We start from the raw sequence: 144,179 nt of genomic DNA, 5'->3' as shown, positions 1-144,179 counted from the left end.
CGACGGCTCCCTGTGCTGAATTCTCCGTTGCTGCATTTCCCCAGGTGTGGTAGGACAAATGGGAGATGCAATGAAAGTCAGCACTACATAGATATGGGGGAAAATGGTAGGGCATTTCAATGGGGAGTGCTCGTATGCCGGCTCCCATTGAAATGAATGGGATCTGCTTTATACGCGCTGATTCTGAACGTGTTTTAACGTTCAGAATCAGTCAGCGTATCCAAAGTGTGAATGCACCCTAGTAAAGGGTTTTCCAGCTCCAAATGAATTTTCTTATCTATCAGTGTATGAAACAGCAGCCCTAACAAATTCTCCACATTTTACTACGAGACAAAAGTAGAGCTATACGATTTCATCCAAATTTTCATTTTTTGTTTTCACTTGCAATATAGTATGGGTGCTGGACATGCTGCCTCTTAATCCCCCACCAATTCCTACACACATATACATTCGTTGACAAAAAAAATAATACACCCAGGAGGAGTTGTTGAAATGGAATGAAACTTTATGTGTGTGAATGTAATGATGATATATGTAAATGGTTACAATATTAGAGTGAAAATATAGGTTTATTGGAGAAAACTGTGCAAATGGAAGGAAGTTCTAGTTCATACCTCCCAACCATCCCAGATTTAGCAGGACAGTCCCAGATTGTGTCCCGGTCTGCATGTCCCAAATTCAACTCATCTGCATCCGCAGAGACAACTATACTGCAACCTGAAAAATAAATTTAACCTATTATTTATATTGCATGGCTTAAATTTCCCCAGAAAAACTAACACAGTCACATGGCCCTTTTAAAACCATGAACGTCTATGGGTCTATTCACATGTGTGTTTTTTTGAAAGATAATTTTTCATGGCCATCAATAGACCTAGTATAATGTAAATAGAATTATAGACGTTCATGTGTTTCAAGTGGCCGACTTTAGGTCAGACTAAGGCCTTAACCTTTTTTTAATGCCTTTCTCATCCACCAAAAATACAAATGATCAATAAATTATGTGTATCCAAACATGCTAAAATTACAAGTCAACTCAGAAAAACAAGCCCCCATAAAAAAAGAGTTTGTTAAAAAAAAAAAAACATGCTCAGACTTAAAAGGGGTTTTACCATCTCCCTCTCTTACACGTTTGCGTGCTCTCTGTTCTTCTCACTTCCTGTATTCTTCAACAAGCTTGTGGGTGGGCTGTGACTGTTTGATGGACAGGACACTATGAAGTACCCCAGAAGATACAGATATTGCCATCACCATGAGAGATAATTTTGTTATGATTACTAGAAATCTATTACAATGCAGACCAAATATGCACAGTATCTGTATATTACATTACACAGGTTTGGAAAGAAAATTAACTTATATGCTGCTAGGAAAGTCAATGGACTTGCAATAAACTAAATGTTAATAGAGATGAGTGAATAGTATTCGATCGAATACCTCCCCTGCATAGTTATTGGTGTAAAAAAAGAGCCAGGGAAGGTGGGAGGGGCATCAAATTTTTACTGCGGTTAGCACGTGGTATGCGACTGATTACACCAATAACTATGTAGGGGAGGCATTCGATCAAATACTACTCGCTCATCTCTAAATGTTATCTTTGTGTTTACATAGAGTGATAATGAAAGTCTCTATCAGCAAACTGCAATTACCTGACCTGATTGCCAGGACCTAAAAGCTTTGAGAGAAAGCATAATCCAAAAACTCATCCCCCCTCCAGAGAGCAATGTCTCTCATTATCCATTCTATAACACTAGGTAAGGAGAGATACAGAACTAGATGCCTTGACAACATTGTGTAAACAATGCGGGCAGGGGTGTAACTTCTGTGATAGCTGTTGTAGTGGCTGCCACAGGGCCTGGGACATTAGGGGGCCCAGTGGCAGCAGTTACCGCCACCATCTTTTTTCTGCTGCAGGAGCCGAGATTGGTAAGTAAGGCCGTGGGCCTGCAAACCCCACAAACATTATCATTATATTCGGAATCTTTTCAGACCCCCCAAGTATAATGATCGAAGGGCTATGAGAAGTAAAGGAACATAAAAAACACTGCTACTTACCTCTCCTGGCTCCGGCAGGCTTTCGGCCTACTTGGTGACGTCACATGGGTCAGGGCCTGCAGTCCTTATGCATCGTGGCTTTAACATAAAAAGCTTCCCGGCTGCTCTGTCTCAGGTTTCTGCTCCCCGAGTGTTCAGAGAGCTGCAGGTGCGAAGTGAGTAACGTCATCACATCGCGTCTACAGCCCCGAGGTCAACTCATCAGCGTCCGGAAAGGATGCCGATGAGTTGAATCCAGGATATACCTACCGGCAACCGGGACTGGGTGACAGGACCCACAATCCAAGATTGCCTTGCTGAAACCGGGACGGTTGGGAGATAGAGCATGGTGTGGCACATAAATAGGGGCATGGCATGCAAAAAGAAAGTGCCCTAAAATAGTTGTTCTCATTCATTGTTATTGAGGTAAAACGTTCCATTGTGATTTTGAGTTAGCTTCTAAACACTTCCCATTCACTTAAATGGGGGTGCTCGTAGAGAAAAAAGCAGCCCATTCATTTAAATGGGGAGCGCTCATATGCTGGCTCCCATTGAAATGAATGGGATCTGCTTTATACGCACTGATTCTGAACGTGTTATAACGTTCAGAATCAGTCAGCATATCCGAAGTGTGAATGCACCCTTACAGAGTTATTCACTAGTAAAGTCACACATGCCAGACTTCTTAATTAAGGGTATTATAAATTAATTTAATAAGGGCAAAACAGGCTTGGTCCCTAAGGGTATGTTCACATGGAGTTTTTTGCAGGCGGATTTTGCTAGCTGGATGTTTTCTGAATTTCTGTGCACAACCCTATGTAAAATACACTGCTGCAGTTTTGTATGGAGTGGTCCTTTAAATGATTTTTCCACAGAGTACAAATAGGCTTGTTACACTTCATACATAATCTACATGTTAATACTTAGGGTCCAACTTCCAGTTACACAAGGTGTCATGCCAAGATGACTCTAATGGCATGTCACGTTTCTATAACAGGAAGATGATCGCCAGTCACCTCATTACCTGCTGCTCAGTCACAACTGCTGTTACTTAATGGAAAGTCAGTCTCTCGTGTTCAGCTTGCCTCAGCAGTGTGTGTGCCAGCTGGGTAACACAGGCTGTGGGTACTAAGGTTCCTTCAAGGCGACACGTCATGGAAACGTTCCTATCAGATATTTATGGCTTTGTGAACAGGACCACACTAAGGCTCTGAAAACTCTTTTCGGACTATATGTTGAAGCCATAAATGTTACAGTTATACAGAGGAATATTTCAACCAACGGCCACATTGCAAATATAAAAACTACACAGCAAAATATACATTGTGGAGGTTGGCCATTGTATAGTCAACCTTATGTTGCTGTGCTTCCTTGTATAGTAAACATAAAGCGGCTAGTATGGTTACCTTCACTAAGACTTTTTTTTTTTTTTTTTACTTATGACCCAGCTTTCCTAGTTCTTGTGTGGCAAATCTGCTTCACACTACCGCCGCTTTAGGACGGAAACTCGAGAAAACTGGACAGGGGAAGGCTTGACGGAGGTCAGCTTTTAAAGGTGACCGCCGGTGTCTGTATGCGGCCTCTCCCTGCCTGGAAACCCCCTTTTTTTTATTGCATGGTCACAAAGTCCTGCATGTATGCAATAATGCAAAGAGCTGGAGTTGATGGATTGTGAGAAGTCCTCTTCAAAGTAGAATACTCTTTGACCCAATACTACCATATTATTTGTGGGGTGTAATGGGGAAGAAAATACAACAAATCAAACATTGTTTTTGTAATTAGTTTTTACGATTCCCTGTGTGGTAAAAATAACATGTTATCTTTATTCTGTGAGTCAGCATAACTACTGTAATACCAAATTTATATTGTTTTGTTTTAACCCTTAGGAGACACAGACATTTTTTTTTTTTTTTTACTCCTTACATTCCAAAAGACATAACTTCCTCATTTTTCTGTCTATGTAATCCAATGAGGGCTTGATGTTTGCGTGACCAGTTGTACTTCAAAATGGTCCCATTTATTATTTTGTAATATGTACCAGGAAGAGAGAAAAAAAAAATTCAGAATGACGTGGAATTGCTGTTTTCTTATGGGTTTTGTATTTACGGCTTCCACTCTGCAGTAAAAATACTATGTTTGCTTTATTCTGCAGGTCATTATGATCACAGTAATGCCAAATTTACATATTTTTTTCATGTTTTAATAACTTTACAAAACTTCTAAATTTTGAAGAAAAAGAAATTCTTTGCATCACCATATTCTGACCCCTGTAATTTTCATTTCATTGTACGGAGCTGTGCTGGGTGCCTTTTTAGCTGGACAATATGTCGTTTTTATTGATACCGCGATGGGGAATGTATGTTGTTTTGATCATTTTCTATTTCATATTTTTAGGGAGATAATTTGGTGAAAAAACGTCAAATCAGCCATTTTGATTCTTTTTCCTGCTACGCTGTTTACCATATGGGACAGATGTTTATATATTTTAATAGTTTGGGCGTTTTCTGACTTGGGGATACCTAATGTGTTAATGTTTACTTTTATTCATTTGTATTTATATGTAAACTAGGGAAAGCGGGTGATTTAAACTTTTAGGTTTTTTAAAAAAAATTATATTTGAAAAAAAAAAAATTTCGCCCCTCTGGGGGGCTTGAACATGTGATCTTTAGATCACCTGTGCCATAGACTTGAATACTACTGTATTGCAGTCTATGGCAGATTTCCTATGTAACTATTGAAGCCTGCTGCAGACAGGCTTCAGTAGTTACAATGCTATGGCAGCGCTGAAAGCCTTCAGAAGGCCATGGTAACAGGACGCCTCCCGCAATTATGCTGCGAGGGGGCTGTCCCATTACTGAGAAGAAAAGAGAAAGCGAACGTATCCACTCAGATGCCGTGGTCGTATTTGTTGTCATCAGGATGGAACTGTATGTCCTGGTGCGCCTAAGGGTTAATACGTAAAAAAAGCTCTTTTAAAACATTTGCTTTTGTTGCCATACCAATATCTTTGTCATGTTCATTTACCAAATGGAGCTATACGAGGACTTATTCTTTGCGGAACAAGCAGTAGTTTTTATTGATCCTGAGCCTGTTCCATACACTTTTTTCAGTGTTATGATATACATGTATGTCAAATGTCAGAAAGATGTTGAAGTGGTTGTCTAATCAAACACACTTCTTAAATATGGAAGTTGTCCCACAAGACCCTTGGCAACCAGCTGATTTTGGATATTATCGCTGACAGCCACTACAAAAGAAATGCGGTAATACAGTCAGTCAGTTGTGTGGCCATTCATTGTTAGGCCGGGTTCACGCGGGGTTTTTTGGGTTGGATTTTGACACAGAATCCATGTCAGAATCCGGCTCAAAAAACTATCTATAACAGTTTGTTCCTGCTCGCGGAAAAAGAAGCAACCTGCCCTTTCTTCAGGTGGATTCCAAGGCTTATTCAGCCGCAGACGTCCGACTCGCGACACCACCCTCCCGACTAGGCCCATTCATTTCATCCTAATCCAGAGCGGAATGCCGCGACTGGATGCCAGTGCACTGCATCGGCATCCAGTTGCTGCTAGTTGTTTTTTGGTCAAGAATCTGAGGCGGCCTCCATGTCAAATTCCTGACCAAAAAACCCTATCTGAACCTAGCCTTAGTGGTTGTAGTGATGTGGTTAATAGATGGATATGGGAGCAGGGTACTCCCCACTCTGTGATATCTAAATTCACTGACAAAGCACATTGAAAAGGTTTGTCCTCTTCCCCTTTAATGGGAATCTATCAACAGTGAATTGATTATAGACCTAATCACAAAGCCTTGTAGAGGTGATTCTAAAGTTTCCAAATATACATCTGGTATTCAGATTTTTTTATTTTCATGTAAATCGATATTTTAGTCATAAGAAATAACAAAGTACTTTGCATAGGAATCTACAGCCGAGACAAAAGCTCAGACAATTTAAGACCCCCCCCCCACCCCACCCCCAAAGCAGTTTTCCATCATTTGCATATGAAAAAAAGACTGATTTACATAAAGATGCAAAGATGAATAACAGAGGCCTATATGGAAACTGTAGAATCATCTCTACAAGGCACAGGGATTAGGTTTATAGCCAATTTACTGTTGACAGACTCCCTTTATGCAAGTTTATTCTGCCTGAAGTTCTACCTAGGCTTGCACTGCCTCCTTTGGAGGAAATCTGCTCAGTGAAGTGTTGCCAGAATTATTTGTCTTGTAAGTTTAGCTTCATCCATCTTGCACCTGTCACATTTTTGAGACTCTGTTCCGATTTTCCAGGCAGCCGATCAATTTGGCAAAGATTCCTTGGTAGAGGCCAGTGCCCCGTTACAGCACATTCATTTTTCCATTAAGGATTAACAGCAGGAATAGACCTAGCAGACTTGAGGGGTTGAAGCAGCTACCCATCTGCTGCTAATACATAGCCCTCCTCATGAACCTGCATGATATATGATCTTATACTGCACACAGGACTGCAAGAAGCACTGACCTCTACAAATGAAAAGCTTAAAATAGAAATGTAGGAGCCACTGAGAAATACAGCAAAAAGCAAAGATAAATACTGTGATAGTAATGGGAACAAACTTGTAAGGATAATTACCATTACATCATTACAGTGTGCAGGCCAGTTTCAGGGTTTGGTTGTTGTTCTTTTATTAATAGCACCGCTCTTGCCCAAAGGCTGTGTCTGGTACTGCAGTCCAATCCTAATCTAGTAAATAGTGAAAACAGACACAGCCTAAGGACAAGAGTTGTATAGTTTAGAAGAAGATGTAACCGTAAGAGATATGTAAGAGGTAACTAATGATCTGACTGATGAAATACAATTGTTAGAAGCTACATATCCCAGATTACAATTTACGTTTAATTAATTTATACAAAAAAATGTAGTCAATGTACATTATTTACATATATTATATCCAGGGCCATTAAAACACATTGGTGGGCCCACTGCAAAAGTTTTGAAAATGGCCCCCCATCACCACCCCTTAGAAATGCCTGACTTGTACAAATGTTAATGCCCCGTCAGTGGCCCTCATACAATATAATGCCCCCCAGACTATCAAATGCGCTTGATGAGGCATCAAACATCAACAGGTCCCCCACTGTGGCCCATTAAACATTAACCTGTTCCACCACGATGGCCCCTCAGACATTATATGATAATGTCCTCCTCCACTGTAATCCCACAGTACAACATCCCCTATCCAAGATGCCCCTACAGTATAATGTCCCTGCCAAATCCATAGCCAAAATGTGCCCTGCATTTCCCCAATAGTGGCTGAAACAAAGAATCAAGTACTAGTTGTCACTTCAAATGAAGGCAAAGAGGACTGAAGGAGTGAAAAGCAGATGCAACTTCTGTCTATGTTTGCACAGTGCACAAAGTATAGATTCTGCTTGAAGGTAGACTTTTACCAGGCTGACATGGCCACTGAGACCAATCAATAGCCTCAGCAATTGCTGGTAAGGAATCAGTGGCATGTGAGTGACATCACTGGTCCTTATCAAGTGACAATGAATTAGTCTTAGCAGACATGTAAGCCTCTCCATTTCTACCGTGTTGACTTCCAGCATGGGAGAAAAAGGAGGACTCTAACAGGACCATGGAGACAATAGACATGGTTTTTTGGTTTTACACCCAATCCAGCCACTCCTGAGTCTCCTGAACAATCTTGAATTTTTTATGGCCTAGACAAGCCATCAATACCTGATCAGCTATTTGGGAGTGCTGTTGGGCCCAGTACTGTACAGTGTACAGAGCCAGAAGCAGGGGCCTGTGTGCAATGTATAGTGGCCATGCAACGTTATTGCGGCTCTGCTCCCTTTCACTAAAATTGGAGTAGAACTACAGTAACCTGGCCACTGTGCAATGTACAGAGCTGTCAGAATCTGTGTGTTAGAACCTGTGTTTCATCATCATGTGAAGATGCTGTTCCAAGGATCTCCACTGGTGGCCGCTATTCAAATGTCATTACTACTCCCACCACTGGAGGCTGCTGTTCCCTGACTCTTGCCCACAGTTAATATGGCGAGTATTGCTTCATGACCATGGCCATCTTGTTTCCTGTTGGCGGCCATCTTGTTTCCTGTTTGGCCCTATATATAGCCAGAGCATATTATAAACAATGCTTGAGTATTGTGTTTGTTCCCAGTCCTCTAGCTCTGAGGTATTCTTGCTCAGTATACCTTGGCTTCTCCTGCTTACCCGCTCCGTGTACTGACTCCTGGCTTCTCCTGCTTACCCGCTCCGTGTATCGACTCCTGGCTTCATCTGACTACCCGCCCCGTGTACCGACTCCTGGCTTCACCCGACTACCCGCTCTGTGTACCGACTCCTGGCTTCATCTGACTACCCGCTCCGTGTACCGACTCCTGGCTTCACCCGACTACCCGCTCTGTGCACCAACCTCTGGCTATCCATCGACCAAGTCTCCTACTCCGCTGTGTCTGCCGTCCTTCCTGGCTATTGGATTCCAGCTGTATCACCAGTATCGTAACAGGATACTCAAGCCTTAATAATGGAATCCGCCGGGATTAAGAGTCTGGAGGACCGTGTGAACCAGATGCACGGTACACTGTCCAAGCTTCATAGTGAGGTGCGTGACTTCAAGACTAAACATACGGCCTTGGAAAATCAGACTACACACCACATTCAAGTTTATGGACAAGCCATCCAAAACTTGCAGGAATTGGTACGTGATCTAACTGACCGCGTGGTCAAACTGGAGTCCCAAGAGCGTGGTGGAACAGCATCTGCCCTTCCCACTCTGCCACTTCCACCCTTTAGGTTTGGTGGGGACCGAGATAAATTTCGAGGATTCCTCAATCAGTGCCAACTCTTTTTTGAAGCTCATCCCATGCATTACCCCACAGACCGATCCAAGGTTTTGTGCGTCATCATGCTCCTGACACATAAGGCATTAGCCTGGGCTAGCCCTTTCATCGAGACAAACGATGTTCGGCTGAATAATTTAAAAGACTTCCTGGCAGCTATGAGTGAAGTGTTTGACGACCCCAACCGAGTGGCTACAGCAGAGGCGACTTTACTAGCACTACGCCAGGGCAAACGCTCAGTAGCTGAATATGCCTTGGAATTCAGGAGGTGGGTAATTGACACTAAATGGAATGATGCTGCTAAGCTTACAATCTTCAGAAATGGACTTTCTGGGACAATAAAGGATGAGTTGGCACGTGCTGAAGCCCCCACTGAGGTGGATAAATTCGTACAACACTGTATCCGGATTGACACTAGATTGGCTGAACGTAAACAGGAGAGATGGGGCTCCTTGTGGTTCCGTAATAATAACAGCTATACTTCTGTTTCAGCTCCAGCTACCAGAGACTCCCAGGAGAAAGGGTACCAGGAATCCGGAGTAGAGCTGATGCAAGTAGACAGCATGCAGAGACGTGAAAATGCTGAAAGAAGAGAACGTAGGCTTCGAGAGAATCAATGTTTCTATTGTGGAAAGAATGATCACTTCCTCATTAATTGTCCCCACCGGGGGCGCAAGACTGTTGCCGCTATGGTCGAACCAGAATTTTCAGATGAGGAATCTGTGTGCTCTGAACATGTTTCACCTGTGGTTGCAGTTACCCGCTCCATCGCACCTGGTATAGGAAAGGAGAACAAGGACTCCCACTGTGTTATGTCTGTAAAATTCCTAGCCAACTCCCAGTGGATATCCACACAAGCTATGGTCGATTCTGGAGCTAACGGTAACTTTATGGACATTGACTTTGCCAGAAGACATGGGGTGAAACTGCAAAAAAGGCGGTCTCCTATCGTTATGGAAACTGTGGATGGGTCTCCACTGAACTCAGGACCAGTTGATCATGAGACCGAACCCCTGGAGATGGTCATGGAGCTTAATCACCATGAGGTCCTATCTTTCCTTCTAATTTCATCTCCACACTTCCCTATTATTTTGGGATTGCCATGGCTGCGTACACAGAACCCTATAATTGATTGGGAGACTAAGAAAATATCCTTCCCATCTGAGTCTTTACAACAGGAGTGTTTTTCGGAACAACCCCAGAGCAAGCCAGAGGAGAATCCTCAATCAACTACAGGATTGCCATCCATATATGCAGAATTCGCTGATGTCTGCGATAAGAAGAATGCTGACAAACTCCCGCCACACCGCGATTATGACTGTCCGGTGGAGTTGTTACCAGGTGCGGCTATACCTTTTGGAACCATCTATCCTTTAGCCAAACCAGAACTGAAGTCTCTCAAGGAATACATTGATGAGAATTTGGCAAAGGGATTTATTCGTCCATCTTCATCACCAGCAGGCGCACCCATATTTTTTGTTAAAAAGAAGGATGGTTCCCTTAGACCATGCATCGACTACAGGGAGCTGAATAAAATTACCATTAAGAACCGTTATCCCCTCCCATTGATTCCTGAGTTGCTGGAGAGAGTCCATCAGGCAAAAATATTCACAAAGCTAGACCTCCGAGGAGCCTATAATCTTATTCGTATTAGACCAGGGGATGAATGGAAGACAGCGTTTAGATCACGATATGGGCATTTTGAATACATGGTCATGCCCTTTGGTCTTTGTAATGCACCGGCAACCTTCCAACACTTTGTCAATGACCTTTTCAGAGATTTACTAGACTTATTTGTTGTCATCTACCTTGATGATATTCTAATTTTTTCCAACACGTTAGAAGAACATCAAAATCACGTGAAGACCGTGCTGAAACGTTTGAGGGACAACCAACTCTGCATCAAGCTAGAGAAGTGCGAATTCCATCAAAGGGAAATACAGTTTCTGGGTTATGTAATCTCTCCTTCAGGATTATGCATGGACACTAGTAAAGTTCAAGCAATCATGGACTGGCCCATTCCCAAAAATGTGAAGGAGGTGCAACGGTTTGTGGGATTCGCCAATTTTTATAGACGTTTTATCAAACATTTTTCGGAGATAATTGCACCAATTACCCGATTAACAAAGAAGGGAGCAGCCTTCGTCTGGTCCACACAGGCACAAGAAGCTTTCTCTCAGCTAAAGACAAAATTTACAACAGCTCCCATACTGATACATCCTGATCCGGAACGTGCATTCATTGTCGAAGTGGATGCCTCGGATTGTGCAATTGGAGCCATTTTGTCACAAAGAGTTGGGGAAAAAGACATGCTACACCCTTGTGCCTACTTCTCAAGACGCCTGACCTCATCAGAAAAGAATTATGATGTAGGAAACAAGGAGCTCCTAGCGATCGTAGCCGCTTTCAAAGAATGGAGACATCATTTACAGGGCGCAACACAGCAAATAGTGGTCTTAACTGACCATCGCAATTTAGAATTTGTCAGATCTGCCAAATGTCTGTGTCCTCGTCAAGCCCGATGGAGCTTGTTCCTGAATCAGTTTAATTTCTTAATTTCCTACAGGCCTGGTTCTCGGAATGGTAAGGCCGACGCCTTATCTAGAATGTTTTCCACTGAATCCTCTCCTGCAGAGCCACCAAAGACTATCCTCCCTGAATCAAGATTCTTTGGGGTGATCCATAACACAGACCTGCTGGGGAAGATAAGAGAAGCCTATACAAGTGACCCAGTCTTGGCACATCCCCCCAATGATTTATCATTAGTCTTCAAGAACAAGGTGTGGATCCATGAGGACCGTCTCTATGTTCCTGAAGCAGTACGACTAGAAGTCTTAAAACTAATTCACGACTCCAAGATAGGGGGTCATAAGGGAGTGCAGAAGACACAAGAATTCCTATCCCGCTTCTTTTGGTGGCCTGATCATCTCAAGGATGTGAAGAAATATGTGACATCTTGCAGTACCTGTGCAATGAATAAGATTCCACGCTTTTCACCTATGGGGTTGTTGCAGCCCTTACCAATTCCATCTCGCCCCTGGGGATCAATTTCTATGGACTTTATCGTTGATCTGCCAGTTTCGAAGGGGAAGAATACCATTCTGGTGGTGGTGGATCGTCTCACTAAGGCTGCACATTTTGTCCCTTGTTCTGGATTACCTTCAGCTGAGGAGACAGCTGATCTTGTGATTCACAATATTTTTCGGCTTCATGGAGTGCCTGATGAGGTTGTCTCAGATCGTGGAGTACAATTTACCTCAAGATTCTGGCGAAGTTTTTGTACGGCATTAAATATCGATATTAATCTATCATCTGCCTTCCACCCTCAGTCTAATGGACAAACAGAGCGCACCAATCAGACCTTGGAACAATACCTACGATGTTATACATGTCATCTGCAGGACGATTGGTTCGATTTACTTCCTGTGGCAGAATTCTCGTACAACAACTCACAGCATGCATCAACGAAACAAACTCCATTTTTTGCAAATCTAGGTTACCACCCCAATATTCTTCCTAACTTTCCGATAGAAACCTTCATTCCTGCAGTCACCGATAGAATCCAAGCATTACAGCAAAATCTCAAGATGTTAAAAGAGACTCTGAAACTTGCTCAAGAGAAGTATAAGAAGACAGCTGATAGATTACGCAGACCTTCTCCGACCTTCCAGATAGGGGATGAAGTTTGGCTGTCTACTAAAAACTTAAAGCTCAATGTACCATCAGTAAAACTGGGACAGAAGTTTATCGGTCCTTTTAAGATAACAACACAAGTAGGCTCTGTGGCTTTCCGTCTCCAACTCCCCAGGACAATGAAGATACATCCAGTATTTCATGTTTCACTATTGAAACCAGTTGTTCCTAACCCTTTTCCAGGTCGTCTGTTGCCTCCTCCGGGTCCCATTAAAGTTGCTGGAGAAGAACACTACGTGGTTGAGAGAATCCTGGATTCTAGGATCTTCAGAAACCGTCTGCAATATTTAATACAGTGGCAGGGATACGGTCCTTCAGAAAATTCATGGGAGCCCATCAGCAACATCAATGCTCCTCGTTTGATTAGAGAATTCCACCAAAGATATCCAGACAAGCCAGGTCAAACAGCGTCCAGAGGCCGCTGTTAAAGGAGGGAGTAATGTCAGAATCTGTGTGTTAGAACCTGTGTTTCATCATCATGTGAAGATGCTGTTCCAAGGATCTCCACTGGTGGCCGCTATTCAAATGTCATTACTACTCCCACCACTGGAGGCTGCTGTTCCCTGACTCTTGCCCACAGTTAATATGGCGAGTATTGCTTCATGACCATGGCCATCTTGTTTCCTGTTGGCGGCCATCTTGTTTCCTGTTTGGCCCTATATATAGCCAGAGCATATTATAAACAATGCTTGAGTATTGTGTTTGTTCCCAGTCCTCTAGCTCTGAGGTATTCTTGCTCAGTATACCTTGGCTTCTCCTGCTTACCCGCTCCGTGTACTGACTCCTGGCTTCTCCTGCTTACCCGCTCCGTGTATCGACTCCTGGCTTCATCTGACTACCCGCCCCGTGTACCGACTCCTGGCTTCACCCGACTACCCGCTCTGTGTACCGACTCCTGGCTTCATCTGACTACCCGCTCCGTGTACCGACTCCTGGCTTCACCCGACTACCCGCTCTGTGCACCAACCTCTGGCTATCCATCGACCAAGTCTCCTACTCCGCTGTGTCTGCCGTCCTTCCTGGCTATTGGATTCCAGCTGTATCACCAGTATCGTAACAAGAGCCCTTAGTTTCCAGGTCTGTACTCTGTATAGTACCAGATTCAGAAGCAGTCCTTAACAGCTGATTGTGGTCTCAAAGCTTTTTCCCTCGAAAATCCTCGTCTCATGTGACGTTCTGGTTTCTTTCCTTAGGCCGCTGATTTGCCTCAGTGGCCAAAGGAAAGGCACTGGGACGTCACTCACATACGTCACCTGTGACATCCTTGGTCCTTTCCTTAGTCCACTGATTGGCCTCAACTGTCATGTGCAGCACTGACTGTCGCTGGAACAAACCCCAGGGTGCCATGGGACTGGACAGCAGCCTGGAACACTTTATCATCATCAAGACTGGCGTCAGCACCTGGCATACCCGGGCAAGTGCCGTAGCCCCATTCTTATGCAGGGGCCCACTCGGCTGACGGGTGCTGACTGTTACATAATCATTTCCTCTTTGACTACACTCACCGGCCACTTTATTAGGTACACCTGTCCAACTGCTCGTTAACACTTAATTTCTAATCAGCCAATCACATGGCGGCAACTCAGTGCATTTAGGCATGTAGACATGGTCAAGACAATCTCCTGCAGTTCAAACCGAGCATCAGTATGGGGAAGAAAGGTGATTTGAGTGCCTTTGAACGTGGCATGGTTGTTGGTGCCAGAAGGGCTGGTCTGAGTATTTCAGAAACTGCTGATCTACTGGGATTTTCACGCACAACCATCTGTAGGGTTTACAGAGAATGGTCCGAAAAAGAAAAAACATCCAGTGAGCGGCAGTTCTGTGGGCGGAAATGCGTTGTTGATGCCAGAGGTCAGAGGAGAATGGCCAGACTGGTTCGAGCTGATAGAAAGGCAAAAGTGACTCAAATAGCCACCCGTTACAACCAAAGTAGCCAGAAGAGCATCTCTGAACGCACAGTACGTCCAACTTTGAGGCAGATGGGCTACAGCAGCAGAAGACCACACCGGGTGCCACTCCTTTCAGCTAAGAACAGGAAACTGAGGCTACAATTTGCACAAGCTCATCGAAATTGGACAATTGAAGATTGGAAAAACGTTGCCTGGTCTGATGAGTCTCGATTTCTGCTGCGACATTCGGATGGTAGGGTCAGAATTTGGCGTCAACAACATGAAAGCATGGATCCATCCTGCCTTGTATCAACGGTTCAGGCTGGTGGTGGTGGTGTCATGGTGTGGGGAATATTTTCTTGGCACTCTTTGGGCCCCTTGGTACCAATTGAGCATCGTTGCAACGCCAAAGCCTACCTGAGTATTGTTGCTGACCATGTCCATCCCTTTATGACCACAATGTACCCAACATCTGATGGCTACTTTCAGCAGGATAATGCAATGCCATGTCATAAAGCTGGAATCATCTCAGACTGGTTTCTTGAACATGACAATGAGTTCACTGTACTCCAATGGCCTCCACAGTCACCAGATCTCAATCCAATAGAGCATCTTTGGGATGTGGTGGAACGGGAGATTTGCATCATGGATGTGCAGCCGACAAATCTGCGGCAACTGTGTGATGCCATCATGTCAATATGGACCAAAATCTCTGAGGAATGCTTCCAGCACCTTGTGGTATCTATGCCACGAAGAATTGAGGCAGTTCTGAAGGCAAAAGAGGGTCCAACCCGTTACTAGTATGGTGTACCTAATAAAGTGGCCGGTGAGTGTATATGCAGACAGCTTTAATGGCAAGATAAGGGATGTATTTCTCCAGTCTCTGGTTCTTGTTCTTCTATGGCCCCCACCACTGGCCCGCTCTCCCACGTATCTTGCTCTGCCCTCTAAGAAGAATCTGTGAGAAGACTATCATGATGAGGAGAAACAACATCCAAAAAGAAATAATGTGGCTGAAAAACATATATAAAAAAATATATATATTCTTTATTGGCACAAAATTGCAATAATAATAAAGATAATAATGAAAGGTACAATACAAAGTGAACTATACAGTAGAGGGTCACAACAAACATGACCCAACCACTGACACCACACCCCCAGAGAGTCACTACATAAGATATATACCATACAATGTATATAGCTCAATACAATACATGCTTAAAATATATAAATACAATTACAAGTAACCAAAGGTCTACCAAGTATTAGAAGAGTACGGGGTGGGGGTGTTCCTCACTGCTCATCATCATGACTGGGTGGTAAGGAACGCCCCCTCTGACAGTATAGAGCTACACACAGTACTGTCAGGAGGGGCGTTCTCAGCTAGACTGTCAAGAATGCCCTTCTGACAGTGAGGAGCTATCGGTATTTGCACCAATATCTCTTCCCCTGGGGCACATAACTGTAAAGCCGACAGCGCGCTGAATTCCGTGCACTGTTGGCTTACTAGTGGTATATAAAACCACGTGTGCCTGAGGACATGAAAGCTCCTCTTTAAAGGTGGGTTCACATTGCTGTTATTTAATATCTATTGCTCTTTTCCATTATAGGATGAAAGCAATGAACATTAACAACTGATGCAGTCAGAGCCCCTCCATCTGGTGTCGTCTACATTCACCCTCTTATAAAAAACATAAGAAAAGCTTTCTTCTGCCAGGATTTTTACTTTTCTGCCAGATGCATGAAGGGCTTTTTCTTCTGTTACAAAAGTAACGAAACATGACAGAAGAAAGGACAGACGGATGCACAAAAGGAAGAAAGGACAGAAGGATGGACAGAAGAAAGGACAGAAGAAAGGACAGAAGAAATCTTCCCTCATGGTTTTAACATGAGGGTGAATGCTGAGAGAGATTACTGAAGGAGTGGGCTGTAGAAAAATAGAGAAGTCAGGATTGGTGGTTTGACCTATCGATTCAACAGTCTTGGGCTGTGAATAAAAACACCAACACAAGTTCAGGTGTCCAGAGTAGCAAGAAGCCATGAGGAGCTTACAGACTGTTCAGGGTGTATATTGATATAGTGGTAGCCACATGTGACCACCAATAATGGCACAAAGCATGACTATAGTATAATTCTGCCATCACTAGCTGCAGAATTTAAGCAGAATGCGGTTGCCACTATGTGAGCAATGCACCCTTAGGGGATGTTCATATTGAGTTTCTTGCAGGTGGATTTTGAGGCAGAATCCGACTCAAAAATGCCTCACACCATTTCCATTCATTTCATTAAGAGTCAATAGCAGATTTTTTCCTCTGGTTTATAAGCTAGAGGGAAAAAACCATCATAATCTGTCTTCAGGCAGAGAGAGTGTGGGATACACTGTGGGCATATAATACTGTGTGGGGGCCACTGTGATCATATAATACTGAGTAAGAGCCATTGTGGAGCAAATAATGCTATGTGGGGCCATTGTGCAGTATATTGCTGTGTGGGGCCCACTATGGAGCAGATAATACTGTGTGGTGGCCACTGTGGAGCGTATAATTCTATGTTGGGGCCACTATGGAACACATAATATTGTGTGGGGGCCACTGTGGAGTGGCACTATTAACAGTATCAGGTCCTGTTCACATAGTAGAATATGGCACTGATTTTGTAGCAGATTTTGCCCCTCAATCAGCAGCAGATTCCTCCCTCATTCTGACTCCTATTGAAACTAATAGGAGCAGGAAGCTGGGGGAAAAAAAAAAAAAAAACAGCGCCCTGCTGGATCTTGCCACAGATTCTGCAGCTAATTCGGAGACCGCGTCTTGAGACTCCCCACTGGTTAGACGCATTCATTAAAGAGGACCTTTCACCACCTGGGGCAAATGCAGTGTAATACAGCTTTCACGTTCTGTGTCCCCAGTGAAGAGCTATCAGTCCCAGTACCGTAGCTCTTCACTGTTAGAAGGGCATTAGCGTCAATAGACACTTGCTGTGAGGAAGGGCGTTCCTGACTGACTGTCAGAAACGCCCTTCTGACAGTGAAGAGCTACAGTACCAGCTCCGATAGCGCTTCAATGGGTGCACAGAACGGGAAAGCTGTCGGCTTTCTAGCGGTATATAAAACCACATGTACCCCACCTCAACTTTTTCTTTACTTTCCGATGTCTGAACATGTTCTATCTGCTTGAATGGAATGGACTGTATTACACTCCACTCAGTATCCTCTAGCAAAAAAAAACACGCAATTTTGATTGTTTGTTTTTTTTTGCTGCAGTCTGCATGAGTTACTCCAAAAGGGGGTCCACTGGGGTTCTGTCGCCAAAGGGCCCACACAAACCTGGAATCGGCCCCGATTATCACCTCATATATCTATACATGTTATGCTCTATTCACACAGTCATCTACATTCCATTGATAGATACCGTATTTTTCGGACTATAAGACGCACTGGACTATAAGACGCACCTAGGTTTTAGAGGAGGAAAATAGGGAAAAAAAATTTTGAAGCAAAAACTGGTAAAATATTTAATATATGGGAGTTGTAGTTTTGCAACAGCTGCAAGGCCACATTGACAGGTGACCCTGCAGCTGTACGGGGACGCATAGAGTGGTTTTTTTTTGCGGGGCCAGAAGTACTTTTTAGTTATACCATTTTGGGGAATGTCTATTGCTTAGATCACCTTTTATTGAAAAAAAAACGGTGGTTTATGACATATGATCTTCTACTTTTGTATATATATTCTAGGGATAGGAGGTGATTTAGAACTTTTATTTATTTCATATTTTTAAAGCTTTTTTTTTTTTTTTACTATTTTATTCCCCCCCTGGGGCTTGAGCCTGCGGTCGCTTGATTGCAAGTCCCATAGACGGCAATACAACTGTATTGCCGTCTATGGGCCATTCTGTCTATTAGTATTACGGCTGGTCATAGAGACCAGCCGCAATACTAATACAGCAGTGACAGGCCGGGGAGCCTCATTAGGCTCCCGGCTGTCACCCGAACAGGTCGGCTCCTGCGATATCGCCGCGCAGGAGCCGGCCTGCATCTTTACAGGTACGGGGGAGGCACAGGTTCGGGGGAGAAGGGGCCGCTGATACTGACCCGGCATCCGCTGTACTAGAGAGGCGGATGCCGGTGAGGGATAGACGCCGGGGCCTGAGACATCGCTGCCCTGCCCTGCATGAAGCCAGCTCTCGCTGCTGGCTTCATGTAGGGCAGAGGAGCGCAGCGATGTCTCAGGCCCCGGCACCTGTAATGGCGTCTATCACTTGCCGGCTTCCGCCTCTCTATTACAGCGGATGCCAGGCGCCACATTCGGCCTATAAGACACACCCTTCTTTTCCCACCAAATTTGGGGGAAAAAAAGTGCGTCTTATAGTCCGAAAAATACGGTATGTCGAAGTGTAGAAATGGTGCAAGTTTATTAGTACTGTGGGGATGTTATCTCAGAAGCAGTGGTGCAGACCCAATCAGTCAAGACAGGGACACAAATTATGCAGTAAACTGGTTTATTTAGAAAAACAGGAAAATAAATAAACCTTGACTCGAGGCAATAAATGAGCAAAACAAAATACAGCCTTAACTTCAGGCAAAAACAAAATAAAAAACCTGCTCGTCTGAGCAACTAACTAAACAGAACTGATAACCGAACTATACATTTAGCTTACTTCCAGCCACACGAACAAAACAAAAACAGCACAATATTGTTTCATTGGACTCAATGCAAGAGCTGCAGTCTTTTCTAGCCCAGTAATGGACCACCTTATCTACAACTGGACTGAGGCCTACTCCAGATCTGCCCTGGTCTACACCTGATCTGCTGATATATCTGGACTCCAGCACAGTGCCCGACACCTTCTCACAGTACAGATAGTGTACATCATTTGCTCCAATTTTTTCTGTCTTTCTAAGCACTGTTTTGTGATATTGAGCACAATATAGCTGGTGTGTATATATAGGTGGTATTTCAGTAGTTTATGAAGACTCTATGGTGGCATCATCTGAAATCGTGCAGGCTCACGCATTGAGGGCCAGCTTTGCCCAAATTCCTGCATTGCCTGTGATCAGAGATGACACTGATCATGGGCATTTAACAACAAAGATGCCATGGTTAAATGCGACCATGACATCTGAGTGGTTACTCTTACTTTCTGTTTGATGATCAGTTAAACGGTGACTCTCCAGCTGCGTGATCAAAAGAGCTGCTCTGTTACATTTGCAAACTGGCGTCTTCTCAGTACCTGCTATAAGAAAGTATGTATTGAAGACTTCCTGTCAATAGGAACATAGGGAATTGTCTATAGCCTGCAACAGCGTTGTATTGCAGGCTATAGCATAAGTAATCTAAAGCCTGCAGGTTCGAGCCCTCCAAAGGAGAGCTAAAACTAAAAAAAAAAAAAAAAAAAAAAGTAAAAATATAAATGTTCAAATCACCCCCTTCCTTAGATCGCATATAAATAAACAAAAATAAACATATACACATTAAGAAAACCAATATGGCTGAATTACTGCTTTTTTGCTGCTTCACCTTGCAATAAAAAAATAGAATAAAAAGTTATCAAAACAGCATGCACTATCCAAAATGGCATCAATGAAAACTGTATATTGGTTCGCAAAAAGAAACCTTACATAGTTTCACACACTGAAAATTAAAAAAAAAAAAAAATGATGACTCAAGGAATTTATTTTTTCTTTACAATTTATAACTTTTGGAAAGGTATTAAAACATGAACAAAAAATATATAAATACAGAATCGCCTTGATTGTACCAGCGCAGTAAATAAAACTAGAATTTCATTCATTGCATGGTGGACACCATAAAAATTGTTTTTCTCTAGTTCCACAATATTCTGAGGTTTATTTCTGGCTTCCCAGTACATTGTACAGAATATTAAGTGGCACCATTATGAAGTACAATTTGTCCTTAAAGGGGCTCCATCACTGGGAAAAGTCATTTTTAACTAAACACATGCTTGCATAGGCTTTAGAAAGTCTATTCCACACTTACCTTTTGTATGTAGATTGTCTCAGTGGTCTCTGAATAAGTCCGTTTTTATTAATATGCTAATGAGCTTTCAGCCAGTACAGGAAGTTCCCAGCAGCCTCCTCTCTCCTATCATCTCCTATGTGTGTGAGGCAAACAGGAAGCTGAGTCATCATCAGCAGCAGCAGCCTGTGCATAGGAAACAACAGGAGAAGAGTGCACGATGTATCGTGCAACAGTCTAATTAGCATATGAATAAAAACGGACGTATTCAGAAACCACTGAGGCAATCTACATACTAAAGGTAGGTGTGAAATAGACTTTCTAAAGGCTATGCAAGGATGTGATTAATTAAAAATGACTTTTCCCAGTGATAGAGCCCCTTTAAAAGAATAGTCCCCAATTGACTGTGAAAATAAAAATAAATAATGGAGGATTATGTAGATAATCTGTTTTCCCATAGTTCAAACAGCAGCATAACGGATGGGGTATTCCTGCGCCTGCGTGCAGTTTAGGACAGGTGGAATTTTTAATTAGTCAATCAATCCTCCCCTATAAGAGGACCCCCCCCCTCATGTTATTTGTAAAGTACTGGTTTCCGAAAATAATATTCAGAAAAAGAAAAAGGGAGGGAGCCTTGTGCTGCTGTTTGGGCTATGGGAAAGCAAATTATCTACATAATCCTCCATTCCCCATACGTCAAACAGCAGCACAACGGATAGGGAGATAGCATGAAACCCCCTTAGGGCGGGGCTTCCTGGCATACAAATGACAACACTAAGCACCCAAAGGCAACCGCCTCTGAATTGCGCCAATCTAGCCTGTAATGCCTAACAACTGCTCTGGTGGAATGAGCACGAACAAACTCAAGAGGAGATAACCCCTGAGAGTGAAAGGAAAGAAAAATGGCTTCTTTGATCCATCTGGATAGAGTTACCTTGGATGCTTTAGTACCCTTGTACCTACCAGAAAAATTAGCAAGTTTTCAGATTTCCTGAAAAATTTAGTTTGTTCCAGGTAGAACCTCAAACATCTCACCAGATCTAAGGTGTGCAGTTTCTCTTCCTCCTGTGATGAAGGAGAAGGGTAGAAGGTAGGTAGGGAGATAACATGGTTAATGTTTTGCCCCGAAGAAACTTTAGGTACGAAGCCTGGTAGATATCTTAACTGAACTCTGTCAGGAAACAAAATAATAGATAAGGTTCAGAGGCCACCAACACTTTTCGCTGAAGTCACACCTAAGAGGAAAGACACCTTATATGACAAACTTCAATTTTGCTTCACTTAGTGGCTCAAACGGAGCCCCACACAATCCATGTAACACTGTCCCCACACAATCCATGTAACACTGTAGCCAGATCCCATTGCAGGTCTGGGGCTTGAATGGAAGGTCGGAGACTAGCGGCCCCTTTTAGGAATTGGCTAATTAAAGGATCCTGAGAATCATATTCCACATTCTAAACTCCAGTATAGACTATGGAAGAGCTGGTACTTTGTTTCTCAGTACATCACTGCTGGTAGATCTTACCGATCCTTAGGTAACTCCTGTTAGTGGAGTCTGCTCTTGAGCAGGCCAGCCTCGTCCAGACAGCCTGGGATAATCCTCTATGTCCATATAGGGTACGGTCAACCTCCAGGCTGTCAGGTTAAATCTCTTCAGGCTCTGGAATAGCCAGTTGTTTTGGGTTACCAGGTTGTGAAGAAGTGGAAGCCTCCAGTATGTCTCTTGACTCATCTGTATGCGGTGGGTAAACCATGCCCTTTTTGGCCAGAGTGGTATGATCGCAATGACAGATACCTGGTCCTGTTTGATTTTTGATACCATAGGAAGTGGAGGGAAGATTTAGGCCAGCCTGAACCTCCAGGTAATGGCAGGGCATCTACTGCCAAGGGGTTGTCCTCCTGGTAGAGGGAGTATAACCTCTACATCTTGGCATTGTATTGGGTGGCCATCAGATCCACTTCGGGGAGACCCCACAGCCAAGTTATTTGGAGAAACATGTCCTGGTTGAGAGATTACTCACCTGATACTGTCAGGCCTCTGCTGAGCTGATCCACCAGCATGTTCAAATGTCCCTTTATATGGACTGCCTTGTGATGGGTCAAAGTCACTTCTGCCCAGGCAAAATCAGATTCGTCATCTTGAGAAGGGATGGTGATCATGTGCCTCCCTACTTGTTCAGATAAAGAACAGAGGTGATACTGTCTGTCCGGATTTTCACCGCTTTGACGCGGAGTAGATAGGCGAAATGTAGTAGCCCGATGAATCGCGCTGAGCTTGCGCCAGTTGATGACTGACCTCTCCTGTTGATTCCAGGTTCCTTTCACTAGGGTCTCCCCCAGATGCACTCCCCATCCATGGAGGGAGGCATCTGTAGTCAACAGGGTCCAGACTGGCTGGACCGTGGACATCCTGTCTTTGAGCTGAGACCACCATTGGAGTGATCCACGGGTACTGATGGTTAACTGGATAGGCTTCTCTAGCCCCAGAGGGCTGCGACTCCATACTTTGAGGATCTCCCTCTGCAATGGTCGCATATGCTACAATGCCCATGGGACTGCCTTTATGGCAGCAGACATTAGTCCTAGAACCTTTATTGCGGTTCTTATAGAGACCTTCCGAGTCACCGCCAGATGATGAACCGCTCGACAAATCTTCTTCTGACTGGGAGGAAGAGATATCTCCATCTTACGAGAATCCAATATGAATTCCAGAAATTGGACTCGGGTTGAAGGGACGACCACAGATTTCTGCCAGCTTACTATCCATCCTAATTCTTCTAGGAAGGCGACAGTGGTCCTTAAGTGGGCAGCGAGAACCTCGACTGACTGGGCCTTTATCAGCCAATCGTCTAGGTACAGTACAATGAAGATACCTTGGAGCCGTAGAGCTGCAATGACCGGCGCCACAACCTTTGTGAAGGTGTGGGGGGCCGAGGATGCTCTGAACGGAAGAGCTGTGAATTGCAGATGACACAGGGTACCATTCAACATCATCGCTATCCTCAGGAATTTTCTGTGAGGTGGAAAAAACTGGGATGTGGAGATAAGCATCCCTTACATCCAGAGTGACAAAACTGTCGCCAGCCTGCAGGAAGGAAAGTACAGACTTGATAGTTCCCATCCGGAAACAGACCTTGAGGATGTAGCGATTGAAAAAACTTAAGTCGATCATCATTCTCCAGCCCCCTGATGCCTTTGGTACCAGGAACACTGGAGAGTAAATGCCGGACTGTTGCTCCAACCAGAGGCACTGGCTCTAAAGCTCCTTTGTCCAGATATTACTGGACGGCCTTCTCTAGATGATCCTGCTTGAGGCCGGAGAGGACACAAGTCCTTACAAAGGTATCGGGCAGAAGGGAAACAAAGTTATTTTGTAGCCCAATTGAACGAGCTCAAGGGGATCCTGGATGGAGCAGGCCTATGCTACAGAAGATAGGGCATCAGAAGGATGATTCTTTCTCATCAGTCTCACGGGTGAAGCGGCGACTGGAGTCTCTACCCTAGCCTCCTGAGCGCCTCTGAAAAGATTACATATGGATGTATTATCGGCTCTCCAGGGCTTCAACCAATGGGGACGCCTAACCGCCGTGGACAACGCCATGGCCTTTGAGGCAAATCTTACCTGGTACAGAGATGTTACAGCCAAAAAAATTAGCTGCCCGGGAAATAGAGGATAAAAAAGACAACAAATCATCCCGGGAAATCCCAGAATCAATATCTTTTCTCCAGAATCGCCAAGTTGGACCGAAGAAAATGGGCCACCTATTGGCGGCAATGCCCACAGAGGCTTGGGCGGAGGCAGCCGTATACAGATGATGTAATGCGCCCTTTGTACACCTGTCCATGGAGTCTTGAAAATTTAACTCATCCTCCGCGGGTACCACAGTGCGCTTTGATAACTTGGCGACGGCCATATCCACTCTGGGGGGTGGCCCACGAACCAAGTTGAAGCTCATTACAGGAAATTGGTCCTGACTCTGATCTGAGAAAGGACTTCTCAGGGCCACTCCACTCAGCCTTCATAGATCTTTCTAAGGCGGGGTCTACATGAAAAGACCTGGGCCCTCTTTGAGTAGGTATAGAACCTCCCGGTTCATCATTGCGGTCCGAAGCATGGACTAGCTTGAGGAGTTTGGACATCTTATCCAGGGAGAAATTAGGTCTCCCTATGTCCTAGATTCTTCATCCGAAGAATTCTCATCCAGCACCTGAACTCCTCCTCCAGAGGCAAAGGGCGGGAAAACGGTTCTAACTGCGGTCTTTTGGCAAGTTGAGAAACGGATTCTTTAATTTCTTGCACCATATAGTCCTTTACCCAGGACAACATCTCGAACTCATGATTCCTCAGCGGTCTTACACGCCAAGAGTCCGTGTCAGAGGTGGACTTCCTACTGGGATTTTCCCCCAAATAGAAGCATAATCAGACATCTCCAGTAAAAGGCAAGATAATATACTGCTACCATAGGTGGCAGCAGGCAGTAGCTGACAATCAAGTAACAGGCAGGTAGCCACCGCACGTGGCAGGTAGCTAAAGTCAGGTAGACACCATGCGTGGCAGCCAACACTGGTAGAGTGCAAACAGACTTGAACTCTCGACCGGGAGCATTTAGAAATAAAAATCTGCTTCCCACAGACTGAACCACAAAAAAACTTGCCTTTTTAATGAAACTTGCTCACTATCAAGAATAGACTTGGCGCACATTCAGCTTACCTCACCTGGATATATGCAAGCCTTAAACTCACTGCATTAATAGGCTGTTGTTCACATTAGCTGCGATTTAAGGCAGCGGAGAAACCCAGCCCGTCAGCCGAGTGAGAGCACAGAGTCTGCAACAGCAGACTGGAAGATAGGCACCATTAAATATAACTTAGAGAATACACCATCCAGTGAGCAACAAACAAATATGCACTTATCAAACAGTGATAATACACAGGTATATGTGAACCGCTATACTTAGGTCCACAGCATATGGTCTCCAATTAGGAACTGAATGCACCTTAAAAAACTGCAAGACATAAAAAGTTTGGTTGGATCTTACCATAATGGCGGTGAAATGACATCCACGGCTGAGCAGCACAGGTGAGTGTGCACGGGCGCTGACAAACAACAGGCAGTTGACAGAGTGCACATAGCAATAGAAAATAGTGCTTTAGTTTCTGCACTGGACACAGGAAAAGTTGGAGAGGACTCAGCTTAGGGCTTGGGTCACACATCAGTATGCCATCCGTCCGTTTGAATTCAGTTTGAGACTAAAAACGGACTGATGCACATACTGATTGCATACTGACACCTTTTTATGCTGATAGCAGAGTAGAGATAAGGGCATTTATTATATGTCCTCATCTCTACTCTTTTTACAATTGCTACTTTCAATCCCCTTATCTGTCCTCTAGGGGATGGAGAACGTTTGCTATCAGCTTAAAATGGTGTCAGTATACAATCAGTATGTGCTTCAATCATTTTAAAGTCTCATACTGAATTCAGACGGATGGCATACTGATGTGTGAACCAAGCAGGGCCGGCGTCAGTGCACGGCGTAGTCGGGCAAGTGCCGGGGCCCTCAGAGCCTCTGGGGGCCCCCCGGCACTTGCCCGCCCCAGCACTTGTCTGTCCTGATTTCAGCTCATCGGCGTCCTACGGACGCCGATGAGCTGAATACATAGTCGATTAAAGCAGGAGCTGTGACAGCTCAGTTTCTGCTTTAACGCTGCGGCCCGGCTTCGGCGTGTGTAGGCGCGATGTGATAACGTCACATCGCGCCTATAACTATGTGAATGGCGTGAGAGGAGCGGCGGGGGAGCGATGGACGGTGAGTGTAAGTGTTTGTTTGGTTTTTATGTTAAACATTAAGGTGGAACATAATGAAGAGGGCCCATGAAGGGGAGGGGGGAACGGCATGACACTGGGGCAGATGAAGGGGGGGGGCATGACACTGGGGCAGATGAGGGGGGGGAGAACGGCATGACACTAGGGTAGATGAGGGGGGGAGAACGGCATGACACTCGGGCAGATGAAGGGAGGGGAGAATGGCATGACACTGGGGCAGATGGGGGGGAAACGGCATGACACTGGAGCAGATGAAGGGAGGGGAGAATGGCATGACACTGGAGCAGATGAAGGGAGAGGAGAACGGCATGACACTGGGGCAGATGAAGGGGGGGAGAATGGCATGACACTGGAGCAGATGAAGGGAGGGGAGAACAGCATGACACTGGGGCAGATGAAGGGGGGGGAGAATGGCATGACACTGGGGCAGATGAAGGGAGGGGAGAACGGCATGACACTGGGTCAGATGAAGGGGGGGAGAACGGCATGACACTGGGGCAGATGAAGGGGGGGAGAATGGCATGACACTGGGGCAGATGAAGGGAGGGGAGAATGGCATGACACTGGGGCAGATGAAGGGGGGAGAATGGCATGACACTGGGGCAGATGAAGGGAGGGGAGAATGGCATGACACTGGGGCAGATGAAGGGGGGAGAATGGCATGACACTGGGGCAGATGAAGGGAGGGGAGAATGGCATGACACTGGGGCAGATGAAGGGAGGGGAGAATGGCATGACACTGGGGCAGATGAAGGGAGGGGAGAATGGCATGACACTGGGGCAGATGAAGGGAGGGGAGAATGGCATGACACTGGGGCAGATGAAGGGAGGGGAGAATGGCATGACACTGGGGCAGATGAAGGGAGGGGAGAATGGCATGACACTGGGGCAGATGAAGGGGGGAACGGCATGACACTGGGGCAGATGAGGGAGGGGGAGAATGGCATGACACTGGGGCAGATGAGGGGGGGAGAACGGCATGACACTGGGGCAGATGAAGGGGGGGAACGGCATGACACTGGGGCAGATGAAGGGGGGGAACGGCATGACACTGGGGCAGAGACAGGGGGACATGAAACTGTGGGCAGATGAAGGGGGGAGAACGGCATGAAACTGGGAACAGAGATGGAGGGGGGACATATAATTTATGGGTGACTGTAAGAGGATTATACTGTGTGGGAGCACACGAAAAATGAATGAGAATGGGCGGAGTCAACATAAAAGTGGGCAGAGCTAAATTTGCTGCAGCGCGCAGAGCATGCCACACATTTTATCCCTCTTTCTATTCTTCAAAAGTTGGGAGGTATGGTGTTGGTGAAACCACACTCCTGCGTGATGTCACTCACTTCATCTGTGACGTGCAGTGTCCCATCTCCCCCGCCTCCTCCACAAGGGGGCCCACTGAGGCTCTGTCACCCAAGGGCCCATAAAAACCTGGAGCCGGCCCTGGAGCCAAGCCTAACTTACTTCTGGTAGTGAACAAACTGCAATACAGCTGAAAAAATATCAGTAACAGGAAAGACAAAAGACTGGAATATAAACCCAGATCTTTCAGAAGGAAAGAAAAAGGAGAATAAGAAGGCTCTAAGACACCTTCCTCCAAACCATACAGGAGGCTAAAAAAGCCTCCTCCACCTGTCCCACACACAAGACGGAAAAAAAAAACCAGGGGGTGGGGGGTTGGAGGTTCTCTGGACCTCTTATAGGGGAGGATTGATTGACTAATTAAAAATTCCACCTGTTCTATACTGCACGCAGGGGCAGGGATACCTCATCTGTTGTGCTGCTGTTTGACGTATGGGGAAATAAAAAGTTATCCCTTTTGATAGGTGCGGAGTAAAAGATGAAAACACAAAATGAGAGAATTGCTGTGTCTTCAAGGAGTTAATTGATAACTAATCTATATAGATTTCATACTGCATTTTGAAGAAACAACCGTAATCCACTAGATGGCGCAATCTGACTGAAGACAAAAGCCTCTCATCAGGCTGCATGGTTAGTAAAAAGGGAGAATTTAACATTTTTAAGGATTTTTCAGATCTGAATTAGATTTTTTTTTTACCTAGATTTTACACATCTTCATTTGCTAGGACAGGTCAGTAGCAGATGATTTACCTACTAGAAGTTTGGGGAACATATACTAGTATAAGTAGTTTCCTACTAGCATTTTTCTTGCTCTCAGTTCAGTGCAGTTTTTCTGAGTGGGTAGCTGGGCTGTACCTGCCATGAATGGTGCCAATAAGCCCACAGAAATGGCTGGTTGTTACACAGCACAGTTCACATCTGCGTTTGGGATTCCATTTGGGGAGTCCGCTTGGGGACCACCCGAATAGAAACCTATATGCATTAAAAAGCAGTTACATAACAGGAAACCACACGGACCCCATAAACTATAATGAGGTCTGTGGGGGTTTCCGCACCAAACATGTGGATAGAAAAGTGCTGCATGCAATGTTTTTCTCTCTGCATGTTTCGTGCGGAAACCATACAGACCCCATTATAGTGTAAGGGGTCTGCGGGTTTCTCAGGTAACCGCTTTTTAATGCGTATAGGTTTCCATTTGGGGGTCCCCAAGCAGACTCCCCGAACGCAGATGTGAATTGGGCCATACAACTAATCTGTCAAACAAAATTCAGCCGCAGCGACATTTTGCCGACAGAATAGAGTATAACCAAAGTCTACTCCAGTGTTTTCCAACCTTTTCAGAGACAGGACAATCCTGGAAATACAAAATTCCTTGGGGCACCCCTACTGTACTAAATAATTTTTACCAAAAGACAAAAAATATCCTAAGGATGCAGATAATGTTGCATGAAGGCTTGCGGTCATCTTCCCAACCAGAGTATCACAACCACCCGGTGAGCATCTCTTGTCTAACCATTCTGTCGCCAAACTGTGTGTCAAATTTTTCTAAACATGAGTCTAGATGGAGTACCCCTTTAGTTACACCAAAATATATGTACTGTATACTGATTTGGCGGCTGTCTATGTGGAACTAAGTAAAGTTACATAGACTTTTGCTTTCTATCAGTGACTGGGAAAAAATTTGTTTATAGCAAAAGGTTGAAAACCTGTTCACCCTTAATACTTTTTACAGCTGAGGGTTTGCTACAGTTACGTTCAGTCTAGATGGATATTTGTGAGCAATATAAAGGAGTGTTCACACTTGCGCCCATTGTCCACTCTGTGCCATTCCGCCTGGTTTCCATCCTCAGTCCCGAGAAACTGAACCGGGGACGGCCTCTCAGGGATCAGCTTTACATCCCATTCATTTGAATGGGCTTTTAAAGGTGACCCCTGGTGCCCGCCTGCGGCCTCTCCGTGCAGAAACCTTTTTTTTTTCGGCCGGACACAAAGTCGGACATGCAGGACTTTGTGTCCAGCCAAAAAAATGGTTTCCCCACGGAGAGGCCGCAGGCGGACAATGGCGGTCACCTTTAAAAACCCATTCAAATGAATTGGTTTTAAAGCTGACCGCCGGGAAGCCATCCACTCTCCAGTTTCTTAGGGCTGAGGACAGAAACCCGACAGAATGGCACAGGGCGGACAATGGGCGCAAGTGTGAACGCCCCCTAACCTGGACTCCTTAAGGGCTAGTTCACACGGGGGTTCCGCGTGTGCACAATTCGTTGCAGCTTTCTGCTCTGGATTAGGCCCAAATGAATGGGCCTAGTCCGGAGGGTGCTGTCGCGAGGCGGACGCCGCGGCTAAATCAGCCACGGAATCCGCCTGAAGAAAGGGCAACTCAATTCTTTTTTCCGCTAGTGGGAACAAACCGCTAGCGGAAAAAAGAACGCTAGCGGTATACATAGACCTCTATTGTGGGGGGGCGGATCTTGAGGTGGATTCTGCATCAAAATACGCCCCCTCTTGCCCCGTGTGAACTAGCCCTAAGGATCCATTTTACTTGCTGATACAATCAGGCAGTGGAAAGACTACTAAGACTGCCAAAACACAATTCATTGTAGGAAAGCCTCAGCTGTGAGAAATATTAGAAGCTACACTGGTTTGGAACAGCACAAACCGTAACATAATTTCATGTGTTAGGGTACAGTAACCCATCCTGCAATACTGTGTCGCTTTGCCCCTCCCCCCCCTTCAATGACATTGTAATAATCTGCCTCATCATTGATACGTAATCTCATGGTTATAGATTACACCAATCCAATCCTCATATATTTCCAAGTCAATATTTCTATTAATTATAAAGATTCAAGTTGGATTTTGTGCTGGGTCACATGACACCCGAGCATCTTGATCATATATTAATACACTTAAACATTACACAAGGCATGCAGGAGTGACCTTGAGGGATTCTTAGGGACTAGTAATGAGGTCAATGATGATTTCTGCTGATGCACATAGACATCAATAAGGCTTAAATTGAGGGAGATTCCTGGTGTTTCTAGCAGTCTAGGATGTTTGTATTCTAGACAGGGTGATGATAATAAAGAGCTATAGGAGGCCCTCTGCTACTGGTGGTGGCCACACAACCATGTGATGATGCTATTGCTGGAGCAGCAGCTCAGGAGCAGCCTCCTTTCTTCTGTTTCAGGCTGTCATGGCTACTGCCAGCAATCTGACTCCCACAAATTGCAGCTGGTGGCCTATTTCTGCAATAGAGAATGATGCAGGCAAAACCAGTGAAGGGGAAGAAGATGCTGAAGCCTCAAACCCCAGCTCTAAAGCCAAGGACAAGCTGGTTTTATACCACTGGACACAGTCATTCAGCTCCCAGAAGGTGAGGAGAGGGCACGATGCATTGTATGAGCCTCCATTACTATCAGCAGCATCACTTACATTGCAGGCTGTAATCCTAGGCATGGGAGATGTGGGTGTAAAATGCTGCATATGCAGTGGATTTATTTATGCATTGCTAGGAAAGAAGATTGCTGTGTTCTCTATTATTCTGGGGGCCCATTGTGCAAGCACTGTCACTGAAAAAGCAACAAGGATGCAATAAGTAAAAGCTCACATAGAGAGAAAATCTCCATAAAAATCTGTTCTATCTATCTATCTATCTATCTATCTATCTATCTATCTATCTATCTATCTATCTGTTATCTATCTATCTATCTATCTGCTATCTATCTATCATTCTATCTGCTATCTATGTATCTATCTATCATCTATCTATCTATCTATCATTCTATCATCAAATATCTATTTATTAATCTCAGGTGCTTCTCTATCTATCTATCTATCTATCTATCATTCTATCTATCTATCTATCTATCTATCTGCTATCTATCTATCTATCTATCAATTTTGGATCACATCTTTCTATCTCGTATCAATCTATTTATGTATCTATCTGCTTGTCATCAAATATCTATTTATCTTGCAATTATCTATCCCATATCTATCTATTTTATGTTATGTCTGTCTATCTGCCATGAAATATCTATTTATTTAGCGATCATCTGTATATTGTCTATCTGTCTCTCATTAAATATCTATCATTAAATAGCTATTTATCCACCTCATATCTATCTATCTATCTATCTATCTATCTATCTATCTGTTATAAAATATCTATTTCTCATGCAATCGTCTATCTTTTATCTATAAATCTTCAACTATCTATCATCAAATATCTATATATTTGTCTGGCAATTATCTTTCTATCGATCTACTTAATATTTATCTATCTATAATCTATCTTTCTGTCATTAAATGCCTTTCTATCTTTTATTTATCTAATATCCATCTATTTGTATTGGTTTTATTTAACTTGTCTGTAATTTTTTTTATAATGTATAAATAAATTATAAATATAATATATAAATATTTATTGTAAATAAATATTTATAATAAAATATCAGAATAATATATTATGTACATATTCATCGTATATTTTATATATTTATTATTATTTGGTGTATTTATTGACATTTTATATTTATTTTTTATTTGATTTTTGTTATATACGAGTTCATTTTCATTCATGTAGTTTTTTTTACTTATTTAGTGTTATTCGTAAATGTCCTATCCACATTGGTTGACTTTTTTACTGTGCATATGAGAAATAAATTTAAAAAAAAAAAAAAAAGTTATAGCAGGAAATTCTCAGAGATGAAAATAGATGAGTGACCTTTTTGACCTCATACATTGTATTGACTACACATGTCACAGTAGACAGTATTTATTGCTTATTGCGGGTTATGATATATACTATAGGTGTCTTTGATGGCATATCTGGTCCTGTCAACCACACATTTAGCTTACATTAAAGCCTGAGGCCTTAGTATTGCACATGCACGCTACCAGTTGACCTGTAAACATTGCACAATGGGGTTATTTAGCAGGATGGCGCTTCAAGCAGCCAGTGGAAAACCAAACACACAAATGCACGTTGCAAGCTCAGTATAATATGATTGGGGCATATGCAGGGGAAATACCTGCTTGTGACTCCCTCTCCAAAATAAAGAGGTGCTAGCAAAAACAGAATCAGTCTACCCACATGTATGATGGTTTTGGCTATTCCTCCGAATGGTGGCATATAATACTACATTTCTCCTGCAGTGGATAATGCAATCACTGCTACAATGGCACTAAACTATACTATAGGTGACATTGTTAGAGGGGCATTATGGCTCATTTTATTATATGGACCACTGTAACTAATACTGTCACGAGATATAGCGCCTTTAAAGGGACTTTCTGGTCTTCCAGACCTTCTCCATACTAATGACCTATCCACAGAATAGGTTATCAGTATCTGATCCAACATGTGGACCCAACATGTGGCCCAGAAAGCTACGACGAAGGATGGGGCTGAAAGTATCTGGGTCTGATTCAAGTAATAGGACCAGAGTTAGAGGCTCTTCCACTCTACAGTGATGGCATCAGGGAACTACAGCTCTTCGCCTCTTATATAGGAGCACGGCTGCTTCCGGCCCGTCCTTTACTTTATTTTTGGCTCTCAATAGCAGCCAGATCTGCTGATCATTGCAGTTCAGTCAGATATCAATCATATACAGTCCTATGAAAAAGTTTGAGCACCCCTATTAATCTTAATCATTTTTAGTTCTAAATATTTTGGTGTTTGCAGCAGCCATTTCAGTTTGATATATCTAATAACTGATGGACACAGTAATATTTCAGGATTGAAATGAGGTTTATTGTACTAACAGAAAATGTGCAACATGCATTAAACCTAAATTTGCCCAATGCAAAAGTATGGGCACCTCAACAGAAAAGTGACATAAATATTTAGTAGATCCTCCTTTTGCAAAGATAACAGCCTCTAGTCGCTTCCTGTAGCTTTTAATCAGTTCCTGGATCCTGGATGAAGGTATTTTGGACCATTCCTCTTTACAAAACAATTCAAGTTCAGTTAAGTTTGATGGTCGCCGAGCATGGACAGACCGCTCTCAAATGATCTGAAAACAAAGATTGTTCAACATAGTTGTTCAGGGGAAGGATACAAAAAGTTGTCTCAGAGATTTAACCTGTCAGTTTCCACTGTGAGGAACATAGTAAGGAAATGGAAGACCACAGGGACAGTTCTTGTTAAGCCCAGAAGTGGCAGGGCAAGAAAAATATCAGAAAGGCAGAGAAGAAGAATGGTGAGAACAGTCAAGGACAATCCACAGACCACCTCCAAAGAGCTGCAGCATCATCTTGCTGCAGATGGTGTCACTGTGCATCGGTCAACAATACAGCGCACTTTGCACAAGGAGAAGCTGTATGGGAGAGTGATGAGAAAGAAGCCGTTTCTGCAAGTATGCCACAAACAGAGTCACCTAAGGTATGCAAAAGCATATTTGGACAAGCCAGCTTCATTTTGGAAGAAGATCCTGTGGACTGATGAAATAAAGACTGAGTTGTTTGGTCATACAAAAAGGCGTTATGCATGGTGTCCAAAAAAAACAGCATTCCAAGAAAAACACTTGCTACCCACTGTAAAATTTGGTGGAGGTTCCATCATGCTTTGGGGCTGTGTGGCCAATGCTGGCACCGGGAATCTTGTTAAAGTTGAGGGTCGCATGGATTCCACTCAGTATCGGCAGATTCTTGAGAATAATGTTCAAGAATCAGTGACGAAGTTGAAGTTACACCGGGGATGGATATTTCAGCAAGACAATGATCCAAAACACCGCTCCAAATCGACTCAGGCATTCATGCAGAGGAACAATTACAATGTTCTGGAATGGCCATCCCAGTCCCCAGACCTGAATATCATTGAACATCTGTGGGATGATTTGAAGCTGTCCATGCTCGGCGACCATCAAATTTAACTGAACTTGAATTGTTTTGTAAAGAGGAATGGTCCAAAATACCTTCATCCAGGATCCAGGAACTGATTAAAAGCTACAGGAAGCGACTAGAGGCTGTTATCTTTGCAAAAGGAGGATCTACTAAATATTAATGTCACTTTTCTGTTGAGGTGCCCATACTTTTGCACCGCTCAAATTTTGGTTTAATGCATATTGCACATTTTCTGTTAGTACAATAAACCTCATTTCAATCCTGAAATATTACTGTGTCCATCAGTTATTAGATATATCAAACTGAAATGGCTGTTGCAAATACCAAAATATTTAGAACTAAAAATGATTAAGATTAATAGGGGTGCCCAAACTTTTTCATAGGACTGTATGTATCCTGTGGATGAATAATAGCTGGGGGCAGTAAACCCTTTTATGCATGGTAGTGCACTTGCTGTATGATCAGTGTTGAATTATTTTGGCATTTGGCATACTATGTATATAATTTTACCTGACATTCACGGTTATGGAAGCTTTATGGCCACCACTGTTGTAAAGTAAGCTGGGGGACAGATAGCTGTGGGTCTACTATGGGAACTGTGGTTGTTCTGTGGGTCTATTATGGGTACTGTAGGTATTCTGTGGGTCTACTATGGGTACTGTAGGTGTTCTGTGGGTCTACTATGGGTACTGTAGGTGTTCTGTGGGTCTACTATGGGTACCGTAGGTGTTCTGTGGGTCTACTATGGGTACTGTAGGTGTTCTGTGGGTCTACTATGGGTACTGTAGGTGTTCTGTGGGTCTACTATGGGTACTGTAGGTGTTAAGTGACCACTATAGCTGTTATTGGCATCAAATTTCTGAACACAATGTAGTTGTTATTGTTATTGTATGAGGGCACTGTGGTCTTCATGGTTATGGGTGCCCTATGTGCTTGGAGCTTATGTATGCAAACCTTGTATGACACTCTCATAGTATTGTCTTGTCTATTATATCAGATATGAAACTGATAGAGATTTCCAGCTACGTCTGATTGCTAATTTAATTGACAGATGAAAGCTCTCTTAAATACCGCCTTGTTGAGCATCGTAATTTGTACGCAGCTCTCGTCTTTCATGCTGATTGTTTAATCCCCATTGAATATTTCCTAAAAGCTGAATGTTTTAGAAAATTCCTTTTAATTTCTGGAAAAATCAATAAAGTAGCTTCATTTCATGACATTAATAGTAGACCTTCCCCCACAAGGCTTTCATCCATCAATATGACTTTCATTTTCTCAGGCGCAGACGCTTATTGTATAGTGCCTCGATACAAAAATGATGTGTGCACCTCCTCATGTACTGCGTCCATATAATATACAACTGCCACTCACATCATGGCTAAATGACACCTGTGCATCATTTACAAGGTCAGCACATGGTACAGGTTTGTCACATACATATAGTACACATCCTGCACATGTGACACTCATATGATGGCCAGGTGGCACAGTTACACCAGTCACATAGTGGAAATATACCAGCAGCACCCCGTTCACATTCTAAACACATGATGCATGCGCTCCACTTACATGCTAGTCACATTTGCCACCTACACATACTGTAACACTCATATGCATATACAACACCTGCCACACATGTGTTACTCACATATAATACACATCCACAACTTAAAAGCCAGATATATTGCATGCTTCCTTTACACCTGGGACACATGCCCCTCACATGCCCCTCACATGCACTTAGGCAACCAACATGGTAGTCACATGCCACACAAGGACCAGCACCACTTTATCCATAGGACAACCAATGTGTCTGCACTGGGCCCTATAGTATGGGTATAACTAGCAAAGACTGGGCCCCATTACAAACTTTTGACCTGGGCCACGTAATAGTGTCCCCTTTCCAAGCCCCCACACAGGATACCTCTGAATTTACACATACTATAATGTCTCAAAGTGGCCTCCAGACAGTATATCACATAGCGTCCCGTTAACACAGTGTAATGTCCCATAGCAACCCTTCCAAACGGTATAATGTCCCATAGTGGCCCCTGCACACAGTATAATGTTACATAGTGGCTTCTCCACACAGTATAATGTTCCATATCGGCCCCTCCACACAGTATTATGTCCAATAGTGGCCCTTCCACCCAGTATTGTCCCAGTATTATGGGGAGCACCACCCACAAACTATTATTATACAATGGGGTCTTTTCATAACCCAGAGAATAATGGTCGGAGACCATGGGGAGGTGACAATCATAAAGACGAGTGGTACTCACCTCTCCTGGGCTACACTCTGACTCCCTGCTGCTTTTAGCTCTCTACAATGATGTGACAAAAATAGATTACATCAGCCCAGGAGAGGTGAGTACCGCTGGTTTTTATGTTCGCTCAACTTCCCTGGGCCTCTGATCGTTATCCTATGGGTTCTAAAGAGACCCAAGATTATAATAATGGCATTATTTGTTGGGATTCACCCAAAAAATAGCTTAGATGCAGGCCTGTGGCTTTACTTACTGATCCCCGCTCCTGCTCACAGCCACCTCCGCTTCTTCTGCCCTCGAGAGGCAGCCTATTTAAAAAAAAAAAAAAAAAAAAGCAGCAAGGGCCTATCGGGCCTCCTAAGGTCACAAGCCTCATAGCAGAAGATACGGCCACTATGGCAGTACTGTATGGGAGGCTTTCTCAGTCACCCTGGATTGGACTGGACAGTCCCGCATCAAGTAGCGGTTTCAAAAACACCTACATGCTAAGTACACAGATAAAATTGAGTATAATTGTGACTATAATTGTGAGCGTGGAGCTATCAGTTCTGTGCTCCACCATCAAGGCATCAGTTGATAATGTCTGCAACAGGGAGGCAAAATGAGGGCTGAGCGGGAGACTTCATTACATCCAAAGCCTACAGGCAAGTCCATGGAAAAATGATTAGTTGAATATTTAAGTATGTAATATATTATTTAAATGTTGACTGCAGGGGCAGGAGGCATTATGGGGGGCTACTTAAGGCGACACTAGATTGTGTGGGCTCCTTGAAGGAACATTAAATTATTCTGGGTGGGGTCCACTTATGAAACCTTTGTACGTGGACCACTAATATGTTAAAATGTCGCTGCCACATGCAGTATACCTGCTTATGTATATATTTTTCTTGTGAGTTTTGATGATTTGCTTCTGATATATATGCCTATAGTATATAGAAGAGTAATGACTTCCTTTATCACTATCATAAATACATGATACAACTCTATGGCTGGTTCAAGTTGGTCTGAATCTCCTCCTGTTACATGTCGCTACAATTAATAGGGTGAATTAGCAAGTTGCAGGTAACAGTCAGAAAGTTGTGGGAAGTAGAGCAGATGAATATTGACTTTCATACAACCGAGAGTAATTAAATTATTAATTACATTACAATGAATTCATAATAAATTACACACAAGCCCTTTTGTGAGAAAAGCATAATATGGAGTCAGAGACTGTACTAGAGAAACACTACAATTCATTATGTTAGGAATAATCAGGCAAATCTTATGGAACTGCCTCTTAAATAGAAAGTATCAGAAGAAATGGCCTATGTCTGAAATCAAGTTTTTATATTAAACATATTTTTACATCTATGCAAGTATGCATCCCCTATACATAGGGTAGAGGATAACTTGTAGATCTTTTGGATCCGGCTGCTAAGATCCCCAGTGATCAAGAGAATGGGGGACATTCTGAGCGTTGGTCAGACAGTACATGCAATGCTAAATTGATTTTACAGGGAATGCCAGAGAAACCCAAAGTACAGTGGTTGGCTATCTCCGACCCTCCCATTGAAATGAAAGGAGCATATTGTGTATGCTTCCTGATAACTACTTCATTCAGAATGGGGTGAAATTCTCCTGATCACTTGGGGTCCCCACTGACATTTTTAGATGGGGAAAAGCCTTTTAATACTGTTTGGTGACTTTATATTAATTTAGCATGTCACTATGTACTATAGTAAAAGAAAAATATACAGTTTTTATTCAGGTCACTGAGCTTCATAATAGGTTGGCACTTCATGCTCTGTAGAGATCGCACTTCTGCAGTCATCTCATTATTATCATAGACAGGATAATAATGAAAGGTAATAACATCTATGTACAAATAACACTGGGTCACATTGTTCAAAATAAGTGATAATCACTGATTATAAATCTCACCCAACACAAAGTCTCTACTCAAGTCAAAGAGAACAATACAAGTTCATTGAAGTCAATGAACATATGCCAAATCCAGGTTTTGTATGGTCTTTGTAGCTGCTATAAAACATACACTATATTGACACCGGTATCAGCATGTTACACCTTACACATTACACCTAATTTTATGACATCCCATTCTAAAGCCATAGGCATTAATATGGAGTTGGTCTCCTCTTAGCAGTGAACTTAGCTTCCACTTGATATACTGAAGTATTAAGATTTTCTTTCACTGGAACTAATGATCCTAGACCAGTGATCTGGTTTATAGGACCGTGCAATATTATTATGACCTGTAATAATACCATACAGTTAGGGCCAGAAATATTTGGACAGTGACACAAGTTTTGTTATTTTAGCTGTTTACTAAAACATGTTCAGAAATACAATTATATATATAATATGGGCTGAAAGTGCACACTCCCAGCTGCAATATGAGAGTTTCCACATCCAAATCGGAGAAAGGGTTTAGGAATCATAGCTCTGTAATGCATAGCCTCCTCTTTTTCAAGGGACCAAAAGTAATTGGACAATGGACTCTAAGGGCTGCAATTAACTCTGAAGGCGTCTCCCTCGTAAACCTGTAATCAATGAAGTAGTTAAAAGGTCTGGGGTTGATTCCAGGTGTGTGGTTTTGCATTTGGAAGCTGTTGCTGTGACCAGACAACATGCGGTCAAAGGAACTCTCAATTGAGGTGAAGCAGAACATCCTGAGGCTGAAAAAAAAGAAAAAATCCATCAGAGAGATAGCAGACATGCTTGGAGTAGCAAAATCAACAGTCGGGTACATTCTAAGAAAAAAGGAATTGACTGGTGAGCTTGGGAACTCAAAAAGGCCTGGGCGTCCACGGATGACAACAGTGGTGGATGATCGCCGCATACTTTCTTTGGTCAAGAAGAACCCATTCACAACATCAACTGAAGTCCAGAACACTCTCAGTGAAGTAGGTGTATCTGTCTCTAAGTCAACAGTAAAGAGAAGACTCCATGAAAGTAAATACAAAGGGTTCACATCTAGATGCAAACCATTCATCAATTCCAAAAATAGACAGGCCAGAGTTAAATTTGCTGAAAAACACCTCAAGAAGCCAGCTCAGTTCTGGAAAAGTATTCTATGGACAGATGAGACAAAGCTCAACCTGTACCAGAATGATGGGAAGAAAAAAGTTTGGAGAAGAAAGGGAACGGCACATGATCCAAGGCACACCACATCCTCTGTAAAACATGGTGGAGGCAACGTGATGGCATGGGCATGCATGGCTCTCAATGGCACTGGGTCACTTGTGTTTATTGATGACATAACAGCAGACAAGAGTAGCCGGATGAATTCTGAAGTGTACCGGGATATACTTTCAGCCCAGATTCAGCCAAATGCTGCCAAGTTGATCGGACAGCGCTTCATAGTACAGATGGACAATGACCCCAAACATACAGCCAAAGCTACCCAGGAGTTCATGAGTGCAAAAAAGTGGAACATTCTGCAATGGCCAAGTCAATCACCAGATCTTAACCCAATTGAGCATGCATTTCACTTGCACAAATCCAGACTTAAGGCGGAAAGACCCACAAACAAGCAAGACCTGAAGGCTGCGGCTGTAAAGGCCTGGCAAAGCATTAAGAAGGAGGAAACCCAGCGTTTGGTGATGTCCATGGGTTCCAGACTTAAGGCAGTGATTGCCTCTAAAGGATTCGCAACAAAATATTGAAAAAAAAAATATTTTGTTTGGGTTATGTTTATTTGTCCAATTACTTTTGAGCTCCTAAAATGTGGAGTGTTTGTAAAGAAATGTGTACAATTCCTACATTTTCTATCAGATATTTTTGTTCAACCCTTCAAATTAAACGTTACAATCTGCACTTGAATTCTGTTGTAGAGGTTTCATTTCAAAACCAATGTGGTGGCATGCAGAGCCCAACTCGCGAAAATTGTGTCACTGTCCAAATATTTCTGGCCCTAACTGTATGTCTGCCATAAAAAAGATACTGTGTGATATAAATAGTAAAGGGTCCACACTTAGTCCAAGCTGCTTCACAGTGGCCCCTGCACTGTACAATCTGCTCCACAGTGACCATGTGGCGCATTTCCACTTATGACTCCTTGCTCCTGTTATATTCTATTGTAGCACACCTGAGAGTTTGTTGCAGTGTATCAGTCCAGCCTGTGCTCTGAGTTCCTCTGGTTTGCTAAAAGTTAACCTCAGTTGCTCTTTGATTGACAACTTGCCTTCCTATCACTTCTGGTGCAGATTCGGGGTTTCCCATATACTGTCATATTAGTCCTCTCATGGATGCTTGTTATTACTCTATTAGAGTGAACTAGTGTTATACTGTTTCTCTGATTATATATTTCTGACCTTCTGTTTTCCCTTTGACTATTCTTCTGGCTTTAATTTTGTTCTTCTCTGCCTAATTGGTTCTTACCCCTGGCTCTCCTTATTAGCCGTTCCTGTTTGTTTTTCTTGTCTGCATTTTATGTATTCACTTGTATTATAGGAAGGAAGGGACTGCCGTCCAGTTGTCCTCTACTGCTTAGGGTAGTTGAGGCAAATAGGTAGGGACTGGGGGTGGGTCAAGCATCAAGTTCCAGCAGCAGCTTACGTGGGAATTGCTTAATGGGCAATTCTCTAGCAGAATTATTCTAAAATATAGGTGCTTAATATTTCCCAGGAGAATATAGTATAGTCGATCTCTTCTCCCAGTGGTTTACTTTCAAGTGGCTGGCATCCTTGCTCAAATACTTAGCTGTCTTTAACCCTTTTGAGGCCTTCTTGCTTCAACCTTCTTTACCAGCACATCTGCTCTATGATATCCATAATACGCATCAGCCTTCATTGCTTTCTAGCCAGCTGCAGCCTGGGAGTTGGAGTTGGGAAGAGTGGCAAAAATCATTTTTTCTCAAACACAAGCTTCCATTTACTTACTCTGGTCAAGAAAAATTACAAAAAAGGTGGTAACGGGTCCTGACTATCTTACATAGGAACTTGCTTTGTGTTGTATATCTGCTAGCGTTGTGTTAGGGCTTTGGGAACATTGCTCCAGATCTGGTGGAATTATCCTACCATACTTATCTCTTGGTCTTTATAATTGGTTGTGAAGCCCAACACTACTGGCATCCCTAGAAGTGGGCCATCTGTCCTTTATTCATGGCCCCCCTGAGAATCAAAAAATGTTACTACTTCTTAACCACAACTAAATCCATTATCCTTTAGCATTAGAGGTCCACAGCAACCTGTTTGCTGCACGAATGAGTGGTAAAAATGAACCATTAATAAAGGTGGGAAACCTCCTGGGAGTCAATTCAAATATCTCAGATACATTTATGGGACATTGACTTTGGTGGTCTTGTTTAAAGACAGCCTTGACCTTCTATAGCGAGATATGAGCTCAACTGGAGGGACTACTGAGGTCCTTCCCTTTCTTCTGTTTTTTTCTTTTCTGTTTTTAGACTACGCTGATATTGAGATGTTGCCAATGTGGCTGTTCTTTAGCAGGTTATTTCTTCTGTTTTATACTGATGTAAATAACAGTAATAATGTTTGATAAAAAAAAAACCAAAAAAAACCATGCATACATGGCCAAGCTGAGTACAGTCATGGCCAAAAGTTTTGAGAATGATACAAATATTAATTTTTACAAAGTCTACTGCTTCAGTTTTCCTAATGGCAATTTGCATATACTCCAGAATGTTATAAAGAGTGATCAGCTTAACAGCAATTACTTGCAAAGTCAATATTTGCCTAGAAAATGAACTTTATCCCCCAAAACACATTTCAACATAATTGCAGCCCTGCCTTAAAAGGACCAGCTAAAATCGTTTCAGTGATTGCTCCATTAACACAGGTGTGGGTGTTGATGAGGACAGGGCTGGAGATAATCTGTCCTGATTAAGTAAGAATGACACCACTGGACACTTTAAAAGGAGGCTGGTGCTTGGCATCATTGTTTCTCTTCTGTTAACCATGGTTATCTCTAAAGAAACACGTGCAGTCATCATTGCACTGCAAAAAAATGGCCTAACAGGGAGGAGTATCGCAGCTAGAAAGATTGCACCTCAGTGAACAATCTATTGCATCATCAAGAACTTCAAGGAGAGAGGTTCAATTGTTGGCAAAAAGGCTCCAGGGCACCCAAAAAAGACCAGCAAGCACCAGGACTGTCTCTTAAAAGTGTTTCAGCTGCGGGATCGGGCTACCAGTAGTGCAGAGCTTGCTCAGGAATGGCAGCAGGCAGGTGTGAGTGCATCTGCACGCACTGTGAGGCGGAGACTCTTGGAGCAAGGCCTGGTCTCAAGGAGGGCAGCAAAGAAGCCACTTCTCTCCAGAAAAAAACATCAGGGACAGACTGATATTCTGCACAGGTACAGGGAGTGGACTGCTGAGGACTGGGGTAAAGTCATTTTCTCTGATGAATCCCCTTTTCGATTGTTTGGGACATCTGGAAAACAGCTTATTTGGAGAAGACGAGGTGAGCGCTACCACCATTCTTGTCTCATGCCAACTGTAAAGCATCCTGAAACCATTCATGTGTGGGGTTGCTTCTCAGCCAAGGGAATCGGCTCTCTCACAGTCTTGCCTAAAAACACAGCCATGAATAAAGAATGGTACCATAATGTCCTACAAGATCAACTTCTCCCAACCGTCCAAGAGCAGTTTGGCGATCAACAATGCCTTTTCCAGCATGATGGAGCACCTTGCCATAAAGCAAACGTGATAACTAAATGGCTCAGGGAACAAAACATAGAGATTTTGGGTCCATGGCCTGGAAAATCCCCAGATCTTAATCCCATTGAGAACTTGTGGTCAATCATCAAGAAATGGATGGACAAACAAAAACCTACAAATTCTGACAAATTGCAAGCATTGATTGTGCAAGAATGGACTGCTATCAGTCAGGATTTGGTCCAGAAGTTGATTGAGAGCATGCCAGGGAGAATTGCAGAGGTCCTGAAGAAGAAGGGTCAACACTGCAAATATTGACTTGCTGCATTAACTCATTCTAACTGTCAATATAAGCTTTTGTTACTCATAATATGATTGCAATTATATTTCTGTATGTGATAAAAACATCAGACAAACACACATAAAAACCAGAGGGCAGCAGATCATGTGAAAATATAATGTTTGTGTCATTCTCAAAACTTTTGGCCATGACTGTATACATGAATATAGAGTTGTTGTAAGAGATAGCTTTAGGGAAAACAAGCAGTCGGCTGACTTCTATCTAATCCGGCCTAATTGATAAATGTGTTTCACTGAGCAAAGATAGGCAGCTTTCACAGTAGCAGAGAATGTAGACTGCTGCATCAGGGCAGATTGAGGCCAAGGCTATGGGAAAGGACTGGTAATGTTCCTGCACAGTGTTGGCCTATGACCCACCAGTAAAACTCATTCTGGGGGCCCTCCATACAGCTAAATGCAAATACTACTTGACACTTGTTCACTAATTCCTAAAATGTTGCCAAGATAAATTTAGTTTCCAGTAGCAGCTTGCTCCCTAGCCCTTGCCTCTGATGTTTCTGTCAGGGTATCCATCAGTAGCTTGTTGTCTGTCTCTTGCCTTGAACTAGTGACCTCTTATTACTGTTGGTGACTGTGATTGAGTGTGATTTAGAAGATGGGGCCCAGGGAGGAAGGATACTGAGGCTGTAGATGCCAACTCAGCCACCCAGTGTGTCTGCAGTGTATAAAAATAAACTAGGTAGTTTCTTAAATAATCTACCCAGTATATTATACTGACACATGACACTTAGCCTGGTTGAAATGCTGAACACTGAATATCTGTATGAAGTATAATGAGTGTACTTTGCCGTGCCAGGGAGAATTGGGGGCCCACCTCACTCCGAGTCCCACCAGGGAATTCACCTGTTTACCTGTGGGCCAGTTTGAGCCTGTTTCTGCTTCTGTCCAAAGGCAGATAATAATGGGCAGTAGTATTCCAAAAAGCAAACAAAGTAAATCCCACTAATGGCTCGTTCACATCTGCGTTCACTGTCCTTATTGCAGGTTTCCGTTTCCTGCATAAAACAGATGCAGGAGGCGGAAGCCTGCAGGAGACTTTCTCACCCATTCATTTGAATGGGTGAGAAAGCTGTCCGGCCGTGCGCGGCAGTGAGCGTTTTGCGCTCTCCGCCGCGAAACCGGGTTTTATAATCCGGACACAGAGTCGGACATGCACTACTCTGTGTCCGGATAAAAAAATCCGGTTTCGCGGCGGAGAGCCTAAAACGCTCACCGCCGCTCATGGCCGGACCCGGTCTATGGTTTCCGTCTTCTGCCATGCAGAAGACGGAAACCATAGAACGGAGACATGAACGCAGGTGTGAACCCAGCGTAACCTGGCACCTATGGGTCCAGAAATCCTGATAAACTTAAAACAATTATCTGTTAAGGTGCCCACACACACCAGACAAATATCAGCCAAACCTGTCAATTTGGCAGAATCATCGATTTGCCAGGATGGGCCAAGCATCTAAAGTATATGGTGGTGTTATGACTACACCCAGACTGCAGATATTTGGGATGGGGGGGAGAAGAGTCTGGCATTTTGGATTTAAACATTGCCAAATCTTTTGTTTGTAAGAGAGATGTCTGGAAACAGTTTCCTCTTCTTTCCCTACAGAGAACTTATACATACTCAGCTCAGCACATATGAAAGCTTTGATGTAGATTATACCTGTTGGCCAATGTTGATGCCATCATACTGGTGTTAACATTAGTATATCTAACAGTATTGGCACTGGAACAGGGTTATCTGGCTCTTGAATTTAATGTAGACCATTGCTTGTATCAGTAGCGTAACTAGGAATGGCGGGGCTCCGTGGCGAACTTTTGACATGGGGCCCCCCTCCCCAAACCGACACCGAAGACCTCGACCGACTCCCTCCTCCGCACTCTATTATGTCCTTAGTAAGCCCTGCACACAGTATTATGTCCATTAGTGGCCCCTGAACACAGTATTATGTCCCTTAGTGGCCCCTGCACACAGTATTAACCCCAATAGTGTCCCCTGCACACACAGTATTAACCCCTATAGTGTCCAATGCACACAGTATTATCCCAATAGTGTCCCCTGCACACAGTATTATACCCCAATAGTGGCCCCTGCACACACAGTATTAACCCCAATAGTGGCCCCTGCACACAGTATTAACCCCAATAGTGTCCTCTGTACACAGTATTAACCCCTATAGTGTCCAATGCACACAGTATTATCCCAATAGTGTCCCCTGCACACAGTATTAACCCCCATAGTGGCCCCTGCACACAGTATTATGTCCCATAGTGGCCCCTGCACACAGTATTATACCCCAATAGTGGCCCCTGCACACACAGTATTAACCCCAATATTGGCCCCTACACACAGTATTAACCCCAATAGTGTCCCCTGCACACACAGTATTAACCCCTATAGTGTCCAATGCACACACAGTATTAACCCCTATAGTGTCCAATGCACACAGTATTAACCCCAATAGTGTCCCCTGCACACAGTATTAATCCCCATAGTGGCCCCTGCACACAGTATTATGTCCCATAGTGGCCCCTGCACACAGTATTATACCCCAATAGTGGCCCCTGCACACACAGTATTAACCCCAATATTGGCCCCTACACACAGTATTAACCCCAATAGTGTCCCCTGCACACAGTATTAACCCCTATAGTGTCCCCTGCACACACAGTATTAACCCCTATAGTGTCCAATGCACACAGTATTATCCCCCATAGTGTCCCCTGCACACAGTATTGCATCCCACTGTGGACACCTATAAGCATTTATTATACTCTGGGGTCTGAAAAGACCCCAGAGTATAATAATCGGAGACCAGGGGCATTAAAAACATTAAAAGAACAGAAACAGTTGCTTACCTGTTCCTGTCGGCCGCCGCTCTTGTCCTGTTTTAATGATGTCGGACGTCACATGACCCAGGAAGGAGGCCTGGCAGGATCGTGGAGAGGTAAGTAACAGTGTTTTTTATGTTTCTTACCTCTCCCGGGCCTCCGATCATTATACTCGGGGGTCTGCAAAGACCCCCGAATATAATGATAGTGTTTGTGGGGCCCGCGGTGTCACTTGCCGATCCCGGCCCAGCCAGGATCGGCAAGTGAATAGGGCCCGTAACGGCCTATTGAAAGAAAAAAAAAAAAAACCGCAGCGGTAGCGGCTGTCACCGGGCCCCCTAATGGCCCGGGCCCTGTGGCAGCTGCCTCCGCTGCCTCTGCGATAGTTACGCCACTGGCTTGTATCTATTTATATGTATGTATGTGCAATGTCCAGTAATTCACAGTTTCTAATAGTCCGTTAGTTTGGGGGTTTTTTACCTGTTTTGGAAAAAATGTATTACTATTAGTATATATGCATAATCTACAAGTTGTTTTACAGCAGGGGTCGGCAACCTTTAGCACCGTAACTGTTGTGAAGCTAGAATTGGCAGCATGCTCCCTTCACTTCTATAGGAGTTCCAGCCGGGATTCGTGGCTTCACAAAAGCTAGATTGCCTACCCTTGTTGTGCAGAGTACTGCCAGACCCAAAAAATTACCCAGGCAGGTCAGCCTCATGTATGATTGCCAATTTGTCTGCTGTAAGTAATAAACCGTAAATCCAATAATGGCCACACTTAAGAGCATTAGGTTAAATGGAAAAGAAATCAGAACAGGAAATGTACATCAGCCACTTTGGAGTGTACAACCTCTCCGACATTGATGGCATATACCTAGAATGAAAGTAGTTTCCTTGTCAGAATTTTTCAATGTGCAGCGCCACTCTCATCCAGGAGTTGTTCTGATATTGCAGCTTTGCCTCATTTAAGTGCAGTATAAGCCAAAGGAGAGTGTAGAGCTTAAGGATAAAGGCCCATGCTGCAGAAACGCATCTTTTTTGTTGCAGATTTTGTTGCGTTTTTTTGAAGCCAGAGCCAGGAGTGGATTAAGCAGAAGGAAGAAGTATATGAAGGCTACACATTGAAATCAATGGGAGGCTTTTAAACCCATTGATTTCAATGTGTAGCGCGCGTAAAACCGGCACACATTGAAGTCTGGGGTTGTGTTTTACAGAGGTCACTTTGACACGTCTTTACGTGTCTGAATGAGCGGAGCGTAAACTCCGGGTGAAGGCTCCCTAATACTGTATTAGCAGTACTATAAGGTGGTGGAAGCCACTTTCTGCCACATTTGTAGCCTTAAGTGTGGCACTTCCAAGAAGTTCCTACCCGAGATAGGAACTGTTAGCCATTAGCTCCATGCTGCAGTATTCACACCCACTGCTGCTGCTGACTTCATAGACTCAATTAGGAGTGATGTCACTACATTGCACCTTCTGCTCCAAGTCACTAAGGGTCCATTCCCAGGGAGGAAAATGGTGAGGAATTTGGTGTGGAATTTCAGCGCTGAAAAAAAAGCTTCCCATTGACTTCACTGGGTTCCTTTTTCTAATAATTATAAATACCTTGCTCTTTTCTCTAAGGGAGCATTCACACGGGGCAAAATGTTGCTGCTTATGGCGCCGAATTTACTGCGCTTAAAAAAAAGCGTCCCATTGATTTCAATGGGTGCCACTCGCTTTTTTCTACGCGCAGCAAAACTTACCACACGGTAAATTCCGCACAAAGAAAAAAGTGAGTGGCACCCATTGAAATCAATGGGACACTTTTTTTTTACACGCGGTAAACTCGGCACCATAAACAGCGCCATTTTGCCCCATGTGAATGCCCCCTTAGGGTCCATTAACACAGATGAAAATGGTGAGGAATTTGGTGTGGAATTTCAGCGCCTAAAAAAAAAGCCTCCCATTGGCTTTTTTTTCAAAGCTGAAATTCCTCACAAAATTCCTCACTATTTTCTTCTGTGTGAATGGTAAGCAAGGTAATTATAATTATTACCATTATTACTATTATATTCTATTGTGGATTGTTGCATTTTACTGTGGAGGCCATATGGGGGACTGTGTGTGGGGGGTCTCAATGAGGATCATTAGACTGTATGGGAGATACAAGGGGGGCTATTAGTTTATGTGGGGTCACAAACAAATTGTATACTGTGTTGAGGCCACAAGAGGGACCAAGAGGAGGATATTATATTGAGGTGGGACCACAAAGGGGACATTATAATCTTTGGGACAACAGTAGGGACATTATATTGTGTGGGGCCACAAGCGGGCATGATACTGTATGGGAGCACTAAAGGGGCAATATACTGTGTTGGGAGACAAATTGACTGGGTAGGATGTGGTGGTGTCTGTTTCTGTCCTCTGAAAGTTGGAAGATACACAATGCTGCCTGAAAAGAGTGTTAGCTGTGTTCTCTGAAACTACTGGGAAGTTTATGTATATCTTAGTAAGATACTGTGAAGACCTACTGTAAGCAACAACTACCTCAAGTAAACCGTGACCTCTAAGCGTTGGTGCACTAGTGGCCAAACATTCTGGAAGCACAAGTATGGCGGGTGTAAATATAATATGCTATTGCAGAGGAGCTGAAATTAATACATTTGTTAACTGTAAATGTGTCTTTAGTCAGCTTTATGCCACAGAACGGACAATAGATAGGATGGGATTTAATCCCAGTTTGCAAGCTTTATGTTAAATGACACACTCAGCTCTGCTGCACCTGTCCAGTACATTAATGATTCAGCTATTGCCGTGCATTAAAGCATACAGAACATTTACTAATATGCTCAGTCATGGTTATTTCTGAAGCCACAGCAAATACTGAGTCATAATGCATTATCAGTAAAGAGCTCAAATTATCCACCTGAAAAACCTTCCTGCACAGATGTCACCAAATCACCTTGATATAAGCAGTAAAGTGCTATAGAGGCTTCCATATACAAATAATGTCTGTGCAGAGGGGACGGTACAAAACATGGTCATTATACACTCAACTGTCTCTTAGAAAAAGTGTAAGTATTGCTTCACTATACGTTCACAAGGAGCAGTAATATAGTTATTTATTCTTATACAGATGGGCAGTATTATAATAGTTATATTCTTGTACATAAGGGTAGTATTATAGAAGCTATATTCTTCTACATAGGGTATTATTACAGTTGTTATATTCTTGTACATGGGAGGCAATATTATAGTAGTTGCATTCTTGTACATAGGGGCAGTATTATAGTAGATATGTTCTGGTACATAGAGCAGTATTATAGTAGTTATATTCTTGTACATAGGGGCAGTATTATAGTAGATATGTTCTGGTACATAGAGCAGTATTATAGTAGTTATATTCTTGTACATGGGGGCAGTATTATAGTAGTTGCATTCTTGTACATGGGGGCAGTATTATAGTAGTTATATTCTTGTACATAGGGGAAGAATTATATGGGTCGCAGTTATAATATTGTTTTGTCAGTTTTTTTCACATCAGTTTAACCCAAAGTGTTTCTTTAACATATAAATTTTTACTGTATTGTTGCTATGAAATTGTACAGATGAGACATAGATTTGGGCATGTTACACAGAAAACCAGATTATTTTATGAAGTTCTGAACTGTCAGATGCATTACCATGTACCAGCACTATAGCATAATAGGTTTTTCTCTATGGTAATGATATGAAGATTATGCAGAAATAGTAGGTAGAACCATATGGAATTGGTATCAAAACATATCCAGTCAGGCAACATACTGCTATGTCTCCAACAAGTTAAAGGGGTTTTCTGGTTTAGAAAACTATTAGAGTATAGACAGAGGTCCACGATTCAGGACACTTATCAATCAGCCAGGGTAGAGATAGGTAAAAGGGGCATCTTTCACTCTGGAGGACCCAATATGATTGGTAATCTTGATTTTGAAGGGCACAGGGCTTTATTTCCTTTGTGGCAGTGCTTCAGAGGAATGGTGCTTATAGGGAATAACTAAGAGGCTAAGCAGCAGGAGTCTTTGGATCAGCTTGTCAAAAGTTTCTTCTTACAAAAAGTTGTCCAAAGAACACAATGCCTTTTGTTTGGTATTAGGAAGACATTTCAGTGTTTTGTCTTATAGGAAGGGATAAAGTCAATGGGCATATGTAGGTACATGCCACATCATGATCATGTGATTGTCACTTTCTGCAAGAGAAATCACTGCCCTGAGTAAAGGTAAAAGAGATACTGTACTAGAAGATCCCTGTCCACATTGTCCTAGTGGATACATGTCTACTGTATGTAAAAATAACTTCTTCTTCTCTTGCAGATACGCTTGGTGATTGCAGAGAAAGGTTTGCCATGTGATGAGCGAGATGTCAGCCTGCCTTTGGCAGAACAGAAAGAGCCATGGTTCATGAGACTCAATCTTGGAGAGGAAGTGCCAGTAGTAATTCATGGAGATAATATCATAAGTGACTATAGTCAGATCATAGACTACATCGAGAACAATTTTGTAGGAGGTAAAGTCTTTTTCTTTCAAAAACTCTTACAAGATCATTTAGTCTGGACCATGACCACGATGATCAGTGCCATCATCACATCCATACCATAGAAAAATAAAATGTCCTCTTCTTGGTGCTGATTTATATAACCACATCCCTCCCCGCCTGGGACTGAAGGTTTTGATGTGTTCCTCTACCTACCATATTAGTATATTAGTCGGACAGTCAGTCATTCAACCATGTCCATCAATTGTGCCCTAGGTGGCCACCTACCACTCATCCCAGTCCTGGTTATATATTACTTTATACAGTTTTGTGAACAATGAAAATTAAAGTACACCTGTCTACTAAAAGCTCTAGCACCAAGGTGCATATAGGGTATAACAATGTAATGTAGATATCAATCAGTTGTCATGCACTCAACCTTCAGGACCTCCTGGCTTGCAGTCACTTTATACATGTCCTAAGTGCCTTCACTGGTGTTAACAAGACTGATTCCAAGGTTGTTGGAACCTGGTCAAGTTTTCCCTAGAAAGAAGCAAGACCTATCCATGTTATAATAGGAATTGTAAACTGATTGCAGACTGCTCACATATTCTTGGGATGAGGCAGGCAGCAAATCTAAACCACTTGAACTGTCCGCTGTTACTTGTATCTAAAAAGTGAGATTTCTGTGGCTATAAATCCCCTGCACCTTTTCTATCTGACTGGTCGCATCTATAATATATGGTAAACACCATTATTTAGTGCGATGAACTAGTGTGGGTAGAGACAGCCATTCTTTTATGTGCATTGCCCGACTCTCTGATCACAGTTTAATTTCCGTCTTAAAATGCCATCTGGGAGCAGCCAGCTGTTAACACTGGTAAAGGCCTAAATTATTGCTGCTTGTCGCTTTCACTGAGCCTTGTGACTTGTAAATGAACATGAGGCGTGCAAACTGAAGGTTAGAGATAAAGCAGGAGGAAAAGGTACTGTAATATATTAGACTTGATTGAAACTGGAATATGGCTATATGTTACTGCGCCGCTTGTGATACTGCACTGCACAATGTAATGTATTCTCTTAAAGGGATTATAGTAAGAAAAAGAGCAGGAAAATTTCCTGGGTAGCAGTAACTTTATATGTGATTTGAGCACTGTATGTGCTGGTCACATCCAAAAAGCATGGGGCATGGCCAGCACATTTAGTGCCCATGTAACAGGAGAGAGGGCATGGTTATATGCAAATGAAGGGGGGGGGGGGAAGCATCCATAAGGGGTTTGACCAATCCATAGGGGGTGTAGCTTTGCCTGACAAATGTTGGCAAGTATGCTCTAGTAACATTGGAAGCAACCACTGATACAATGGTGAGATACTATTATTATTATTGTTTATTTATATAGCACCATTAATTCCATGGTGTTTTACATTTGGGGGTTTACATACAATACACAAAATATACAGCTCGATATAATATTAACAATGACGGATTGGCACAGTGGGGTAGAGGGCCCTGCCCACGAGGGCTTAATATCTAGGGGATCTTTGAGATACTAGCCAATGCCCTAATGCCTATAAGTAAGCTAGCAGCCACTGAATGTAATGTAAGTGCCAATTAACATTCTAGAAGTAGCATGTGCTGTTACTGAATCCTGCTATCCCAGACTGCTATGTGGTTGTTTTTTTCTTGGCACCTTCAGCTAGTTCACTAGCTCAGCCTTAATTTGAAGACGTCTGTCCAAGTGAAGGAATCACTTTAAGAGCACCTGTTAGATCTTAAGTTTGCTATGTTTAAAGCTTATAGTATAACTGATATTGTATTTGCATTCCAGAACTTATTCCACAGTTAATACCAGAAGCTGGAAGCCTCCTCCACTCCAGAGTTCTTCAATATAGAGAAATCCTAGAGAGTCTGCCAATGGATGCCTACACTCATGGATGTATTCTTCACCCAGAGCTCACAATAGATTCTATGATCCCAAAGTACGCCACCGCTGAGATTCGCCGTAAGTGGCCATGTTAGCCATGTTTAGAAGTCAGTTATGACAGGTATTAGTAAGCAGGGAGAGATATAATTTGTAAGGCGCCCTATAGTAATAGCTTTTACTGCTGCTACATTGTCCTATGTTTAAGTGGTTGTTCAATTTCAGACATTGAGAGACAAATGTTATTGTTTTTATAATGAAAAGTTGTATAATTTTCCAATATAATTTTTGTATCTCATGGTTTTCTAAATCTCTGCTTGCTTATATTCGTTCTGTTTATTTCCAGTGGATAAAAAACAGTCCATTGTCATGTGATATATGACCATGGTTATGTGTTATACAGTCTATAGTCATGTGTTATATAGTCTATGGTCATGTTATATACGGTCCATTGTCATGTGATATATAGAGATGAGCGAGTAGTACAGTACTCGATCGAGTAGGTGTTCGATCGAATACTACGGTATTTGAAATACTCGAACTCGATCGAACACTACTAGCTGTTCGAAGTTTAAGGTTCGATGCAGAACCAGCATTGATTGGCAGAATGCTATACATTCTGCCAATCAACGCTGGTTCTTCTCTTACCTTTCCGAAATCTTCTCCGCGCTGCGTCCCCGCGTCTTCTTCTGGGTGGAATTCACTCTGCCTAGGTATCCGGCCTAGGCAGAGCCAACTTGCACATGCGCGAGCATGCATGCGCATACACAGTCGGCTCTGCTCAGGCGTCGGGCCTGGGCAGAGCCGACTGCGCATGCGCATGCATGCCCGCGCATGCGCAGTCGGCTCTGCCTAGGCCGGATACCTAGGCAGAGTGAATTCCACCCGGAAGAAGATGCGGGGACCCTGCGCTGGGAGAAAACTTCAAGCAGAATCCAGCCCGACTGTCACTCGTGGACTTGGTAAGTATGATTTTATCGAATTTTGCCTACCCCTGAAACGAGCATTTCCCCCCATAGACTATAATGGGGTTCGAAATCCGTTCAAACAGTCGAACAGTGTGCGGCTGTTCGAATCGGATTTCGAACCTCGGACATTTTAGTGTTCGCTCACCTCTAGTGATATACAGTCTATGGTTAAGTGTTGTACAGTCTATGGTCATGTGATATACAGTCCATGGTCATGTGGTGAGCACACAGGTGCACAGTTCATTACCAGGCAGATGTCTGATTACTGTGCAGTGACTGTAAGGAAGTGTGCACCTGTGTGTCTATCACATGACCATGGACTGTATATCACATGACCATGGACTGTATATCACATGACCATGGACTGTCCTTCACGTGACCATGGACACTTTAAAGACATACTAATAATATCTGTAAAGCTGAGAAATATGATGGACTATATAAGTAAGCAAAATAAGTAAATAATAAATAATGGACTATTTTTTATCCACTGTAAGTAACTAGAATGAATGACAGCAAACAGACATTTAGAAAACCATGAAAAATTGATACAGAAATTATACTGGAAAACTGTAGAACTTTTCATTATACAGACAATAACATTTGTCTGAAAGTGGACAACGCCTTAATTTATAATTGGACGGCTGATCCAAAACACTATATATGAGATTTAGAGGACTTTACTGTCCTGCAGCCTAGGAAGATGAGAATATCCCATGTAAGCGGAAAAGTGTTTTTATGTCGTAGACTCTTATTTTTGTTTTCCATTCAATTACTAAATCCTTTTCTTTAACTCCTTAGGGCACCTTGCCAATGCCACCACCGAACTCTTGAAACTTGACCACGAAGAGCCTCAACTAACAGAGCCATACCTTTCCAAACATAAAAAGCTCATGGTAAGTTATAACATCATACAATATTTCTTATCTACAGTACATCAGTATATGTGCAGAGTTAATAGTTAGGTCATGGTGGTCACTAGTTTAGGACTCCTTTATTAGAGCTTTATTGCTCTGCCCTGATCCTCCTTGTTTACATGATTTCAGTTCACACCATTTCATTCTATCCCCTGTAGCATCTCTTCAGATCCCTTATATCTGACTCGGTCATACCTAGTATCATCAATGTACGATAAGATTGCATAAGACAATTGGCAAGATAAATGGAAGACATTACTTATTGCACATTAACAAAAAAAAAATCCAAAAACTTGGTTTTAGCCCATGCATTACTGAGATTCTATGCTATACTACAATATTAGTTGTCCATATTCAACATGCTCACACACATACATGGTTGGGTAAAATATTGTATTTTATTGTGGGGGTTCTGCATGTTCCAACTGGAGGGCATATACCCTTGCCAGAGGTCTACAGTCTTTTGTATCTTAGGAGCCACTGTCGTATATAAAAGGTTGTATTGGGCAAAAATGGATGTCTAAAGAAAACAATTATATTAGATAGAACTGACATATTTGTCCCCTGCTACCCTTCCTCTTAAAAATGCATGCTTCACTCAGCAAACAAAGGATTAGGCTTGGTGAAATTGAACAAGCTCAATACTTATTTTCCTTGACATCTGCCATTGGGACAGAGGAAGGACACCCCATTCATATTAAAAGGTTGGCTTTTCCTTCCAAAATCCACAGATTTTCCAGTGTTCTCCTAATATAATGCATGAGTACTTGAACCATTATGTTTACTGGCAGTGATGTTGGTTTGACGCTTATACTGGGGCCAGTCCAGACATCTATAGCCAATGGTTAGTAATAAATAATAGACAAATGACCATTTAGGTTAGCCAGCACTCAATGGCTGCTACATTGAACACATGTTAGCTTTAATACAATTCAATTGTTATAGTCAATTGTTATAGTCCACTATATGTCTAATACTGGTATCTCTCTTCATTTTTAAGGCAAAAATCCTGGAACATGACAATGTGAACAACCTGAAGAAAATCCTAATAGAGCTAGCCATGGTCTTAGACCAGGTTGAGGCCGAGCTAGAGAAGAGGAAAATTGAGTATGAAGGTAAAATTTTGTATTTAATTCATAGGTAAATCTGTAGGGGAAAGTTTATCCATATAGAGGTCACCATTGTGTATTCATAAATAAGTTTGGTGTATGGTGATGTAACACTACCATGGGTGGACACACCATTGGTGCAGCCTGTGCAGGTGCACAGGGGCCTACCAGGTCAGGGGCCCCTATCAACTTAATAGTGGCTTTTACTGACTATTAGATTGCAGGTAGATCCTAAGTTGATGAACCTCATGGCTAACTATTTGTGGTGGATTGTTAGAAAGACATAAGGGGGTGCTCTGGCTGAGATTTTGAAAAACAAAGGGTCCATCCAACACTACCGACCACCTATGGCACCTGGACCCCAATTATAATTTTGTAACAGGGTCCCCACCTACCACGTACCAGTTATTATATTCTGGCTTTTTACATGGCAGAGGACCTTTGGGCCCCCTCAAGCACAAGTATTTAAGTGTAACTGCTACCCTTGCAACCCCTAGAACAACACCCTAGGTTTCATCAACAAAACCAGGGGCAGCCAAGTTCAGAATGACATTCAGTGGAAAGGAACAACTCAGCCCCTGTCTGCTTCTGTATAAAATAGCAATTCTGTGTTATTATTCCTAATGACATTAGGTTGTGTTCATACAATTTAAAACTGAGCACGGATTGCACGGAATTGTACATGGACAAAGGAAATGGTATCACAAAATCGTTTTATTCATACATTTTCTGGAAAAATAACTGAAGGACAGAACAATGAGATAAATTAAAGTGGAGGTATCATACTGTAAGACAACAATGGCCCGTACATTCCAGTTGAAGTAAATGTACCTCTGGATATATTGAGGTATCATGCTGAATTTTGACATCTGTTGCAAACAACATATTCGAGTAAAGTTTCCTTTGGTTGCTACAAGTGAATGCTCTCAGCTAAATCAATTTATCGACCGGCACAAAGACCATTTTAATTAGCAAGGCCAACTCAAAGAAAAAAACGAAAAAAAATCAATAATTGCCTCAGTTTCCTGTTCAGTTTTACAAAGTGAATGCTCGGTCACCAGAATATGAGAGAAAACCAGCACAATACACTAAAAATACAATCAACACTACCAGAATGTTACATAAGGGTCAAAATCGCACACATATACAAAGTACATTACCAATGGCCAGATCAACTACAAGGGTTGAATGTGGGTTTGGTCACAGTCCTTCATCATCTCCATGAGCAAAAAGTGAATACCCTGTGCCTTTTCTTTCATTGCTTGACCCCATTGGACTTTGAGTTTCATTTTACATCTGCTCCCCTCCTTTCCCATTTCACTCATGTGTATATTGAGGAAACCTCTTGAACAGTGGGGCCAGTAGGCTTGCGGAGATTGAGCCCACGACAGCATACATACAAAGCTGTCTGCCTACCAGATGATCCATCAACTCTATTAGCGTCAATGTTTTTTTTTCTCTACTTCTTTAGTTTTTTCTCTTAGCAGTATCTTTCTTTCCCTGTATAATGTATTGGTATGTAGAGAAATATCTCTGTATGTCAGTACATTGTATGCAGAAATATATATTTATATAGAGATATTTCTCTACATACAAATACATTATACAGGAAAAGAAATTAGAAATACTATTGAGAAAGATAAGGGAAGAGAGAAGAGGAAAAAAACTTCAATTAAAGCTAATAGAGCTTGTGACTCAGCCAGTAGGAAGACAGCTTATAGAATACTTTATATACATCATGTCCAGAATTCAATTTCTGCCTTATACATAATGAAAGAAATAAGTGAAACACATATTTAAATTGATGGACAGATCTGCTCAGTATCCTTATGAAAGCTTTTGTAATTTTTTTTTTTAATAATATATATGTACTAGCCTCTGCCCGTGACTTTATCTGTGTGTTGTTGGCATCGATGATCCACCTATATTCGGCAAATTGCTTCCATTGATGGTTTGCCTGCTCCAGCTTTTCGGCAGCTCAAGTCATCCTGATGCTTATCTTGTTCCTCACTCCCTGCCTGTGATTGTTCCTGCATCTCAGCAGCTCGCTGTGACGCCATATAATGAGTGTGTTGTTGGCGTTAATGATCCGCCAGCTCGAGCGTCTCAGCAGCTGTTAAGCTGGCCTGCCGCTGAACTCATTCCTCGCGCTGTGCCTGTGATTGTTCTGGCATCTCAGCAGCTTGCTGGGATGCCACATTATGAGCACGTTGTTGTCGTCGATGATTCCCCAGAGCTCCGCTTGAGAAGAACACTGTTTACTTTTGGCTACCTTCATAGCTCTTTCTGTTTTATAATTTTGTGATAAATTAGATTTTCTTTTTTCCGGAATGTTTAAAATTAGGAAACTGCCAATTTGGATTAAAGGTGTTTTCCCATCCAGTGTGTCAGCACTGCCTGGAGCAGATCAGATAATAGCAAATGCATGTACACAGAGGACTCAGGGTTAGCTGTATGTTTACATAGAGAGATAACAGACCTGGCTTCATCAGCCTGCTGCCAAGAGCAATGTAATATAGTATGTGAACATAAATTCATAACAGTCATGAAGCCATGTCATATACTGGGATAAAAAGTAGCCTATGTGTTAATCGAGGTTACAATCTATCTATGTGTCAAATTTCATCCAAATCTCTTCAGCCAGTCATTTTTGCGTGATCGAGGAACAAACATCCAAACATAAATTCACATTTATAATATTAGTATGATAGGACAGGAAGTAGGAGGATAGGATAGGATTAGTAGGAAGGATTAGTAGGATAGGATATATGGTGTATATATATTTAAAAATACAGTATATATCTTCCACTGTACTGATCAACGTTTCTGAATACACTGTCTGTATTCCATACACAGTTTATAGCTCAGCCCTTTGAAGTCTACAGACGGGGAGGGGGTGAGAACAAGTACAGACAGTGACCTGAAAGAGAACGCCTGACTAAAGCTTCTAGTGAGGCTCTTATATTATTTCTTAAAGCTTTAAATGACTGTTTTATCTCCTTACAGAGCTGCATAACATTTCACCTGACAATCCAGCTCTGTGTGGCAATAAAACTTGAAGCTTTAACTTAGATTTCTGGGTAACAGAAGAAAGTATAATATTAACTTGGATTAAAGAGAAATTATACTAGATTGTAATCCAGGAGTCAGAAGGTAGAAATATCCCAAGCTCCATTTTTATTCCTGATTTGCGTTTACCTTCCCCCACGTTAATACTTAGAAATAAAATGAATAATTGATGTGACCTTTTCTGAGTCTCTTTTGGTTCCATTCTGCCAGCTCTACAGCATATTTCAGTGTTATTAACATAGAAGCCCCCCCCCCCTTCGTCTACACCGAACTACATTAACATATTTTACAGTTTCAAGCTTAAATGTTGAGTAAATTGTTTGCTTTACTTATCTATTCTTACCTAACTAAAAAAAATTACTTCAAGAACAAGTTATGGAAAATTTTCTTAAATTTTTTTGTCCATTCCCCCCAAATAACATAATATGTTAAAAGGGCCTATATACCCCTACTAAAAGAGCTTCCAATGCGGTGTTAGCCATTAGGGTTTCTGGGTTTTTTTGCTGCATATAGTATCGCTATGGGGTAAGCAGGGCCAATATCTACCATGAGGCAAGATGAGCTTCTTGCCTCAGACAGCAGATTGAAGCTTATTTTAGGTGGCAGCATTGGCAAGTCCTCTGCTGTTTCTGGAGCCAGATGCCTGATTATTTTTACACGAGTAAAAACACATTAAAAAAAATGTGACAAAAAACGTGTTGCCTTTTTACGTGTTTTTTCTTGTGTAAAAATAATCTCATTGAAGTCAATGGGAGTCTTATTTTCAGCATGTATTCTTTACAAGAGTTATTGTGGCCAAAACAGTGCCACAAAACTCCGTGTGAATGCACCCTAAATGATACTGGGGCTGGGAGATGATATGTAAGAGGAGGGGTAAGTAATAGTGGGGCTCGGAGATAACATCTAGGGGAGAAGGGCGAGTAATATTGGGATAAGAAGATTTGTGAGAAGAGTAAATAATACTGGAGTAGGGAGAATACCCTGCCACAGGCAGTATATACTAGAAATGCAGCAATATGACAGTATAGTATGCTGCTTTGAAGACATATTGCAGTATAATGCATGAATGATCAAACATTTTCATGGAGGTGGGCACTTTTATTTCTGCCTCAGGCTGAAGAAAAGCTAGATTTGGCCCTGTGGTAAGGACTGCTATTCCATACAGTGGGGTAAAGTTTTTGGAACATATACATGGGCACTTATACAGGACATATTATTTACTTATTATTCGATTTATGTGGCCAGTTATCATATGTGGTGGGAGCTTTAAACAAATGTAATGTGAAAGCAGCTAAATGCTTCTGTGATATAAATCTATGTACTGTACCATACATTGTATCCTTCATTGTGGCTCCCTCTTCTGGAACCTTTATCACATTACATCTAATATCACATTTGCACCTCTCAAATTTTGACCTTGCCAGTCATATCTGTTACTGTGTTCTTTTTTTATCACACATGCTCTTCTTGCTGTATTATTAATGTGCGTTCCCATTTGTAGTTTCTGACATGCTGCACATATTGCAGGCTATACAGAATATGTATGCATGCAACCTTTTTAGCAAAACTAAATATGCCATTTAAAGGGAACCTGCCAGGGCAGTTTGGGACACTAAAACCATTTACAGGCCCTTATGGACTAGTTGGATTTGTGTCCCAAATTGCCCTGTTATAGCGCAGTCAGTGACCCAGCGCATTTCTTCTGAGTATACCTTGGGGACAGTGCACATGTGCCAGAACTCGGTGTACATGTCCGGTTTCACTGAAGCACAGTGCAGGTGCCAGGAGCACCAGAGATGAGTCCAATGAGACTCATGAAAATCATCTATAGATATGTATAAAGATTGTTTTTTTTTTGTTTGTTTTTTTTTTAATATGGCCGCAAATTACATTTAGAATCTGTGGGTGGTTTAGTATCATACATTGCCCTGACAGATCCACTTTAAAGGGGTATTAGAACCATAAATACCTAGAGATGGTAGAATGGAGGTCCTCTGACCCCAGTTTACAGATTTAAGTCATGTGCTTTTACCACTGAGATCTATGGAGACACGATTTTTCCATTGAAATCCCTAGGAGTTATTGGAAGAACCAAGCAACGCTCTGCCTCCTTTGCCACCTTCCTTCACAGTTTGGCATATTACAGAAGTTCTGATGGCTACATGACACTAGTAGCCTTTTTTCTACTTTTGGGTAAAACACATCTGGATCCACACAAAAGCATAAAGAATTATCATAAAAAAGATATATTCTCTATCACGTTAAAGGTATATTCTCATCTTGTATGCGGATGTTGGATGGAACGTGCTGTGCTGCCATAGAACTAATGTGTGATATGATGTTCCAAAATGGTAATGGAGAACCTTAAAAATTCAGAATTTGGCTTTAGATGTTACTGAAGAAGAAAAAAACATGTATCTTGTAGACAATAATACTTCTGTTTCTTACTTAGGCCGGAAATGTGAGCTGTGGCTTTGTGGGAACACGTTCACTTTAGCTGACATACTTCTTGGAGCCACGTTACATCGACTCAAGTTCCTAGGACTTTCCAAAAAACACTGGGAAGATGGGAGCAGACCAAACTTACAGTCCTATTTTGAGAGAATACAGAAGCGCTATGCATTCCGGAGAGTACTCGGAGACATCCACACCACTCTCCTCTCAGCTGTTTTACCCAATGCGTTCCGCCTTGTCAAACGGAAACCACCATCTTTCTTCGGAGCATCTTTCCTTATGGGGTCACTAGGGGGGATGGGATATTTTGCCTATTGGTATTTAAAGAAGAAATACATCTAAATACTAGCGTGTCTTAGTTTGATGTCTGTGTGCTATGTGTTATATTTCAGCCGAGTACAAGAAACCTGAACAATCGTCGCCATGAAATATCCTTAACGCTAATGTAAAACATTCCATGATAGACAACACGTAGACCTTATAACGCAACACAACTACTATATTTACAAATGACTTTTTGTAGAGAACAAAAACTCTAGACTGTTGCAGTATTTATTGATAAAGGATGCAATAAAATATTGCGTACTTTCCTGGCGGCCATAGACATAACAGGTGCCCCCCCTCCCCATTAGGTTGTCCAATCTGAGAATGTTTTTAAAGAGATTGACCAGGATTAGGCAAAATTTGTTGTCATAGATTATTTCAGAAATGGTACTATACCTGTCCACAGGTTGTGTCTGATATTTCAGCTCAACCCCATTGAAGTGAATGTGATGGAGCTGCAATACCATACACAACCTTTGGGCAGGTGTAGTGCAGTTTGTGGTGGAAAGCAACCATACTTTAATAATCTTGGATAACTAACATACCAGTCAGACTGAGACATGTCAGAAGATATTATTCATGGGGATTCCTAAGTGGAGAACTTAAGGGCTGTGGTGTTCACTTTAAGCCTCCTCAATATCACAGATAAGTCCACTGCCATCTCTCAAGATCCGACACCCAAGCAGGATGAACAGTGACAAGACACATTCAGCTACACTGGATAATGTATATTAGGGGGAATTCACACAGAGTAATCTGGCGTGCGCTCTGGCACGTATACGGCGTGTCAGCAGTTTGCGCACTCAAAAAGATCCCATTGATTTCAATGGGAGTTACGAGCGTATACGCCGCGTAATTTTGCGGCCGCAAAATTACGGGCACAAAATTACGCAGCGTATACGCTCGTAACTCCCATTGAAATCAATGGGATCTTTTTGAGCGGGCAAACTGCTGACACGCGTATAAGTGCCAGTTGCGCTCCACTTTAGTACGTGTGAATTCCCCCTTACAGCTGTGAGTCAGAGGTTGAGGAGTGAACAGGGCCATTGTGACCATCAAGGGTCCACATCAGCCCAAGACAGAGCTGAGATCTCAGCTCATTGCCCTCATCCCCAACCAATAATGTCTTCTGACAATTGTCAAAGACACATCAGAAGATTAGTAATAAGACGTGGCAACCAAGCTGTCTGACACATGATTAGTTTTGTCATGTTAGTTTATCCCACAACCATTTTGTCTTGGTAGGATGAGTAGAATCATCATGTCTCTGGTCTGCTTGACTTAATTTATGTACTCTGTTTGGAGGTTCAGCCATCTTATGCTCCAGGCCAGTTTTCCTAGTAATACAGTAACCTAATAAAACTGCCCTATAGAACAAGCAGCTCTGTAGCCCTTAGCAATCAACCATCTTTCTTAGTCTACTAGGTGACGTCAACTCTATAAGGGGCACCCATGACATTGTCAATGGTCGACACAGTGAGCCTCATTTATCATAACTGTCTAGCCAAAAAAACGGCCTTCTTGACCCTACCAACCAATCAGAGCTCAGCTTTCATTTCTTAAACTGCCAGTTTTGATGAATGAGTCCCATGTACAGGCTGACCCTACAAAATGGCAGCCTCCAGTTTGTGTGCGTGTGATAGGTTCACTCTAAATGAAATATTGGTCAGAAAGCGACCAAATAAATATACTTATGACCAAAACGTATTAAAAAGAAGCCATTATCTTTGTAAACACTCCATTTCTTCCTTCTTCTTTTAAGCTGATGAGCACAGAATAAAAGTCCCTCATGTACAAATCGCTGGAGATAGAGGAATGAAATCGTTTTGCTGTATTTCTTATGTTTTTGTTAGGATTTTCTCTGAAATCTTCAGCATCTGCTGTTTTGAGAATGTACTAGGGTTTCGCCTTCTTCCGTCTGATGCCTTTGCATCCTTTGTGTTTATTCATTGTCATAGTCTATGCATTGACTATTTTTTACTACAACGAGAACATATAAGCCCATCTCAACATGGGAAGGTCCATTGTCTCCACGTGTATGGCCATCATCATCACCATTAGTTACAGGGTTCAAACTTTCTTGTGCCTTTTGTATGTCAGAAATAGCAACTTACAGTCTATGACAAGAAAGTGCTAAGGAACTTCAATAAACTTCTGGTGGGAAAACGGTAGAATTTTTATTTCAAAATATTCTTCATTTCTTTCATTACTGGGATCATTGCTCTATTTGCATCATATGAAACATGATCTTCAACCTGCGGCTTTCAGCTATTGCAAAACTGCAACTCCCAGTATAACCTTACATATTGGGAATAGTAGTTCTGAAACCGCTGGAGAGCAGCAAGGTAGATATTACTGCTATAAAGTGTATCATGACATGTAGACAAACCAGGCCAGGTTGACTTACCAGAGAATCCTCGAGGGCCCAGGCTCTGACACAATATTGTGGCCGAAATGTCTTGCAGAATACAACCTCACTTAGAGGTCACTTTGATCTCTGCTTCATGTTAAACCTTATGCACAGGACCAATGATGTTCTAGTAGTTTTCCCCTCTACAGGCTCTCTCTCTAATTCTCATTTGTCTAACCAGTATTGATGTGAATGCAGTAGCTGAGACAGTGAAACTCTATTCTTCTTTTGCCCTTGTCTCTGCTGTTCTGTCACTGGGTCCCTCCTCATCCTCTCTCCCTTCATAGTCATCTATGAAGAACTATAATTTGACACGTCTGTGATTTGCAGTCCACCTTGAGATACCAAGATGGATTTAGCAGAGATTCTAAAGTTTACTGTCAGTTTAGCAGAAAAGGAGAGGAGGAAATGAACTAGACAGATACATTACACAGTTTCTTATATTTTCTTGTACCACTGGTTTATGTGAAATATGTTAAAGCATGACCATTTAAGAGACTGAAAAATTCCATATAATATTGATGAGAATGTGCTACACTTGTATCCAGTCTGTGATCCAATAACATCAACAGCACAAATCTCAATCCTTCTCTGGGTTTTGCTAAAATATTCTCAACATTGAAATTGCAGTAACAAGAGGGGCTTGAAATTATGGAACGCACAAAATCGATAGAAATCTTAATATGCAAATGATAAAAACTGGAAACAAAATATTAAAAACATGTCAATTTATTCAGTATTGAGTATGAGCAGCACGCACAGAAATACATGCACTTACATGCAATCAATGATGTTATTAGTGGTGGAGGATTGTTGTGCCACGCTGAATGCAATTGGGTATACAAATCATCAAGATTGGCTTCGGGCAGCTCCCTATTCAATTGCCGACCAATGACGTTCCAAATGTGCTTGATGGGAGAAAATTCAAAGACGCTGCAGGCCATGGTAATATGTTTAATCCGTGCAGGCGGCTCACAGTAGCACAAGCAACATGCGGCCTGATGTTGCCCTGTCGAAAAACAGCTCCTGGGACACTCTGGAGAACGGGCATACAACTGACTCTGACAACCAAATCAAAGAACCTGAAATGAAGACTAGAAGGGTCAGCCTACTATAGATCACACCATAATCCTGGACGTCGAACTGGTGCAATATTTCCTTGTGAAGACCTCTTCCTGGCATTGCCTACTGACCTACATGGCAATTGCCAATTTCTTTGTGTCCAAGACATAAACAGAACTCGTCTCTAGATAGACCTCTATTTTGAGCCTCCACTGTCGATTTGCTGTGCACCATGATAGTTTGACAGCGGTGACGAGGTCAATGAAACAAGTGTAGCTGGATGTCTGGATTGTAGCCCAATGTCATGCAAATGCCTCAAGATGGGTTGTGTACAGGGGCGTAACTACCAGGGTAGCAGTGATAGCGGCATCCACAGGGTCCGAGACATTTCTTAATAGGCCGTTACCTGTTGGAGTAACAGGCCCGATTTACTTACCGATCCTGGCTCCTGCTCACAGCCGCCGTCGCTTCTCCTTCTGCGGCGGCGGCTGTGAGCAGGAACTGGCATCGGTAAGTGAGGCCGCGAGCCCCACAAACACTATTATTATACTCGGTGGCGAGGATCTTTTTAGACCCCCAGGGGAAGTGAGGGAACATAAAAAACACTTATCTCTCCTGGCTCCAGGCAGGCTTCAGGCCTACCTGTGTCACATGGGCCGGGGGCTTGCATCATTATGCGTCACGACAGAAGCTTGGCTCACGTGATGTCCCGTACATCACTGAAGATGTCTGGCATCAGCAGAGAGTGCACCGGAGCCAGGGAGAGGTAAGTAACATTGTTTTTTTATGTTTGTTTCCTCTCCTGGATCTCCGATTCACTGGTCAACACAAGAAAATCATCAGCAAAGGTAATATGTCTGTTTTATGGAGTTTGATGTGCTGATTCAAAAAAAAAAATGCTTTGTTTTGCTCTATCACATAAAGTTTCTGAGATACAAGCATTTTTGTTATTACGTTATTTCTGCATTTTCCCCTGAAAAATCGTATCAACGACAGTCTAATGTCAAGCACTTTTAATTTCTGCTTATATCTGGCTTCTATTTTGCATGTGAAATTATTTTGGTTCAATAAAAACCGTTTTGTAAGGTCAAGCATTTTTTTCTGATATGTAGATTACTGTATTCTTAATGTCGCCAGTATATTTTCTATACCTTATAATAATGATGCTGCTCTGTGGAAACTATACGTGCTACAGAAAAACTATATACATTTTTTAAATCAGGACAAAAAGCTGATTCAGAAAAGTATAAAGTTACCTGTGATGATTACAAAAAATATTTTGTTGCAGACCTGTGATACTCATGCATGGGCACAATGGGGCATAATACCACACAGTATAATACGCTCCCCAGAGGCCACCCCTGTATAATGCTCCACAGTGGCCTCACACGGTATAACATGCTTCCCAGAGCTCCAATAGTATAATTCTCCACAAGTGCTCCACACAGTATAAAATTCTCTCAAAAACTAAACAGTATAATATGCTCTGGAAGCCTAAAGCCACTTCATTTGATCCTCCAATTAATTTTGGTGCTATTATAGTACCCCAAAGTAAGTGAAAGCCCAGGGTAGGCAAGGGTCAAGTGACCGCTGAGGTCAAACAGCAAATGGCATACGATGTCACTTCCTGTGACATCATGGGTCCTCTTCCTGAAGCCTGCTGAAGCCGTTGATTGGCCTCAGTAGTCACGTGACCACTGAGGCCAATCAGCAGAACTCTGGAAGAGACCCAGGAGAAGCAGTTGAACCAGGACATGCGAGTATAATTTTTTTTACTTTTTTTCAATGCCCCCAGCCATTTTAAAAGTTAAAAGTGTTGTCCATTTTTACCGGGACAACCCCTTTAACCACTTCCGGACTGCCCATTGGGTATATACATCCGGATAGTGGCTTCCTTTTTCTGCAAGGACACTGAAAATGTACTACGACGACAAAAGAACTATAGTGTCAAAGGTGTAGCTTCACATTAAATGAACACAAAGAATTTATATGAAGAATTTATTTGTTCCACGCTTTGGATAAACAAGGTATAGTGTATGCATATATCCGGAACTCAGCAACCAATGAACCCATAAATAAAAGAAGCCACATTATATAAGCAGTACAGAGTATGGAGTAATCCCAGGCTACAGGGGTTAATACTGTAGGTCACTGACATACACTTGGCATTAACTGCACTTAATATTACAAAGCAAACACTACATAGTCAACAGACCAGGCCCCATATACACAACCATTCAGTTTTGAATCCATTTTTGCCTAACTGCGATGCATAAGCTTTTCACTGATTTGTTTTTTCTCGTGCCAATAAATAAGTGAAAAACAGGTTGTACATCTCAGTGTTGTCCCATTTTTTTTACTGATATCAATTGACTTCAATGGCCAACTCAAGTCAGTGAAAATGGACTTGAATAGGAGAAGCACACAAAAAGAACAATGACCAACAATAGACACACAAAAGGCACTTAGATGACAAAAACAGTCATGTGCATGGACCCTGAACCGTACCTTCACTGACAGGCGTTTTATGCGCTTGTCTACACCAATTAAATCCCCACTTGTGGGTAATTTCTGGCTGGGTTCACTGGTCATTTTTTTTGCTGAAAACTGTGCACGGTTTTTAATTGCAGTAATTTGTAGCTCATATTACTATGTGTCCCACCTGTACGCTGGTGAAACAACCATTGCACTGAAAACCTCTGTTGTACTGGCTGTTAGCATACAGGCGAGATACATAGTAAGGGCCCGTTCCCACGATGTAACGCTGTGCTCATTCTGACATGTAAACACAAGTCAGAGTGAGCGCTTCAAAACAGATCCCATTGATTTCAATGAGTGCCGTCTTACGTGTGCTACACATTGAAATCAATGGGTTAAAAAGCCTCCCATTGATTTCAATGCGTAGCGTGCGTAAGATGGCACCCATTGAAGTCAATCGGATTCTGTTTTGAAGCACTCAATCTGACACGTGTATACGTGTCAGAATGAGCGCACCATTACAATATGGGAACGGGCCCTAATGTGCTACAATTTACTGCAACTAAAAACCGTGCATAAAAAATAAATCAGTTGCGTAAACCCAGCCGAGAGTTCCCACTTCAGCACGTTTGCAAAAGCCATGCAGACATGTGCACAGCTAGGAGGTATGCCCACACTCTATGTGTGTTATCTGTACCTAAAAATTAAAGTGACCCTGACAATCACTGCTCCCAATATCAAAACTGTGTTGTCAAAAGGAGTGCTGAATGGTTGCTTTTCCCATGTAACCAATCAGGTTATAGCTCTCATTTTTCACAGGCCAGTTGGAAATAAAAGCAGCAATCTGACTGGGTGCTATGGACGACTTTCATTAATGTGTTCCCAAAAAAATACTGTGGACAAAACTAGCAGCAAAATTGTGAGGCCACGATTTCCCCATGTAGCATAGGCCTATGTTAAATATTACAGTTTAGCTTATTAAGTCACTAGAGGCACTTTGTCTACTGAACTGGACGAAGAAAACCACGGCAATGTCAGTCTGTACAAAGTAATAGCTACCATAAAAGTCATTGTTATATACTGTATTAAAGTGGTCATCCAGTGTCAGAGAAAAGTGGTCACAGATAGGGGATGTGATAATAAACACATGGTACTTACATCCAGAATACCCCCACCCCACCCTCACTGCTGAGGCCACTGATGGGCTGCAGCAGTCCTGTGCCCTCTATATGATATAACTGCTGCAGCCCTGCCAACAAACAACAGCAGCAAGCATTGCAGACTGAGCGCCAGGGTTTCCAGGGGTAAGTACCTACTTTTTCCCTGAAACCGGATAAACTTTTTAATAGCTTAACAATACATAAGCCTAGAGCATTGCAAAGGTTGAAAACTGAGCCTCAACCCACAACAATAATTGACATGCAGAGGCTTCAAAACCTTTGGCATGTTGCAGTGAAAGCACCGAACCAACAGGAGAAAACATAGTTTGATTCAGGTGACCATAACCTATCTATCTGCGGGGCTGGGTTCTGGTGACAAACTTTCATTAAAGAAAATACAGAAGGGATTGGGCATGACAAAATGAGGTCACACGTTGCGGAAAAGCTGCGCTTTTTGTTGCAGATTTCACTGTGTTTTTTGAGAGCCAAAGCCAAAAGTGGCTTTAAAAAATGGAAAGTATAAAAGAAAAACTTACACTTCTTCCTTTTGCTAAATCCACTTCTGCTTTGGTCTCAAAAAAAAAAAAATCAAACTTTAGTACCTGTATTTCTGCCACAATTCCTGGCTTGACAGATCAAGGGCTAGTTCCCACAGAGGAACAGTTTTTTTGCAGTGTAGCTTTTTGGCACGGCTAGCTGCAACAAGGAGTGTATCTAGCACCGCAAACGCCACTGCTTACTCGGCCACGGAATCCGCAGCTAGATAGGGTATGTCGCTTTTTTTTCCACTAGCTAGCTGGTGGAGAAAAAGAGCGAGCGGCTCCCATTGAAGTGAATGGGAGCCTTTTTTGCAGGCAGATTTTGAGGCGGATTCCATGTGAACATACCCCAATAGTGCTATAAATTTGTGGCATTAGACTCAGTGTCAGGACAGGATTTGTGGCTGCAATATGGATGCTAAAATGCATTACAACAGTCTGAACGCCATAGTTACTTTATTTGGGTCGTAGCATTCTAGACAGAGAAAAGGTCTCCATTTTCCAATTTAAATTTACTAAAATAGTGTTTGAATTAAAAAAAAAAAAAAAAAAAGGCACACAGAATACAGAGCTTGTAGCACCTGATAGTCAAGCACCTTATGGAATTAGGGAATATAGACATCATAGTGGTCAATGTAAATGCTTGCTCTCATTCTGCAGGACTTTATACTGCCACGTATTTACACGGTCACACTTTTAAGAGGATGTGTCATCATCTACAAAATGCTAAATCCCATACATCATTTCATTTTTGCTGTGTCCACCTGTTCTGCCTATATGGCCTCTGGAAGACTATGTGTAAATTAGCTTGGATTTTCCAAGTGGGAGGGAACCTTTTATGGTCAGTTACCGCCCACTTGGAGAATCCCCAGCCCAAGGACTAGAGTAGCGCTGTTTCTAGACTCTCCTCTAATTCGAGACAAGTCATTTTAGCTTATAAGTGCTAAATTATTCACATAAATCTAATGATCTAGTTACTGAGCAGAATTTATGCAATGTATTCCTATTCATAATAAGAGATTCTGGGAACTATAGATTTAACGTGGTCTCTTTTTGGTTGGATGATTGGACCCACCAGATAAACAAACCCACATCAGTCTATTAGGGCCAAAACCAACATTTCTGGAAGTCATTTCTAAGTTTTCCTATATATAATGGGCTCCATTATTGGCGTTTGGTACTCTCTGGCTACGGATAGGCTATTAAGTCATTAAAATCAGCATGACATTTCTCTATGTTCCCATGATCAGAATAAGGAGGTATATGGAAGTGGCTCTATAAATTTAAGGGTTTCTCCAATGTTAGCAACCTATCCCCTGTCTACATAGTAATGGGGCCCCACCAATTACAAGAATAAGGGCAGGGAGTTGTTCCACGTTCTGAATGGAGTAGTAGTTGGACCTTTACCAATCTTCATTCAACTTATTCCCTATCTCACTATTTTAAATGACAAACGATCAGACTTTCTGATTAAAATAATTAATTCATATAAGTATATAAATACACACACAAATACATCATAAAAAAGCGTTCTAACTATCTAGTGTTACTACATTATAGTACAATGATCACTTCTTCTCTATTCTGCTGTTAAGGTATATTCACATGTCGCTTTTGTGGTGTTTTTTATTTTAGCTGTCACTTATGCGATGTAAAGCAAAGAAAAACAGTAGTTAAAGATAACAGCAGTAAAAAAAAAATAAAGCCACAAAATTGGTACTTGTGAATATACCTAACAGACATATACATGAGGGAAGTGAATGCATCTTTGGGCTGAGGCTCCACGTTGTGGAAACGCAGATTTTTTTTTTTTCAAAATTTTGCTTCGGTTTTTTTGAAACAAAGCCAAGAATATCTACAAAAGGAATGGGAAATATATAGTAAGTACTTATACCTGTACCTTCTGTTCAGTCCATTCCTGGCTTTGGCTGGGGAAAAAAAATAAATAAAATAAAAATAAGAAAAATTGCAGCAAAATCTAGCTACGTTTCTGCAAAGTGGAGCCTCAGCCTTAAAAAGTAATCTGATGAATCTAAAAAAGTGTGAAAAATAAAATTGAGATTGGCTGCTGTAGTCACGTGACATGGTCGCATGGGCATGGTGCGGAACATAAAGGGTGGGTATGTAATATAACAATTTCAATTACATTGAATTAAATTATATTTAATGTCTGAGAAAAATCCCCCCCTCCTCTCAGATACCAAGTACAAATACTGTAACTTTATAGTCCAACACTACTTGCACTGCACAAATATCTGCAGGGGGGGGGGGGTGATCTAGTATTAAGAGAATTATATAAATATATAATTAATTCCTTGCACAACAGTAAAACCATTGTGTGTGGCGACATTCTGTCTCTGCCCCTCCTTGGCTGTGCTGTAAGGGTATAAGAGAGACCGATATCAGATGAAGAATACAAGATTATAACACTGCTGGAGGCCTAAGTGCCTTGTAGTCCATTGTGCATGTCAGCTAAAAACGGATATAAAACCTTCCAGTCTGTCCACTGTAAACTGTGTGATCAAAATGGCAGCTAAAGAGTATTTTCTCACTAGTCATCCTTATCTGGTATTTGAGCGACACCTTATCCACCATAAAATCTCCCACCCAGCTTTCCTAGAGACTTGCATAGCGCCTGCTTCTCAGAGTGTCTAGGAAAGATGGGTGATGGTGATAGGAATACTGCTGTCAATCCTGAGTCACCCCAACTTTTTTTAAATTATTTTAAAGGGGAAAACCTCCTTGTTCCAACTGGCACACATAACTATAGCTGGCATTATTTACTGTAACCTCGCTTCCCCTCTTTGGTAGTAGATCTTAGAGGAAGTCCAGGGGAATATGGTGTCAGGTACCACTGTTTGTAAGTAACGTACCACCCCAGAATTCCACTGCTAGTTCCAAGAAGTTTTTGTGAAAAATCGTGAAAGTAAATGGCAGTACAAAAAAACATGAAAATCCACACAAGAACCAAAAAAGCTAGCGACAAAGTCAGGATATTAATAAGATGTCTCTGCCAGGACTTCTCAAAACGGACAAAGTGAGCAGCAACGACTTCTTCTAGAATCATCAGGGTGCAGTATGGCAATAAAAACGAGTGGCCAGATATGTCAAATCCATCCCAGAAGCCTCCGTTAGTGATACACAAGCGTTTATCTGTATACTCCGGTCTGATCTCCAACACCACTGATGAGTTGTAACATGTGCCCGTGGCGTTCTCAATCGCCATGAAGAACTTTGTGCAGGTAAACCAGATCATGGTCCCTACAAGTAGGGCGCCCAGCCTGCGGAAAACTGCACTCAGGCTCCTAGTAGCTACATAGCTGGTCAAGGCGATGAAAGGTAAAAGACAAAGAAATGTCCATCCCCAGGAGACCTTAACAAAGTACCTACAATAAAAAAATAAAGTAGAAAAATGGAGCAGTGTTAAGAAATTGTATCAGTCATAGAAGAAATCAAAATGGCAGAGTTATAGGGGGCCAACTGTGACCAGTAATGTAATGGGGGCACTGAGGAGCTAATTGTGACTTACAATATTATAGTGAGCGCTACTATAGGAGAGCTTAGTGTGGCTATCAACATTATGGGGGGGCCTCCGACTGTGTATAGCAACATTATAGAAGGTACTGACAGGCTAACATCATTATGTAACCACTAACTATGGATGGCAAACTTATGGGGCACCGACTATTGCTCCCAATATTATGCACTGAATAAGACTGGCAATGTTATGGGGACATCGACTGCAGTCAATGGTATGAGAGCCACTGATTGTGGTAGGCAATACTATGGAGTCTAGCACCAACTGCGGCCATCAATATCATGGGAGCGCTAAGACTGTCCGTCAACATGATAGAAGGGTTCATCACTACAATTTTATGGGCGCACTGGCTAGGGAGTTATGGTTTACAGCATTATAGTGAGTGATAACTGTGGCTAGGTTGCACTTGCTATTTGACAAAGCTGAACTAACAAGATGTACATTGCCCTGTGTACCATTTTCAGAAAATGGATAGTAGGTTCAGCTCCAGTCTTGCCCATCACTTGTTGAACCTGCTACAGACAATAGGAGGAGCCCTACACATTACACAAGACAAGACTTTGACCAGCGGGATCCCACTCCAGGTCACTCACACATTCAGGACGTTCTTCTTGTTGTTGAGGTAAGAGTCTGGCAGTGGCCACTGCTCCTTCACTAGTGAGCCGACAAGAGAGAGAACCACTAGACCCCACGCAGCGTGTCTACGGAACGTCTCATTAAAAAAATTTCTCCGGATCCTTGAAGCCAAAACTTCTACAAACTCCATGCTGGGACCAGGATGGTGTCTGTCACAAAACACGTTGATATAAACGACCACAACACTCCAAAAATTGTTGCAATAAAAAGAATTTTTTTTTTAATCAAGTAAGTGAACAATAACAAGTGGCCAACGGTTCCCCCAACCTGGATCTTCTTTACGGCCTGTTAGACATGCAAAATAAATAAATTAAAAAAAATATTATATAATCACTTTTATAAACCTACGTATCAGAAACAGCTATATAGCACATAGATACAAATATACAGAAACACGATGCGACATGCATGTAATGATATACAGTCCGTAGCACATGTGAATGGAGAATAATAATAAATCCCCTGATCAAAAAAGGAACTTAAAGGGGTATTCCCACCTCACATACTCATCAGTCTTTACTGCTGTAAAATCTTCTTTCTTCCTGGTTTCTTGCATCATTTGGTGGGCGGGGTTTCACATGCAACCTGCCGTTTAGCTCCGCCCACCCATATTGGACTATGAAGTACAGGCAGCAGCAACTCCATTCTGTGTTACATACAGAGACTGCCTGTCTCTGCCATAATGAACACAACTGAATTAGCTAGCCTGATAACTGGGAGAACAGAAGAAATGAAAGCAGCTCCTCTCCCGTATCTGATAGCAGGGAGCTAGGTCACATGGTGTAGACACAGGAATAGCTAGATACACAGGCTCGCTCCCTGCACTTAGCCCCTCCTCCCTCCCCCCTGAGAGCAGCAGATACATCACTTGACTCATGAGCAGCTAAGTCAGGGCTGTGGCCACAAAGAATTGAATAAAGTAAGATAGAGGACAAACAAAGCAGTTCTGCTGAAGCAGTGTATTTAGGAAAAGTCTTAAATCCACATTAACAAGCAGTATAGATAGGATCCTTGTGATGGGGCAACCCCTTTAAAAGAAAATCCAAGTAAGGCTGGGGCCCCACGGACCGGAAACACCACGATTTGCCTGCAGCGGAAACGCTGTGGTAAAAATTGCGGCGTTGTACAGTGCAGTTCATGCGAATCCCATCCCCACTCTGCGGAAAAGATCGCAACGTGGACACGCTGCGATTTGCAAAGCCCTTTGCGGCTTTGCAAATCGCAGCATGTCAATTATATCTATGTTAACGCCGGCGGCTTTCCCGTAGATATAATGTTAAGAGAAAGTCCACAGAGGAAAACTCTGTGAACTTTCTCTTAAAAGCGCTGTGGAAAGAACCGCAATGCGTTCACGCAGCAGTTCTTCCCACAGCGCTTTGGTGCTGTGGATATGGCCCGTGGGGTCTTAGCCTAAAATCGGAAAGTCACATGGGGAACAATTTCCACAATGAAGTAACTTCACAAATACCAGCAGTCTTAGGCAGGTATATATATATATATATATATATATATATATATATATATATAGGGGTATGCTCTTAGCCCTCTGATGCAAAACATAATGTTCCTTTCCCTTTAAGAAAAAAAAAAAAAAGCCTCTAAAAGTCTAAAGTTTTTCAAGTTATGACTGCAAAAGAGCAATTGCTTAACCCCCTTCCTGACATTTGGCATACATCAGAATGTCTGGCTGGATACATGGAGAAGGCTCACGAGAGCAGAGGAGCGACTATAACACAATTCCTAACAGCAGCTTTTGGCATTGGAACTTGCACTGACGCAGATAGTTTAACACTTGAGATGCCACAGTCGGTTTTGTGCTATGGACTCTGAGCAGTTATATTGGGTGTAACAGAGCGATGATTGATGCACAGTACGGTGGTGTGTTGTACTAGGGATCAAATAACCACACGTTCAAGTCCCATGGTGATCTAAAAAGTGACATTTGTTTTTATTCCAAAAATTTATATAATTTATCCAACATGAAATAAACATAGAGAAAAGCCTTGCATGCAGGACTCGTCTCTCTGCCGATTTAATAAGGAAAATATAGTCTATAGGTAACCACTTTTAAACCATATGGAGTTTCAGTTTTTTGGGTTCCCAAGTCAACTCAAGAAGACAACAGAGCATTATTTTATAAATAATTTTATTGCCCAGACAACCTTTGTGTGTGTGTATGAATACATATGGTATATGCACACATCACACTTATATATATACACACATACACTAGCCTATCCTATATACAGGCTAGAGGACTCTTCTAGCAGGGGGCTCTGAGTACACGACAGGACTAGAGCATTGTCAGCCCGGCACGGCTGTATCACATTACATGACGCTCCATTAGTTGCAATGACAGGAGAGCAGGTTATAGAGGTCAGCAGGGGAGGACGTGTCCACACTGAGACATCTGTATAAATAACAGCTAGAGGTAAGTGCACAGCTTCCTAATACAAGTCACACGAGAAGCCTCTTACACCGCCATAGACAATGGCAAGACGTTTACACATAGTTGAAAGTCAAAGCTCACTATACCTGCGATCTGACATGTGCAGAGAGAGGGCTGGCTTACATAGACGCCAGCCGGTGTCCACAAATCTGCTGTGTCAGATGACTGCGCATGTCAGGAAGTTGTCAGAAGGGCCAACACATAGAGGTCAATGATGGTGCCATATTGGAGAAGACCAAGGGAGACACCATATTGGGTAGGGCTGGTTGCTGTTTTGTTTTTGTTTTTTTTAAACATATCTCTAGTTATACACAACTTTTCATAAATGAACAGCACAGGTTAATATATGAAAATGATCTTATTATAGAAATGTGTTTTCTCTTCCACTTTGCAGGCAGAGATACTTTCTACATGTTAGTGTATGAAGAGTGGAGGGGATAGAAAAGACACAAATAATTGCTGCTGCTATATGACTGAAGATAAGGAATGATGGAGTTTGCCAAATATAACCCCAAGACAGTGGGAATGTTGCTGCAGTGTTATAGGAAGGCCAGAGACAGAAATGATGATTTCAGTATTAGGTCAGTTAGCACACCCATACCTCCCAACATTTGAAGAACTGAAAGAGAGACAAAGTGTGCGGAGCGCTTAGGGCGCCGTGGCAAATTTAGCTACTTTGCTCCTTTTTTTTTTTTTTTTTTTTTTTTTAGCAAATTTTAATCTACTATGAGGGGGCACCAATAGGCCAAGAAAACATGTGGAAGCCACTAATGGGGCATTATACTTTGTGGGTGGGGGCAGTAATGCTCCAATAGTGCACGCCCCCACACACACATAGTCTAATGCCATGTTAGTGCCCACACACACACAGTAGAATGCCACTTTATCGCCCACACACAATCTATAATGCCACATTAGGGGACCCCATACAGTATAATGTCAAGTTAGTGCCCTACACAATATAATGCTATGTTTGTGCCCTCCGCACAGTATAATGTTAGTGCTACCCACACAGTATAATTACATGTTAGTGCCACCACACAGTATAATGCCCCATTAGTGCTACTCACACAATATGACGCTTCTTAGTGCTGCCACATAGTGTAATGTCCCATTATTTCCACCCACACAGTATATTGCTTCTTAGTGGCCCCACACAGTATACTGCCCTATTATTCTGTGTGGAGGCCAATAATAGGCTTTTGTTTATCTCGCATACTGATTTGTGATAGTGCCCATTCTGCCCTAGGTGCTGCGGCCTCAACCTCATCTAGTAGTGAACCTTGCAATTGCTGTCTCCACTGCTGTACCAGAGCAGGGAGTTGCCTGCTGTTTGGACCTCTGCCTCCTGGGACTTTCATTTTGATAACGGGCAGGAGGTGAATATTCCTCCCAGCTGCTGTTAATGTAAATTATGTATGCAGGAAAGTAATGGGAAATTATACTGTTCACAATAATGGGGCATTACACTATGCGTGGGGAATTGCTCTTTAATGCCCCAACAAACACTATAATGCTCCTTAATGCCCCCTTACAGTATAATGCCATTTTACTTTAGTTTTTCCCATAGTGGTACCATTTATTATTCTGTACATTGTACAGAATAATAAATGGTACCACTATGAAGAACAGTTTGTCCCGCAAACATTAAACTCTCATATGGCTTTGTAAACAGAAAAATAAAAAGTTATGGCTTGGGAGGCAAAGGTGTCAAAAACGAAAAATGACATACAAGATGTTTTCTTGCAGAAAATGGCAAATAGTGCAGATTTTAAATTCTGCTGCATAACAATTCTTTGTTTGGATTTGCAATGTGGATCCAACCATTTTCAATGAGATTGCGTGTTGTTTTAGTGTGGATTTAATATGGAAAATGAGCTGCAAACTCTATTACGTGCGCATGTACCCTAATAATGGCCAATGCATAATCGGTGGAGGTGCCATTTCACTTTCTACATCTGGCAGCAGAAAGCTCTGATTCCCAGACAAAGGCAGAAAATGAAATCTTTATAGGCTATGAACTGCTGTAGATATGCACCAGAAATTAGCACAATTTTCTCTTAATTTAATTAGAAAATACATTTGTTCTAATCTATATTTTCTTTGAAATTTTTCTATTTTTAAGAAGTGCGGAGTAGAGATGGGTAAACTGATTCGTCACGAATCGACCTTGACTCGAATATTCCAAACTATTCAGTTTTTGATGTGTAAACTCAGGAGGGCCAGGGCTGGTATCACGGGTAATATATCAGATGTGGCCGGATTTCAGGGGGTCCCTGGGTCCCAAATGTGCACAAAATCTCCTTTTTGATGTCCCCGACTACCCACCCCCACGTGATATCTGACAATGACAACAGACAACCAGGTCTCGGGGGTAGTCGTTGCTCTTTTACTAGCAGGACAAAGTAATACAAATGTACATATGGAGTAATTCTTCACATACAATACAGCGATCTTTGTAGGTAGTGTCCAATTAAGCAGGTGATAGAGCTTGGAGCAGGAATGCTTTGGATAGTTTAATTAATAGTTGCTTGGGTAGTTAAACTTGTATATACTTGTAAAGATGGCCTGTATCCAGGGGGTTAGTCCTCAACAAACTGGGTACACGTATGTAGGAGAGCAACTAGAAGTGCCAGCAGCGGGAGACCCTCGAATTCTGCCAGACTAGCTAAGGGCTTCTTAAATATAGATTTGTCCCAAAGACTTACTTATATAGAGAGATACGTGTAGAAGTCCCAGATGTGTGGATAAAACAGGTCCGTAAACTTTAGTGCTTGTAGGCTTGGAGTTTCAGAGGAAAACGCTCTCTGAGGAGAATCTTGAGTACAGAGGAAAAACCATCTCTGTTTGGAGTGCTCTGAGACTTGACTGCCATTTTCAGCTTCCCATGTGTTCGATGGCTCCACACAAAAAGACCCCGACAAAAGGTCCCCAACCCCCCTAGAGGGGGCTGTAACTCCTCCTCCTCCAGGCCAGTCAAGGGAGCTTGATTGGTCCTGAAGGTCACCTGATCATAATGGACACACCTTCACATTGGCAACTCAAATTACAATGGCAAGTATAGGCAGGTGTAGTTCACAAAAACATCCACAAGATGGCGCATTAATAGACCCCCTGTGTGCTGGCTCTGGTAATATATAGAAGGAATGAAGGGGGAGGAAACTCTTTACCTTATATGCAAATGTCCATACCATCTCGGTCTGCAAGGACTATTAAAGGGAATGGGACGAGCAGTACCGGGACATTACAGATGAAGTCGAGCAAATGCTGATTCGTGTTGAACAAAAACGACCCCAGCCATGTGTTAATCAGAAAATACTATGAGACTTCTTCTTGTGATGTTTCAGCTTCACATGACAGCTGAAGGCCTCTGACCCAAAAAACAATGGTAGGTAGACTCTTTACAGTGCTGATGTCACATACACTATATAATGTGCTGTAAGCCTGGAACATTAGGCTTTACAGTAATGTTGGAGATAGGGAAGGGTTTGTGTTACTTCTCACTGCATCATACAGAGCACTCAATTCTGAAAAAGAAAATGCGTAAACGCAAGTTTCAGTGCATTGTATGGTTAAACTTAAGTTTGTTTTCACTGCTTACCATCTATTTTACCATGGACATATATGTAATTTTCACTTTGACTTAAATTTGTCTGTGTTTGCCTTAGAAAAGGTGAAAATAGTTCATAGGAGCCCTGAGGTGTGATGTGGTTTGTCCCAAACTTGTTAAACTCAAAAGAAGTTGGCGACCAAAGACACCTGAACCTGAAACTAAACAAATCTTCAGAGATTCTCCCATCTCAGCCTGAGGAAAGGAACTGGAGACGTTACAGGTAGTGACGTCTCTGTTTCCGTTCTTGAAGCCAATCTGATTGCCCTCGGCTGTCATGTGGGATGGATACTTCCGTAGGAAGATAACAACAGAGATGCAGGACCGGACGGGGAGCTGTCGGCGCACCAGGGACAGGTGAGTATAGTTTTCTTTTAGTTTTTTCACCTTCCCTGACCAAATTAATAAATTTAAATTCAAAGAGGTTGCAGTTTTTACAGCATAAAAACTGTTTTTATGCAGTTAGTATTGTTGTCCTGACAACATCTGCATTTGTATGTTCTCCCTGAGTTCTTGTGAGCTTTCTCGGGGTATTCCGGTTTCCTTCCACACTCCAAACACATACTGATAGGGAATTTAGATTGTGAACCTCCATAGGGGATAATGAGTGATGACATCTGTGAAGCACTGCGGGATACATTGGCACTATTTAAAGAGGACCTTTCATCAGATCGGGCACATGCAGTTTTATATACTGCTGGAAAGCTTACAGTACGCTGAATTCAGCGCACTATCGGCTTTCCCGATCTGTGCCCGGTGTAAAGCGCTATCGGTCCCGGGACCGTAGCGCTTTAGTGTCAGAAGGGCGTTTCTGACACTTAGCCAGGGACGCCCTTCTGCCCAGCAGCGCCTATCGCGCTGTACTGTGGAGCGAGGAGGAACTCCCCCCTCCCTCTCCTGATAATACTCGTCTATGGACGAGCTGTGTGAGCAGAGGGAGGGGGCGTTCCTCCCCGCTCCACAGTACAGCGCGATAGGCACTGCTGGGCAGAAGGGCGCCCCTGGCTAAGTGTCAGAAACTCCCTTCTGACTGTAAAGCCCTACGGTACCGGGACCGATAGCGCTTTACACCGGGCACAGATCGGGAAAGCCGATAGTGCGCTGAACAGCCTGTCAGCTTTCCAGCAGTATATAAAACTGCATGTGCCCGATCTGATGAAAGGTCCTCTTTAAGTAAGACACAAATACCTCTTCTGTGGGCTTTGTGAAAGCACCCTTAGGCTGCATGGTTACATGACCATGTTCTGCAGATCACTGTGTTGTTGCATCTTCTAGTAGATCAACAATCAAGTACTGCTATACCCCCATAGTTGCAATGTAACTCCACTGATGTAGATTATTGAAGTAGTCACAAGGCTACATGGCAATCTTTGATCACAGGACTGGAGTAGCGGCCAAAGATGCTGAGCAGCCCTAGCTTGAGCCCATGAACAGGATCACTGTGCCAAGAAGAAGATGTCATTTTCTACAAGACCTCTAGATGTCACTATACATTTAAGTAACAAGATTAAAAGAAGAAAAAATACTGGATTCTATGAATTTTACGGATTTTGACTGTGTGGTGCCTAATTATTTTTTTTTTTAATAATAGATAATGCTAAAAATGAAAAAACAAAAACACAGAGATGGAATCATTCGGGCAGAGACAAGCAAATCATTCTTTCCCGTGGCAAAGTGTTCCAAGGCTTAGCAGTCCCAACATATTGAGCAAATTATTATACGCAGGAAGCAATAATAATTTGGCATATGGCAGTATAAATTTCTACTGCAGAATTTTCAAGAATTTTTTCTCAGCCCATTAACCATTGGTAGGAAAGGTTGCCAGAGCCGGTCTAACGCCCCTAACCAAATACACTTGAGCTTCTCCAAATGTGGAATAATAAGTAACAATAAAAGCTGCTTGTAATAAAGAAGAAAATGCTGACACTTTTCCAAGAAGCCATAAACCCAACAAAAATCATGTTTCCAGAAAAATGTATTGCAGGCTTTACTACATGTATGTATATGAGTGTTCTCCAAGCTAAACAACTACATGCACCATGTACTGTAAATTAAATAAATACAAAGAGGCCGTCACTGAGACCGCAGCTCCCTGCTCCAGAAATGCTGGACCTAGAATAAAACTTGTCCAGTGTAAAGGGTTGTAAGACATTAAAAGTCTGATATTACTGCATCCAATGGACTGCCCTGGGACGGGGTTATCAGATATTGCAAACCATCAGACGCTATGAATAAGTCGTAAGCACAAATGTAGGCAACGTTCTGCTGTTGGAGCAGGGCTGAAGAGTCGGTAGTCCAAACCACTGACTACTAAACAATGCATCTAAATAATTATACAATATTAATTGTACAATATAATTAAAAATAATGGATCATTTTATTTTGAAGTCAAAGTCAGGAACTATTAAAGTGTAACTAAATTTTCAGACAACTTTTAATTTTCTGGCAGCAATAAATTTTGTAATATTCCTTATTAACAAATTGTGGTTCCTTTCTGTGAAATCCTGCATTTTTTGACTCTTTCCCTTGTTTCTCATTTTTTTCATTGTGTACAGAATATGAGGCTGTGTGAAGGGAAAATGTGAGCAAGGGAGGGTAATTTCAAACGGATATATCATGGCACTAAAAATTATAGAAACTTGCTTTTGGTGTGAAATGAAATAGGAGAATCTCATCATTTAAGTAAGTAGTAAACCTTTAAATCGGAAGAAGCTCCCTAGTAGACATCCCTTATGAAACCTTATGTTAGAACTGTCTTGGACCAGCAGGAGACCAACAGGGGACATTCAGAGAGCTACCGCCAACCCATGATGTGGGGAATGGGTCAGCGGCATTTGAACTGGGAACAACTGAGGAGCAACCACTGATCCAGGAGTCAGGAACAGGACTGGAAGCCCGAGGTCTACAGAAACTAAACACCTTAGTGGGACTGGACCTAAGGATGTGCAGTACACATACCCTAAGGAGGGCTAGAACAAGTATACTTTTGACAACACCACAAGCTGCAAGAGACCTGGACAGAGACAACCAGAAGGTCACAAGTCAGCGTTTCATTCCGCAGTGGCACAGCAGGATGGTAGGGTACTCATATTGTATGATCATGGGACTAAATACATGACAGATACTAGGCTCTCAGAATAAGAAAGGCAGAGAATGGAGGGCAGCTGAGGCCCTGGACGACTACACCCATCAAGATATATGAGAAGAGGACAGCAGGGCAAAACCAGATAGGAGCGTAACAAAATAGAATCATCTGAACCAGATAGGAGCATAACAAACCGAGGTTACGGCAAGAACTCATCAGGTCAATCCCAAAGAGGACAACTGGCTGAAGAGAAGAGATGCAGGAAGAAGAAGACTACACAAGGTTGGTCAGTTCAGATGAAATACTGCCGTAATTGCCCATCCAGACCACTCAAATTTTGCCAATCTAGGGAGGTCAAGGTGAGGGAGGCCAGGTGTTTTGTTTATATATCCAGGTGTGGGATGTCAGCCAGTTAGTAAGTTAGTCACTAAAGTCTGGAGCTTCAACAGGGAGAAAGAACACCTGTTGATGATATACTGAAAGGCTTACTAGGATAGCTGAGACAGCCAAAAGGTAGCAGGAAGTAAACGCTTGGAACCAACATAGGCAGCTGCAAGAAGGACTTCATTTTGTTTCTCTCTTCTTCTGCTTCTTCTTCAAACGTGGCTTACAACTGGAGCGTCTGGAAGTTGGATGTTACGACATTCATCTGTATACCAAATTGGCACTTTACTCCAGCTCAGGCAGGGATTATCGTGATCCATGAGGTCCCTCAAAATGTTACATTGGCACAGTTCACTGTAATAGAGAAGGCAGGCTTTCAGGGACTGAAAAGGAAGTTAGGGTCACTTCACTCGGAGAAATTTGCCGCGGTTTTGGGGGCAGATTCCGCCCCCAAATCCAGAGCAGATTCCTTCCGGAATCCACCTCCCTTTGTTTTCAATGGGAGGCAGGGATCGCAACAGGATGCGGAAAAAAGAAACATCCTGCTCGATCTTGCCATGGATTCCGAGGCTGATTCAGCCGTGGGTTCCGTGGCTCAAGACAACCTCTTGATTAGGCCCATTCGTCTGGGCCTAATCAGGAGCAGGATGCTGCAAAGAAATGCTGATGCACTGCATCAGCATCCTGTCACCTCTAGTCCGCACAAAAATGCTGGCGGCAGAAAATGAAGAGGAATTTCCTCTTCATTTTCCTCCATGTGAACATAAAGTTATGCAGACTTCGCAGTTCATACAGGCGGTGTGAGGGGCAAAAATGTTTTGGAACACTTTAAGAGGTGTTGCCCTCTGATAAAATCATCCCCTTTCCCAAAGATGAGACCAGACGACTCTTTAGGTGTTACTGCTCCACATTGGGGTAGCTTAACACAGACCCACACAATGTTAGTGTCTATTGTGAGTGAAGAGGGTCACCACAAGGAGAGACAATAGACTCATCCTTACGCAGAGAGACTCCCATAGATCCAGAATGGAATTCTGCATGGCACCAGGACAAGCTGGTAGTTCACTTGGACTGAGTCTGAGGGATACCCCAGGGAAGCAGGCAAATGAGACTTTAGTGAATAACCCTATCAAACCTCTCCAACTACATATTTGACTTCACCCTTGAACTGGTATGGATTATGATGCTGTATTATGAATGCCGTATGTAAATCCATGCACATTTTGCTCTCACTGTGATGGGTTAATCTACCAATGGCAAATTACAATGCTGACTTCTTCTCACTGACATTGCTCTACTATTCCCCTTGATGACCGATTTTAGCTTTATTTTGGTGATTCAGCAGCTTATCTTGGTGTTGTCTGTTCTCAGTTTTGTTTGCCTTGGTGTCTAGTGAGTTTATTCATGTGTACTGATTGCAGTTTTTGTAAAGGAATGATATAAAGAAACACTCTAGGCTAAATTAATACACTATGTTTTGACTAGCAAAGGGGGCCATGATTCTTCTCAGGGTCATGAAAGCTCATTTAAAGAGAATGCATCACCATTTTTTTTATTTATTAAAACAAAATAAAATGTATCATTTTTTGCTAATCTGTTTGTAAATTGTTTTATTCCATTTTCTGTACATGATTGTGGGCTGCCATCTTGGTACCGCTCTTGCCACCACCATCCCTTATCCATTCGACACGTCACTGCTGTATGCCATCCAAGCTTCTCTATGCCCAGATAACAGATTGTACCTGAGGAAGGTCTCATGTTGTACTGTGATCTGCATAGTCTTTCCCTCTATATGGGATCAGGTGATATGAAATGTGATATTTCCCTGTTTCTGCTGTAAAAGGATGTTATACTTCTGGTGGAAATTTATTTAATAAGAGTACTGACCTGCATAACTACTATAGTGTTGTGGGCCATTATCTTCTTTCAATTCAGAGTGTGTTCTAGACATGCTCTGTACAGGGAGTAGAGATGAGCGAGTACTGTTCGGATCAGCCGATCCGAACAGCACCCTCGCATAGAAATGAATGGACGCCGACACGCGGGGGGTTAAGCGCGCCGGCTATGTCCAAGCGGAAGTACCAGGTGCATCCATTCATTTCTATGGAGCGTGCTGTTCGGATCGGCTGATCTGAACAGTACTCGCTCATCTCTAACAGGGAGGCGTAGGAATTGATAAGTTATGGCATCATCATCTATCTGCTGAAATTTCCCCACTGCAGGACTATTAAAGGATTATCTGATCTTACAGTCCTACGAAAAAGTTTGGGCACCCCTATTAATCTTAATCATTTTTAGTTCTAAATATTTTGGTGTTTGCAACAGCCATTTCAGTTTGATATATCTAATAACTGATGGACACAGTAATATTTCAGGATTGAAATGAGGTTTATTGTACTAACAGAAAATGTGCAATATGCATTAAACCAAAATTTGATCGGTACAGAAGTATGGGCACCTCAACAGAAAAGTGACAGTAATATTTAGATCCTCCTTTTGTAAAGATAACAGCCTCTAGTCGCTTCCTGTAGCTTTTAATCAGTTCCTGGATCCTTTATCACTGACGGGTAGTTACTCACATAAAGACTAAATCACTGTAGGAGTAAATAAAATATAACTTTTAATAATCTTTCTTAAAAATGGCCTCGATTTATTTAATGTTTTTTAAATATTTTATTTAAAAAAAAAAAAAAACTGTACTATGACCTCATTGATAAAGGGTAACCAATAATTATTAAGTCAATCCCTGTCTGGTACAGCCATTAACAGTTTCATTCCCTGATAGTGTGCCAGGAGCTAATCTGGTATGCCCCAGTACACTTATAGATCCCTGGAACTCTAGATGAAATCAGGTGCGAGGAAATCTAGATACAAATCCCTAGTGGTTCCACATAGGCTGTGAGTAAGGCCAGAGGGAGGTCCTGGAGGAGAAAGCTCTGTGAGCAGTCTCTGTTACTGACAAATTAACCCCCGTATATGATAATGACAGCAGGAGCTATATTGAAACGGAGGATATTCAATACAGTACAGTCTCACGTTCTCACAAGCCGTATTCCACTCAACTACACCTCACACAATGCCCTACTGATCTCAAGTATGCTCCAATTGCCTATGTTAACATTGTTGCCACTTAGGGTATAGTTACATTAGCCCTATTAGTCTCTATTCATGGGCTACGTATCCTAACTAGATAAATACAATATATGGTCCCTGATGTATCCACCACCTATTGTATAAGTTTTCCCTCACACTTCCCTCAACGCGTTTCGCTAGGGGTCTAGCCTAGCTCATCAGGAGGATGATAATGCAGGAGATGATAATATTTGCAGTTAAAACTGCATTTCCCGCGCCCTTGATGGTAGGACACAGTATCAATATATAGTATCATATTGATACTGTGTCCTACCATCAAGGGCGCGGGAAATGCAGTTTTAACTGCAAATATTATCATCTCCTGCATTATCATCCTCCTGATGAGCTAGGCTAGACCCCTAGCGAAACGCGTTGAGGGAAGTGTGAGGGAAAACTTATACAATAGGTGGTGGATACATCAGGGACCATATATTGTATTTATCTAGTTAGGATACGTAGCCCATGAATAGAGACTAATAGGGCTAATGTAACTATACCCTAAGTGGCAACAATGTTAACATAGGCAATTGGAGCATACTTGAGATCAGTAGGGCATTGTGTGAGGTGTAGTTGAGTGGAATACGGCTTGTGAGAACGTGAGACTGTACTGTATTGAATATCCTCCATTTCAATATAGCTCCTGCTGTCATTATCATATACGGGGGTTAATTTGTCAGTAACAGAGACTGCTCACAGAGCTTTCTCCTCCAGGACCTCCCTCTGGCCTTACTCACAGCCTATGTGGAACCACTAGGGATTTGTATCTAGATTTCCTCGCACCTGATTTCATCTAGAGTTCCAGGGATCTATAAGTGTACTGGGGCATACCAGATTAGCTCCTGGCACACTATCAGGGAATGAAACTGTTAATGGCTGTACCAGACAGGGATTGACTTAATAATTATTGGTTACCCTTTATCAATGAGGTCATAGTACAGTTTTTTTTTTTTTTTTAAATAAAATATTTAAAAAACATTAAATAAATCGAGGCCATTTTTAAGAAAGATTATTAAAAGTTATATTTTATTTACTCCTACAGTGATTTAGTTCCTGGATCCTGGATGAAGGGATTTTGGACCATTCCTCTTTACAAAACAATTCAAGTTCAGTTAAGTTTGATGGTCGCCGAGCATGGACAGCCGGCTCTCAAATTATCTGAAAACAAAAGACTGTTCAACATAGTTGTTCAGGGGAAGGATACAAAAAGTTGTCTCAGAGATTTAACCTGTCAGTTTCCACTGTGAGGAACATAGTAAGGAAATGGAAGACCACAGGGAAAGTTCTTGTTAAGCCCAGAAGTGGCAGGCCAAGAAAAATATCAGAAAGGCTGAGAAGAAGAATGGTGAGAACAGTCAAGGACAATCCACAGACCACCTCCAAAGAGCTGCAGCATCATCTTGCTGCAGATGGTGTCACTGTGCATCGGTCAACAATACAGCGCACTTTGCACAAGGAGAAGCTGTATGGGACAGTGATGAGAAAGAAGCCGTTTCTGCAAGCACGACACAAACAGAGTCGCCTGAGGTATGCAAAAGCACATTTGGACAAGCCAGCTTCATTTTGGAAGAAGGTCGTGTGGACTGATAAAACAAAGATTGAGTTGTTTGGTCATACAAAAAGGCGTTATGCATGGCGTCCAAAAAAAGCAGCATTCCAAGAAAAACACTTGCTACCCACTGTAAAGTTTGGTGGAGGTTCCATCATGCTTTGGGGCTGTGTGGGCAATGCCGGCACCGGGAATGTTGTTAAAGTTGAGGGTCGCATGGATTCCACTCAGTATCAGCAGATTCTTGAGAATAATGTTCAAGAATCAGTGACGAAGTTGAAGTTACGCCGGGGATGGATATTTCAGCAAGACAATGATCCAAAACACCGCTCCAAATCGACTCAGGCATTCATGCAGAGGAACTATTACAATGTTCTGGAATGGCCATCCCAGTCCCCAGACCTGAATATCATTGAACATCTGTGGGATGATTTGAAGCGGGCTGTCCATGCTCGGCGACCATCAAACTTAACTGTACTTGAATTGTTTTGTAAAGAGGAATGGTCCAAAATACCTTCATCCAGGATCCAGGAACTGATTAAAAGCTACAGGAAGCGACTAGAGGCTGTTATCTTTGCAAAAGGAGGATCTACTAAATATTAATGTCACTTTTCTGTTGAGGTGCCCATACTTTTGCACCAGTCAAATTTTGGTTTAATGCATATTGCACATTTTCTGTTAGTACAATAAACCTCATTTCAATCCTGAAATATTACTGTGTCCATCAGTTATTAGATATATCAAACTGAAATGGCTACTGCAAACACCAAAATATTTTGAGCTAAAAATGATTAAGATTAATAGGGGTGCCCAAACTTTTTCATAGGACTGTATCTCTTATCTTATTGTCAGTAGTGAAAGAGATGATGGAGGTGATGGAGGAAAAGATCTTGATGGAGTTAGATTAAACCCCCTATGGTCATTTAACAATGGGGGAACATAGAATTATGGGCACTAGACCTCTAAGTGTCAATAAGTATTTGTTGATACTGGTTGGTGGTATGTTATGATTGACAATGCTCGAGCTGAGTGGTAATCTGCCTCGAGACAGCTGAGTTGAGGAGATGATCCTGATTGGTCAATTCAAGTTTATGGCGGGAAACTGTATTATAAACAAAGCTGTGATTTACCTCACAAGTGTCTTACTGTCTCACACCATCGAAGAGCAGCAAGCCATTCATCCATTCTTCACCTCAGGAGTCTCTGGCCATAGTTAGGAATGGAAGAACTATTAAAACAAATCATTCTGAAGGTGCTGAAAGTGAAGGGGTGAATACTAGCTTCATTCCTGCCTGGCCACCCCTTCAATATCAAACTCAACGGCTCTTCATACAACAGAAGCAGCTTCATCCATGTCTGAGGCTCCCTCTTATGTTTTGGGTCCCATTCTCTTGTTTGCTTCATTCTCTGAGCATCTTCCTATACCACATTTTTCTGAAGTCAGTAAGTTCTTCAGAGGTGGAGGGCTGGCTGAGGAGAGAAAGTAAGGTCCTATTCTCCACCAATGGGCATGAAGAGGATGTAGTGCAGGTGACAGAGCAGAGGAGGATCAAAAAACAATGGAGAGGCATCACAGCTGCACCAATGTGAAGAGGGATGACCGCACAGAGGTCAGTGGATTTTGGGAGCATAAGTAGGTGCCAAGGTACAGCCAGCAGGCCAGTGTCAGAAGATTTCAGTCGGGTATAAAGTTGGCAGCACCAGTGAAGTGGAACAAGAACAGACAGCGGGATAGGGCAACACAGTGGCTCAGCGGTTAGTGGAGTCCTGGGTTCGAATCTCGCCAGGAACAACATCTGCAAGGAGTTTGTACGTTCTCTCTGTGTTTGTGTGGATTTCCTCCCATTCTACAAAAGACATACTGATAGGATAAAAAAAAACAAAAAAAAACAGAGGGTTAGAATCTTCTTGTCAGTGTGTCAAGTATTGTCAATATTGTGCCTGTAATAAATGACTTTTTAATGTGTTTGCTAGGATAGTACCTTCCTCAGGGCCAGATTTAGACCAAATGGGGCCCTGGACAAAATTAAGAGCGGGGCCCCAAATCCTGACATACCAACCACACCGTCATATTTAGTCATTTCAGAAGTCAGGGCTGCACTTCCAGCAGCATTGATATAGTCTTAAAAGATTAGGGAAAAAAATGTAAACATATATATAGTTGTGAAGCCACCATGTGTGCACCACTACGGGTGTACCGCTATACTGGGGAGAATTATTACCGCTGTACAGACAAGTACTATTATACAATAATAGTTCCTTCAGACTTACTAGTATGTCCCTCTTATTAATAATAATATCCCACTGGCCTTATTAATAATAGTTCCTCCAAACATATATATTTATAGCACCAACTAAGTATCAATGTATAAATAACACAAAAAAATTCTTTTGATTTTAAATCTAAATTTATTGTTACAAAAATGTTTTTAATTGTAAAAAATATTGGTATCAGGAAAACAAACACATAAAAACATTTAAAAACACACAACAAGAGTGGAGGTCACACTGGACTGAGCAGCTCCAGCAGGTGTATAATCTGCTAGTGGTGTAGGGGATGAGAACAGCCACAATAAAGGTGTGTATAGAGAGGCCCAGTATTTTGTATATATAAATGTAAATAGGCTCCTATTGCCCACAATATCACAAGATTAGGGCACTTAATTGAAAAATATCTGTAGCATTGCAAAGATCATACCCCCATCACCACTATATAGTAAAAGCATATCAGGTAACAGAACCAATGTAAAGTTACACACACATGCCAATATTACATAAGCCAACCTACATAGGACAAAATGTGAAGCATATATATAAACCACTGCTCACCAGCTGCGACCTCCACTCTGAGCCCCGACGGACCGTTTCGCCCCTGCTTCTTCAGAATTTTTTTGTGTTATTTATACATTGATACTTAGTTGGTGCTTTGAGTTTTTTGCAGGTATCTTTGTTTTTTATCTAGTATTGAGATTGCTTTGGGTTTGATATATATTTATAGCCCTCCTTATTAATAGTAGCTCCCCAACTGGCCTTATTATTAATAGTTCCTTCTTATAACTCCCCCCTATATACTAGTTCCCCTAGACTTATTAATAATAGATCCTCCTTATAAATAGCCCCCTTATTACCGGTAATAATAGTTCCTTCTTATAAATATATATATATATATATATATATATATATATATATATATATATATATATATTTATTTATTTATTTATTTAATTATATATATAATTTTTTTTTTTTTTTTTTTTTTTGCAGGGGCTATTTATAAGAGGGAACTATTACTAATAATAGGGGGGGGGAGATAATAGTTCTCCTAACTTTATTAACAATAGATTTCCCTTAAAAATATTTATATTTTTCAATTGGGAGCTATTCATAAGGAGTAACTATTAATAATAAAGCTGGGAGAACGATTATTAATTGGTTAGGGGGAGTAGCAGTTCCCCTAGCTTTATGAATAATAGATACTATAATATATACCCCTGAAGACCACGTAACTCGACAAGCCCCATAAAAGAAGAAAGATGGGGCACCTCCACACTACCATGTGTTATTCTCAGGTCCCCAGTAGGTGTAATTGTGTCTGTTAATCGAACCATTTAATTTGAATGTGGCCTCATCACTCCACACAATCTTTGTGGGAAAGTGTGCATCTTCGTTACATCGTTCCAAGTACCACTCGCAATATTGTACTCTTCGGTCTGGATCATCGTCATTAAGAGCATGGACTAATCTTGGAATGTAACTTCTCCACTGATAACGTTTCATGATGCGATGGACTGATGATTTTGAAATCCCTACCTCACGACTAGCTTGCTGCAAAGACTTTCTTGGACTTCGTTGAAACGTTTCCAGTAATCTTTCTTCTTTTATGGGGCTTGTCGAGGTACATGGTCTTCCAGAACGCTTCTTATGGACGTCCTGAACATTTCCATCACCTTCAAACTTATCTCTAATTCGAGTGATGGTAACTCGTGTAGGTGGTTCTTTGTTAAACTCCCTCCTAAATTGTCTTTGCACTTCTACTGCGTTTTCATACTTCCAGTAGCATTTTAGAATAAATTTCCTTTCTTCAAAGGCAAGTCTGTACGCCATCACTCGGTTTAATGGGTTCAGTCTGTAAAGAAAGAATAAATAATTATTTAAATAAGAATAAATAATTATTTAAAATATATATATATATATATATATATATATATATATATATATATATATAGGAGCTATTTATAAGGAAAGACTATAATTTAATGTGGGATTTATAAAGAGGAGCTATTAATAGTAAATCCAGTAAGTAATAATGACCTTTCATTTCTCATAAAATAATAAAGCTTTTAATCACCTATCCACGTTTCCCTGCCGAGTCCTGATGATGAAGCCTTTTCTTGCTTGTAGAATCCAGCGCAGGTCCAGAACACAGGGTGTGATGCAATGGCATCATCGCGTCCTGTCTTCTACATTGCCTGACTGCAACATTGCCTGACTGCAACGGAACGGACACTTGAGAAAAGGATGGTTCTTATTCCGAAACGCGTTGTGTACTTTTAAGGCTGAATAAAATACTGGTGTGAGGGTAAGCGCGGATCTGATATTTTTCTTTCCATACTTATATACTGTGGATTGGATGGTCCTTATTACTTGACTTTGTGACGTGCCAGCACGTCGATCCCTGCTGCTGTATATCCCTGTTATCATAAGGTGTATTTTTACCTTCACCTAAAAGGTGATTATTCTACTAGCTCCTTTGTTTTGTGTGGAACTACTTACAAAGGATAATGCGCTAGGTGCTGCGCGGTACTGTTTTTTATTGTTTTTTCCTGTCTTCTACATACTCATTTATATCAGAGCAGGGACTTAACTCGTTACTCTGGCATAGATGGCAATAGTATCAGTGTGTATAGCACGCTGCTACCTTTGTTATTAGGGCTGCCCCGATCCAGGTCACCAGACCAATTGCCTAGTGCTGTGGATCCTGGGGCCCCTTAGGAAATGGGGGCCCGGGGCATTTGCCCAGTTTGCTCCCCCCCAGTGCTGGCCCTTACCGAACCCCAGTTGTACATCTGACACAATCTGACAAAAAGCGGAAGACAAAGAGGAAGAACGTAAAAAGGATTATACCTTAAACATTTACTAACTGGCTCTAAGCTTTTTGTATGTATTCTGCATTTGCGGCAAATGTGTTGATATAAGTCTCGACGCTTATAAGAGTTTTGGAGGCATGGCTTGGTTCTTGTATGATGAGATGTGGTTGTGCCTTCTGCTGTCAAAGAGGAGCAATCCTAGTAATAAACAAGCTGCAAATGTCGTTTCATCTAGTTTGAGGAAAGGTTTGTGTTTTGCCTTTAACTAAGGGCAATATGAATGGATGGCCAACTGTGGTTATAGTCACAAATGCTCCTTTTGTGGAGGAGCCATGCCATGTCCAGATGTTTTTAAAAAAGCCAGTCAGCCGAATCTGGAGCAGCCACCTGCCAAGGAATTTTTATCAAATAGCTTGGACGCCAGGGAAGCTGGAAAAAATATTACCGTTCTTAGAAATATTTCCAGAGAAACTGAAGACAATACTAATTAAAACTGGTTTTCAGTCAGGATTTTATGTTCCTAGTTATGATACTTAGGGGTGTTTATGGGTGGAGAATATGAAATCGGTTCAGGTTCATTTGGATGTAGTTAGGGCTAAGTTATGTCTGAAATTTTGTGAGGGTAGAATTGAAAACCCTTTTGTTTTTTTGACTTTCTCCATTAGGCATAGTACCAAAAAAAGGGTCTAACTTCCTTTGGATGATACATCAATTAACACTTCCAAAATAAGCTTCTCTTGATACTTTGTATTGAAAAGTCATTGATGCCTGTGAAGTGTTCTTGATTTGAAGGAGTCTTGAAAGGTTTGCAAAAATTTTAAAGAAATGCAAAGGTAAAGGTCATTTCATGCTATACAGCGCTTCTTCTGGCCTGCATTGTACCCTCAAGTAGCCACTTACCCCTCCTATTTATTGTCTCCTCACCTCCTTTTGTCTAATGAGAGGGAAGGGGGCAGCATGGACCCAATGCCAAAATCAACATCCGACCCCTGTCGGGTGCATCTCTGGGCATGATTTCGCGTATGCAGCCATGGCAAAGGCTCTAACACTGCAAGGTCACGGATTGTGGACCTCGCAGGTAAGATACTGCCAAATACCAGTAAAAACTTAACATTTGGTAGTGCCCAAACCAGTTGTATACTCCCATACTCCCAAGTGAAGATGTTTTTAAGTTTACTAATTATGAAGGTTGCATAGGACGTACTCAGCAAGGAGAAGCTAGAGGGATCTAAAAGCACAAAGTGGTAGAAAATCACATAAATATTAAGTTTATTCATATTAAATATTAATAAATAATAATTAATATTAAATTTAGCAACAAGGAGACAGCTAACCTTTTGAACCCCATCAACTATCTCTATATAATGACTGTACAAAAAATTAACAGCTATGTATACATAGACCAGCCATTTTAAAGGAAATATAAGCTCTAACCACTTTTAGGAGAGCTTGTAAGTTTGGGGAAGGTAAATAATCCCACAACCATCCTCAGAAACCCCTATTTCAAGAGTGTCTCTTTCTATCGGTATGTTACATCCCCAAAATATGTTTAATTAAAGGGGTTTTTCAGGCAAAAAATGTTTTGTTTTGTTTTTTGTTAGTGCTATTAATGGGTTAATCAATGCACCCAAATACCTTTAGCAGTGTTTTAACTGATTTCAGGGAGCTCCTGGCATCTTCTGCATTTGTTTATGTGGTTCAACTTCGTGCTATGTAACTTCCATACTAACCCGTCTCACCTTATTCTTTCCACACTCCCACCCTCCTTCCTTCCTCTCTCCCCCTTCCTCTCTCTCTCCCTCCCATACATCCTCTCCCTGTCTCTCTAGCTAACCCCCCCACTACTAGCCCTTCCCAACTAAATCAGCACACTCCCTGACCCCATTATATTTAGCTCTCTTACCTCCAGTCTTCCTCCTGCAAGACAGCTCCTCCCTCTATTCTGATAGCCGATGCGTGCAATAGTGTAAACTGTGCAGTAGAGGTGGATTATCGGCTGCGGAGCACAGAGCGGAGCCAGGAGTATTGCGTGCAATGGCAATCACATAAGAAGGAGGAGCCGTTCCACAGGAGGAAGACTGGAAGGAAGAGAGGTAAATATAATGGAGTGGGTGGGGGGAGTAGTATTGATGTTCCATTTGCAGAAATGGGGAAACAGATCGACACAGTATAACCAGAAAATGTCCCTGGGGCGGTCACATGACAGCTATGGATAAATATACATTTTTGATAAATTTTGTTATTTAGAAAATAGTCGAAGGGAGGGTATTTAGATTAATGTAGGGATTTGTTTTTATCCCGGACAACCCCTTTAAGTGTAGATGATGCAAAATTGGTGTCCTATACATACACTCATAGTATTTTTATCATTAAGTCCAAGTGATCCCAGGGCATCTGTCCTAAGGATCCATCTCTACTTGTATTTGTCACAATACCCTATTTCTATTCCCATCATACTGTGGTACCGGAACATGCTCTAAACCTGCAAAAGGTAGGACATCTGTATTTCTATCATGTACAGTACTTCTCTGACATGTTGTATCATTTTTGAAGAACCTTCCCTCTAACTCACCAATTTAAAGAGATCCTATCTTTCAAACAATTTTTTTTCTAAATAACACGTCGGAATAGCCTTAAGAAAGGCTATTCCTCTCCTAACTTTAGTTGTCCTCTCCGCATTCACTTGAAATTCAAAACTGTGCAAGCGGCCATTTTTCTTGTGGCTGCGAGCATGCGCAGTCAGCTTGCCCTAGGCCCGTGGCCTAGAAGTAAGAAGACATGGGTGGGAGAATACGTGGTGAAGACCTTGTTCCAGAAGAAGATGGAGATGGCACTGGAGATTTCTCTCGCAGCATTGGAGCCACCCCCAGTGCTGTTTGAGCGGAGGGGCCCACTCCCAGTGCTGCAAAAGAACTCATTTACATACCGAGAAAAAACAGAATTTCAAGCAAACGGCGGCGCGGAGAAGACAATGAAAGGTAGGAGACGTGTTAGTTAGAAAAAAATGTGTTTGAAAGATAGGATCCCTTTAACATATTCTCTATATCTGATGTTGAAGCATCTAATGGTCTTACCAATATAAAAGCTATGAGAGCAAAAAATAATACTTGCAGCATCCTGGAGTGAGCTGCTATAGGTTTTGTGTTTGTCACTTGTACCTCAAGGTTGTCTTGTTTGTCCTGTCTTCTGTGTTTTATGTGAAATGTGAAGAATATGCCATTTCTTGAATATTTGCACTTATTTCTTGAATATTTGCACTTTTTGCTGTTTGAATAATGCATACTACCTCATGGCCATTCACAGACCACTGGGCAGGGTTGAAGAGAGGGTTTATAGTTCCCTGTTGGGAGTCACAGATCAGTCCAGTCCAAGTCTAGCGAAGAGTAACTGTTGCAGCATTTCCATACATGTGCCCTGCCGTGCAGAGCAGAGGGAGAACTCAGATAGGAATCCAGCAGACACCAGTCCAGCATCTAGGAGGCAGTTTTCTTGTTCCAGGTTCATTCCAGAGACAGCCGCTCAAGCTGTTCAATAAAAGAGTTTTTTGGTTTACCCTGCAACACTGGACTCCTAAGTCGTGCCTGCATTGAACATCAAGGGCCCTTCTGAACAACTGGAGAGGTCCCCTCTCCCAACTAGAAGCGCCCCAGGGGAAACAAGACCATTATCATCTACATCAGGTAGTGCTACAGGACCCCCCTTGGCTGCACACAGCTCTGGAGAGGGATTGGGGTGAGAGTGGAGCATCCCCGGCCTAGCAGGTGGCACAGCCAGTATCATCTTTAATCTCACTCTCTGGTCTCCTCTTCGGGATTGTACGCTGCATACTACAAAAGTCATTTTAGAATTAATAAACTGTTTCACCTCGTCTTCCACACCTCCAAATCTTAAATATTTAGTTTTCAAGTTCTAATTACAAAATAACAAAAGGCAGAATTCCCATATCTACAATTTCCCCCTGGTGTCATCTACTTTAACCAGTTAGTAGAAACACAGCTCCTTACCACCTGAACCTTTATAGTATTACTATGCCTAAATGCAATGAGGCTGAGGTCAGCACTAGCAAGCATTTAACTTTTTATTGGTATGTGGCAGTATCTTAGGGAGCGTTCACACTACCATCATTGTCCGGACAGCAAAACCCGACATGTAGGTTTTTTACTGTCCGCTTGAAAAGTCAGACATCTTTAGGAATGGACACTTAAGGACAGGCACGGAGTGTAAAACAACGCATCCAATCGCCATTTAAATGAATGTAAAATGTCACGGACACAGCTAGTATCCGCTGCTAATGTCCGTGCAAGATTTTGAATGGACATTAGCAGTGGACACTACCTGTCAAACACTGATGGTAGTGTGAACGCCCCCTTAATTGCGAGGTCTGCATTGTATATCTACAGCCTCACATTGTTAGGGCTGTTGCCATGACTGCAATGAGTGGAAACTCGCAGACTCAGGGCAGGCCTCAGACCTGTGCATGTGCCCGACACTCTTTGGTGAGCAATGTCTTTCCACTCAAATGGAGATGTGGAAATGGAGGTCTGGGTGCCATGGGGATTAGATGCCAGTTTTGGCACTGGGTTGCACTGCACCATCCCCATCTTTAAATGGAAGCAGGTGAGGAGACTGATTAAGAAGGGTAAATGGCCACAGCATTAGCCTCTACATCAGCTTCATACTGTGGTAATTCATTTACAACCAATCCCTCATTATTGACTGCAAACATAGCAGATAGCAGAGCAAGTGAAACCCCGCCCACCAATGTGCCAAGAAAAACAGGAAGTGAAGAGAGCACACAGCCTGGAGGTTGGTGAACAAGCATGAAGGGAATACCCCTTTAAGATCACAATGCCTGCATCCACCTTAGTCTATCAGTGACTGGGCCTAGTATTTACTAGTATTTTGTACACAAAGTTGGGGTTAGAATAGTATTTCTGTATGATAACCCAATTTCCATGTATTCAGTCCAACACACTAAGCCAATAAGCCAAAACCCAGGTCTGTCTGTGAGAAAATAGTCCTGAGCATTGTTGAAAGCAGCTGTTAAAACAGTTCTTGGCACAGGTATTGTTTCTGTGAAAGCATGCCTAATATATACAGCGTATAAATAGACACATGTCTACTCAAGGTAAAAATAAAACATAATTCATCAAATTTTTTATTCTCCATCTCCTTTCATTCCTCTCCATTGGCTATAGTTCTATTCACTGTCCTCCAAGGATGCTAGTAAGGGTGAATTGATCAAATTGGAATTCTCTGGGCAAAAACTTTTGTGTCGGTCCCCATCATCACTTTTTTTCAGAAGGAAGCAGAGTTCTGAAAAATCACTGAAACGGTGCTGCATGAGGTAGAATGGTGGAGGCCAGTAGCGTAACGATCGGGCCCGGCAGGGTGTGGGTCCCACGGCCAGCTGGAGATGGTCAGGGCGCCAGACTGCTATGATAGCAGTTGGGGAAAGCCTGGTTCTCCAACCGCTATACATACTGTTAATAGAAAGGGGCCCTGGCATATCGCCGGGCCCCTTTCCAATCGATGCCAGACGGGAGGAGGTGACTTAAAATAATAAATACTGATCCTCACCTTTACTGGGCTCAGCATCCTCTCCAGCACTCTTCTGTCATGTGACTGAGGACTGTGATTAGGCCCCAGTGGTCACATGGGTCTTGGCGGTGTAATGACATCACTGTGCCCCATGTGACCACTGAGGTCCAACCACAGACCTCAGCAGTGATGTCTGAAGATGGCCGAAGGCATTGAAGACAGCAGGACAGAGTGAGGATGCCCAGGAAAGTTGAGGCAAGGTGAGTATAAGTTTTTGTTATTTTTAATCACCTTTGCTGGGCCTCCAATTATTATACCGACCGTGGGCATTAACCCTTCTGGCCTGTCTGCAGTACTTTTCTTTTGCAGGCTGCTCTATGCAGCCTGCAAAAGAAATGACGATTTTTTTGCAATGCATTGCAATTGCAAAGGTCTGATCACTAATGCAATGCATTGCATAAGTGATCAGACCTTTGCAAATGCAATGCAATTGCAAAGGTCTGATCACTAATGTAATGCATTGCATTAGTGATCAGACCTTTGCAATTGCATTGCAAAAAATCGTCATTTCTTTTGAAGGCAGGTTGCCTGTCTGTAATGTATTACAGGGGGTTAATAAATGCAAAAAAAAAAAAAAAATTATATATATATCCTATTAATATTATAAATGTGAAAGTTTGTGAGTTTGTGGGTTTGTGGGTTTGTGTGTTTGGATGTTTGCATGTTCGGATGTTTGTTCCTCAATCACGGAAAAACCGCTCGACCGATTTGGCTGAAATTTTCCACAAATATAGTTAATACACCCGATTAAACAATAGGCTACTTTTCGTCACAATAGCACACATATGTTTGTGCCAGGACCCCCACAAAACCCAAACTCACACCACCATCTCTGCAATCTCACACACTTTGGACCATAGCAAGCCCCAAAATTCATATTGCCCTCTGCAGCCTCGCCCCTAACCCCACACAATCACATATACATATACTTTACCACTTTGCCCCTCACCTTAACGATACTCCAGGAGGCTCTCTTTAACGCTCCGGAGCAGCCATGTTTGCTGACCCCCACCACTCTGACAATCCGCGACACCACCCACCCATGTCAATACCCCTAGGCGGTCTAATAAATGCACAAAAAAAGTTTAAAAAAAGTTAAAAAAATATAAAAAAAATAAATAAAAAGGATAAAAAATTCAAATCACCCCCCTTTCCCTAGAACACATATAAAAGTAGTTATAAACTGTGAAACACATACAAGTTAGGTATCCACGCGTCCTAAATTGCCCGCTCTACAAAGTTATACAAATATTTTTCCTGTTCGGTAAACGCCGTAGCGGGAAAAATGGTCAAAAGTGCCAAACCGCCATTTTCTCACTGTTTTGATTCTGCTAAAAATTTGAATAAAAAGGGATCAAAGCAATAACATTTCCCGAAAATGGTAAAACTACAAAGTACACCCGTTCCCGCAAAAAAAGACGCCCTATACATCCCCGTACACGCACGTATAAAAAAGTTACGGCTGTCGGAATATGGCGACTTTTCAAAAAATAATTTTTTAACACAGTTTTGGATTTTTTTACGGGGTCAAAATGTAAATAAAACCATATAAATTTGGTATCCCCGGCATCGTAACCAAACACAGAATACAGGGGACATGTCATTTTGGTTGCATAGTGAACGCCGTAAAACCAAAGCCCGTAAGAAAGTCGCAGAAATGCATTTTTTCTTCAAATCCACCCCATTTTGAATTTTTTCCCTGCTTCCCAGTACATTATATAGAATAATTAATGGCGGCATCATGAAGAAAAATTTGTCCCAGGAAAAATTAAGACCTCATATGACTCTGGGCGCGGAGAAATAAAAAAGTTATGGGGTTTAGAAGGAGGGGAGTCAAAAACGAAAATCAAAAAATGCCATCGGCGGGAAAGGGTTAACTTCAAATACTTCTGTCCCAAAGTCGCTATGTAAAGTTTCTCACAACACCGTATATATAGCAGCTCAAATACAAATTAACTTCAACACATAAGTCTCACGTATTCTCTGAATTACAGAAAAAACAAGATACAAAGTTACATTTCATATCCCATCCCTTATACACAGTACGAAAACCTTACCTGCGCCTGTATATACCCACTCCTACAATCACCGCAGACCAAGTCGCGGGTACCAGCTAGTATATAATATATATGTATATATATATATATATATATATATATATATACATATATATTGTTATGTCAGTCCAGGTAGCTGCAACGGGGCTAAGGAATAGCAGTAGGGAATCTCGCCCTGCACTACTCCCACTAGCTATCCCGGTCCCTGCCTCACGGGTGTGGGTCGGCTGTACTCAGGCTAAGCCTGACCCCGACAGCTCCTCTCTCACTGATACCGTAGGCCTAGAGGGAAGTGGGAGAAGGAATGCCCTATAAGATCTCTAGGGACTGGAGACTAAAGGGGGTCACCCCTAACGAGCAAGTGAAGCTGCTACTGACAGAGACTGACAAGGGTGTGCGCTGACTAACAACACAAGCAGCACACAGGAAAAATGTGGGAAAGGATTCCCCCAAACCAATATGGGAAGGAACCTTACACTAGGAAACAAACACAGGGAAACTGAGTAGAAATCAAAGGATAAGGCAATTCACTCACACAGTCAATTATACACAGAGGGAGGATTGGTGAACACAGAGGGGAAAACACACAAACCAACTCGTTCACCCAAACCTCCCAAAAACCAACCACGGAACTTCCTCTATCCAAGATAACCACCTACTCCTCCTGCTAAGGCCTAGCTCTGTAAAAGCGACACTCAGCACAGAACCATGGGAGGCATGGGTTTAAATACAGAGTAGAGACCACTCCTCCCAGGTGCAAATGGGAGGACAGACTAATCAACCAGGAAATAAAGCTGCCTACCAGCAGTGCGCGCGTGCAAGTCAGAAGGTGTGCACCAATACCCACGACAGGATAACCCCGCAGCGCCAGGATGCCACCGCAGACACTGCGCAGCCAAAAACTCCCCAGGTAAGAAAAATAGAAAGTAATGAACCTAAATACTCCTAACAGGATCCTCCCCTCAAGGAGAAGACTCCGGATTCTCTAGGAGCATCCTTCTTCGGGAACTCCTTGTGGAATTTCTCCACGAGTCTGGGGGCTGACATATCCGACTCCAGGACCCAAGAATTATCCTCAGGACCGTATCCCTTCCATGCCACCAGATACCGTAGCTTCCCCCGAACATATTTGCTATCCAGAACTCGGGATATCTCATACTCCCCGGACTCAGAAACTGGTGGAACCTTAACTGGAGACGTTCCCTTCTTGGCCTTCTTTAACAAGGAGACATGGAACACCCGGTTTATCTTCCACCTTTTAGGTAGTTGCAGCTGCGCCGCCACTTCATTTACCATCTTGATGATCTTAAAAGGACCCACAAACCTGGGACCCAGCTTCTTGCTAGGAACCTTCAACCTGATATTCTTGGTGGACAACCAAACCATCTCACCAGGGAAGAACTGCAACTCTCCTCTCTTCCGATCCGCCTGGACCTTAGCCTGGTGCGACGCCCGCACCAGATTCTCTCGGATACGGGACCATACCCCTTGCAGCTTTTTAGAAAATAGCTCCTCCTCCGGAACTGGGGAAGAAATGGAAGAAAATACTCCGAAAACAGGATGTCTACCACCGGAGCAAAAAAAAGGTGTGGTACCTGTGGCATTGGAATCATGGTTGTTTAGGGAAAATTCTGCCAGGGGGAGAAAGGCAGCCCAATTATTCTGGTTCTCTCGAACAAAACACCTCAAAAACTGTTCCACATCCTGATTCTTCCTCTCTGTTTGTCCGTTAGACTCTGGGTGAAACCCGGAGGAAAACGACAGTGTAACTCCCAACCTGCTGCAAAAAGCCCGCCAGAATTTGGCCACAAATTGCGGTCCCCTGTCCGAAACGATCTCCTCAGGAAGACCATGCAACCTTACAATTTCTTTAATAAACGCCTCTGATAGTGTCTTGGCACATGGCAGCCTGGAAAACGGGATCAAATGGCACATTTTCGTGAAGCGGTCAACGACTACCCAAATGACCGTGAAACCCTTAGACACCGGAAGGCCCGTGATGAAATCCATAGACAGATGAGTCCAAGGTGCCTTAGGAGGTTCCAATGGATGTAGAAGACCGTGGGGACGGGTATGCGACGCCTTGGCTCTTGCACAGACCGAACAATTTTGAACAAACTGCAAGACATCCTTACTCCACCCTGGCCACCAAAAATTCCTAGACACCAATCTCATGGTCTCTGAAACCCCCGGGTGACCAGCAAGAACCAACTCGTGACACTCCCTCAGGAGACTTTGTCGGAGAGTAGTTGGGACAAAAAGCTTGTTTCTAGGTATCTTGAAAGGTGCAGCGTGTTGCGCTTCGATCAAGGCCTTCTCCAATTTCGCGCCCAATACTGCTACCACCACTCCATCCCCAAGAATAGTGGCAGGCGCCTCTCGTTCCTCCTCAGTCGACATATCCCGGGATAAAGCATCAGCCTTAACATTCTTTGAACCCGGCACATAAGTCACGGTAAAATGGAACCGCACAAAAAATAGAGCCCATCTGGCCTGCCGTGCATTTAATCTCTTCGCCGACCCAAAATAAACCAAATTCTTGTGGTCAGTAAATACCTGGACTGGCCTTCTGGCCCCCTCCAGGAAATGACGCCAATGTTCGAACGCTAGTTTTATTGCCAGTAGTTCCCTATCTCCGATGTCATAATTCCGTTCAGAGGCAGAGAATTTCTTAGAAAAGAAGGCACAGGGATGCGTACCCTCCTCGAACTCCTGAGAAAGTACTGCTCCCACCCCCACCGAGGAGGCATCCACCTCCACTCGGAAGGCCAACCTCTCATCCGGCTGTCTCAAAATGGGAGCGGACGAGAATCGCTTCTTCAGTTCTTCAAACGCAGCTAGCGCCTCTGGCGACCACTTAGCACAGTCAGCCCCCATCTTAGTCAAGTCCGAGATAGGTTTCACAACCTCAGAAAATCCCTTGATAAACTGGCGATAATAGTTGGAGAACCCCAAGAACTGTTGGACCGCCTTTAGGTTCTCGGGTCGCGGCCACTCCAAGACTGCCCTGACCTTCTCAGGGTCCATCTCGAATCCCTTTTCCGATAGGATATAGCCAAGGAAACATAATTTATTGACCGCGAACACACATTTCTCCAGCTTAGCACTTAATTGGTTAACCCTCAGGAGATCTAAAACCTCTCTCACTCTCTCCCAATGAGTCTCCAAATCCGGGGTGTAAATGAGTATATCGTCCAGATAGACCACAACCCCCCTCCCTATGACGGCACTTAGTACATCATTAATAAAATTCTGAAAAAACGCAGGCGCATTGGTTAGACCGAAAGGCATCACAAGATTCTCAAAGTGTCCTAGGGGTGTGTTAAACGCTGTTTTCCACTCATCCCCCTTCTTGATTCTCAGCAAGTTATACGCCCCACGTAAATCTATTTTACTAAACCAGCGGGCTCCCGTAATCTGGCTGAATAGATCCGAGATCAACGGAATGGGATAGGGATTCCGCACCGTGATTTTGTTAATCTCCCTAAAATCCAAACAAGGGCGCAACCCTCCATCTTTCTTCTTTACAAAGAAAAACCCCACTGCTACTGGGGACTTAGATGGGCGAATATGCCCCACCTCTAGACTCCCCTCAATATACTCTTTGAGCGCCTCCCTCACCGGAATAGTGAGATTGTACAACCGTGTCTTGGGTAGCACTGCATTTGGTATAAATTTAATCGAGCAATCATAGGTGCGATGTGGTGGTAATGTCTTGGCTGCCCTTTCCTCAAAGACCTCCCTGAACTCACATATTTCTTGAGGCAAATTGTCTATAGACAAAGACATAACGGATATGGGCAGACGTCGACCATTACACCCCTGCCCCCAAGAAACTACTGACTCGGTCTCCCAGTTGATAATAGGGTTATGCTGCTTCAGCCAGGGCCACCCCAACACTACTTGTGCTGGTAACTTAGACAACAAGAACAAGTCAATCTCTTCCCTGTGGCCACCCACAATAAACTCCAGACCCTCCACCTGTTTGGAGATGACAGCTTGCTGTAGAGGGGTCTTATCAATAGCCCACACCGGTATCTGAGACTTCAAGACCAAAGGACTCACCCTTAATTGCTCACAAAACTCTGAGTCAATAAGGTTGACTGCCGAACCACAATCAACCAAAATTCGGCACTTCTGCCCATTTACCCATCCTTCAAGGGTCAACCCGGCAGTCTGAGTACAGGAAATATGCACACCTCCCTCCTTAGTAGGTTTTCTCCCTTTACCCTCAATAGACCTGGGGTTATTACTCTCCTTGGCGAACCATTCTCTGGAGGGGCATACCCTTGCTACATGTCCCATCCCTCCACACACAAAACAGCGTACTGTGCGGGACCCTTCACTCTTGGGTCTAGCACTTCGCACAGTGGCCCCAATCTGCATGGGTTGGTCCCCCGGGTCCTCTCTAAAAACAGAGAATTGAGGAGGGCTAAGCCCCCCAGGACTCTTGTCTCCACGCTCCCGGAGGCGCCGTCCAACTCTAATTGCCAGCTGCATGGCCTCATCTAGATCTCCCGGAACAGGGTGAGAAACTAGATGGTCTTTAACCTGGTCCGAGAGCCCTGTCTCAAACTGACTAAGTAGAGCGGGGTCATTCCAGTGTACTTCTGCTGCCCACCTACGAAACTCTGTGCAATATTTCTCTATAGCGTGATCCCCTTGCACCACACGTCGTAGGTTATACTCAGCCGTGCGTACCCTGTCTGGGTCGTCATACAGTAACCCCATTGTGGAGAAAAACGCCTCTACAGTTAGTAAGCAAGCTGAGTCGGCTGGTAACGAATGTGCCCAGATGAGGGGATCATCTCTCAATAAGGTAATAATAATCCCAACTCTCTGTACCTCAGAACCGGAGGAAAACGGCCGTAGCCGGAAATACAAAAGACAGTCCTTTTGAAATCAGAAAAAATCTGCCCTCTTACCTCGGAAGGGTTCAGGTAAGCTGACTTTTGGCTCCAGAGGCCGACCCACAGGGGCGCCACTCACCTGCCTCTGTATGCCTTCCACCTGAGAGGCTGTGTGTTCAGCCAACTGCTGTAACTGAGATACGCCAGAAGCTTGGATGGCATCCATTCGTAGCTTGATCCCCTCCATCTCAGTGGAAATCTGCTGCACCGCCTGGTACAACTGTTTCAGGTCCGTCATAATGCAAACGAACCTTTTTTTTTTTTTTTTTTTACCGGCTGAGTGTACTGTTATGTCAGTCCAGGTAGCTGCAACGGGGCTAAGGAATAGCAGTAGGAAATCTCGCCCTGCACTACTCCCACTAGCTATCCCGGTCCCTGCCTCACGGGTGTGGGTCGGCTGTACTCAGGCTAAGCCTGACCCCGACAGCTCCTCTCTCACTGATACCGTAGGCCTAGAGGGAAGTGGGAGAAGGAATGCCCTATAAGATCTCTAGGGGCTGGAGACTAAAGGGGGTCCCCCCTAACGAGCAAGTGAAGCTGCTACTGACAGGGACTGACAAGGGTGTGCGCTGACTAACAACACAAGCAGCACACAGGAAAAATGTGGGAAAGGATTCCCCCAAACCAATATGGGAAGGAACCTTACACTAGGAAACAAACACAGGGAAACTGAGTAGAAATCAAAGGATAAGGCAATTCACTCACACAGTCAATTATACACAGAGGGAGGATTGGTGAACACAGAAGGGAAAACACACAAACCAACTCGTTCACCCAAACCTCCCAAAAACCAACCACGGAACTTCCTCTATCCAAGATAACCACCTACTCCTCCTGCTAAGGCCTAGCTCTGTAAAAGCGACACTCAGCACAGAACCATGGGAGGCATGGGTTTAAATACAGAGTAGAGACCACTCCTCCCAGGTGCAAATGGGAGGACAGATTAATCAACCAGGAAATAAAGCTGCCTACCAGCAGTGCGCGCGTGCAAGTCAGAAGGTGTGCACCAATACCCACAACAGGATAACCCCGCAGCGCCAGGATGCCACCCCAGACACTGCGCAGCCAAAAACTCCCCAGGTAAGAAAAATAGAAAGTAATGAACCTAAATACTCCTAACATATATTTTTTATATATATATATATATATATATATATATATATATATATATATATATAACAACAACTGACTACTGAACTGTAAGCATCTCCCAACATGAGCTCCTGACTTTCATCAAAGTAAAACCTTGTAATTGAGCTACCTGCAAGACGAAAACCAGGAAATATCGGCTCCATGGAAGACATAACTAAGCGAGACTAAAAACATCCCAAGAGAAAAATGAAATAAGAACAGAAAAAGGATTTTAAAATACAAGAGAAGATTCCTACAGACCTCAGACTGGCTGAATGCAACAGGAACATCACATCTGACCCCAGGATCCCACATCACAGAAGGTAGGGCCATCACTTGGCTAATCCCATAAGCAAGTAGATTATCCCTCAGAAATAAGGAAATCGGGGACACCCTCAGATTTTGGGAACCTGGGAGATTATAATATGGAATTCTTAGATGAACCTAGTATGAGCTCCATAGAACCTAGGACAAGGTCCCAGCACAGCAGGGGGTCAGGCATCCCAGAAGGTGTGAAAGAAGCAATGCAGCCAACAGAGGACATTGACTGTTATGCGAAGAGCACTGTCTCTGTACACAGCGGGGGGCAGGCCACTCTACAGATTACATACCCTGATAACATGAGTGCCAATGAAAAGAAAAATGCAAAGAAAGATCTCCTCAAAGCCCATGCTGAGACCCTGTTTGCTGATTACACATCAAACCAAAGAATGACTAACCTCATTATGCACACTGACCATATAAGAGCCTGGCAGCATGCAATATGTGACTGCTACAAGAGTACAACAACAGAAGAGGCAGATACAGGCAAAATAACAATCAGAATAAAAAACCCACAAGGGGCCGGCAAAGTGATTCTCACAACAACCATTTTTAATAATGGGACTTTAATGATTCAAGGAAGAGAAGATAGGCTTCACCAATATATAGAAAAATTCCCAGAAATCAAGAATCAGGCACAACTAAAAAGGGGCACAGACACAGGATCACCCACTGACTCAGGTGAATTACCCGTGACATCCCCCAACACTGCCAGTACACAAGCCAGCAAGCCCTCCCCCGACTCCTCACACTTCTCAGTAGAGTCCCTCACAGAGATTGTATCCCGGCTGGAGAGAGATTTTACTATCTATAAACACAATTATAACAGAAACTGTAATGTCAACGAACTGTCCAGCACAAATGGCGACACAAAAGCCATCCACAAACTTATCCAGGAAAACACAAATCTGAGAAAAGAGATAGCAGCCTGCCAGCAAGAGAATGTCAAGCTGTGGGATAAAATGACACAGTGCCTACAAGAAATCACAGAACTAAAGGAAGAGTTATCAGGCCTGAAACTACAGACACAAGAGATAAGATCTAAGGAAGAGGGGGAGGAAAACACAACAGACTCTGATCAAGGTATCAATAAGCCAGAAATGCCTCACACATCACAAGAAAGCCCAGAACTGCCCATCACCCCAGACATAGAGCCAGAGAGAACCCAAACAACGAAAACTATAACAAAAACCTCAAACCCAGATATAGTCCTGATCATAGACTCCAATGGCAAGTACATTAATACAAGAAAGCTCTTCCCACGGCAAAGAGTCAAGAAAATCCACAGCCCAACCATTGAAAAAGCCAATACCGTCATTTGCAAGCCTTTCTTCACTACCCCGAAACACATTGTCATACACACAGGCACAGAAGATCTCACTGACCAGCCCCAACAGACAGCGGGCCAACTGGTCCAACTAGCAGAGAAAGCAAAGCAACAGTTCCCAGACAGTAGTATTATCCTGTCATCTCTGCTCCCACGAGAAGACATCTCTGAAGCTACCATCATGGGGATCAACAAAGAGCTGGCGACCAGAATCAGACAAACATCAGGCATCACCCTGGCACAACACCCCTCCATAGATAAGCGTCACCTATATGATGACAAACACCTCAATAAACATGGCGTCAGCCTCCTAGCGAAGGAATTCAAAGACTTAGTGCTCAACAGAGCCCCCGGGCCTAGACAACAAACAAGACAAAGAACCATGGAAATAATACCCGACAACCGCCAATATCCAAGACAGAACCCCCCAAAGATGCCACCTATCAAGAAAAAGCCAACCAGAGCAACCCAGAGCACCAACATAGAGACAATAAAGAGAATAGAGCATGCGGTTACTACAATGGCCACAACAGCAATGCACATAAACCAATACCTGGCCACACTGCAACCAACCAAGAACCCAGCCCGTCCTCTGCAGGACAGCTCATTACAAGGTTTACACACTGAAGATGAAATCACTAACTATCAGTAGTTGGAACATACAAGGGCTGAACGCCTCAGCCTTTGGATCTAAATCAAAAGATCCAGACTTCATAGACAGACTAAAAAACATAGACATTCAAATCCTCCTAGAGACATGGACCCGGGCAGATGACGAGTCCCTAACACCCATGGGCTACAAGGAATTCTCAGTGCCCGCCCAGAAAAATAAGACCACCAAACATGGCCGCCACTCAGGAGGCATACTAATATGGTACAAGGAGGAGCTCAAAGAACACGTAAAAGCTACCAAACGTGGAACCAATCACATATGGATAAAAATAAGCAGCTCCATCCTCAGCGGCCAGCAGGACATCTATCTCTGTGCAGTATATATGCCCCCACCAGGGTCCCCCTACCACGACCCCGACACTTACGAGGTCCTACAAAGGGAAGCTGTCCACTTCCAACCCAAAGGCAGAGTACTAATATGCGGAGACCTGAATGCAAGGACAGGCACAGAGTTAGACTACCTGCCTCCTGACGACAACCCACATATGCACAGTAGTGAGATCCACCACCCAGAACCCACACAGACAAGAAGAAACAGCCAAGACAGAATTGTCAACAAGAGTGGGAGACAACTGCTGAACATGTGCCGAAGCCTAGGACTGTACATAATAAACGGACGTACCACAGGCGATCCCAGAGGACGCTTCACACTAAACTCTCAAGTGGGCAACAGCGTGGTGGACTATGCCATTACAGACGCAGACCTGTCAGACATTGAAGACTTCACAATCACACCTGACTCCCATCTATCAGACCACAAGCAGATCCTACTATACATGAGAACCAGGAACAAAACACCCATACATGAGCCCCAACAGTCCGGCCTCTACAACCTACCAAGACATTTCAAATGGGCCAACCACCAGGCCATAGAATATACCAACGCAACCAACCGACCCGAAATCAAGACACTGCTCACAAACTTCCATACAAACAACTATCAGCCAGACCAACAGGGAGTCACCAGAGCTGTGAAGGATCTCAAGTACATCCTACAGACCACAGCAGAACTAGCAGGCCTGAAACGAACCAAACCCATAAGACAAACCAACAAACAGTCCCACAAATGGTTCGACAGCGACTGCAAAGCACTACGCCATACCCTAAGAACAGCCTCCAACCAAAAACACAGGGACCCCAACAACAAGGAGGTGAGGGAAGCCTACAGCAATCTATGCAAGCAATACAAGGGCACCCTCAGAGAGAAGAAACAGAGATACCTCTCCCACAAAATTGAGCAACTAGAGGACTCCCTCCAGGACAGCTCATTCTGGGAGACCTGGCACCACATGGGCACAAAGCCCAAGAAAAACTCTCTCCACATCCAAAATGGCAATATCTGGCTCAACTACTTCAGAGGTCTCTACAAAAACATCCCAGAAGAAGAACTAACTCCAGAACAGCAACAGATAACCACCAAACTGAGGGACATGGAGAAAGTCATCAAAGACTTCCAGAACCCTCTGGACTCGCCAATCACCATAAAAGATATACAGGAAAGAATTGCCGTGCTGAAAGGCAAAAAGGCCAGTGGCCCTGACGGCATCCTACCAGAGATGATCAAATACAGCCCTCCAGCAATACACGCGGCACTGGCAAAGCTATTCACCCTCGTGCTCAATGCTGGACACTTCCCCGAAGACTGGAACAAAGGGCTCATAACCCCCATCTACAAGAATGGGGACCAATATGACCCCAACAACTACAGAGGGATCTGCGTCAGCAGCACGCTAGGGAAACTGTTCAACAGCATCATCAATAACAGAATCCTCACCTTCCTCACACAACACGGGGTCCTCAGCAAGAGCCAAGCAGGGTTCATGCCAAACCACCGCACCACAGACCATATCTACACCCTGCACAGCCTCATCAAGACGCACGTCCACAACACCAGAAGAGGCAAGATATTCGCCTGCTTCGTGGACTTTAAGAAGGCGTTTGATTCAGTATGGCACCCAGGCCTACTTCTAAAACTCCTAGAGAGTGGAATAGGAGGAAGAACGTACGACGTCATCAAGAGCTCCTACACCGGAAACCAGTGCAGTGTGAAGGTGAATGGGAAAAGGACAGCATACTTCCAACAGGCCCGAGGGGTCAGACAAGGCTGTAGCCTGAGCCCAACGCTCTTCAACATCTATATCAATGAACTGGCTACAGCCCTGGAGGCCTCACCAACCCCAGGCCTCACCCTGAACAATCGAGAGGTGAAGTTCCTGCTATACGCCGATGACCTCCTACTCCTGGCCCCCACCGAGAAAGACCTCCAAGAAAGCCTGTCAGTGCTGGAAAAATTCAGCACCACATGGGCCCTACCCATCAACCAGAAGAAGACCAAAATCATGGTATTCCAGAAGAAGGGCCACAATAAAGCCTCCACCACCTCACAATTCACACTGAACGGCTCCACACTGGAGAAAACCAACAGCTACACCTACCTGGGGCTGGAGCTCAGCCAATCAGGAAGCTTCAAAGCAGCAATAGAAACCCTGAAAGCAAAAGCCTGCAGAACCTTCTACGCCATCAGAAGACAACTGTACCACCTCAAACCACCGGTGAGGGTCTGGATGAAGATATTTGACGCTGTCATCTCCCCGATCCTTCTCTATGGCAGTGAGGTTTGGGGCCCAGCCACCTACCCAGACCAGTCAAGGTGGGATTCCAGCCCAACAGAGAACTTCCACCTGGAGTTCTGCAAATACCTGCTACATGTCCATCGCAACACCACCAACATAGCCTGCAGGGCAGAGCTAGGCAGACTCCCCCTATGGCTCACCATACAGAAGAGGGCGCTAGCTTTCCAGGCACACATCCAGGGGAGCAAGCCTGACTCCTACCACCACCAAGCATGGCTAAGCCACCTGAGCAAACCAGACATTCAACAACCAAACAGCAGCCAACCACCAAACCAAAAACTCCAACAGATGATAACCAAGGCCGAAATAAAGGCGACCACAGAGGCAAACAGAGAGCGGTACATTGAAGAATGGAGAAACGAAATAAATAACTCCAAGAAACTCACCGTGTACCAATCCCTACAAAGGGACTACACCATGGCCACCTACCTGGAGAGAATACGCCACCCCAAGCACAGACAGACCCTGAGCCGATACAGACTGAGCGCCCACAACCTAGAGATAGAGACGGGGCGATACAGACAGACGTACAAGCCACGGGAGAAGAGACTGTGCCAGCACTGTGACCAGGGGGCCCTAGAAGACGAGACCCACTTCCTGCTACACTGCACCAAATACTCAGCTATGAGGGCCGTCTACTACCAAAGACTCTCTGCCCACATCCCAGACTTCATATCTGCAGACGAGAAGAGGAAACTCTACATCCTACTGGGAGAAGAAGAGGCCACTGTGGAGATCGCTGCCCAATACGTGTCCAGCTGTCACCAAACAAGAGGAAGATGAGACTCCATGGACTGTTATATTTATCCCAAAACACCCGCCCCACCCACCCCCACCCACCCCCACCTCCCCATATAGCAGTCACCAACGAAGAGAAAGATGAGACTCCATGGACTGTTATAACCGAACCCCCCCCCCATACTCACCACCCACCCAACCCAACTCCCCCCCCCCCACCCACCCACTTTACTAGCTTTGGCAATGCCAAATACCTATTCGGACGTGCCAATAAAGCATTTTTTGATTTGATTTGATTTGATTTATATATATATATATATATATATATATATATATATATATATATATATATATATATAAAAAATTTTTTATATATATATAATAAAAGTATAAAAAATTCAAATCAACCCATTTCCCTAGAACACATATAAAAGTATGTAAATACTGTGAAACACATACCGTACATGTTAGGTATCCCTGTGTCAAAAATCGCCTGCTCTACAAATCTATAAAAATATTTTTATACTGTACAGTGTTTAATAAATGTTAATTTTTATATTTAGCAATATATGAGAATTTTTCTTTGAAAAAAATAAGACATCCCCTGAAAATAAGACATGGCGCATCTTTAGGAGCAAAAATTAATATAAGGACCGTCTTATTTTCTGGGGTCTGAGGAAACCCCAGAGTTTAATAATAGCACTGAAGTTGAAAGGGGCCGTTGGAAGCATATAATACTGGCTGGGGGCCACTATGTAGCATATAATACTGGGTGGAGACCATTGTGGAGCATATAATACTGTGGGGAGCATATAATACTGTGTGGGGGCCACTGTGGAGCATATAATACTGGGTAGAGACCACTGTGGGGAACATATAATACTGGGTGGGGAGCATATAATACTGTGTGGGGGGTCACTGTGGAGCATATTATATTATGTGGGGCCACTGTAGGGAGTATATTATACTCGGTGGAAGCCCACTGTGGAGCATATTATACTGTGTGTGGGGCTACTGTGGAGCATATAATGCTGTGTGGGGGACACTGTGGACTATATAATGCTGTGTGGGGGTCACTGTCAAGATTAAAGCAGGAGCACTCTGGGATGCTGCACATGCACCTGGAAGCAGACATCTAGCCTGTAGTAACAGCACCTTGTAAGCCAGTGGCTGAAGTGGCCTGAGGCTTACAAGTTACAAACAGGGCAGGAAGCCAATTGTTTCTTGTTCTGCCATTTATTTCTACTCTATTGGTGTCCTACAGATGTCAGTCAATACTTTAGACAGGGTTTCTGGTGTTCGAGCAGCCTTTGGGTGGGCCCCACAGTGACAGTGGGCCCAGGGTAAACCCCCCACAACCCCACCTCAGTGCCATCTCTGCCTCTGTTAGTTACCTTTTAAGGTACCTGAGCATATCTGAACTGAAGTTTGAACTGAATCCACATCCAGGAACCAGGCACAGATGTTTAAGCTTATTGAAATCTCAACAAACGTACTGTAAAAAGAAGCCTCCAGAGGCCCAGTGTCTTATTGTTTCCTGGAATGTTGCTGTGTGTATATATATGTATATAGTGTTACTGACTATTTATAATAAACCCAAGACAATCATCTCTAACCTGCTCTGCCAGAGTAGCCCACATCCAACTCAATACATTTACTCAGCTGCAGTCACAGCATTGACAAAATATCCCTATATCAGCAGATTGCAGCAGAGTGCAGGATATCCAGGAATGGGGCCGCTGTAAAAATACAAAACACTTCGAGGAAAGAATGCTTGTATAATGAGGGTGGGATATGGCCAGCTAAATCCGAGCAAAGCTTTAGTTTTAGCCAAAGCTCTAGTCAAGGAGCATTGTGAGACAACTTTTTGACCATTGGATCTGATTGCTGACCAGTTTATCATTGAGTGTCCTGTGTAAAGCATTAATAATGTACACTGATGCAATTGTTTTGGACAACTGCCTCCTCTTAACTTTTGGCACATAAAACCCTTTTAAGTTAAGGCCCCATGTAGAGGACCACAAAAAAAAAAAGCACTGCATGAAAAACTGCGGCAGCAATGCATTGGTTTTTCCTGCATCGCTTTTTACACGGAGCTCTGCAGGCTTTCTGCTTTCATTATACCTACAGGGAAACCACCGGCATTTCCGTGGGTATAATTGACGTTCTGCGATTTCCAAAACCGCAAAGGAATTGGAAATCGCACTGTTTCCACTGTGCATATTTTTCTGCAATATGTGGATGGGATTGCACTGACTGTAAAACGCTGTGGATTTTGCAGCGCTGCTACCTGTCACGGCCAAACCGCATTGTTTACGCCACATAGGGCCTTGGCCTTAAATAACAAGCATAGGCATGCAATGACCCTATGGCACTGTCCAAAGAGTGAGTTCAACTGTCCTACTTTTTATAAGGCAATATACTGTATACTCTGCCCTCTAATGCATATCCTTCAGCAGTCATAAAGGTGGTGTCCCAAATTTTTCAGAAGCAAATGTTTAGCAATAAGAGCAGCAATGTGAAAATATAACTTACATCTTCTGTTCGCTACACAGTGTTACTGCAGGTTCTAGAAACCTTTCAGAAATGTCACCCTGCCCAAAGCTTCCTTGTCTTGCAGAGGCGTTCCATGCTGAGGCTGAAGTAAGTGAAACATTATGGTTCCCGTCCTGACTTTCCACTTTGAGCACTATGTTTTTGATGTGCAGACATATCAGATCAGCTATGTGTGATCGTGTTGGTGGACTTACCAAGTTAAATCCTGTACAAACTTTTGGAAAAGGCCTGTAAATACTCCTGGCAATTTAATTCAACCCAGCCTCAATCTCTGTCTTTCTTCCTTCTGAACTTTATTTTTTCTGTCAGTCACTGGATTTGCAGTGGAAGATTGTTATCAAAACTAGAACAGATCTTCAGTTTCAAAGCCCCGACTGAGAGCAGCAGAGAGCATGGAATATAAGCCAAGGTGTAGCTTTTGTAGCACCACCACATGTCATTCACGTTGATTTAGCATAAATACAGAAATGCTATATGGTTTGTTGCAGCAGGTGGGAGTTAGTGACTCACAAGGAACATTATACATAAGTAAGGATTAAACGATCATAAAACACGCACATCAGATACCAATAGTTACCGCAGATGTGTAATCCCATATATAGTTGTGTTAGGGTAGGATGTTACTAGACATGGAAGACTTTATGGGTCATTTACCTAAGTGAATTTAAATCTTGGATGAACAGGTTATTTAGAAATTTCTAGGAAACATTCTTGGAAAATCCCTTTAATGTGGGTGCAAAATTCTGCAGCCATTATGATGTAGGTCCCCTTTAGCCCTCAGAGGATCTCATGCACACCAGTCAGCAGGTATGTACGGGATGATAGGGTTTGATAGCGATGTATCCCTTACCCCTTGAATCCTCACATCGCAGACTCTGAACACGTCGCCAACGTAATATGGGACTTTGGAGCCTTCTAGAGAGCTGAAGGGGATCAGAGGCTGTGGGCGGGAGCGGGGAAGAGTATTTGTTGAAATAATGTAGAAAATGTAACATTTACTAGTATTCCTTAAAATAGTAATTATGTTTAAAAACAATTAGTAAATGCTCTTGTGCTCGGAACCAGTGCTCAAATATAAAAAACATCTTACCAGGCTGGAACAAAACTGAGCCAGAAGCCATAATGCATCATCACAGACATCTCAGGTTCAAGGGGTAAGGGATACATCTCTATCAAACCCTATCATCTCGTACATACCTCCTGACTGGTGTGCAGATATAGATCTCTCTCTCTCTCTCTCTCTCTCTCTCTCTCTCTCTCTCTCTCTCTCTCTCTCTCTCTCTCTCTCTATATATATATATATATATATATATATATATCTGAGAAATCTGAGAAAGAGAGCATGTATGGTGGTCCACAATGGTTTTTGCATTGAGTGCTTCCATTAATATAGATAAAAGCATTCATTGCTCTGTTAACAGTAAAAGGCCCTGTTCACATGGTGGAATCTGACACTGATTTTGCAACGGATTTTGTTTTCAATGGGAGGCAGAGATTGGAGCAGAATGCGGAAAATAAAAACGTCCTGCTCGATTTTGCTGCGACTTGAAACTCCCCACTGGTTAGACTCATTTCGTTAGACTCACCCCACTAGATTCATTTGGGCCTAATCAGCGGTGGAAAACCGCAATGGAAGGCTGATGCTCTGCGTCCACAACAGTGAGTCGGGGGACAGAAAATAAAGAGGAATGTGAGGCAGATGTACACCTCAAATTCCTGTTTACTTTCTGACCTCTGAACAGGTTCTACTTGTATTACAGTCCACTCCAATAGGTCTGCTTCAGCAAAAATCACACAATTTTGGTTGTTGTTTTTTTTTTTTTGTTGCGGTGTACACGAGTTTCTCCAAAAGGGGTCCACTCTTGCCCAAAGGATAAAGTGATCCCATGTTCAAGCCCCCAGCACTTGAAAAATCGAAAACAGTTCAGTTTAAAAAAATCATTTGCCAATTAAAATATAACTAAACGTATAACTGACCTATCAAAATCTAAAGTTCATAATCTTAGTTCCATCATCAAAATTCTTTATTTTGCATTATGTGTCGCGACGCAGGCCCAACTCACATGATGTCTGGTCCATCATTGAGAATGGCCGAAATCAGTGGGAAGTGCACCGGAACCAGGGAGAGGTAACAGTTTTTTATGTTTGTATCCTCCCCTGTATCTCCGATCATTAATAATTGTTCTTGGGTGGTGCAAAATGGAGCATAATACTGTGCGCAGGGGCCACTATGGGGCATAATACTGTGTGCAGGGGCCAATATGGGGCATAATACTGTGTGCAGGGGCTACTATGGGGCATAATACTGTGTGCAGGGGCTACTATGGGGCATAATACTGTGTGCAGGGGCTACTATAAAAATACTATTAAGTGATGTAATGAATGGGTTTGGCTAAGATACATTCTTATTCTTTTTTAGGAAAAAGGTGGTGAATCCCATAAATTTACAGACCTGAAGAACTTCTAAACAAAATGAAATATAGCTTTACAAGTAATACCATCCTGGAATTGTACATTGTCTGTGCCATGATCAGACTAATGAATCCAATCCTACGAAGATGAATTTAAGAAAATCTCCTCACCCCTTAACCCTTACAAGCAAGTATAGCTTAGAAACACCCAGTACTTGCATCTTACCTGCACTGTTATACTGGTGGAATCTGTCAGGCAGTACTATAGACACACCAACAGAACCAGAGAATGAATGAAAACCAGAGGCTTATAACCGTACGACATGAGATGGTCAAAAATCCCAAACCTCAAGCTATGGATACACCGAGTGCCATTGCAGCTCAATACAACTAAATGCCTGGTACACCGCTAGAACAAGAAAAGTGTTACCTGTCCAATGATGTCATTGTGTGGCATAACTTGTAAGTGTGGATCTGATTGGAGACCTAACCACGATTTGAGGTAGAAAATGCCATACCTAGTTATTGAACTAGGGAGCTCTAATGGTTGCCCTATGTGCATTTAGGTTCTTATTTTTTCCTTTTCGAATTTCCAGACATATCTCCACAATAAGACCGTCCAGATCTTGATCACCAGGTCAGTGCCAAAACACACAGATTAATAATCCACATGCAAACACACATTGCTCCAGCCATGGGAAATTGAAAGCAGTTCATGCTGAAAATTGATACCGGGTCAGTAGGAGAGATAAACATATTTGTAGAAGTATGTACATTCTCCAAATATTAATACTTCTGGCCTTTATCCCACTGCTGACTGTTCGTTTTCACTATGAGGTTTGTCTAGGATTCTGAAAAGACAGATTATTTATAGTCACATTATGTGAGAGTAATTGTATCCATTAAAGTGTGGCCCATGAGGGGGCATAGTAAACTTTCTCAAAATGATTTTGAAGGAATGGGCAATTTTATGTCCTCCTTCTACCTCGACCAGCTGTCGAGGTGACCCAATCTCAGTGATTAAGAGTGCTAAGCAGGTAAAAGGGAGACTCCCTTCTCTTTTCCCTCATAAAATCATAAATACGCCACCATTTAAAGGCGACTGAGTCAATTTTGCAAGGTATGGTTGCAATATGCTGTATAGAGAACTACTGTATGCGTCCATTCACACCTAGGAATTTGCTGCTGATTTGGGGACAGATTCCACCGAGATTCTGCCTCTCATTGTTTTCAGTGGAAGGAAGAAATTGTAGCAGGATGCTGGAAAAATAAGCGGTGTACTGATTCAGCCACTGAGTCTGCGGCTTGAGACTTTTCATTGGTGGCCGGAAAACAATAGTGAAAAATGAAAGGGAATTAGCTGTACTCATATCTAATTGTCCAAAAAAACCCTTATAGGGCACAAAGAAAATGTACATTAGATTCGTTGTTACAGCTTGGCGGGAGTCCATGCCAAGGATATACAGAAAGTAAAGTACCTACGTGCCCGCTGTTCCACAGTGGGACATCCAGGAGGAAGAGGAAGTTGAAGAGGATGGACATGGACATGTTTAGAATTGGCTTGTTTATTTGTTATTTGTAAATAAAGCTGTGGCCTACCTCACATATTCCATAAGCATGGTGATCCATGGTATTCATTTCAAAGGGTTGTACATAATGATGCAGTCACCAAAATTTTGGTTACAGGTCAAACAGGTCCAGGAAGTCTAAAGCTAGTAGTCAAGCAGCATTGGAAATTCTGAATGTTACGATCATGTCTAAACTATATCTTGCTTGTCTTATACGTTGAAAATACCGCTAAGAGCTAACGTTTAATTACTTCCTTCTATCTGTTATCAGGTACATTACACCAAGAGGCAACAAGGAGAACAAAATAAAGATATTCTCATGTTAAAGGGATACAAAGGAATTTACAGAGGTTTTATGCCCCTAATAGGCTTAGGCACTTATACTCTTAGTTTTCTGGACCTGGAAAACCTCTTTAAGTTTAAGGCCTCACGTTGCAAGTTTGCAGCAGTTTCGCTATCCCTGAAATTATAATGTTTCATTCCAGGGACATTCAATCATTATCAGCAATCTGTGGGCACAATAACAGTTATAAAAACAATAGAAACAAATGAGAGTATATATGGGTACTAGCCTCTGCTCGTGACTTCGTCTGTGTGTTGTTGGAAGTGATGATCCGCCTACATTCAGCAAATTGCTGCCATTGATGGTTCACCTGCTCCAGTGTTTCAGCAGCTCTCAAGCTGTCCTACTGCTGAACTTATTCCTTGTGCCGTGCCTGTGATTGTTCCAGCATCTCAGCAGCTGGCTGGGAGGCCATTTAATGAGCGTGTTGTTGGCGCCAATGACCCGCCTCCTCTGGTGTTTTGGCAGCTCTCAAGCTGGCCTGCCACTGAACTTGTTCCTCGCACCATGCCTGTGATTGTTCTGGCATCTCAGCAGCTGGCTGGGACGCCATATAATGAGGTGTATTGGTGGCGTTGATGATCCGCCTGCTCCAGCGATTCGGCAACTCTAAGAGCCACTTGATGCCTAGCTTGCTCAATCCTCCTCAGCTCCGCTTGAGGAGAACTCTGTTGACTTTTGGCTACCTTCATAGCTCTTGTTGTTGAGAATTTTGCAAAAAAAATTGACTCTCTTTTTCCCAGTATGTTTAAAATTGGCAAACTGCTAATTTGGATTAAAGGGGTTTTCTTATGTCAGTGTCTCAGCACTGGAGCAGATCAGATAAGCAAATTCAAATTAGCTGAGAGTGTTCTGCTGGCAACAGCAGTTTAATATAGTATATGAACATAAATTCATAACAGTCGTGAAGCCATGTCATTTACCGGGATAAAAAGTAGCCTATGTGTTAATTCAGATTACAAAGTATCTATGTGCCAAATTTCATCCAAATCTGTTCAACTGTTTTTGCATGATTGATTAACAAACACACAAACATTTAAACATAATAGCATACAAACTTTCACATTTATAATATTAGTAGGATAGAAGGCCACAACTGGAGCTGCAGTGCCCTGAATACACACTTGTGTTCAGTCTTTGAGTAAGTAGAACATGTTAAATACCAACTCCTTCTAATAAAACAGGTCATTCCCACCTCTAGTTCTCACGTAATGTCCGCTGTCTATGGCTAGTATCCCCCACACACAACAATAACCTGGGCTTGTGATCCATTCAACTGCCCCACTCAAATACTATGGAGCTGACTTAGTTCAGAAGTCAAAGAACACCTCTGTTCATGGTCCTGCTGCTAGGGTCTCTTGTGCACTACCATCTAGGTCAGAACACACATCTGTGCCAGCTTCCATAGCAAATGAGCAATTGAGTTGAATTGAGCATTAACCAAGCCTGTTAAGTAGTCTATGGAGGATACTGACCATGGACAGAGGAAATTATACCAGGACTGGAGATGCAGTAGTCTTATTATAAGTAGGCATTATTTGATCTTCTGCATTGATTCCAGGACAATTTCTAGTTATGCAATTTTACCTATCGGCAATTGTTTGAATACCCTGCAGTGTCACTACAAGAAAAAGGAATCTTTACATGCTTCCCAAAGAGATCAAGGGGCTGGTTCTTAAATTCATGGATGTGTCAAAACCTCCAGATATACATAAAATGTACACCTATTACTGAGTGACATGGATTTCCACCCTGACACATGGGCGTGCACCTAATTTATTAAGAGGCCTAATCCTCTTGATAAATCAAATGTGCTTTTCACCTGTTGGGCCCTTTTTTAAGGACGGCATACGAAATGGCAATCTTAATAAATCTGCCCAATTTTTGTAGCTACTCTAAATTTTAGCAATTATCAGAATGTCTCATATGACCTAGTAGAATATTTATAATAGGTTTCATAATGACCCATTAAAGATTAGTGGTTCTGTAAAGACGTTACAACTTGGTGCGGTTTAACTTTAACAAAGTTTATGTGTATGGAGCTGGTATGTAAGATTTGCTAAGATAGCTTATTCTGACCATTTTATGACAGTGTAATGCTTCTCTGCTTTTTCCATGACAAGGCTGTTTTATTCAGACTAAACGGACTGATTGTTTGAAGATAGAGAAAAAGATGACTGAATTCCCTGCTTCTGGGAAAACAGAGCAGGCACATTGACTTGAAAAATGTTCCATTACACCACGAAGGAAGGCTGATGCTGTAAAGAGGTACTGTACCCAAGCGGAGCGGCGGCTGCAGATGTCAGGTGTTTGCTCTTCTCCAGCTGGGTGAAGTCCTCCTCTCTTTTAGATGTTTGTCAAACGCAATGCACAATTAGCATCTTGCAGACTTTGCTGACAGATGGATGCCTAAGGCATTTCTTGATACACCTGAGCCACATACTTATCCTGCAAAATTTTGTGCTTCTGTGCCCTCTGTGAAGGGACTTTTGTCATGTTAATGTCTTTAGGTGCAAGTCCAACCTCTGGAACCCACTTCAATCTAAAGAATTCTATTAAACTCTGCATATAAAATTAATTACCTTTCAACATGACCTAACCACTGGACATGACCAGGACACTGTTCTAATACATTCTATACATAGAACAAGTGTAAGGATGTTAGTCCTTACCAGGATCTGTGGCCCTATGGGGTTCCATTAAAGCATGTTAACTTAAATGGTCATGTCAGATGAATTGAACAGCAACATTACTCACAATGAGTAATGTTTTACAAGAGGCAAATAGCTTGTCAGTTACATAAAATGCCTCAATGAGAACAATGGTGTCGTTAATAGTCTCCTAGTGTACCCCTTGCTCTCAGCAGCAAGATAGCATATGTAGAAGAATTCTATTCTATAGGTGCACGCAGTAAAATAAAGTGTGTGTGGGGAAACCTAGACACATCAAAGCTGAGTGTGTGGGGAGGTGGTTGTAGCAGGGTTGTGTGTGGGGGTGGAGGTACATGAAGGCAGAAGAGGTGAGTGTTTGGAGGTAGCAGGCTGTATGCAGGAAGGAAACATCAAAGTAGCCGAGTTGAGGGTGTAGGGGTGAAGCAAGAAGACAGTTAAGTTGTGTTTGCTGGAAAAATTATGAGCTTAAAGCCCAGGAGAAATCTTAATTGTACTCGATCCTCAAAGAAGGCAATATACAGAGCTTCAGAGGAGAGTGCCTGGAGCTCACCCACTCTTTTCGCAGATGTTATGGCGAGGAGAAATGTGACCTTATAGGTTAGGAATTTTAGATTCACCTTATCCAGAGGCTCAAAGGGAGCAATGCAAAGTGCCAATAAGACCGGACAGAGGTCCCATTGGTGGACTGGAGCAGCTACTGCTGGTCTCAACCTAGTTGGCCCTTTAATAAAGGTGCTCACTAAAGGTTCCTGAGACAGGCTCCTCCCCAGATAGGCAGACAAAGTGTCTTCATGTACCTTCAGTGTGGAAGCAGCAAGCCCTTTGTCTAGGCCGTCCTGAAGAAAATCCAGGATCACCCTCACTGGGGGATCGGAGGAGTCCACTTCATCTGTAAGGGCTAGTTTACATGTGGGGCGCCCGCGCAGGTTTTGACACAGAGAGAGACGCGGCGAGCCGCGTCTCTCTCTGGTCAAAACCCGCCTACTGCGAACATCGCGGTCGCGGCTTTCCCCTCCTATGTCGGCTCAAATGAATGAGCCGACGTAGGAGGGTGCTGCCGCTAGGCGGAAGCCGCGGTCCAGCACGCCACGGCTTCCGCCTGAAGAAAGGACATGTCGCTTCTTTTCTCCGCTAGCAGCAGCCCGCCGCTAGTGGAAAAAAGAAGCCCGGCAGTCTGCATAGACCACCATTGTAAAGGGGCGGATTTTGAAGCGAAATCCGCTGTCAAAATCCGCCCCTTTGTTCACGTGTGAACGAGCCCTAAGACACCAGGCATTGAAAATGTTAACAATCCTACGGTAATTTTTATTTGTTGATTTGGCTCTGGCACTTGCAAGAGTCTTCAGGACGCCTTTGGACAATCCTCTATTCCTCAGTAGGAACTAGTCAACCTCCAGGCTGTCAGGTTGAATCTCCTCAGATCCTGGCATCTCAGCTCTCCTTGGGTTACCAGGTCTGGGAGGGGGGGAAGCCTCCAATGCACGCCTTGACTCATCTACATGAGCTGGGCAAACCAAGTCCTTTTCGGCCAGAACGGGATTATGGCGATTCCCGAGACTTGGTCCTGTCTTATTTTCATCAATACCTTTGGTATGATGGGAATTGGAGGGAATATGTATACCAGCCTGAACCTCCATGGGATGGACAGGGCATCCACTGCCAAGGGGTTGTCCTCCTGGTACAGAGAGCAGAAGGTTCCCACTTTGGCGTTGAGTCGGGTTGCCATAAGATCGACCTCCGGGAGACCCCATCTCTGGACAATTTGTTGAAACACACCTTGATTGAGAGATCATTCTCCTGATATGGTGATACCCCGACTCAACTGATCTGCTATTATGTTCAGGGAGCCCTTGGTGTGAACAGTGGATAGGTGGGACAGGTTCTTCTCTGCCCACGAGAAAATTATATTCGCCTCTCTCAGAAGGACTGGAGATCTGGTGCAGCCTTGCTTGTTGAGGTAAATTACAGTGGTCATGCTGTCTGACCATGTTGTCTTTGAGGAAGGGGGCGAAGTGACAAAGTGCCAGATAGACTGCTCTCAGCTCTTCAATGGTTTTGTTGTCCAGATGGGCTCCCCATACCGTATTGGATGCCTCTGTTGTCAACAGGGTCCAACAAGGTTGAACTGAGGACCTTCCATTTTTCAGGTGTCTCCACCATCTGAGGGAAAGACGGGTACTGGGAGAAAGGCAGATCTTCTTGTGCAGTCCCCGTGGAGACCTGTCCCAGGTACTCAACACTTCCTTCTGGAGGGGACGCAAATACCATAAAGCCCAAGGCTGAAGATGACATCAGGCCGAGGACTCGCATAGCGGTGCGGATTTTGCCGGAGAAGAAATCTGGCGGCAGCTTGTATCCTTGTTTTCCTTGGGCTGGTAAGAAAGACCTGCATGTTTCGTGAATCCACAATGAATCCCAGGAATTTCTTCCGGGTGGATGGCACAATCTCTGACTTCTCCCCGTTGATTAGCCAGCCCAACTTCTGTAGGAAGGAGTTGGCTATCTGGAGGTGATGCCGAAGAACTGAAGTAGACTGAACTTTTACGAGCCAGTCGTCGAGGTAGGGAACAACGAATAGGCCTTGCAGTCTCAGAGCGGCGTCAACCAGAGTGACCATCTTGGTGAAGACGTAAGGGGTTGATGATAAGCCGAAGGGAAGTGCAATGAACTGTAGATGCTCTCTGTGACCGGCCATAAGGATGGCATTCCGAATATACTATGTGCGGATGGTAAATAGGAATATGAAGATACGCGTCTTTTAAATCTAGTGTGACCATGGCTTCGTCCTGCAGGAGAAAAGTTGTAACAGAGTCTATAGACTCCATCCTAAAAAGGTTCCTTTTGATGTAACGGTTGAGAAATCTCAAGTCTATTATCACACGCCAGCCTCCTGTGGATTTTGGAACAAGAAAAACCGGGGAATAAACCCCTAGACCTATTTCTGAGAGAGGGACCCTTTCTAGTGCTCCTTTTGAGATGTACTCTGCCACAGATATTTCTAGGCAGACCTGTTGTTCCGTTGGTAATAGCCGGGTGATAATAAACCGATCTTGAGGAGGCTGGATAAATTCTATGGCGTAGCCTTGCTGGACCAATTGAAGAAAACATGGATCTGGTATATTCTGATGCCACGCAGCAGAGAAGAGGGTGAGTCGACCTCCTACCGGAGGATTGGCCACAGAGAGCAGCATCCCATCAAAAGCTGGTCTTTTTCTTGGGCTCCTCCCGGGTGCCTCCTCGCCCAGCACCTCTCGGGCAATACCTGGGGCGTCTCTGGGACTGTTGTGCCCTGTAGTGAGCCATGGAACCTCTAGCCCTAGAAGAGGGAGGTCTTCTGCCTCTAGAGGCTTGGGGTAGTGACTTACCTCTACCTTTGGCCAGCCTCTCTATTAGGTCGGCCAAAAACCTTCCCTGGCTCAAAGGGAAGGGAGCATAACACAAATTTTGAGGTGGCGTCAGCTCTATAGGGTTTGAGCTACAAGGGCCTCCTGGCGGCGGTGGATAGGGCCATTGACTTGGATGCCAGCTTCAGCTGTTGTCTGGAAGCTTCTCTAAGGAAGTCTGTAGCTAGATGGATCTCACTCATAGAAGCAAGGATGACGTCCCTATTGACACCCGAGTCAATGTCTCGTTTCAGACGGTCAAGCTGGGCCTTGAGATTGTCAGCCACTTCAGTGGAGGCGATAGCCACAGACACCTGGGCTGACGCGGAAGCATAAGCTTTCTTTAGAGTGGAGTCTACTCTTCTATCCAGGAGGTCCTAAAGATTTGAGCCGTCGTCCAGGAGAACCACTGTCCTTCAGGACAACTTGGAGACAGCCAGATCCACCTTGGGTGGTAGTCCCCAACGATCCAGATTGAGGGATTGATAGGATAGACTGCTTTGAAAGCTCTAGTTGTTACATACGCCTTCTCTGGCTGTTTCCACTCCTGTTCCATCATGCTGGCCATAGCAGCATCCACTTGAAAGGCCCTCCACCCTCCAGAGGTGGACGCGGAGGCTTCCCTTTCAGCATCCTGATCCCACGACCGGATGGACTTCAGCAGCTGCTGGTCTTATCCCTATGGAATATAGGTCTGCTGGAACTTGAGGACTGGTTATCCGATGAGCTGGACTCGATCTCAACTTGAAGCCTCTCCAATGAGGGTAGGGAAACAGAGCAATTGAATCTACGACACACTCCATTCTGTGATGCGGCTCCTTTATGAACATGTATGAGATGTTTTATATTTGAAGAAATAAAGAAAAAGGGTTTTATCTTATCCCACTTTCTGGAGCGTGCTGGAGTTTTTCTATGTTTATACTCTGGTTGGACCGAGGAAGTCCATCGGCATACGTGCACCCCGGAGAGAGGATCTTTATGGTATTAAGAGCTATTGGGTGAGCTGGACTATATTTTTTTATTGTACTTTCTTAAGGGAAACAGAGCGCCTTTCTACCCACTACTTTTTCGTGAGCTGAGAAAGGGACATACGGATATCTTTCAAAGAATCATCCTGCAAGAAAAAAGGATGCTTAAAAGCCAGAGTGAACACAGATCCACGTAATGGCTGCCATACTCACCATGTACTCCTTAACCCATGCCACAACATCTCTAGTGGAGGAGTCCTCAGGAGGAGGGCTTCTACACTGATGACAGTGCAACCAGTCATAGCCTATAATAGAGTCGGCAATTAGAATTCCCACAATCAGGGGAATGGTAAGACAAAAAAACGCTAACCTACCAACAGGTAGCGGAATGTCGCAATCGATGCATGCCGGGTGTCTTCTTTTTGAAGACTTTCTCCTCCTCCCTTGATCACCAGGAGGTGTAGTGGAGGATGACATAGTGAGCTGTAACTCACTGGTGAAAAAACACTTGTGTAAAGACATGGGAAGGAACAAACAGAACTGCAGTAATAACAAGCTGCAGGAAAAACCACTGACAAAAGGTTAGAAGAAAAGGCTGTACACTTACCAAGACTTAAATATGAAGTCACTCAAATAGCCAAGACAGTATGTCTTAATGAAACACCAAATAGCCTAGAGGCTAGGGAACCCACCAGTGGTTTACCAGAGAGCAAGGAGGGGGTGGGGCTAACAACCAGCTCGTTTTCCCTATGCTCCATTAACCTCCTTTTCCTTGTAAAATCTTCTCCCAAAGTGCCTTGCTGAATTAGCCAAACTTAAAACAGAGGAGACTGACCTGAAATGAACAGAAGCGGCTCCGGCTCTTTGCCGGAGCTACGGCCACACCGGAAGTGCGCACCCGTGAATGCAGTCCGGCCAGAACCTGGCAGACGCACAAGGTTCTGCCGAAAGACTAAAGATCCGGCGCAGAAGCCACCTCCGTGGCCGGAAAGAATGAAGCGCCGGCTGTCGCCGGAGGAGACCTGTTCCTGGATTACTGCGGCACAGCATACGAGCAGGTCAGTAACTGCATGCTTTTCCAGTAACAGCAGGAGGGAGGGAGGGAAAGGGGAGAGGAGCACAAATTGACATGGCTTTTCCCCCTATAGGGAGAAGAAACGGAGAACGAGCTGCAAGAGAGAAGCTACCCGAAGGTAGCAAGAAGTTTTAGAAAACATCAGGACCAGGTAAGACCTTGGCCCTGACCATTTAAGAGGACAGGGAGTCCTCCCCACAGGACAGAAAAAAACACGCAGGGGGGAGGCATCTGTGCCCTCTTAAAGGGTCAAACCATGTGAATTAAATACTGGTTAATTAAAAATTCCGCCTGATAGGGAACCTAAATATACGAGTGGCTTACTTCCAGCCACACAAACAAAACAGGAGCAATATAGTATCACTGGACTCAGGATTACAGGACAGAACCATACACCTCCTTTCACCTCATGGAAATGCAATGAATTGCAGGCTCTGCAGCCTTTTATGGGTCAGCAATGAGCCCAGCAACTACACCTGTGCTGAGGCCTACTCTAGATCTGCTGTGGACCACACATACGTCAGAAACCTGGGGCTAATATATCTAACTCCAGCACTTTGCTCGTTACCTTTTCACGCTATATTTACCAGTATACATAGTTACATAGTACAGCAATATTCTAAAACAAATAACATTTTTTTAATCAGAGAAGTTATTAAAATGACATCCAACTTAAACAAAACAGAACTGGGCATTGAGTCAACAGTAAAGCCACGGACATTAATCTACCAGTTACATATTAAAGGGATTCTACCACTAAAACACTTTTTTTTCTAGTTACCACGTCGGAATAGCCTTTAAAAAGGCTATTCGTCTCTTACCTGTGGAAGTGCTCTCCGCCGCGCTGTTCGTTCAAAATACCGGTTTGTACCGGTATGCTAATTAGTTCTCTCGCAGCGATGGGGGCGTCCCCATCGTAGGAGCAGCGATGGGGGCGTCCCCATTGCAGCTCGAAAACTGACCGCAGCGCCGCCTCTCTGGTCTTCGGTGTCCTCACCTTGCTTCTTCAGCGTCTGTCGGACGCCTGCGCAGTATGCTCTCTGTTCAGCGAAGCTTGCCGAACGTACTGCGCATGCACGAAAGTGCGGTGCCCGCACTATGGCTGGGACCGCAATTTCGCGCATGCGCAGTACGTTCGGCAATCTTCGCCGAACAGAGCGTACTGCGCAGGCGTCCGACAGTACGCTGAAGAAGCAAGGGGAGGACACCGAAGACCAGAGAGGCGGCGCTGCGGTCGGTTTTCGAGCTGCAATGGGGACGCCCCCATCGCTGCTCCTGCGATGGGGATGCCCCCATCGCTGCGAGAGAACTAATTAGCATACCGGTACAAACCGGTATTTTGAACGAACGGCGCGGCGGAGAGCACTTCCACAGGTAAGAGACGAATAGCCTTTTTAAAGGCTATTCCGACGTGGTAACTAGAAAAAAAAGTGTTTTAGTGGTAGAATCCCTTTAAGCATTACTGAAATTCCCATCAGCTTGACCAGTAAGTTTCTTATAGGCTTCGGTTTAACGGCGTTCACTGTGCAGCCAAAATGACATGTCACCTATATTCTATGTTTTGGTACGATTCCAAGGATACCAAATTTATATGGTTTTATTTACATTATAACCCCTTAACAAAAATCCAAAACTGTATTAAAAAATTTTTTTCTAAAAGTCGCCATATTATGATACCTGTAACTTTTTTTTATACTTCCATGTACAGGGATGCACAGGGTGTCTTTTTTGCAGGGCTGGGTGTACTTTTAAGTTCTAAGATTTTGGGGAATTGTTATTGCTTTGATCACTTTTTATTCAAATTTTTTCTTTTTTTTTGTATGTAGATGGTGAGCCCATATAGGGATCACAATGTACTTTTTTTTTTCCTATCAGTATGTCTTTTGTAGAATGGGAGGAAATCCATGCAAACACAGGGAGAACATACAAACTCCTTGTAGATGTTCCTGGCGGGATTCAAGCTCAGGACTCCAGCGCTGCAAGGCTGCAGGGCTAACCACTGAGCCACTGTGTTGCCCATCTTTTTATTCAAATTTTATCAAAGGTAAAACAGTGAAAAAATGGTGGTTACTGTACATTTACTGTACAGGAAAAATATTTTTATAGATTTGTAAAGCGTGCGTTTTCAGACAGGGATACCTAATGTGCAGATGTTTCACAGTATTTAAGTACTTTTATATTTTTTCTTGGGAAAGGGGGGTGATTTGAACTTTTAATATTTTTTATTTAAATTTTATTTTTTTTAAAAAACTTTTTTTTGCATTTGTTAGACCCCTTTGGGGTCTTGAACCCAAGGGAGCCTGATCACTAATGCAATGCATTACAATGCTAATGCATTGCACAATGTCGGGATTTCTATTGCAGGCTACATAGAGTAGCTTGCAATAGAACAAATAGAATGACAGGCCAGAGAGCCTTCACTGGAAAAATGCCACCACATGCCGCCGGCAAAATGGTGCCTTGGTCAGCTTTGACCGAGGCGCCAGAGGGGTTAATGCCTGCGATCAGTGCGGGCACTGATCGTAGGCATTAGCACTGGGTGTCTACTGCATAGAACAGTAGACACCCGGCGGCTATGGTGACCACCCGGCTTCCCAAGCAGGCTTTGGGCCTATATGGTAATATCCCAGACCACCTGAAGTCTGGGACATTACCGTATAGGCCCGAAACCTGCTAGGATTAACATCGGATCCCGGAGAGGTACGTAAGACTGTTTATTATGTTCCCTCACCTCCCCTGGGGCTCCGATTATTATACTGGGGTTCTGAAAAGACCCCTGAGTATAATAATAGCGGCAGTGGGATTGCAGCCTGGCCCTGGGCCTATTCACTGCACTGCTGGCCACTGCGGCCTATAGTACAAGGGGAAGCGGGGGCAGCAGTGAGCAGGTCTGGGGAGGTTGGTAAATAGGCCGCTACCTGCTGGGGATACTCCAGCAGGTAGCGGCCTATTATAAAACAAAAAAAAAGTTATTATACTTACCGACATGAGCGCTGCTCCCGCTGCCACTGCATCCTCTTCTCCCGGCAGTATACTGCGTCTCAGCATAGGGGGCATGATGACGCCACCTACGCTGATATGTATACGTCAGAACCAGCGCAAGGAGAAAAAAAAAGAGTAAAAAGGAAAATCACCTGGGCTGCCGCCCCCCTCTGGTCCGCCGCCTGAGGCGGGGGCGCCTCACCTCGCCTCATTAGAGTTGTGGCGCTGGTCTCAGCACAGGAGGCGTGATGATGTCTTAGCATTGCTGCCTGCACCAAGATGCAAAGGTCTAAGCCAACACAGGACAGGTCCGCTCAGCTTTGTTTTCAAAGCGGCCTGTCTTGGGTTGGTTTAGAGAAAAAAAAAGGTAAAAATTTGCCCCTCATTGGAGGCGCGCCCCTGGGAATAACCCACTTAGGAGTGCATGTCTCTGTTTTCTATTTCCAAGTCATGCGATATACCAATACATCAGTTTACAGCCACATATAGGGTATTGCTATGTTCAGCAGAAATTATGTAACAAACTGTGTTGTGCTTTTTTTCTTTAACCCCTTGTAAAAAAAAATTAAATTTGGGACTAAATGGACATTTTATTGAAAAAGTAACTGTACATCTTCATGTAACAATGCTAATAAAATCTGTGAAACAGTCATGGGGTTGAAGTACGCACCATACCCCTTGATAAATTCTATGAGGGATGTAGTTTCCAAAATGGGGTAACTTTTTGGGGATTTCCATTGTATTAGCACTTTAGGGGCTCTGCCAATATAACATGATACACAAAAAATATTCCAAAATCTGCCCTTTTTGCATTCTGAGCCCCACTATGTACCCAGACAGTAGTTTACAACCACATAAGGGGTATTGCCATGTCCAGGAGAAACTGTGTAATAAACTGTGAGTTGCTTTTTCTTCTTTAACCTCTTGTGAAACTGAAAAATTTGGGGCTAAATTGATGGTTTAGTAGAAAAAATTTAAATTTTTACATTTCAATGTTAATAAAAATCTGTGAAACAGCTGTAGGGTCAAAATGCCCACTATACCCCTGATGTAGTTTTCAAAACAGGGCCACTTTTTTGGGGGTTTCCGTTTTATTGGTACTCTAGAAGCTCTGCAAATGCAACATGGCACCCAAAAATTATTCCAGCAAAATATGCCCTTCAAAAGCCAGATAGAACTCTTTCCATTCCGAACCCTGCCATACAACAAATCACGACCTCATATGGGATATACCTGTATTCATGAGAAATTGTTCAACAGACTGTAGGGTGCTTTCCCTCCTTTAACCCCTTGTGAAAATAACACTTTGGGGATAAAGTGACACTTTAGTAATTTTTCATTTATAACCCTTGATTAATTCTGTGAGTGGTTTAGTTTCCAAAATGGGGTCATTGTATTGGTAATCTAGGGGCTCTGCAAATGAGACATGGCACCTGACACCTCGTTCCCTTCCGTGCACTGCCGTGTGCCCAAACATCAGTTTACATCCACATGTGGGGTATTTCAGTGCCTGGGAGATGCATATTCTTCTTTAACCCCTTGTGAATGGGTTAATTTTAGGGCTAAATGAATGGAAATAAAATAGATGTCACCTCCATATAGTTTTAATTCCTATGAAAGAGTTAACAAACTTCTCAAAAGTTGTTTTGAATTATTTAAGGGGTGCAGTTTTGAAAATGGGGTGATTTATGGGGGAAGGGGTTCAAATATAAAGCCCGTTAAAATCCTCTTCAGAACTGAAGTTGTCTTTAACAAATGGGTTTTGGAAAAAATTTTGTAACTATGGAACATTGTTGTTATATTTGTAAGCCTTCTAACGTCCAAAATAAATTGAAACTCAAAAAAGAGACGAGAACACCAAGCAACCAAAATAGTGTAGATCTGTTTGGAATCACAAATGTGTGATGTAAAGAGCAAAAAAGACCAGTTGGCCTCTCACCAAAGGTTGTGAAAATGCCACAACCCCATATAAAAGCATGTATCAATAGCCCAGGCAGAGGAGGCAGCAACCACCACTGATAGCACCGAACATGAGACACGTGGACAGGAACACAGTACGCAGATTGGCAAAAGAAATGAGAGGCGCATCCTGGTCAGGGAGGTCGGACGTGTATAGGATTATGTAAACAATTTATTGGAAGGCACAATATTGGTGCCTTCCAATAAAGTGTTCATATAATCCTATATATGCATCCGGCCTTCCTGATTTCTTTTGACAATCTGTCTAAAATAAATTGAAAGACCATTAAAAGATGATGCCAATATAAAGAAATATGGTTAATAATATATTAACATATTTGGGTGGTATGACCATGTGTCTGAAAAGCAGAGCATTTCACATTGTGAAAATTGCTAATTTATCTAAATTTCCAGCAAATTTTAAATTTTTTTTTTTTAGAAATAAATATAAAAATATGGATCAACGTTTACCAATAATACAAAGTACAATGTGTCTCAAAGATATGGCCATATAAAGTGACACTTCTCATTTTTGAAAAATGGTTTGGGGCACAGGCAGTTCCATATACTGCTGGAAAGCCGACAGTGCGCTGAATTCAGCGCACTATCAGCTTTCACGATTTGTGCCCCGAGTAAAGAACTTTCGGTCCCGGTACTGTAACTCTTTACAGTCAGAAGGGTGTTTCTGGCACTCTGTCAGGAACGACCTTCTCCACAGCAGCGCCTATATATGTATAATTCTATATCTTCACAGATTTTTAGAGTTCTTTGAATTTCAGCGATATCTAATATCATTGACTCATTGGCTACACTTTTCTTTCAACATGTGTAAAGGAAAGTCTACCCTTTTATATAGTCTGCTTGTTCTCATGCATTCTGCATACTGAAGTATGTGGTAACTCCTTAACAGAATGTGAGCAGGTCAAATCCTTTCATCATAACCTCTTGAGTTCCAGAATATAAATAGCATAAAACCCAAGTCATCTTCAAAAGCGGCAGCAAGGATTACTGGAATTCTCATTGTAATGTAGCTGTGTAATTGTGAATCAGAGCACAGGAAAGACGACCCCTCTTGTGATTGTAACAATGGTTATTACACCCCCACCCCCACCCCCAAAAAAAGGAAAGGATGGACAAAATCACCGTAAGAACGTCATTGCAATATTGAACAGTAATTGCCACCATTTCTAATTTTTTTGTGTTTAAGGGGAGGGGTGTCATGCCAGGGAAATCCATCACATTATAAACTATTATGGGGACATACGTCATATTTCCTGATACATTCATATATAGCATAGTCCACAAGTGTAGAAGGAACAAGGGTACACAGTGGTATCCTTTATTTCAGTATAATTTGCCTGTCAACGTTAGGGAGCCTTCACATGATGTTACGCTCCGCTCATTCTGAACATAAAATTTGTTCAGAATGAGCGCATAAAGAACAGCTCCCATTGATTTGAATGGGTGCCAGCGTGCCAGCATACGCATGCTACCCATTCAAATCAATGGGAGGCTTTTTTCCCTATTGCTTTCAATGTAACACGTGCGTATTACATTGAAAGCAATAGGGGAAAAGCCTCCCATTGATTTGAATGGGTAGCGTGCGTATGACGGCACCTATTCAAATCAATGGGAGCTGCTTTTTATGTGCTCATTCTGAACAAATTTTACGTTCATAATGAGCAGAGCATAACATTGTGTGAAGGCTCCCTTAGAATATGTTCATACGGTGGAATTTGGTACTGATTACGAAGTGGAGTTAGGCTCAAAATTTGTGCCAAAATCTGTCCTGAATAGCCTCCCATTGTTTTTAATTGGAGGCATAGAATTATCTTTTTCAAAGGACATAGCCTTTATAAAAGGGCACTGCTAAATGTATGCAGACCCCATATAATAATATTGGACCCCAGACTGTCACTGGTTAAATAAAATAAACAATGGTGGCATTTAGTTAACATGTTAAATATTGTGTATATTTCATTGTTTAGTTTGTACCAATTGTAGCAAACAGTTATGGTGATACCAAATATGTCTATGTTATTTCCTATGTATGGTGACAGTAACAAAGTGTTTAAATTGGTTTATTCCAATTTACTTTCGTATATCAAAGTTTAACAAATTTCTAATATATATATATATATATATATATATATATATATATATATATATATATATATATATTAGCTGGTACCCGCGACTTCGTCTGCGGTGATTGTAGAAGTGGGTATATACAGGCGTGGGTAAGGTTTTCGTACTGTGTGTAAGGGATGGGATATGGAATGTAACTTTGTATCTTGTTTTTGCTGTAATTCCGAGAATACGTGAGACTTTTGTGTTGAAGTTAATTTGTATTTGAGCTGCTATACGGTGTTGTGAGAAACTTTACATATTTTTTGATTTTCGTTTTTGACTCCCCTCCTTCTAAACCCCATAACTTTTTTATTTCTCCGCTCCCAGAGCCATATGAGGTCTTAATTTTTCCTGGGACAAATTTTTCTTCATGATGCCACCATTATTTATTCTGTATAATGTACTGGGAAGCAGGGAAAAAATTCAGAATGGGATGGATTTGAAGAAAAAATGCATTTCTGCGACTTTCTTACGGGCTTTGGTTTTACGGCGTTCACTGTGCAACCAAAATGACATGTCCCCTGTATTCTGTGTTTCGTTACAACTCCGGGGATACCAAATTTATATGGTTTTATTTACATTTTGACCCCTTAAAAAAAATCCCAAACTGTGTTAAAAAATTATTTTCTGAAAAGTCGCCATATTCTGACAGCCGTAACTTTTTTATACGTGCGTGTACGGGGATGTATAGGGCGTCTTTTTTTGCGGGACCGGGTGTACTTTGTAGTTCTACCATTTTCGGGAAATGTTATTGCTTTGATCACTTTTTATTCAATTTATTATCAGAATCAAAACAGTGAAAAAATGGCGGTTTGGCACTTTTGACCATTTTTCCCACTACGGCGTTTACTGAACAGGAAAAATATTTGTATATCTTTGTAGAGCGGGCGATTTCGGACGTGGGGATACCTAACGTGTATGTGTTTCACAGTGTTTAACTACTTTTATATGTGTTCTAGGGAAAGGGGGGTGATTTGAATTTTTAATCCTTTTTATTTATTTATTTTATATTTTTTTTACTTTTTGTAAACTTTTTTTTTTGCATTTATTAGACCGCCTAGGGGTATTGACATGGGTGGGCGGTGTCGCGGATTGTCAGAGCGGTGGGGGGCGGCAAACATGGCTGCTCCGGAGCGTTAAAGAGAGCCTCCTGGAGTATCGTTACGGTGAGGGGCAAAGTGGTAAAGTATCTGTATATGTGATTGTGTGGGGTTAGGGGCGAGGCTGTAGAGGGCAATATGAATTTTGTGGCTTGCTATGGTCCAAAGTGTGTGAGATTGCAGAGATGGTGGTGTGAGTTTGAGTTTTGTGGGGGTCCTGGCACAAACGTATGTGCGCTATTGTGACAAAAAGTAGCCTATTGCGCAATCGGGTGTATTAACTATGTTTGTGGAAAATTTCAGCCAAATCGGTGGAGCGGTTTTTCCGTGATTGAGGAACAAACATCCGAACATCCAAACTCACAAACCCACAAACTTTCACATTTATAATATTAATAGGATATAAAGAAATACTAAGACATAGAGGAAATAGCAAAAGCAATCCCCCATCTATTTATATTATTTTTTTCATTAGGTTTTGAACCTAAGCTTAAACTTAATGATGATGTATGCAACAAACATCACTCTGCTGTTTGAGCCACTGGCTCCATTAGCTGTGTGTAAGATCTTTGCCTGTTCAAGTCTCTGAGCCACCCTCTGCTTGCACGCTGTCATGCAGGAGGTGTGTTCAGTTCTGATTCCTTGCTTTATGTTCTTGTTGCTCAGTCTGAAGAATGCTCTATTCCCTCATCCCTGGAATTGATTTTCCTCCACACCCATCTCTTACACCTTTGTTTCCCTCTGCTCCTCTAATTTTTAATCTTAACATTAAGAGTGTGATTGACAGCTTATCTGCCAATCAAACCTGGGGCAGGTTCTGGACTTCCTTTAACAGGTCATCTGCAAACACATGCTTGCTGGCTATTGTGACTCTGTCCTCGCTAGCTGTTCCTTTTGCTATTGTATTGTATTTACTGACTTCTTTGGCTTTGTTACCGTGTTTCTTCAAAAATAAGTCAGGGTCTTATATTATCTTTTGCTCCGAAAGATGGGTTAGGGCTTATTTTCGGTATAGGTCTTATTTTTGGAGAAACACAATGCTACTCTTTTGGATTACCATTTGGTACTGCTTTGTCTCTCTGGCTTTGACCCTTGGCTTGCTGACTCCTCTTCTATGTTGTGTTTCTTGTCAGCATTCTGTCTATTTAGAGAAGGGACTGTTGCCCAGTTGTCCCAGTTCAGGCAAGTAGGCAGGGACAGGGTATGGGTCAAGTTTAGGGCTCACTGTCTGTCTTTCTCTTCTCCCAGATTTCAGCAGCAGCACTGGGGAATTGCTCAACTGGCAATTCCCTTACATTGTGATGGTTTTTTTTCTTTTACCGAACGTCAATAGTATATATCTCACTAGGTATAATATCTCACTATAAATCTACATATTGTATGCTTTAAAATATATTTTTTTAAACATACAATTAACAGTTTATAGAGAAAGTACTCTTTATTATGCAGGGAAAGAACAAGCTATTGAAGGTTGGTGAGGGAAATAACTCCCATTGAACATAATGGACAGGAACCAAGGACCGAATCTGAACCTTTGCTTGGAAGGTTATGGATAAAAATAATTGCATTTCCACCACAAGCAGAGAAGTATAGAAGTGACAGCTTTATTGAAAATTTCACACAACGCTTTTCGGGCTCTCACATGCCCTTTTTCAAGTATAAATAGCTCATCAATCACATGACCGACTCCTCTGACGTCACACCACCTCTAATTGCGTCTAATTGGAGAAAGGTGAAAAATTACAGTCAGAGACGTCACCTCTAAGTTACAAAATGTAACTGCACCATACTCAAATGGCCTGCAGAGCCCTGTTATTGTCAATATAAACCACTATAAGGTCACCGTATAGTGATAATATCGGTATAACTGTGCTATACCCTAGCTATGCCTCTGTCACTACCCTAGGTCGAGATGTCAGCACTTAGGACATCACTAGTTGGAAACTGCAAAGTCCCAGGTGCATTATACTGAATAAATAGAAATATTCTGAATATTTTGTTTTCATTTTCATATCATTAACATGTCTATAGACCCTGTGATTTCCATAATTTCAAGATGTCTTGGTATTGCAATTTCACTGTTGATCATATCTGGAGGACCCGCCATGCCTATACATTACACAGCTTGCCAATTAATTTCAATGGGTGTAATACCATACCTACACAGTGGTAGCACTGTTCGAAAATTAAAAACCCAAAGATTACAGCCGATTGGTAGGATTTCCACAGATGTAATCAACTTATTGACCCTTCATTTAAAAGGGGATTGTCCAAAGTGGATTACTCCTTTAATTAAAGCAAAACTGGGTATGAAACATTAGGACAATATAACTGACTTTCACATTTCTCCCCATCTCTCTCATTCCTGCTTCCTTGCTACTTTCCTTTTGCTTACACAAAATGAACGTTCACCTCCATATTTGTTTTCCTTCGCACACTGCTTGCATTAGCACTGTGTGCTCATTGTCCAATGACACTCCTGTCCGTTTTTACAGCAAGTGCTGAATAAACCTGGATTTCTAAAGAAACAAACTGTAAGACCCGAAATGTGTTTAACTAAGAATCCTTTCAGCGTTTTATTACAATCTGCACTGGACGACCTTACAGCATCACTGCTGGCAAAACCTAAAGCAATTACACAATTCACATTCCTCCTCTCTATCCAAGTGCAGAGCCAGCTGGTGCAAGTTGGTACAGGAGCCAGGGGGAAAACATTGAATTATTATTTTTTATGCAGAACATGGAAATTATGACTTGGCTGACCATTACCTATTTTGGCCTTAAATATCAGACCACTGGCAATGACCTCATACTAGGACCATACTTCACCCCTTGCATTCCAATCCCTGCACCCCTATTGCAATATAACCCCTATTAGGGAAAAATTAGTATCATTTGATTTTTGCACCTATGATGGGTTTTTGCTTTTGTCTGAACCTTTTGTGCCACTGTGAGTCTCTAAGAGGTTACCCTCTGCCATAGACTTCCTTCCCACCTAGGTGTTTCTCGTGGGTTTGTACAAGCCACTTGTCACTGATTACCCATGAATACTTGGGGGTGCTTGGGACAGTACCATTCATTATCTTCAGACAGCCTACTGCTGCAAATGTACAAAAATGTACCCTGCTCAGCACTTAGTGCTATCAAAGTACATGAGGCTGTTTTAGTTTCTCTGAGACTAATTTCTATTCATTCAGTTCCAAAAACCAAACAATTTAGAATATTAGGGTTGAACCCATCTCAGTGTGAACTGATTCACCCATCTCTAGTCTTCAATCACGGTGAAGAGAAGAGAATAGAGGTGGCTTAGAACAGATATTGATGTCATCAGCCTGTCCAATGCTGTTAGGAGATGATAGGAGAGGTGAGGAGACATATCCAGCAGTATCTGACAAACAGAGGAATATAGATGAACTAAAGTATTCGGTAAAACACTTACGTTACCTTAGCCTACAACTTAACATTGGGTCCTGAAGATAGGAATACCCCATTAATTTGTATGCACCCCTGAAAACCTGAAAATTCCCCTTCCATCATAATTATTGCAAAAACATGGATATTAGGTGATTTACTTTGGACATACAGCTTGCCATACTTTCATACCACCAACAACCCCCACCCCTCAATTGCTAGTCATAGTGTTCAAAACTTGTGTAGTCTGGTTTACGACATAAAACTATGGCTGTATGCATAACGCCTATCTACAGATAAAAGGCTTCAGCTCCATCAGAATTAAAAGTCAACCTAGAGAAAAACATTCTTACACCAACGTGTCAGATGGTTCTACCTTCTAGATTGTGCTTTTGAAGTTGACTTCAAAGTTCACTTGAGGAATGAATGGCTCGGCCTCGGGATCAACCTCTGCAAATATTACAAGCACCAGTGAGACCTTTGGAGCAGTGAAATAAATTTACAAAGGCACAAGTGTATCCCGGTTCATCATCATTACCATAGGAATCAGTGGTAGCAGCTGCTTCGGTGCCTTAGGAGGTCCTTCTACCACATATAGAGACAGCGTTGTTATAATACATGGTAGCATGGGTTTACAGATTTTGTATTGGGAACAGTCACTTCAAGGAAAGTGTTTCATGCTAATGGCAACATAGATGCATAATATGGAATAAACTATTCTACTATTATTACAGATTCATCACCTATACATGGTGGACTCAGTGGTCTGATCAATCCATTAAAATATTAGAAAGTATAAACGCTTATCCACACGAGAGTGAATAAAGGTCGTGCAATGGCCATTTTAAAACCCATGAATATCTATGGTTCCCGTCATATGTTTGCTTTTTTGTTTTTCAAGTCCATTTAAAAAAATTGACATTTGAGTTATTTGCTGTGAATAATAAAGACTTAAACAGATGTTAGGTCTATGAAAAACAGCATAGTTGTATGCTTTAAGCCTAAGACTTTCTTCAAATTTTTAGTCATTATTTGTGAACACTAGAACTCTTGTAGCACCACAATGAAGTTTTTCTTTTCCCTGCCAGTCTTCTAATTTATGTTACTTTAAATACAAATATTCCTATAAATTTCAAAGCCTGATATCGTCCTTTTCCATCCAGGCCTTTCCCCTGAGGTGTTTGGTGGAGGCACGCTCAGTTTCGCCATCTTAATGACTTCCTCTGTAGCCAATGGATCTTAACCAAAGACTATTTTGTCACTACATCTCCCCGCCCCTCTGAGGAATTTTGAACTGCACATTCTTCCATTTTCTTATTTCTCTTTCCCCATCTAATGCCGAGATTTCCCCAATGACTTTAAGAGGCTCTGTCTATATCAAGCTGCGGAAAGAGGCTCTCTCTCATTTATATATCACCAGTTGAACGCCCCGCCTTCTTATATCAAGCTTGACTTAATGGAGACCAGGGAGTGAGACCTCTATTCTATTTTAACCCCAGCCCAGTGGTCTGACTGCTGAACATCGATTATAAAAGCAGTTGGCAGATCACTCTCATGCAATCCTCTCTAAAGATCCTCCATAGGACTTATGTAGTCCCTCACTGCACTCCCTTCCATAATTGGCGGAACTGCTCACATGCCGTTGCTTCAGGATGGCCATACATAGAATGACACAGTGACTCTTCAGTCAATCATTTCCGTTGTCAGTCCCCATTTTTCTCCTTAATCTCAAGCTCACCAGCCTCAGGTATGCCCAATTTTAAAATGCTTCAATATATCCTGATGGCTGCCCAGATACACATGGTGGTACTCTCATTGACTGACATGATTTGTGGAATTGATACAGCCAAAAAGATTAACACTACTATCTCAGACACCTGTCGAAATTTAGATAAGGTTTGGTCTCCCTGGATTGACAGGTCTCGTATCCCTGATCTGCCATGCTGTCTTCAGCTGTCATTGGGCAGTATTGTAGTAGTATTGTAGTGAGTATTTTCCTCCTCCAGTATTTCGACAGGATCTCCCCCTCATTCACATTGTACTCCTCTATTTGCCCCTTTACAATTCTTGGTTTTATGCCCCTTTTCTCCCCCAGCCCTTCTATTATGCACATTCTAATCTTCCTAGAATGACATTTATAATATTTTATGCTCATCATATCCTGCACTTTTATGTAACTTCCAGGATTGTAGTAATGTTGTTCTTATTTTACAATTTCTTTTATTGACGTATTTTAATAACTAGACATCCCATTTTTGAAGTGACTGCCATCTTTTAACAGCAGGTCAGATTGTATATCTTTACACAGGTCAAAGCTTTATATTTTCTTTTGGTCTACCGGTTTTGATCATACTTGCCAACTTCGAAATGTCCTGGAGATTCCTGGAAAAAGACAAGAGTTGACAAATGTCCTGTTAGCAAGAGAAGCCTACTGCTACCGCCCTGAAGAAAAGCACACGAGGTACATTTTAATATGTTCACACCGCCAGGCCTCAAGCTCCCAAACACACATTGAGGAGTAGCATATAAAACATTAATAAAGCATATATTCATCTGTAATTTACCATGATTTCATATTTGTGGTTCAGATTTAAATTCCTTTTATTTGGCCTCTTACTAATCCTACTACAGAAATTCTCAATGTGGCTACAAAACAGCAAAACCTCCCATCTAAACCTCAATAAAGGTTGTTTTATATGAGGTGAGACATTTGCATGTAATAAATATATTCATATCTATAATAAAATGGTTGTCAATGAAACTAAGGTCTTTGATGGTTCACCCAAAACTTTACTGTAACACAACCACAAATTCTGTAAACATGGACGTATAATGTGGAGTTTTGGCCTTGAAGTCTGGGAGGACATGCCATATAGTTATTTATAGCCTCTTTATAGACCAGTGTAACTTATACCTGGTAGGCAACTTCATGACTAAGTCAGCCATATATAGTCCTCCACCCACTAGCCATGATGTCACCTCGCCACCATCACCGCACACCTCCCAATGAATGTGTGTTCATGAGGTGACTTCTGTTTGATTTGGATGCCACTTGACAGCCCCAGTCTGGGGTAGTGGTTCAGGCTGGGCCTACGTGGTTTCATACACCATACCTCCATGTAAATTTTTGCACCCTCAGAGTCCATTAGAGGTTTGCATGTTGAGTGTGTCTAGACACGAAGTGCGTTTTAAGAGCTTGTTTTAGCATGGTGTGTAAAGTGAGTTTTGTTCATTCCAACTGACCTGTTAGCCACATAGATGGAGGAGTGAGACAAGAAAAAGAAAAACATTTCGGTTTAAGAGGAATTTCATGTATTTTTAGAACAAGGAGAAATTAGATTTTCCTTTAAAATATACTGTATATTTCATTGGAAACATACATACATACTCTTCATGGAAAAATATTGTATCCTTGCATGAGATTGCTTTGAGAATTCCCTTCCCCTTATTTCGTTACATTGGGGTGCCTCTAGTAAGGGGGAACCTGAACCTTCACATATTTCACTTACTCATGAACAAAACCTCTATTCCATAGGCCCAAGTGTGCATTCACCTCCTGTACCATGATACTCATCATCTTCTTAAGCCTCTGCCCGATGCTGTACACCCGTCTGGGTCAGGTCTCTGTGTGTTTGTTTTTATGGTTTCCCTTTCAATGTATCTCTCGCATAATCGTATTTTATTGCAGTCACTTTTTGGCTGTCAGTGGTTCTTGCTTTCTACAGATGCTGTGTGCTTTGGCAGACGTTCCGGTCTGGACTTCTACACTGCAGGATATTACACCTGGCGGAAACACAAAGTCTACCAGTTCTTGGAATTCAGAGTGACTGGGAGAGGGCTGATTAGGTGGACTTTAAGCATGCACCAAATAACAATGTACTGGAATTGTGCACCAGCTTACGTTACAGTTAAAATCCCTGTCTCTGTGCAAAGCAGAACATCTGGATTTATGTTAACACTGTCACTGCCAGAAGCAGTAGTGTAGCTACAGAGGGTGCAGAGGCAGCAATCCTACCCCAGCCAAGCTGCCTGATGGAATCCAAGGGGCCCTGTACAACACTAGTATTATAAATAACACATGAAGGATGGGAGCCCAGATTTTGTTGCGTGAGTTTATAAGAATAATGAAAATTTTCTGTTCAAATAATTTTCAAAAATGTATCATTCAGTAGTTATTCAATAGATATTGAAGGATTACCATAAGCCATCAGTGTATGATCATGGGGATCTTACCCCAGGACCCCCACTGATCAGTAGAACAAATGAGCAGTACTGCAGCCCCCTCTGGCTGTATGTGGTACTGCAGGTATGTTTTCAAATCCTGTATAACCTCTTTAAGGCTAAGGAGCCACATAGCAAAATTCAGCATTTTCTTAGATTTCATAGGTTTTTGTTCTGTTCTTCTCTGAGTTTTTTCTTCTCTTATAGGGAACATATAGAGAAAACACTTGCCATTCCGAAGCTAAAAAACCCACTATACCATGTGACTCTCCTAGACTAGTTACAATTACAGTGGTGCTTTACATAGTTACATAGACAATCCAGTCACATTAATGTGACCACCTGTCAAAATCCAGAATAACCACCTTTCACAGAGCGGACCGCTGTGAGACGTGGAGGAAGAGAGGGGATGTTGTGATGATGTTCACTAAGATGTTGAGCCATGCCGACTCCAGTGCTGTGTCCAGCTCCGCTAGGTTACACAGTTGAGCATCCATGGCAAGAAAAACCCAATCAAGGTGGTCCCACACAGCGCCGCACCTCCCAGGAGGCGACCTGAAGCGACCGCTTCAGGCGGCGCTATGCCGGGGCCCTGGGGGAGGGCGGCATTTTTGCTGACCTAAGCCAGTCCAGGACAAGCTGTCCTGGACTGGCTTAGCGTCACCGTCACCGAGCGGTGGATTGGGGCGGCCCTGCGGACGCTGTGCTGCTCCAGCTGCCGCCCCTCACGCTCAGGAAGAGAGCAGGTCCTCTCCCTGCCTGCTCTCTTCCTGCTAACGACGTTGCCCTGCCCCCTCCGCTCCGCCCCCTCCGCTCCGCCTGCTCCACCCCCTCCTCCGGCGGCTTTCTGACGTCCGCCTCAGGCAGCAGAAACCCTAGATTCACCCCTGGTCCCACAGATTCTTGATTGGATTCAAGTCCAGGGAATTTGCTGGCCTAGGGAATACGGTAAACTCATCCTGGTTTTTCTCGAACCTTGCATGTGCACTGCGAGCTTCATGACACGTCGCAAGTCCAACCTATAACCCTTCAGAGTTTTCTACATATTGTATCTGCATAAATTTGACCTAAAACTATATCAGATTTT

General features: G+C 42.8%; 2 protein-coding genes across 3 annotated transcripts; one reads left to right on the top strand and one right to left on the bottom strand.

Annotated features, from left to right (window-relative positions):
• Window positions 1-30,809: 30,809 nt before the first annotated feature.
• GDAP1L1 (ganglioside induced differentiation associated protein 1 like 1) lies at window positions 30,810-62,128 on the top strand. The gene is made up of 6 exons (XM_075277077.1): window positions 30,810-31,011; window positions 50,885-51,077; window positions 52,874-53,047; window positions 54,736-54,830; window positions 55,852-55,966; window positions 61,482-62,128. Exons 1-6 carry the CDS (start codon window positions 30,832-30,834, stop codon window positions 61,823-61,825), a joined length of 1,101 nt encoding a protein of 366 aa, XP_075133178.1. The 5' UTR covers window positions 30,810-30,831; the 3' UTR covers window positions 61,826-62,128.
• A 6,095-nt stretch (window positions 62,129-68,223) lies between these two features.
• On the bottom strand, window positions 68,224-76,240 carry FITM2 (fat storage inducing transmembrane protein 2). Of its 2 annotated transcripts, none has more exons than XM_075277076.1 (3): window positions 76,166-76,240; window positions 73,588-73,915; window positions 68,224-72,842 (listed from the first exon to the last, which is right to left on the bottom strand). In XM_075277076.1, the coding sequence occupies exons 2-3, from the start codon at window positions 73,758-73,760 to the stop codon at window positions 72,233-72,235; spliced, it is 783 nt and encodes a 260-aa protein (XP_075133177.1). In that variant the 5' UTR covers window positions 73,761-73,915; window positions 76,166-76,240; the 3' UTR covers window positions 68,224-72,232. The 2 variants fall into 2 exon arrangements, with proteins under 2 accessions (XP_075133177.1, XP_075133176.1); XM_075277075.1 differs by having other exon boundaries at window positions 73,588-73,779; window positions 76,166-76,193.
• Between the last annotated feature and the right edge of the window lie 67,939 nt (window positions 76,241-144,179).

This window comes from Leptodactylus fuscus, chromosome 6 (assembly GCF_031893055.1).
Source record: "Leptodactylus fuscus isolate aLepFus1 chromosome 6, aLepFus1.hap2, whole genome shotgun sequence".
Classification (NCBI taxonomy): Eukaryota; Metazoa; Chordata; class Amphibia; order Anura; family Leptodactylidae; genus Leptodactylus; species Leptodactylus fuscus.
Note: the sequence above shows the minus strand (reverse complement) of the source record. Positions and strands in the feature narration are given on the sequence as shown.

What these genes read in the sequence shown, in the direction of transcription:
- GDAP1L1 (XM_075277077.1), top strand. Translation starts at nt 30,832, where the DNA reads ATGGCTACTGCCAGCAATCTGACTCCCACAAATTGCAGCTGGTGGCCT. An exon ending in CCAAACATAAAAAGCTCATG is followed by an intron (nt 54,831 to 55,851) that starts GTAAGTTATAAC and finishes TTCATTTTTAAG; the next exon opens with GCAAAAATCCTGGAACATGA. An exon ending in GAGGAAAATTGAGTATGAAG is followed by an intron (nt 55,967 to 61,481) that starts GTAAAATTTTGT and finishes TTTCTTACTTAG; the next exon opens with GCCGGAAATGTGAGCTGTGG.
- FITM2 (XM_075277075.1), bottom strand. An exon ending in AAGAAGAACGTCCTGAATGT is followed by an intron (nt 72,843 to 73,587) that starts GTGAGTGACCTG and finishes TTTTTATTGTAG; the next exon opens with GTACTTTGTTAAGGTCTCCT.